Genomic DNA, 121,896 nt, shown 5'->3' with positions numbered 1-121,896 from the left:
TAATTTTCATATTTAATACATGTTATAATTTTTTTTGTGGCACACCCTAATATTATTTTCTTGCTCCGCCACTTAACGCTAAGTTAGGAATTTGGCATGATGAAAAGCAAAGCAAAGGCATCTAACTATGTAAGCAAAATTGCTTTCCCCTTTACTCAACTTAAGAAAATAATTTAAATTGTTTGCCTAAACTTTTTGTCAAAACAAAAAAAAAACTGTTTGACTAAACTTAAAAACTTAAATTAAACTAAACTTATGTTAACTAAAGTTTAAACAAGAAATCTATTCTTGTTTGTGCCAACTCTATTTTCCTTTCCAACGCACTCATTTTCATTTTCTGTTCACTCACAAAAAGCACAAACGACATCACAGAATCTGCGTTTTGGAAACGTGAAACGCAATACAGTGTATCGTTCTGCTATCAATGGAGTTGGAGTTCGATCCGATCCCAATCGGTTCGTGCTCCAAAGAGCATCAGAACATTTACCAGCAATGGTTCAATTTCGCTGATTCAGGTACTAATCTATCTATTTTCACTAATTTTTTGCTTAGTTTTTTTTGTTTAACAATGGAATTGAACACTGTGCTCGCTTTGATTTTCAGATAGTGATGGACGCATAACGGGGAATGATGCCACCAAGTTTTTCGCTATGTCTAATTTGCCTCGTCAAGATCTTAAACAGGTTTTCTTGTTTTTCTTACATTTATGACTTGTAAACAAGCGAACTGCCACCAAGTCCAGCGAACTGACACCGAAAATATATGGCTGTTGTATATAGTAATTGTAATGTATTTGCATATTTGTATTCGAGAATATAGAATATGCACCGCCAATTTAAGATAGTTTTACACTAACATCCAATGAGCATATTGTATTTCCGCCAAATCATAGGTTATTTTGAAATTAATTGTATGATATGGCAAATTACTGGTTTTTTATTGGATGACCGTATAAAACTATCTTACACTTTCAAGCATGCATCGGTTGAATTTCAACTTTCCCTGACCATCCTTCCTACTATACTAAACTCTACTCTTTTTCACTTTGCTAAATCAAATTATAGTGGTTGCTCTTGAATTGGGTTTGAACTTTGATTTGTGGAAACACTATCATAGATTATCCCACGATGTTGTTAAATAACAGCTATAGCGGCGCTAGCGCTATTGCATATTGGAATTTGAACAAATCGCTATTGTTCCACGATATACTATTTAGTACAAAATATTGTGAAATAGCAGCTATAGCAGCGTTATAGGCTTATAGCACTGTTGTGTAGTGGAATTTGAAAAAACCATTATTTTCTGCAATCTGCAATTAACGACACTGTTATTCAATGTAACTCCTTTTGTTTTGACTTTTTGTTTTTTAGATTTAAAGATGTCGCTATCAAGAGTTTTATGTTGTCAATTGACCATTTTGTTTTAAATTTTAACTTTAATTTATTATGTTTTGTACTAGACTAATAGTGGATTGGGCTTTTGCCCTCTTCTATTCCAAAAAAAAAAAAAAGACTGATAGTGGATTGAATTTGAACTCCTACACTTTTATTTATTTCACTTTGATACTAATTTGACGTTTGTGTCTATCAATTGGAATGGTATGGACATGTCGTATTTGAGTGTTTATATAAACTGTACTTGTTGATAAGTATTTCTTTTAATTTTTTTCTTTATACCTCGTGAACTAAATTGTTTGTTTCTTTGCTCCTTACCAAAATAAGGTGTGGGCTATTGCAGATTCAAAGCGACAAGGTTATCTAGGTTTCCAAGAGTTTATCATTGCTATGCAGGTGAAAATATGTTACACTTTGCGGAAGTTTAATGCTGATCAATTTCCAGAATCTTACTCATTTGAAATGTAGGTAGTTTCTTTAGCACAATCTGGACACCCAATAACACATGATCTGCTGAATAGTGATGGTAAGTAAGTTATGTGTGTTTAGGTTTTTCTTCTATTGTTTTGTTTGAATAAAGTTTTGTAATTGTATTGGTCAAATATTAAAATGCACATAGTATGTACTGTCTGCACATATTTATTGTGAATTTCGATCGCAGGTTTTTTTTAGCTAATTGAGCTTATCATTTATTGCAGTTGATTTGAAAAATCTGAAACCTCCCATAACGGAGGGTTTGGATGTATTGCTAGCTGTAAGTATTTATTTTTACGATTTCCTATTTTTTTATGGTATTAACTTTTTGATGTTTATTTAGTAAAAGTACTTACGGCTTGGCTTTGTATCTACAGAAAAAAAAGCATAAACAAAAAGACACTGATGTAAATGGTAATATATTTCCCATTTTATTGAATATGGGCACTCGTTGATTTTTGTTTTCTTGTTTGCTCCTTTCTCTTCAAAATCCCAGTTAAGTAACTAGCGATAATGCAGGTAATCCTCAGTTTCAGCCATCACCATCAAGCAGTTGGTTTTCTTCGAAGTCCACAAAAAAGGCAAGCATTCTGCTACTCTGTGTGACTGTGACTTTGAATTTTTCCTCCCTTTCTTTGTGCATTATCCTTATCTGCTGCTAGAGAGAACATCCTCAATATTCATCTCAATTTTTGGATTAGTAACAGTTACAAGTTTGATTGGCATTCTTTACCAGCTTTATTATGCTCTAGTTTCATTTTGTGTCATCATAATCTTGAAGAATGAAAAGTATCCCCAGGAATGGTTGGTTTGGTTTTTGTCTGACTAGGATGTTATTAGAGGCCTGAAACTAACATTATCCCTTGGATTTTATGCAAGTGTCTAAATGATGCATGCCAATACCAATAATCTACCTGAAGTATCAAGGCTAATCAAATTTTCATTTTGTCTTGTACCTATCTAAGTTGGTATCTGATAGGGCATAAAACAATTTGGCATTATCCTGTAGATGTGTTCTCTAGGCCCTTTATTCTGTGTGTTGCTACTTCTTTGCTATTGCCAAAGCTTAGAAATTTTACATATATGTTCTTATAGGGTTTTCACTTCTATTTTGGTGCATATTTCGACAGGTGCCACTTTCCTCTGTGACATCAATAATTGATGGCTTGAAGAGACTCTATATCCAGAAGTTGAAGCCTTTAGAAGTTACTTACCGCTTTAATGATTTTGTCTCCCCATTATTGGTCAGTAAGTTACCATCTTTAGAAATGACTGGCCATTATAGATTTAGTGCCACATTTCTTTACTTGGTTACATCATTGCTTTGTTTTAAATACACAATTGACATCTTTATTGATTGCAATGCTTTACTTACTGTAGACAAATAGTGATTTTGATGCCAAACCTATGGTTATGCTTTTGGGTCAATATTCAACTGGTAAAACAACATTTATCAAACATCTGCTTAAATGTGGTTATCCAGGCAAGTAATTCTGCTTTTTCTATATACATATCGGTGTCTAAGTGTGGAACTTCCCATATCTGTTTTGTAGACATAAGTTATTGAAGCTTGTGTTGTTTTTCCATAACTATCAATAGGTGCACATATTGGACCTGAGCCTACAACTGATAGGTTTGTTGTTGTCATGGTATGTGCCAGAAAACCAGAGTCCCTCCCACAACACTCTAATCCCTTAAAGTTTTCTTAGTTTTCAAATTATTTTTGCATAAGTGCCTAGTTTTGACAATTTGAATTGTCTTGAGTTCTAGCAACACACTCTAACACACTTTCCAACACGCTATCATATATTGGTTAAAATTCATATTGGTCCCACCAAATCAGGTGGGTCGCACATAATTTTGGTGGGACGATATAAACTTTAACCAATAAAAGAGTGTGTTAAAGATTGTGTTACTAGCATTATTCTTTGAATTATTGTAAGATATCTTCAAGTCATCTTGGAAAATGAATTATTGCATTAATTTTAACTAGAAAATGGTGTTGGTGTACAGTCTGGACCTGGTGAGAGAAGCATTCCTGGAAATACTGTTGCTGTCCAAGCAGACATGCCGTTTAGTGGACTTACAACTTTTGGCACAGCTTTTCTGTCAAAATTTGAGTGTTCACAAATGCCTCATCCGGTAAGTTGCTTTAGCTCCATTGAATAAGTTAATTGATTTTCCTTGTGTGCATTTGGATATAACCATTAACCAGTTTTTGATTGTCCAAAGCTACTGGAGCACATTACATTTGTGGACAGTCCTGGAGTTCTATCTGGAGAAAAGCAACGGACACAACGAGCATATGATTTTACTGGGGTAACATCTTGGTTTGCTGCAAAGTGTGATTTGATACTCCTCTTGTTTGATCCTCACAAACTTGATATTAGTGATGAGTTCAATCGCGTGATAACTTCTTTGCGGGGACATGATGACAAAATTCGAGTAGTTTTGAACAAGGCAGATCAAGTTGATACTCAGCAAGTAAGCACTTGTGTAGTTAAACTTCTGTTTGTTTTTATATATATACTAATGAAACTCATAGTACATGCTTTAGGGAATACTGACCTCAATTTGGCTCTATGTTACAGCTGATGAGGGTTTATGGAGCCTTAATGTGGTCACTCGGGAAGGTGCTGAACACACCTGAAGTCACTCGTGTGTATATTGGGTATGTCACTTAGTATATGTATGTCATTGTTAAAATGTACTCTTTGACATGGAGAGTTGGAAAGAAACCAATGTGTTTCTGCATTCACCAGTTATTTTAATTTTATCTTTATCTAGTATCAAGAAGTTGCACCAATGTTATTTTTGTGGTGGAATTGTGGCAGATGTATTTTTCAAATTTTTTTGATACTTATCATAATTATAGATTTCTGTTATTGTGCTATGAGGGTTAATTCCAAATCTACCGTAATCTCACCTTTCTTTTGCAGCTCCTTTAACGACAAGCCTGTAAATGATGCTGTCAGCGGTCCAATTGGAAAGGAACTGTTTGAAAAAGAACAGGAAGACCTTCTTTCAGATCTGAAAGATATACCAAAGGCAGCTTGTGATCGAAGAGTGAGTTTATTTATTTAATTTTATTTTATTGAAGAGTCGTTTTATTTTATTTTCTACTAGAAATAGTTAGCAAATAAACTATGAAGATTGATATGATTTAATTACTAGTAAGTTTGCCTTTTGATTTAATTTTGGGGATCTTCCAGGGTCATTTTCATGATGGAGAAATTTGATATGTATACTTTTGCTGAATATCACAATCCAGTTAATTATTGTTTATGTGTTATTTATTGAAGTTGCTGATTTGCATAATTATCTTATATATTCAATTCATTGACTATTGTAGATCAATGAATTTGTTAAACGAGCCCGAGCAGCCAAGATACATGCTTACATTATCGGTCATCTTAAAAAGGAGATGCCTGCGATGATGGGCAAACCTAAAGCTCAGCAAAAACTCATTGATAACTTGGCAGGTGAATTTGGAAAGGTATGCACCAGATTCTTCATTTGCTCTGCTCACCTTACATGTCTCTTTGATGTCACTTAAATATTATATTGTGTATATATGACCTGTAAAATTCAAAACAGGTACAAAGGGAGTTCCATTTACCTCCTGGTGACTTTCCAAATGTTGAGCATTTCAGAGAGAGCTTGCGTGGTTATAATATCGACAAGTTTGAGAAATTGAAGCCAAAAATGATACAAGTAGTTGATGACATGCTTGCCTACGACATTCCTAACCTCTTGAAGAATTTTAAGAATCCTTATGATTAAATTTCTTAGCACTTAATCCATTGATGAGTTGATTTAGTTGCAGTGACATTTGTAGTATACTAATATTGCGGGTTATATCCAATAAAAAGAATAATCTTACGGGTTATTGATGTAATACACCCTGGTCCCTAATCCCATTTTCTGTAGTAGAGTTTTAATGTTCATATATGAACTTTGTATTGTATTCTTTATCAGTGTCATCAGCAACAAAGTTTCAAAATAAAAAATAAAGTGAAACCACAATTAATAGTCGGATAAGACATATTTTAATCTCTATAATATCAGTTATTTTGGTTTTTAATTTTTTTTCTGCTTCTAGTCTTGAATCTCTTACTTGGTTTAAAAGTTTTAGTATTTTCTAGTCTTTGTTGTTAATGAATCTCTGACTGTTGAGTGATGATGGGTTGGTCCGACAGAAATACACATCCCCACTACAATAATCTTTTGTTCCTTTTTAGTTATCGTACATTCTCATTGTTCTGCAACATACATGTGAAAAGGATATTAATGTAGAGAAGGATGTGAAATTGAGAATGAGAATGAAAGAAGAGAGAGCGATAGCGAAGAAATAAATGGAAACGAAGCGCAGAACAAAAATACTATTGAATGAAGTGAATGTAGTTTGGAAAATGAGAATTGGTTATCGTACTTTGTGGTCTTCATCTAACAAAAATCCTTCACAATTGCTTTAGGTTACTACTTGCAATGACCATGGCAGAAATGAGGGGCCATCGAGAATGTTTAAGGCTGAATGAGAAAGAGTTAGAGGAAGATTTTCACATGCAAGTGGAAAGTATCAATCAACTCATCATTTAACGTAAGTCCACACAATAATGTATTCAATCAAGTATATTGTCTCCTACGTTAAACCCCTTAATTGACTAGTGCAGTATTTAATCAACTTGAATGTGAGGTAGAGCTTGTCAAATTGCATAAATAAAACAGTGAGAGATTCTTCAACATGGAATTAAATGCTTCTATTAACCAAGATTCGAAGCCAAAGACCAAAACATTTTCTCAACCCATTGAACCAGCAACACAATATATATATCAATACAAACAATAGAAATTTCCATTTTTTTCTAAAATACACCACAACTATTTTCAAATAAAAACAATCATTCTATTTTTATGATCAACTTTGTACAAGTATTAATTTAAAATAAATCATTGATAATTTTAAGTCACTTAGCACATATTAGAATAATATTAAGAGGATACGTTCATTTCTAAAGAATTTGAATAAATTTGTTGCCTTGAATTTATTTTTTTAAAAAAAACTAAATTAGTCCACCCAAATTGACACCAAAGAAAATCAAACCAGAAATCTTAAGGAGAAACAAACTCCAAAATCCTCCAATTCCACGTGACCAACTCAAATGGATTTTGCCTTGAAATATTATATTGAGAATAGTGTCGTTGCTAATCCACATGGCGTTTAATCGCTCCATTGGATCATGTGGTTGTACTATTCCATCTGACATGATTTCACCGTTATGCTTTCTGTATGAATAATTCACTTCTGAGTTATTTATGACACGTAATGTCCAAATATATCCCGTCTAGAGGGTTAAAAGGTTTTACACGGAAAAATTATTAACAATTATATTGTTATTAGTTTATTACCAATACTCAATTATATACCATTCTTATTCAACCATTTTTTAGTCAACTAAAATAGAAGTGGGATAAGTAGAGGCCACCGTCTGTCTTTATTAAATTAAATTTTAAAATTTGATCTCCATAAATTTCATTCATTCCCCCGTCTCTACTTGACTGCATATATAGAATTAAACTAATGAGTTAAATTCCGTCAAAAATGTATTAAATTCATTAAAAAAATGTAATCAATTTATATTAATGATTCTTATATCCCTGGGAATATATATATTCAACTATGATTCATCATCAAAATAAGAGAATTGTAAAAATGATGAATATGTTGTTCTTTGTTTTATATTTGGCAACTACCACTACTGTTTACTCAGTTGATAATTTGCAACGTATGTCGAAAGACGATTTAGAGTTGGAGAGACAACTAAGCTTCATTAATAAGTCTCCTATCAAGAGTATTCATGTATATAAACACATTTTTATTATTGGTAGTTTAATTTGATCTTCATATTTAATAAAATTTTATTTTGATTCATTTTGGTTGTTCCTATAGGCCGAGGCAGGGTATATAGTTGATTGTGTTGATATCTATAAACAGCCGGCTTTTGATCATCCCTTATTACAAAATCATAAATTGCAGGTAAATATTTTACTATGGTTAATTTTATTTTATTTTTTTGCATATACTTACGTTCAATATTCATTTTATTTGTGGTAGATGAAACCAAGTTTTGAAGAAAAAAATAGTCAAACAAGTATGAAGATTTCATCAACCAAATCCATTTATGGGCTTGAGAAAGTTAGTTGTCCAAAAGGAACTGTTCCTATTCGGAGAGTCACCAAAGATGATCTCATTCGAGGCAAATATTTATTCAATGATCGTACCCTAACTCAAAATGGCTTTCGCACTGGTGTAAGTTTGCTCATATATACAACTGAATTTATGATTATATAACATATAATGCTTCAATATTTCATTATTATGTGATTGTATTGAACATGTAGACTGCTCATGTATTTCTTCGACCTTCCGGTGGTCCTTACTATGGAGTAAATGGAACTACTAGTGTTTGGCATCCAAGTGTTGTTATGGGTCAAGAAAGTGCAGGGCATTTATATGTCCAAAATGGAAATGGAGATGGTACTAATAAAATTATCGTCGGATGGCATGTGAGTTTTAATTTATTCTATTATATCAATATTTTTTATTCTTAAAAGCATTCATATATTTATGGCTTTATAATTTAAGTAAATTTGATGTAATAGAAAAAACTAATAATATATTTCATACACGATGTTAGGTATTTCCACAATTATATCATAATGATAATGCAACACATTTATACACATATTGGAAGGTAAGTAAGGTTTTTTAATTTTTTTTTTTTATCTTTACTCGTATCTTCGTAAGATTTGTTCTTGCTAAAATAACTAATTTTTTCAATGTTTAATTTTTTTATTTGACAGAGAAAAACATTGTTTTATTACTTTAAAATCTAACATGATACTTAAATATCACAGTCAGGTAACGCAAATGGATGCTACAATATATTGTGCAGCGGTTTCGTTCAGACCGCCCAAGAATATTTCGTTGGTTCACGCATACCACGTACATCAGTCTATCGTGGCGCTATGACTGAGATGCCAATTTCTCTTGTTCAGGTCATTTTTTTACTTAAAATTTCAATTAAAAATATATAGATTATTATTAAATGTGAAAAGAAAATTAAATATATAGATTATATAGATGCCAATGTCTCTGGAATACAAACTATATCCAACTTTTATAAGATTAACATTCATTAGACTTGTAAGTTTTAATTTTTTTTTTATAAGATGTAAGTTTTAAAATTTAAAGTATAGATATAATGATAAGTGGTTGTTACCGACGATCTAAATAAAATATTTACAAAATTTTATGGATATATACCCAGGATCCAGCAAGCAAAAATTGGTGGTTATCTGTGGCATTTAAGAGTATTGGATATTTTCCAGCACACTTGTTCTCTAACTTGAAAGAAGCTGATGAAGTGGGATGGGGTGGGTTAACAGTAACTCCTTCGGGTACTAATAGTCCTCCAATGGGAACAGGAGATTTCGTAAATGGCGATTTTAGTGAAGTTTGTTATTTTAGGCACGTTGCATATCAAAGTGTATCTAGAAAGTTTATTGGACCTGCAACAAGTTTAGCATCCACATTCAACGATTGCCCTAAATGCTATAATGTTGTCTACTATGGAGATAAAGGAGGACAATTTGGATATTCTCTTCAGTTTGGAGGAGGAGAACTTCCATGTAATTGTGACAAATAATTGTAGTCAACAAATTTTGGTATAGTATATCGTAATAAATAAAACAATATATTGTAACCAAAAAAAAATAAAACAATATATTGCAACTCTTTTTGGAGTGTGGGTTCTCTGTTGTGTAAATTTTGGAATTGGATCATCGGCTACAGCAGGAAGGGCAACAGACAAAGCTGCTGTCGAGGATCCGGGTTAGTAAATTTTCTGGAGTTTAATCTTGACCACATATTAATTTGTTACTTTTGCAAGATGAATATTTAATAATAAATTGAATCAATGGTTAGATGAAAAATTTACTCTCTCCCGTGAAAATCATACGAGAGTATCTGCTCTCCTCTTTTTGCAATGATTTATTTCTTTTTTGGTTTACAATATGGTTTTTATTTTATTTTTGTAATTTTGATAATGTTATTTATTAAAATAATTTTAAGTCCCTTTCTATAAAAGTCAATTAATATAAAAAAGGTAATGTCTTTGTTAAACTTCTCTCATTCATTTTCGTTTGAATCACGTAAATGTATTGTTCATGTCTGATTCGTTCCGTTACTTAAGTAGTGGATTACCGTGTTCTGTAACTGAAAAAACTGAATGCATTTTTTAAAAAATAGTTTTAGTGATGGGTCAACCAAGCTATACTAAGGGAAATGTGAAGCATTCTAATTAAGGATGAGGATAAGAGTAACAGTCAGTCGACCAAAAAACCTATGAATGTGTGGAACTCACGGTTGATTTTCGCCCACAAGATATGTTCCATTCCATCCATATTAGCCTAAACAAAACTATATACGGCTTCTAATTTGGGTTGGCCTCATTAATTCATTAACGGTCAATTAAAGTGTGACAAACTTATAAGGACTCTTATGCATGTGATTTAGAATGAAGAAGCCAAATTACAAGGACTCTTCCTTTATATACTTTAGTACTCTTCTTGCATGCCCTTGCTTTAGGACAGTAAAAACCAACACCAACATCGAGTAAGCTAGAGAATCTATTAGAAATGCATGTATAATTGCCAGTTTTATAGTCATTTTGTTTTTTCCAATATTTGAAACAAAACAATATTATGTGCATTAATAGATTTTTCCGTTTTCTATTAAAGCAAAAAAATTCATCAAATTAAGGATGATCATCAAATTATGTTCTTGTTCCTGTTTGCTTAAATCAAGTTTTAAGGAATATGATTGCTAATTTTGATTGATTTATATTATTTAAGATAGTCGCGTTTTAACTTAATTAGCTTATTCGTTGATTCACGTGCTCTTAACCGTTTGCATTAAAACCGTTTGATTGTTACATTAAAAACATTTTTTAAAATTTTAAATTGAAAAACATTAAAAACCAAAATATATTAAACACGGCAAAACAACCAAGTTATAAGAAATAAAATATCGTGATTTTACGCAAAGTAAAATATATCGAGTTATAAAAATCGGGATGTTACATTAAGAGGATTTCATGCAATATGACAAATATTTAAAGAAAACTACATAAAATAATACAAGTGGACTTCATGAAAGATATTGTCAAGTGTTTACATGCAATTTGTTATGGTTGGATCATATAGAAACGGGCTTGGACCAATATGTATGGACAGTGGCGGATCCAGGACCCTGGACCAGGGGGTGCAGACTTTTTACTGTAACAAACAATAAAAAAAAAATTGCAGCGGGGTAATGCAAAACTCGGGTATTTTTTTATTGTAAAATGTTTTTATAGGGGTAACGCAAAACTCGCGTATTTTGCAGAGGTATAACCCTATTTATGCAAAATGCACCTATTGAACATCTCTAAACACGTATGAGTTTGATTCGTGACCGTTCCTAATTTTTATTGTAACAATAAAATAAGAGAGTTTTTTTTTTACTTAAAATAAAAAAAGAGAGTTAATTTGTTACATATTTTAACTTTGCAAAGATCATATAAGACTTTTACTTTGGCATAGTGGTAAGGTACACATAACATAACAAGCATGAACATGTGCTCGATCCACATTTTATGGCATTTTGGCATTTATGAGAAAAACAATATAATAATAGTAATGATTAATAACACTAAAATAGAAACAACAAGAAGAACAAGCAAGCTTCCGGTTGGGCTAGTTGGGCTGCTACATGAGGTGAGATTTCAATGGGTCCATGGACAAAATCATTGGATAAGGTGCAAATGAATATATTCAGGGGGTGCAAGTGCAAAATATATCGGGGTATTATGAGTAAATATAAAAATCCAGCGTGTGCAACTGCCCACCCTCATTTACAAGTGGATCCGCCCCTGTGTATGGACTATGCTCTTTGGTCTCCATCATCCTCTATCAGATACTGCTCAATGTCTCTCCTCAGACCCTCGGGTAAGTCCTTCATGAGTTCCATTTCATCTTCTCCTCCTGTGGCTGCCCATCTCTCACGTTCAAAATGCCGAACTCTTTGTCTTAATCGGGAGGGCAACTGCCTCCTCCTCATCCACCATTCCATGTCACGACTTCTAAGCTGCATGTTTCTCTTCTTTTCCATGACTCCATCTAAGAATACCTGTACGAATGTCTCATTGTTAAACAATGTTTAAGTATGAAAAAAAATTCAATAAGCGTAACAGTTTTTCAATAATAATTCATTTTGGTTACCTGAATGTTACCAATAAACAGAGTGAAAAGTAGTAGTCCGGCAACTATAATGCATATACTGAAAATCACTTCTAGCCAGTTACTTGTGGGTTCAAGATCATTTCCAAAAGTGCTGCAAGAATTAGTAGAAATAGAATGTTAATATTTGGATACTTCTCAACCAAATTCAGGGAAACATTTTTGCGTGAATCAAACTGCAAACAATTATGTAAATAACTTATGAACATGTTATAAAGAATCTACCTGAAGGTCGTCAAACCCCAATAAATGGGATAAAGAATCCTGAAAGCCAAGGAATTGCTGGATACAACATTAAGTGCCCATCGGTAGATGCCATGTCTGAAAGGTCCTTTAACATCTAAGCACACAAGCTTACTCATCATTGTTGAGTTTCCACCACACAATGACCGAGAACATATCTCCTCTGAGCATGATAGAGCGAGATTGCATCCAGCAGATCTTTCACATTGCTGTTGAAGGCATGATGCAATGCGTTGAATCGCAAGGACATACCAACACGCTCCAACAACCTACATGAGTCTCAAATAAGTTAATTCAAACATGCTTTGAATGATATATATATATAACTTGAAAGTAGTGATGAAGCTCAAATTTTCATTTGAGGTTTTCTTACATGAGAGGCAAAAAAATAAGCTATGAGATTGAGTCCAAATCCCCAAGAAAGGGTGCCAAAGATATAGCCCGTGACATTTTGCATTCTTCTCATCATGGATATGCTATGACAAACCTTAGGGAGAAATTGGAACAAAAACATCAATAGCATTGTTGTCATCATTATTTTAATCCTCTCTTCTCTTATCAATTTTGGTACTACTATCCAAAATACAACCTGCAAATAGAGGATATATCATGTGGTCAAAATAAATTTATTGAAGTATCTGTCTATTCCAAAAGTATAAATAAACTATAAAGTATAAACTAATAAAAGTAATCTAATAAATATATAGGTCAAACATTTCTTCTCTTATTAATCTAATCTATTATTTATTAATCTAATCTAATAGTAAATTAATTAAATAACAACCATAATAAATCCCTCAAATATAAAAATAACAATAAATAAATAAAACATAGGAAGAATTTTTCCTAGTCACCAGAAACAACATGTGAACCAAGAATTAAAATAACATTTCATCCAAAAATTTAATTAATTCAAAACTTTAATCATGGATATTAGTGGACAACATAAAACAACCTCAGACATTAAAACATCATTCATCCAAAACTTTAATTCACAAATATAAATAAAAAATAGAAAATACTTAAGGATGTAAAAAAAAAAAAAAATCTTACCTGAGGCACAGGAAGAATAACAAAAATATCAAACCAGAATCCTTTGAAAGCTCTCATATAGGCAGAAGCAGTGGCGCGTGCGTCCCACACAAGTTCCCCACATCCAACAACAAGGGATTTTCTAGACACATATGCTGATCTAAGCTGCAACCCAATGTGAAGCAAATGAACTGCATCAAGAAGCGAACGCGCCACTGTGAAAACCAACGCCAACCCTCCGTCCATATACAAACATGGCGAACCTCCTTTTCTCCCTATGGAAAGTGCATAGACAAACAGTGGATCCATCACCAAAGCAACACCGCGCGCTAATAACAGCGCGCGGTTCCATATTTGCACGCGCTTGCTTCTTGGATCTAATGCTTTTCCTGAGAGTCCCCAAATTTTCCATGTTGTAACCGCTCTTGTGAATTTCTGCAAACTTTCCATCCCCTCTTCAATCTTTCCTTCAACTTTCTGTTGTTCAAAACAATGTGTTAGTGTTTTGTGAAGACAGAGACAGTGTTAGCTATCCTAGCTAGCTAGTATCCTTCATATTTAAGCACTAGGGTGTATAAATAAAGAAAACGACATTAGATTGTTTTGTGGCATCAACATTAACGCAGGATTAATAAAACAGGATCACTCACTTATTTAAACATCAACATTAATTTAAAGCAAAAAGGTGGAAAATATATTATATTATATAAAGAGAATAATTAAGAAGAAAACAAGTACACAAATAGAAAGGGATACTTACTTTGATTAATAATCTTCAAAACAACACTTGTATTTCTAGATCTACCAATGTAACTATTTCACAACATGACGCACTTTCAGTTTCAGTTCCAACCACAATATCACCAATTCCACTTCACAAATAGATGAAACCACAAAAATTGTGAACTCAAATCATACCACGTACAAATGCTAGCTACTTCACAAACTGTTGAAGCAAAAACCAAAGCTATATATGAACTCAAAATCAAACTAGAAATGCTGCTACTGTTGTTGAAGGAGTAACAAGAATTTGAGTTGTAATTCTACTTGATTGAAATGAAAGGTGTTGATTTGAACAATTACACCCAATCCATCGATGAATTGTATTCGAAATGGAAGAGCTGATAAAGATTATCAGAAATCAGAAATATAAATAAAATCTAGCTAGCTATCTATCTGTCTTATTCAATGGTACGTTCTGCAGTACCGGAGAAAGAGAGTGGTGGTTTCTGCGGTGATGATGTCTGTCTCCGGTGGTTATGAGTTTCACTTCTTCCTCTTCCTCTGTTTCTGCTTCCTCTGTTCTTTTTGTTTTGATGGTTTAATAGTTTAAGATGATGGTGGTGTTGTTGTTTGTGAGATTTTGGAGAGAGTTTTAGTTATGTTATGGATGAAAGTGAAGAGGGTTTTGATGGGAAAATGGAAATGGAGGTATTGATTGATTTAATGGAGGGTGAGTGAGCTTATGAGTGAATGATATATCAGCTTAATTATGAGGTATTCATTCTTAATTTCTTTCTTTGCTTTCTGTTGTTCTTTCAACACCACATTGTTCTGAATTTTATACCCAAAAATTAGGGGTTAGTGTAGTCATTTCGAAGAGAGGAATGGAAGACACTGCAACATCTTTTGTTCTTGGCCAATTTGGGAAACTTTAGTTTCAAAAAACTCATCACCAGAAGAAGAAGCCGTTAGAAAAAGTAAAAAGTAAAAAAATAATAAAGGAATTCTAAATAACTATCCAATATTCTAGGAAACATTATTTTCATTTTAACTTCCAACTCTAGATTGGCAGCATTATTTTGAGTTAATATTTTTTTCCATAATTTATGCACTCTTATTCAATAATATTAATAATTATTTTCACTATCATTCTACCAACTTTTGGTCAACGTGTGGTCACTCGGGAAGGTGCTGAACACACCTGAAGTCACTCGTGTGTATATTGGGTATGTCACTTAGTATATGTATGTCATTGTTAAAATGTACTCTTTGACATGGAGAGTTGGAAAGAAACCAATGTGTTTCTGCATTCACCAGTTATTTTAATTTTATCTTTATCTAGTATCAAGAAGTTGCACCAATGTTATTTTTGTGGTGGAATTGTGGCAGATGTATTTTTCAAATTTTTTTGATACTTATCATAATTATAGATTTCTGTTATTGTGCTATGAGGGTTAATTCCAAATCTACCGTAATCTCACCTTTCTTTTGCAGCTCCTTTAACGACAAGCCTGTAAATGATGCTGTCAGCGGTCCAATTGGAAAGGAACTGTTTGAAAAAGAACAGGAAGACCTTCTTTCAGATCTGAAAGATATACCAAAGGCGGCTTGTGATCGAAGAGTGAGTTTATTTATTTAATTTTATTTTATTGAAGAGTCGTTTTATTTTATTTTCTACTAGAAATAGTTAGCAAATAAACTATGAAGATTGATATGATTTAATTACTAGTAAGTTTGCCTTTTGATTTAATTTTGGGGATCTTCCGGGGTCATTTTCATGATGGAGAAATTTGATATGTATACTTTTGCTGAATATCACAATCCAGTTAATTATTGTTTATGTGTTATTTATTGAAGTTGCTGATTTGCATAATTATCTTATGTATTCAATTCATTGACTATTGTAGATCAATGAATTTGTTAAACGAGCCCGAGCAGCCAAGATACATGCTTACATTATCGGTCATCTTAAAAAGGAGATGCCTGCAATGATGGGCAAATCTAAAGCTCAGCAAAAACTCATTGATAACTTGGCAGGTGAATTTGGAAAGGTATGCACCAGATTCTTCATTTGCTCTGCTCACCTTACATGTCTCTTTGATGTCACTTAAATATTATATTGTGTATATATGATCTGTAAAATTCAAAACAGGTACAAAGGGAGTTCCATTTACCTCCTGGTGACTTTCCAAATGTTGAGCATTTCAGAGAGAGCTTGCGTGGTTATAATATCGACAAGTTTGAGAAATTGAAGCCAAAAATGATACAAGTAGTTGATGACATGCTTGCCTACGACATTCCTAACCTCTTGAAGAATTTTAAGAATCCTTATGATTAAATTTCTTAGCACTTAATCCATTGATGAGTTGATTTAGTTGCAGTGACATTTGTAGTATACTAATATTGTGGGTTATATCCAGTAAAAAGAATAATCTTACGGGTTATTGATGTAATACACCCTGGTCCCTAATCCCATCCCATTTTCTGTAGTAGAGTTTTAATGTTCATATATGAACTTTGTATTGTATTCTTTATCAGTATCATCAGCAACAAAGTTTCAAAATAAAAAATAAAGTGAAACCACAATTATTTGTCGGGTTAGACATGTTGGTTTTCTCTATAATATCAGTGATTTTTGGTTTTTAATTTTTTTTCTGCTTCTAGTCTTGAATCTCTTACTTGGTTTAAAAGTTTTAGTATTTTCTAGTCTTTGTCGTTAATGAATCTCTGACTGTTGAGTGATGATGCGTTGGTCCGTCAGAAATACACATCCCCACCACAATAATCTTTTGTTCCTTTTTAGTTATCGTACTCTCATTGTTCTGCAACATACTATCGAATGAGAATGATAGAGAAGGATGTGAAATTGAGAATGAGAATGAAAGAAGAGAGAGCGATAGCGAAGAAATAATTGGAAACGAAGCGCAGAACAAAAATACTATCGAATGAAGTGAATGTAGTATGGAAAATGAGAATTGGTTATCGTACTTTGTGGTCTTCATCTAACAAAAATCCTTCACAATTGCTTTAGGTTACAACTTACGATGACCATGGCAGAACTGAGGGGACAATGTCCCCGGGACATTGGTTATAGTCTCTTTGTGGTGCAAATATTTATTAATAGTGGGCTTGGTTGTGGGTCATATCGACTTCAAGGCTTATTTTCCAATAAGCATGAGAATGGAAGCAATATTAAATTTTGGTGGGATGATGTATGGGTGGAAAACCTACCCCTTAGAGAGGTATTCCCGTGGTTGTTTCTAATTTCATGTCGAAAGGATAAGGTCTTCATTGAGACATATTTTTATATTATTGGACTCTTAGGCTTTGTTTGGTTGAGAAAAGAAAGTGAAAGGAAAGAAAGTAGTAAGAGAAAAGAATGTTGAAGGAATGAAAATGAGTAGAAAGTGAGTTGATTGTATGGTTGTTTGGTTTAAAGCGAAAGTGAATAAAAAATGAGAGGAAAGAAAAATAAAAAGTGAAATTAAAAAAGAATAAATTTTTTAAAAGACATCAATATCCCTATAATATAATATTTCCTTAGGTGTGAATTTGTGAATTTTAAAAGCAACATAAGGATAGATACTATTGTCATTTTCACGTAAGCTTTTGTCTTTGTTCCATTTTCTCTCCACTTTTAGACGGAAAGAATAAATGTGTGGGTCCCAGCTTCTGTACTCCAAATGTTTCCCTCCCCTTCATGTGCCAAACGATGGAAGGATGTTGGAAACTGAGTTTTCCTTCCTTCATGAATCTTTCTTTCCAAAATCATTGGAAACAAACAGACGCTTATAAAAAGGATCTTTAAATTATTTTAATAAATAACATTATCAAAATTACAAAAATAAAATAAAAACCATATTCATTCATAAATCATTGCAAAAAGAGTTGCAATATTGTTTTATACAATTACTTTCCACAGTAACATGGAGGCCCTCCAAACTGAAGAGAATATCCAACTTGTCCTCCTTTATCTCTATAGTAGCGAACATTATAACAATTAGGGCAATCGTTTAATGTGGCTGCTAAACTTGTTGCGGGTCCAATAAATTTTCTAGATACGGTTTGATGTTTGATATGCAACGTTCCTAAAATAACAAGCGTAACCAAAATCACCATTTTGGAGACCTCCTGTTCCCATCGCAGGACTATCAGTACCCGAAGGAGTTACTGTAACCCCACCCCATCCCACTTCATCAGCTTCTTTCAAGTTAGAGAACAAGTGTGCTGGAAAATATCCAATTGTCTTAAATGCCATAGATAACCACCAATTTTTGCTTGTTGGATCCTGGATATATACCATAAAATTCTGTAAATATATTATTTAAATCCTTGATATTGTAAAATAATCTGACAATTTATATTATTCTTTACTTCTTGTTTAAGTAATTTGTTCATTAATAAAATTTAGCCGATTAAAAAAAAATAATCTATATATTTTCAATTAAAATTTCAAGTAAAAATTAACCTGAACAAGAGAAATTGGCAACTCAGTCATAGTGCCACGATAGATTGATGTACGAGGTATGCGTGAACCAACGGACTATATTTGGGCGGTCTGAACGAAACCGCTGCACAATATATTGTAGCATCCATTTGCATTACCTGACTGTGATATTTAAATATCATGTTAGATTTTAAAGTAATAAAACAATGTTTTTCAATAACATCAAAATTTAAAGAATGAAAATTGTGTATTTCAAATAATGGCAAATTTTTAAATTTTTTTTAAACATTGAAAAAATTAGTTATTTTAGTAAGAACAAATCTTGCCAAGATACGAAGTATTTCTTATGTTGTAATACAAGTAAAGATAAAAAAAAATAAAAAAATTACTTACCTTCCAATATGTGTATAGATGTGTATTAATTATCATTATATAATTGTGGAAATACCTAACATCATGTATCAGATATATTAGTTAGTTTTTTCTATTACATCAAATTTATTTAAATTATAAAGCCATAAAATGAATGCTTTTAAGAATAAAAAATATTGATATAATAATAGGGATAAATTAAATCCTAAATTAAAACTCACATGCCATCCAACTACAATTTTATTAGTACCATCTCCATTTCCATTTTGGACATATAAATGCCCTGCACTTTCTTGACCCTCAACAACACTTGGATGCCAAACACTAGTAGTTCCATTTACTCCATAGTAAGGACCACCGGAAGGTCGAAGAAATACATGAGCAGTCTACATGTTCAATACAATCACATATATATTAATGAAATGTTGAACCATTATATTTTTTTTTTGAACAAATAAAAATGAAATATATTAACACCAAAATGAAGTCGTTCTTGACACAAATTCAGTTATATATATGAGCAAACTTACACTAGTGCGAAAACTATTTTGAGTTAGTTTACGATCATTGAATAAATATTTGTCTTGAATGAGATCATTTTTAGTGACTCTTCGAATAGGAACAGTTCCTTTTGGACAACTAACTTTCTGGAGCCCATAAAGGGATATGGTTGGCGAAATCTTCATACTTGTTTGACTATCTTTTCTTTCAAAACTTGGTTTTATCTACCACAAATAAAATGAATATTGAAAGTAAGAGTATATATAGGTAAAAAATAAAACAAAAAATATAAAATTAACCATGGTAAAATATTTTACCTGCAATTTATGATTTTGTAATAAGGGATGATCAAAAGCCGGCTGTTTATAGATATCAACACAATCAACTATGTACTCTGCCTCGACCTATAGGAACAACCAAAATCAATCAAAACAAAATCTTATTATATATGAAGATCAAATTAAACTACCAATAATAAAAATGTTTTTATATACATGAATACTCTTGATAGGAGACTTGTTAATGAGACTTAGTTGTCTCTCCAACTATAAATCATCTTTCGACATGCGTTGCAAAATATCAACTGCGTAAACAGTAGTGCTAGTCACCAAATAAAAAACAAAGAACAACATATTCATCATTTTTACAATTCTCTTGTTATGATGATGAATCATAGTTGAATATATTGCCTATATATATATACCCTAGGATATATGAATCATTAATATAAATTGATTATATTTTTGAATGAATTTAATACATTTTTGATGGAATTTAACCCATTAGTATGCAGTCAAGCAGAGACGGAGGCATGAATCAAACTTATGGAGATCAAATTTATAAATTTAATAGAATAATTTATATAAAAAATTATAAGATAATTCAAAATTAATATTGTGAATATGCATTTTATTTTGTTAAAATTTGAACGGTAGAAACTTAAGTGTTTAAGGCAATATATTATCTACCTAAAAAAACGGCCCAATATGTTGTTTTTTTTGGTTACCAGTATGTTGTTTAAAAAATGCCTATTTTTTTGAAGTTTAACAAAAAATATTATGTAGGAAAATATAGTCTTAACTTCACTTTTGTTTCAAAAAGTGGTATTTTCAGTTTAGAAGATATGCAGAAATATTACATAAAAAATTTGTTGATTATAACATAAGACATTAGATCGGAAAATTACATCAAAAACAATTTTATTAGATAAAAAATTACATCAAAATTAAATTAAAATGACCACCAAAAGGGAAGTTCCCACCTAAAGATAAAAGAGGCTCATGTTTTTCTTGTAAATTTTTGTCCCCCTTAATGGTGAAGAACATGGTCAAATTCTTCACCAACAGGTTGCACTTAGAAGCCTAGGTTTCGTTTTCGGTCTTTCAGGCAACCACTTAACTGCTTTCACATACTAGTTTAGCAACATGGAATAGTCCCATTTGTAGGTTGTACCCAACAATTTTTATTTTTTTTCTCAATTTTCCAATTTCATGGATTATAACAACTCTCTTATGTATAATGTATAATTAGCTAATTTCTAATCCGTCAAATTCCTTATTTCATGGTTTTTTTTTCCTGTAACTTTGTTTTTTTTTTTTTATTAATATTAAAGGAATGGAAGTATTGTTGTATTATTTGTATTTCCTTCAAGTGGCCAATGGCCCAGTTGTTTCTTTTTAGTCAAACGTTGTGTGTTTTTAAAAATTGGATGATGAGTATTATCAAAATTAAAAATAAAAATTGGATGATACGTAATAAACCTTGTGGACTAATATATGTTTGTCATATTGGTCCATTATTTTCGTTAAATTTTAACTCCAAATATAAAAAAAAATTCCAATGGTTAAAATTTTAAAAATTAATAAGGTTTTTGATGGACCACTTACACTTAATGACATCCACAATTCAGTCAACTAAAACTAACGTTTTTTGTGAAAAATTGACGGAAAGGACCAATGTGAGAAACAAATGTCTTTAAGGGACCAATCCATACATTTTTTTTCTTTTAAGGGACCATTGTAAAACCTAAAATATCTTTAAGGAACCAATTCAGACATTTTTTTTTCTTTTAAGGGACCATTGTAAAACCTAAAATATCTTTAAAGGACCAATAGACTAATTAGACCTAAATTTATTATTTATTTTATTAAAAAAATTCATATTAAATGAAGGAGAAAACTTATACATATTAAACCAATAGACTAAATGAAGGAAAAAATTCATATTAAACCAATAGACTAATTAGACCTAAATCTTTTATGATGTGAAAGATCATGTTATACTTATACATTACATAATGCAACCACAAATCATAATAAGAATATTTTATGAAATTGGGACTATTTTATGGAATAGGTGCAAAACCGTAATTTTGAAAACTTTAGTGGCAATCTTACAATTTAGGAAAATTTAGGGGGAAAAGTGCAATTTTATACAGTCCAGAGGTGATTTTACTGTTTTTAGGAAATACAATGGTGATTATGTAGTTTTCAAAAGATGAGGGGCAGTTTCGCAATTTGTAAAATTTTGGTGACATGACTGATGATGTGGCACTTTATGATACATGATACTAGTAACTGCATGCATGGATGACTAAAAGAAATAAAATTTAAATTGTTACTCGTGTGTCCTATTTTTACACATCCGCTACTTAAATAGTGGACGTGTAAAAATCAGAAATTTTGGGGGAAAAAGATGTCCGCTAGGGCAGCAAAAGTAACTCATTCAAGTATAGCATAGAAAAGTTTTAGAGAACTTCTTTTCACGCTTCCGACTTTTTTCGCGCGCCTCCGGGAATTCTAAAAATACTCCTATGCTATTTAAGTAGTGAGTGTTAAAGGGGGCGGAAATTTGAAGAAAAGAAAAATAGTTCGCTATTTATAGGGGCACAAAATCTTAAAAATACAGTTCGTTACTTAAATAACGGATCTTATAGAATCTAATATTTTTGAACCCCCTACCCTTCTTTCACCCCTATGAAAATATTTTTGTAAGGTTTCCTAGTTAAAGTGCGAACTTAGTTTGCTACGTAAGCATTAAACTGTGTTTTTTCAGATTTTGCATCCTTCAACACTCACTAGTTATCTTACGAGAGAAGTATTTTGAGAGATTCAAGGGATGTTTGAGAATCTCAGGAGGCGCGAAATGTAACATTTTTATTAAATTTTCTTTTTCTGCAATTGTTCATTCAACTCTTCTAAAATGTCATATTTTACCAAAATATTTTATCTAAAGGGTATATTTTTCATTATTTAGATCGATGCATTGTTGATGACTAACTATTTTTCTTAATGAGTGCGAAAGAAATTGCCTTTATTTGTTTACAAAATGGAAGGAATATTTAATTATTATTGACAATGCAGAATTGATAAAAAAAATCGACTCATGTGAGTCAATTTTTTATCAATTATGCATTGTGAGTAATAAATTTTTAGATAATTATAAAAAAAAAATGCTAACATATGTCCTAAAAAAGCAAAAATAGAAAAAAATTCTTAGAGTGTATTCAAAAGAACAATATGTAAACTTCAAAGAACTTAACATTCAAATTTCAATATAAATTATTTGTCTTGATTTCTTACTATGTGCATATATTAACAAAACCCTCACAAAATTTAAAGCAGAATTGACTAAACTCCACCCAAATTTGCCTTGAAAACATGATCAAGGAACTTATAATAAAAGTTTAAAGACATTTCATTATGAATGTGTCATGCTTTTGTTCTAATGATGTCAATCCTTTGGAATAGAGAGGCATTTATTTCTTGATACACCTAACATTCTCCACTTTCTATTTCAACACAAATGTCTCTCTACTTATCAAATTAATTGCCAGCCACTTAATTACCAGTTTGTCACGTTTGCTGCCTAGGAGAAAAGGATAAACTTGCAATGCATTTTGTATACAGATTAAACTTTAAAATACTCTATCCTATCCTAAATATAAGATATATATTATTGATAAACAAAAATATTAATTAATGTGTATTTGATCTAAATTTTAAATAAAATATATTAATTTTTTTGTCTAATAGCCTAATAACTAAAAATTTCACCTTAAAGGTGAATACATGAAGTGTTTGAGATTCGAACTCCGACTCCTATATAATATGTCTCTATTCACACCACATGTTCCTATTTTATAGCAACTAATTAGCATATTTATTTTGATAACCGTTTTGAAAATACTAATTAAAAAAGAATTGATTTGTTTTAATTACATGAAAAGAGTGCTTTATAACTTGGTCAATATATATGTATGCTTTATATAAAAACAGAGTAGAAAAGTACTAAGAGATGAATACATCCCTAAATTCATTGTGTTTCATATATCTAATCCTCAAAACAAAGTATTTTCTAATAAGTGCCTGAGTTACCAACCTTGTTAATATTCTCATGTCTTGATAGCCTCGGTATGTTTATCACCGAGAAGAACCGATTGTATTCTGGGGAGTTGCGCAATATATGCGGATAATTCTTTAGTTCAGTGATTACACGCCTCCGGTTAAATAGTTTCCAGCCATCCGCGACAACACTTGCAATGCATTTTGTATACAGTTTAAACTTTAAAATACTCTATCCTATATATCCTAAATATAAGATATATATTATTGATAAACAAAAATATTAATTAATGTGTATTTGATCTAAATTTTAAATAAAATATATTAATTTTTTTGTCTAATAGCCTAGTAACTAAAAATTTCACCTTAAAGGTGAATACATGAAGTGTTTGAGATTCGAACTTCGACTTCTATATAATATGTCTCTACCAACTGATTTGAATATAACCCATGATTTAACTTTATTTTATTATTTTGAAAGAATAAAAGAGTGTTGGAGGAGGGGGAAGAAATTCCTTCGCTCAAGTGTGTAGACATAGACTATGGACTATATATTATGTGATGAAATATACACGCAAGCTACACGATGCAGTGTGAGTAAGACAACTTTAATTATTTCAACATTTTTCCTTTGCTTCTTCATTTTGTTGTATGTATCATCATTATTTTTATACCAAGTCCCGGAGAGATGAGACTTTATTTACAGTCTTTTAGTAATAATCTAATATATTTAGTCTACATTATAAATAAGATACATTTTTTTTTACATCTGATACTAAGTTAACATCAGATACATTAAATTTTTAATTAATCTAAAATATATATTTTCAATTAATCTTAGATATCTACTACATGTATCACATGTGATACATGCATATGTAGTAGATATTTAAATCTCTTAACTATATAGTTCAAGATTTTATTGTTGAACCGTACATATAAAAAAATATTTGTTGGAAGATGTATATGAATGAACAAAATAGTGGATTTAAAAATGAAAACTCGAATAAAAATATATTTGAACCGGACTTTTTAAAAAAATCACTGCAACTTTCCCACTCCATTTTATTTTTAACTACCCAATTCCTTGTTTGGTCGTGACATCTGTTTTGGCTTATTTTTAATGGTGTTATTTAATGTGTATGATGTTATTTAAGGTACGATAAGAGAATCTGTGGGGCATATAATATGAGTTTTCCCCTCCATTTCCAGTCAAATTTTCTCCATACGCATGAGACAAAAAATCAAACCAATGGTCATATGCTTAAGAGGTCGAGACTTTTATCACTTATATCAATTCACTATTTTGTTTGTTATGGTTTAGCTAAAACATAATTTCAGTTGAATTTTGAAAAACCAATAGATAAAACGGATAAATTTAATAACCTACTACGACACGTACGTATATCATCTTAAAGCATAGTATAAAAAACTTACAACATTTGAAAATATCCTTTGTAATTTTATTTTTTTAAAATATCAATATTACAAATAAAATTACAAAATTATGAAAGTGGCCAAAAGCCAAATTAATCTTAAATTCGAACAAAATGATGAAGGTGGGAAGGGTGTTAAAAAAAAGTCAATATACTTTAGAGTTTAGATAACGAATTGTTAAATGTGAGTGATGATGCTAAGTGACGGATGCGTGATATATAAAGTCCAACTAGAACTAGTAGTATTTTTCTTCCTTTTAATTTAGAGTAGTAATATATGTACTACTTATCCACGATTTTTTACCAAAGGAAGCCAGAATTTTAGACCTTTTAAATAGATGGTTAATAAAAGTTTGATTTTTTATTTTTGCATATAAAATAGTTTGATTAGTAGAAGAGAATTTACTTTGTGTATTTTACAGTTGGGTGAGTCTCACATCTTAGGCGGGTCTCTCACATTTTCATATTCTAAGAAACAAAGAGAGGTGAAAAATAGAAGAGAGAAGAGGTACCGTAGATCAAGTAGATGAATGTCAAATAATTTTAAGTTTTTTTTTTTTATGAACAATAATATGAAAAATTAAATAGTACCACACAAGACGATAAGTAATACAACGCAACATTCAGATGATGAAATCACCCAAAAAAAATCTGTATAAAAAACCACTTATTTATATTAAAAGAAAGAAAAAAATCATATAGAGAAAAAAATGGTATAGAGTGAAGATTCTAGACAAAAAATAATCCCAAAATATAATAATATAATAAATGTGGTATATTAAAGTAACGAAATAATTCATCTATATATTGTTCAATCTATCTTATCTATGAATGGATGAATTTTTTTAAAAAAATCCACCAATTTTCAACTCATTTCATCTCTCTCCATAGTAATAAAGAAAACTTAACAGAGAATATTTTTTCAAAGAATAACTAGGGCCGGCATATTGTGAGCATTTTTCAAATGCTTATAGTATAGTATACTACTCTCTGGTTTCAAATTGACTAACTCAATTCACTCTCGTGCCCTATTTACACATTTTGGTTTGACCACGTTTTTTTTTTACTAATAATTAAAAATAAACATTAGCATATAAGATATTATTGAATTCATCTCGATGAGTATTTTAAAATATCAACTTTTTATAATTTTACTATCATACTCCCTCCGTACCAAAATACTCCCCCATCCGAAAATAAATGATCTAGTTGATCACTTTCATGTTTGTCAATGCACAACTTTAATCATTAATATAATAAATTATTTATTATTAAAAGTTATAAAAATTATATATATTGGTACCCTTGGATTAGTCGGTCCTAAGACCGGATACCAAGTTTTAAAAAAAAAAAAACAACATTTCATATGTCAATATTTGCATATACATATTAGTTGAAAAATAAAGTCAAAAGCGATCATATGAATAGTAGACAAAGTAAAAAATAGGTCATTTATTTTGGGACGGAGGGAGTATAAATAAAAGTTAGTTAACAAAAATGAATTTATTTGGTTCAAATCTTTAACTAAATACATCAAATTTTTTTGACTCATTTTTACTTATATTTTGGGACGAAGAAACTACAATTAAAGAGATTAATCGTCAAAGTTATACATTGTCATGCGTTAAACGGTCAACTAATGATTCATTGTGTTATAGAGGGAGTCCTTTTAAATAGAAATTCCACTATTATGACATAGAAAATCCACTATTAAGACATCATGATTCATCATGAGTGCGTTAAGATGACGTATGTTAACAAGAATGGAATAAATAAGCCGAATATTAAGCACAAGCAAACTCTTAGCTGAGCTATCACTTAGTACATTTTTTCTTTAGTTTGATATTTCTTAATCTCACACCATACATACATACATAGACCCCACCTTCCTATTATTATATATACACTTCAAAACATTTTCATCATACACTACATTGTTTTTTCCAATTCCCACTTGTTACACAAAATGCCACAAAATCTTATAGAGCCTCGTCTTGTAGCAAGAAAGTTCCTAGCCAAACCTCAACGAGAAGGTGTTGGTGCTGTTGTTAGAAGAAGCATAGGAAGGTACGTAACTCATTCATTCCTATACAAATTACAATGCAATAACATACTGACTCTGAGAGATTTATCGAATGATTGATGTATCTGATCCATAATATATTAGTTATTCGATGAACCTGAAAAATAATTTTTACTTATATATGAGATCAGATGGAGTATCGGTTATTATTATCATTATTATTAAAATATATCATTATATTTTCAAAACTTGACTTACAACATATGTATGTATATAGAGAAATTAAATTACATTCATGTAACATTTGATTGAGATGAAAAGAAAATAATTTTAAAAATATTCAATTATGATCATTGAGGTAAGGTGTTAAATTTATATATAAATTGCATTAGATATTTTGGAATTGAGATTTTTGAATTGATTGGTTATGTGGGTTTGATTAGATTTGAGCTCAAGTATTTTGATCCTTTCCTTGTCTTGGATGAATTTTCAGGTGAGAATCTCTGTTTTTTGCTCTGTTTTTTAAGTTCAAAATGAGAGTCACAATCTTTTTTTGTTTTCTAAGAATTTGAAATATTGCAGTTACTGCTCCTTCTGGATTTCCTGATCATCCACATAGAGGTTTGTCATGCATGTTGAATTTTCTATGTTATTTATACTTGTTTTTCATTAATCTCCTCTTAATTATGAGTTTCTAATTCATTTTCATAATTTCTCACATTTATTAAAACAGGATTTGAGACAGTCACATATATGTTACAGGTAAAATCTTCTTATTAACATTTGAGAAATATAAAACCTTTTGAATAATTCATTTTTGTTGTGTTGTTATAAAGTCAAAGGTATAGAATATAATATAGTGGCCATTATAAGGAGAATAAATCAATAAGAATCACAAAAAGTAAACTAAACATTTGGCTTTCTAATATGATATTTTTATTCTATGTTAGTTCAAATTATTATGTTAATTGAACTAAATAGTCAACTCAATATGGTATTAATTTATGTGCTAGTGTTATTAGTATTAATGATTGATTACTAAATGAACTATTTTAGTGAGTGTTAGTATATAGTTTTAAATTGTGAAAGTATTTTAAAGTTATCAACGGTTACAACCACAAATTCGACCGTATCAACTATATTTTTTTGTATTTTAAATTTGTGTCGTAATTGGGATTATGACCGCAATTTAAAACAGTGACTGAACTACAAAAGCAAAATCGTAAAAACTACCAATAGTAACATTTTACGAGCACAATGGCACAAAGACAAAAGGGAGCCCATATCACATATGTACTATAATGTAGTCTTGTTTAATTTTCTAAAAGGCCAACTACTAGTTTGAGTGTACTTTAAGTTTCTTGCATACAATATTGGTCACATATGCTTGTCCTAATTTCACCTTAGTGTAATTGTTTGTAAAATTAAGGGTGCTGTAACACATGAAGATTTTGAAGGACACAAAGGAACAATTGAAGCTGGTGACTTGCAATGGATGACTGCTGGTAGAGGGATAGTGCACTCAGAAATGCCTGCAGCTCAAGGAATCCAAAAGGGTCTACAACTATGGATCAACCTTGCTTCCCAACATAAAATGTAAGTGAACAATGCACAACTTATATAGTCTTTGACTCTTTGTATCACAAAGACTTATGCTCGAAGGTGTGTCTAGTGTACAACACCTACCCGACTTCGACATTGCATGTGACCTTTTGGTTTGTCAGCGAGAGATGAATTATCATGTTCCAATGCTTACATGCTATGATTTTAAGACGCTCCAAACAATAGTTTTTGGTCAAATGCGTTATTCCACCTAAAAAAACACATACTTATGTGACTACATTCGATTAATATTTTTTTTAATTTATTAATTATTACCGGTGTTTGTGATTCACAGCGTATATAGTTCATACTATTTTCTTATGTTAATAACATTTGAATTGAATATTATTTCTTAGTATAGAAGTATTCAAAATTTAGGTTGCTAGAGGGAAATATTTTTTGGTGAAAAAGACTCAAAATCAGAACATTACTAGTACTAAATATTGACCACATAATTCGATGATGACATACTGTTTGCGTCACTAAAAGATCATCATTATTTGTTTGGACTTTTGGATAAATGCTCACCATCTAATACAGTATCAATGAGAGCCAAAAAAGGAATTCCACTCTTTACAAAAAAAAAAAAAAGTCAAATAATACATTTTAGAACATTATGAATTGATATTGCACCCTCACTTTCGCACGTGACTTTATTTCATGATTCCAAATCATGGACCATATATCCTACAAGTGCTTTTTGAATAGAGCACCAACATATTCAAAGAGGGTCTAAAATGGCCATTATAAAGAATGTGCCTAAAACTAGAGCTGTCAAAAAGGGCCGGGCTATCGGGCCGGCCCATTAGCCCTATCCTTTTACACGGGCCGGACTTCATAAAAAGGAGGCCGAGCCTTATCGGGCCGGACCATATCGGGTCAGGCTTTTTTATGGGCAGTCATGGGCCGGCCCACAGGCTTTTGGGCCGGCCCCTTAAAGAATTAAAAAATTATTTATAAAAATTGTATAATCTTTTTATTGTTATATTTTGGTCCTATTTTTATGCATAAATTCATATATAATTTTTTTAATTATTTTTATTGTTTTATTGGTTTTTGTACAATTACAACGAAGGATATAAAACTTGGAATATGGTTATTTTAAGCCTATCATCTTTTTATTGTATTTATTTTATATTCTTTTATATTTTTGTTTTTTATTTATTTAAATTACAATGGATGAATGAAAGATATAAAACTTGGAATTTGTTTTTTGTAGTAATAATAATAATAATATGACAAAAAACTTATTAGATTAGAATGAGATTATTTGTTAGAGATTTGTTTGTTTGTTTGATGAGGATAAAGAGGAAGATATTGTTATTTGGGAGATTATGTGAGAAAATATAGGGATAAGAATTACCTTCTTGAAGATTTAGTTGAAAAATATAACATAAATTTAGTAGAATATATTTTTTTTTCAAAAAAAAAATATTATGAAAATTAGTGGGCCGGCCCATCGGGCCATGTAGGCTTTTGCTTATCGGGCCGGGCTAAGCGGGCTGGGCCATGAAGTTAACGGGCCGGGCTGGGCCGGCCTCTTTATTTGACCGGGCCCCTCCAGGCCGGGCCAGGCCGGACCGGGCCGGCCCATTTGACAGCTCTACCTAAAACCCTTATATGTTGTGATGATGATGATGGAAGTATTTGATTTTAAATTTTGCCACTTCCTTTAATTTTTAATGTAGTCTTAATTTATTTTTATTAGAAGTATTTATTATTGACATTTTCATAGATTCTAATTGGTACTACTTTTTTTTTGGTTATATCCTTCACGAGATTAATAAGATTTATATAACTTGAAGTTTAAGTCAAATTGGTACACTATTTTCTTAACTACGAAGCTAAACTTTGGTTTAATTTGTCCTTATGCTGTTGTGTCATCTTAGGATTGAACCAAGGTACCAAGAAATTTTAAGCAAGGACATAGTAGAAACTATGAAAGATGGTATCATGGTTAGAGTTATAGCAGGGGAAGCACTTGGAGTAAAGTCACCAATTTACACAAGAACACCAACAATGTATTTGGATTTTACTCTTGAACCAGGATCACACCTACAACAACTTGTACCAAAATCTTGGAATGCTTTTGTGTACATCTTAGAAGGAGAGGGTATTTTTGGAAATAAAAAATCTCATCCTACAACTTCTCACCATATTGTCCTTCTAGGTTTAGGGGATGGTCTAGAGGCATGGAATAAATCATCTAAGGTTCTTAGGTTTATTTTAGTTGGAGGTGAACCATTAGGTGAACCAATAGTACAATTTGGACCCTTTGTGATGAATACTCAACAAGAGATTGACCAAACTATTGATGATTTTGAAAACTATACCAATGGATTTGAGAAAGCAAGACATTGGAAGTCACAAAGTGCAGTTGGTGTAGAGTTTTGAAATTAATGATGTTAGCAATGAATATCTTGAACATGCAAAGTCAAAAATAATATTATTAGCTTTATTATACTGATTAGTTTTACCTAGATTAGTTAACTTGGTAAATATTAGTTTAGTAAATATTAGTTTGGTAAATAGTAAATTACCCTTTATAGAGAAATATATATAAGGCACAAGCCTCACTGCTATGTAACAGATAACTTTCATTTTTTTCCCAATTCAATGAGAATGAGTTTTCTTTTCCATTTTGATCCTCTTGTCAACAAATATCTTGAACATGCATGATGTTAAAGAAATCAAAGTTGCACATCGATCTTATTTTTAATTTAATATGTATGCATGGTGAGCTATGCAAGTTTTTATGTAAAATGCAATCAGAGTTAAACACATACTGAAATTGAAGTTGGTCTAGAGTTTTGATTTCATTTAATGTCACATTTGTATGGTGGATTATGTAAGTTTTTATGCATGTTGCAATTGCAATCTAAAATTCAAACAGAGTTAAAAATAATATAATAACTATGGATTGTGGACAGCTAGCCGAAGTCATCTAATAAAATGGTTATCCCTTGTAAGAGCTTTTGAGGTATTGTCCGCCTTAAATATAAATTTTGACTGTTATATCTTTTATATAAAGTGTTTCTCTTCATTGAGTTGAGTAGTGCGTGTGATGAATAGAAATAAATAAGCGAATTTCACCCATAACTAATTTGCATATGTTGAGTTTAATATAAACACTTATGTGTCAGCTCATGCAACATAACAAAAGAACTTAATAAGATTATTAAATTGATTGACGTCTTACAATATTAAAGGTCAATTTAGTGATTTACTAAAAAATTATTAAAAAAAATCGGCACATGGTCAAAATAAAGTTCAATAGTACAATAATCTAAAGGGTAAATAAAAATAACCATTGTCGCAAAACTCCACCTATACATATACACTACTATACATTAATCATTTTCACAATATTTTGAAGAGTCAAAATCATCTTTGATTTGGCTTCGGTAAGGTTGACAAGACCGTATAAAGATGAAGTCTAACCTCTTCCATAGATCTGGACCTTGATAAAGGTCTACAAAGCCTAATAAAAGATAAAGAAGTTAAAGTCGATCTATGTCTATACCTTCTCCAAGCCAACTGAATTGCCACAGCAGCCCAGATTCTCCAAACAGGTGAGTAATATCTAACACTTCTCCAAACATTTTCGTTTGTAAATGTGTCCCTGAAATATGGTTTGCCAAAAGAAACCATAAGCCATTTATCACAAATTATATAAAAAATAATTGATATTTGACAATTTTGTGATTTATTTTGTGATTTTTTTTTTTGAAAACGAAAAGAAGCTATTTTGTGTTTAAAAATTATTTTTTCTAAACGAAATAGTTAAAAAAAAGGAGGATACTCAAAACAGCTTCTTATTTAAAAGAGTTTTTTCTAGTTTTATTTTTCATTCGTGTTTTCATTTTTAAAAAAATCATTTACAAATGAATAAAATTTCCCTTTTAAAATCGATCATTTGTTGAAAAAAACTTATTCTTTCACACAAAAACAATAACAAACGGGCACTTAATCATAACTAGATATTTCGGAAATGGATTTTCTGCAGTCAAAATATTGACTGCAGGTAATCTCAACCATCCATTTTATTTATTTTGTGAACTTTGGATCTGGACCATTAAAATAGTTGACTGCATGACTGTACAAACAATCTGAATACACCCAATCCATATCCAGATATTTCACACCAATAACATGATTAAAGAAATACTTATATACCTGAAATGGTGTGTCACATATTTGACATCCTCAACTTCAAGTCCAAATACCTCTGTTGCTTCAAGTGTGACCAAGGTTGATGATGATGTCGGAAGGCGCGGTATAAATGGCCTTCTTAAACACCATGATAGAAGTTCATCACCACTAAAGTTTCCTGGCCCTAACATGCAACAACTTTTTACTCCATCTCTTAGGACTTGGCTACTTTGAAGATGACCCCTTACTACAAATAGCATTCTTTGAACCAGATCTCCCTCTCTTGTTAGCTGTATGTATAACATAATTAACCATACATAATTCATGTTTCTAGTTAACTATTTATAAAAAGTTTAATTTTGATGCATTGTAGGTGTAAAAAAATTACAATGTTAACAAATTATAACCAATTAGTATGTGTAATTTTAGAAATTATTATAATACAAGTTAAACATTTTTAATAATATGATGATTATGATTAATTAGTTGACGGTGAGAAATTGCTTAGGGTGTCGGTAACCATCCGATCATGATCAAATGATGATTACTCAACCGTAGTTGTTGCTTTCATATGTAGTCACGCATTTAGGGTGTCGGTAACCATCCGATCATGATCAAAATGATCCAGAAAAAATTGATTTTAAATTTTATTTAAGAATTTTAAAATGGTGAGCTTAAATCTTGACCTTTCGATCTAGATTGGATGGTTACTGTGGCAAATGCAATTTAAAACTTACTGTTTCTCCTTTTGTGAATACAAGGGACTTGACACGGTCACAAATGTTCTCTAGCACCAATTCATCCATATGCTGAAATAATGGCACCTAAACAAAATATTGAAGCATTAACATTCAAGTCCTCTTTCCCTCATGTGAAAGTGATCATCATTGCCACCTTTAATCCAAAATCATAAGCAAAAAGATGTAATCAAAATTTGGCAACATTACCTGTCTCACCTGTTGGGTTTTTGTATGTTGGCTACATTTTGCAAAAACATCTTTTAGTCAAGGGTTGAGACATATGTGCTTACGCCAAGTGTTGCGACAGATGTAACAACACTTGTATGTCTGATTGTTCGCGCCAGCTAGCGTTTTTATTTTCTACTCAATCTTTCGAAGATTTGATTGAAGAATTGTTTCGTGGTTTCTTACTCAACAAGGCGCACGTGATCAATGTGTTTCAGAAGGCAGCTGAACCCTAGTTCTATTTTCTAAAGGAATTATATTTTTAGAAAATATAATATTTGTTTCAAAAATATATCTTGTGAAGATTGCTGCAGAAAATATAAAAGATTTATTTCAAATAAATCTTTGTGCTTCAAGAAGATTAGAAGATTTAATTTTAAAATATATTTACAACAAATATATTTATGGGAGGAATATTTGATGCAAAGAAAGATTTGGTAAAAATATATATTTTGCATCTAGAAGATTTCTTGGAGCTGAATCATTGTGAAAAGCCCACGAGGCTGTGCTATATAAAGGGTGCTGCTAACCCTATTTTATTGACCGAAACTTGAAGCAAAAATAGAATATCAAAAATGTAGTCTTTTAAGGGTTTCGTGTCTTTAAGCCACTCTCTAGGAGAGTTGGTGTAAAGTGAACCACTCGGGTTGTGAGATGGTCACTATGTCCTCACTCAGAAACCTATAGGTAATGAGTTGAGTATTGTAATTGGAGGAAGCTTTTAAGCAACTCCAAATTGTGAACTTAGTCGTTGGCTAGGTGGTGATGTTATTGAAGTGTGTCTTCATCTTTGTCAAGGAGAGTGTCTCCATTATGCTGTTATTGAAATCCTTACTGGTTGTAAGGTTGAGGGGAGTGAGACGGGGTCTCATATCTAGGAGTTCCTAGGTAGAAGTTGCATTGGGTAGGGATTAAGTGAGGAGTTGTAAACGGGGGAGTTTAGCTCTGAATTAATACTGCTGATAGTGAATTTCCTCCTGGATTGGTATCCCCCAGATTAGGCTGTTAGGCTGAACTGGGTTAACAATTATGTGTGTCGTTTATGCTTTTCAGTATATGTTTTTAATGCTCTGTTTTATTGTTCTTACTGCTAAGACAAGTGTTACGACAAGTGTCTGCACATCGTGGACAACACTTGTCTACTGTGTACCAGAATTTCATCACCAAACCCAAACGAAGATGGTACCTGATGTCCCTTCGCAAACCCTCGGGGTGGTTTTTGATTAACTGACATTCATCAACTCCGCGCGTTGCAGTCCAACATTGTCTCTTGTAGTTACGCACACGTTGTCGGAGCTCTTGTGGCAAGCGTCTTTTGTTCATCCACCATTCAATGTTCTTCATCTTCAATTCCATCTCTCGCTTCTTCGATGTTGTAGCATTTAAAAATACCTACCATTCACCACATAAAAATTAAATAATAAACTACTAATAATAAACTACTAATTTTTGTTTGAATCTATCGAAATTCGAAACTCGAAAGTACTTGAATTTGATCTTCAACTTAAAAAATTATTTAAAAAAAAAAAACTTTAACTTCCGGCTGAATTTCGAATTATCAAATTCTTTTTTTCATAAGAATTGAAGGGCTAAAAAAGCAATTTATGTCACCAAAATAGAACTAATCTTCCAAAACAAAATGGTGTGTATATGTACACAAGTAAAACAAAGTGTTGAAATATTTTTGTTATATGTAACCCCAAATTGAGTGTATTATTTATGTACATACCTTCATGTTTCCAATTAGCATAGTGACTAGAAGGAGGCCACTGATCAACATAATAATATTGAAAACGGTTTCCATCCTTTCTGTTGAGCTCCGGAGGTTCCCAAAAGTGCTGATCATGCCAACAACAAAATTGTGATAATGACATATAGAGTGCATATGAAGCATCAATAACTTCAACAAAGCATCAATAACTTAAGGGTTCAAATTCTAGTCATTGGACTATTTGGAAAAAAAAATGGCTTTAATATTTATCAAATTTTATCGTAGTATAAAAATTTGTAACAGTCCCATTAAAGTAACTCAGTTGGTAGCTACTAGAAACATTATTGAAGGCGTTCGAATCTTGAATTCCACAATTTTCCACACTTAGTGAGTCTAGTCACTATGCTACCCAACAGAAAAAAAATGTTGCAACATTACCACAATTATTACAATAACTGCAATTTAAAAACATGAAGGGTATGTTATGTAAAATTACCTGAGAGTCATTAAGCCCCAAAAGATAGGGAGGAGTATCTTTTCGATTGGACTATTATTTGCTAAAAGTTGCACACTCAATTCATAAACTCCATATTGATAGTTGTCAGCACTATCTAAACATGTAAACCTTGCATCCTTGTTATGTGCCCATATCAACCTTGTTTTCTCCAATTTCTTCATCATGCTATAGCTTCCATAGTATATTGGTTCTTTGCAGCACAGTGTTCTCAAACCACAACCTGTTGTTGTCTCACATTTCTCTCCTAGACACTTCATTCCCCTTTGAAGTCCCAATAAATACCAACATGCCCTGCTGCCTGTTTCACCATATATACACACACAAAATTGCACAATAAGTTATGTTATCTTGTATAAGCTTTGAAGGTAAGACAAGCTAATATGATTATTGTTCATATTCTGGTTCAGACCGCCAATTCTTGGACTAATTGAATCAACAAATAGTTACATTAATTACACTAACAACTTTTTTTTTAATATATGTAAAATTTGCAATGAGGATTTATATTAAAGGACGAACGGAGTATTATAGAGACTTACATGGGAAGCGACAAAATAAGCGATCATGTTGAGAGCGAATCCCCACCAAATGGTTCCAAAAATATAACCAGCTGCGAGTTTGCGACGCAGGAAGTTGACTGAGTGAAAAACTTTAGGGAGGTATTGAAATAGGAAAATCGTCAACAATATAATCGTCACCCACGTAATTGATCCGTCTTTTAACATAGACGGAATTGTCACCCATAACACAATCTACAAAACAGTGACATTTTAATAATTTCACATATGTTAAGAAAATTATGTTGTATATTAAAAATTTCTATTTTGTATAAAAAAAAATTGTTAATCAAGGGCATTTTTATAAAAATAATACTAGTAATTATGTGTATCGAGTAATTTAAAAACTGACTATATTTATGGGCAAATTTATTTTTTTATCATATGAAATACACACACTAATGCCTGTAATGTATATAGTGATTAGTGATCAATAATAGAGACTATTACCAAAAGAGTGCACTTTTTAGAGGATATTAGGAAAGAGGTGCACTTTTTAAATTATTTACCCACAACTTCTATTTTTTTTTTTTAGCTTTTAAGCAAAGTCGTGGATGGCAGCCACGACTTTGATGGCAGCCATGACTTTGATTTTTTTAATTTTTTTATGAAAGTCGTCACTGCCATTGATGACTTTCATTTTTTTTTTCTTTTTGTTTTTAAAATATGTATTCGAAATATTGTAGCATATTACACTGGATTATATCTATAAAGTTTACATGAGTTTCATCATTCTAGAAGCGAAGATTATTTGACTTTATATTCGTGTCCAACATTGAAACTTAATCGTAACATGAGACGACATAATAAGGGTAAACTGAATATGATAAGAATAAGGATACATCATGAGATAGATATAGTTATACCCAAAAAAAGAAAGTGATTTATGGCGCATTGAGGGACATAAAAGAAATAATGTCCCCATAAAGAGTGAATATTTAAATATAATTTTTAAGTTTAGTAAAATATAGTTTATAAGTCGTAAAAATTATGAATGTGTGCAACATTTATTTCCTTTTATTGAATTATAGTAAAATATAGTTTTTTTTCCACGAGTCTGTAAATTCTTAATATCATAATTAAGCTATAAACAAGGATGTTAATTAACATGCACATGATCATCATTGATGAAGTTGTGGGTGAGAGTGTGATGCAAGTAAGTAAGGTTAATTAGTACAACAATCTGCATGTAGAAAAACAAGTTGTTTTCATGCTTGTCGTCACCTTTATTTGCCAGCTCAGAATTATGCAACATGACAAAGTAATTGTGTACATTCTGAAAAAGAAAAGAAAAAAACAAATATGCTGGCTATTTAAAAAGTTAAAAGAAATTAAGGGATAGAGTACTTATGTTGAAGGATTAATAATTTTACAATCACAAAGCTCATTAAGTCCACAAATTAATTAGTAACTCTCTCCATTGTAGTCTTATGTTAAATGTTAAATACTATTCTATTTAAATTTAGACTACATACATTTAATCGAAGAAAGTAAATGACATCACAACTTGTGACCACATTAGCTGCAATTGCCAGGAATACCAAAGTGCAACTACAATTTTGATATTACTTTTTTTTACAAAATGCAATTTAGAGATATATATTAGAGTTTCTCTATAGTCTTAACTATAAACAAAAAAAATAAACAAAAATAAATAACTACCTGAGGTAGAGGGAGGATGACAAAGATATCAAAGAAAACCCCCTTATTAAATTTGAAGTAAGGAAAAACATGTGAAGAAGTACGAGGACGAGTAGTACGATGAACAAATCCAAAAGAGGAGCGTTTCTCAATATAAAACTGTAACCAAATATTCCATAGATGTAACGCGTCCGTGATGCAACGGATAACGGTGACGGTAACTAGCAACCAACCGTCAATAAACAGACACATACACGTGTCACTTATAGACAACGTGTAGAAAAACAATGGATCCACAAATAAACCCGTTGCACATACCAAAAGAAAAATCCGGTTCCATACTTCTACCCATTTTCCTCTCGGGTCAAGTATTACCCTACTCAATGAAAATGATGAACGACGTGAAGATGAAGAACCATTGAAAACAATGTTGTTGGTTTTGGCCTCGGTTTCTTCTTCTATGTCATCGGTGGTGTTGTAGTAGTTAACAACGTCGTTTTCGTCATCGGTGGTGTTGTAGTAGTCACCGTTTTGCATGTGTGAGGGTGCCATGGACACACGTACGATGGAGGATGAAAAAGCTAGAGAGATCTTTGGATTTTGCTTTTGAAGTGTGTTATATATAGCTAGGTATAGCTATTGAAGATTGATGTATATATATATATATATATATATATATATATATATATATATATATATATATATATAGAGAGAGAGAGAGAGAGAGAGAGAGAGAGAGAGAGGAAATAAGGAAAATAATTGAAGTTGAGGTGGGACTGGGAAGAGAGAAGTTTGAGAGGAAATTGTTGGAAATGGAGTTGCTATGCTCCGGGTGAGTGAGTGTATGTTAAGGGGATAGTTTTTAGTCTTATATATATATATATATATATATAGAGAGAGAGAGAGAGAGAGAGAGAGAGAGAGGAAATAAGGAAAATAATTGAAGTTGAGGTGGGACTGGGAAGAGAGAAGTTTGAGAGGAAATTGTTGGAAATGGAGTTGCTATGCTCCGGGTGAGTGAGTGTATGTTAAGGGGATAGTTTTTAGTCTCTGCATGTTTTGGTGTTGTTTGCTCCCTGATGCTTATTGTTTTACTGGTCTAGGACCTATTTGTAGGGAGGGGAATTTTATGTTGTATGTGGTTCAATCACTTGTCATGGTTGTGTACGTAGTATTAGGGCATCTCCAATGGGGGGAACTTAGATGGGTGGCTTAAGTTACTTTTTGTGGACCCAAATTGCCATGTAGGATTTAAGAATTTGATAAGCAACTTTCACCAATTTTACTCCAATGGCATTAAAATAAGCAACTCATATGTGACCCCACCAATTTATATATATTTTTTATTTTCATTTAATTTTGATTTAAATTTTTTATATCAATTATTTTATTAATATATATGGTTAAATCTAATAAATGTTTAAAAAACATTAAAAATATATAATAAATACATAAAAATATAATAAATTTATTTTAAACGATGAGAAATACATACCGACAATAACTAGCAAGTGACGAAAAATACGCAACAATAAGAAATACATAATAAAATAAAATACATAACAATAAATTATATAAATTAATTTTCGTTGTTCTCATGCCTGATATTTATAATAAGAAAATATGTTTGTTGGATAAATTAATTTCCAATTCCTACCGTTGGAAAGCTTTAAATTGTTTTTAAAAAGTAAAACAATGTTTTTGGTTTGACACATAAATTCCAATCCTCCAATTTTTCAATAAAAATAATAACTATGGGACCCACTAATACCTATTAAAATAATGATTTTTATTGTTAAGCCACCCAAGTTAAGAGTTGCAATATGAAGTTTCATCCCCTATTTCTAAGCAACTTCCAATGTCATGTCATCCAACTCCAATGATAAAAAAAAATAAGACATGACTGCTTAGCCTTAAGAACTCAATAAGATACTTGCATTGGAGATGCCCTAATGCTCCTTATGGCCTGTAAGCACAGCTTGTGCTTGGAAGTGCCTTCAATAAATTTAATTTGCAGCTCACAAAAAAAATAAAAAACGTCAAGTGGATCTTTTTGAAGAAGTACAAGTCACAGGACTCTCACATGATACAAGTGGATCAATTCACTAATGAATTTTCAGTCATTCAAATGGCGTCACAATCCAGTAAATATTTTGAATTAATTTAACACTAAATATTCACAAAGCAGGACCACAAATGCTACTTTGGAGTTTGGACAAATGTGCATTAGAAATAGTAAACATAGAGCTATTTGTATGATCACAGACAAAAGACATTATATTTGTATGCAAGCACACAATTCACTAAAGGACATGAAAACCAGTGGCCCCAAAAATAGTGCAACTGCAGAATAGCACAGTTATCATCTATACAGCTATTGGCTATACTATACTCATACCAAAACCAAATCACAAGTGATACTGAGTACTATATAATTTAGTGAATATTGTACCATATTGCAATTATAAAGAATATGTCGATATTCATAATGTATATTCATTTACCTAAATAGGCACAAGGTATTTCAAATTTCAATTTTGAACCTTATTGCAATTATAAAGAATAATTATTAATGAAGATATGTACTACCAAATGCTAAGCTGGTCACTTGAAAGAAAAAAAAATGAAGGATACACATGAGTTTACTTAAAATCAAGGACCCAAACTTGATAAAAAAAATTAGAGAGACTAAAAATAAAATTTGAGATATTTATAGGGACCAAAAACTTATTTATCTCTTAATTTTAAATAAAATTGCTACATAATATAAAAGTATAATTGTTTTGTGGAAACTTTGGAAAGGAGACTATTAAATCACAAAGGGGAAAATATGAGGTTAAAGTTGTTTAAAAAAGTGGTGTGCAAAAATCGCGATACTTGAAGAGTTCAAAGTGAAATTAAGTCTACATAAAAATATTTTATACTTGGTAAAAATATGAATTTTCAAAAATATTGAAAAGATACATTCCAAAACTGCACACATGGATACTAAAATAGCTCAATAAAATAAAAAGTCATCAAGGGCATATGTTATGTAGAAGTAGATAAACTCTCATAACAACATGCATCAATGGGATCACAAAAGTCATAGAAACACATAATGAAACATGTTCACAATGCAATATATAACATACAATTCTTTACATGCATGATGCATCACAACTAGCTTGAAAATGTTAGACTAGAAGGAAAAAGCCATTGTATTTCATGACCATGCCTAAATTATAAAAAATCTAATATTGACAGTGAAAGTCGTGATAATGTTTTATTCAACTCCACAATAACATGAGTAACATCATTGCCCCTCTAGTCTAAGGTTTGTCAAAATATCAATCAAGTGTAACTCTCACCCTTATTATCCCAAGTCATTCGTTATCTAACTACTATGTATCATTATTGCATCACTTGGCCTATATCTATATTAATGTTCCAGATCTATATGTTTTCACTTGAGTTTTTGTTGAAAGAACAATAATCACATAATAAATCACTCACACCAAAAAGTGCATCATACCTTCTCAACATAAAAGAATCAGAGTAGCATTAGAAAATTGCAACAATGGTAAATGGTATCATATTCTTCGTGAAGATATTATAAAACTATTATTTGAATCATAAAAGAATTAATTTAGAAGGTGAGAAACTTAATTATCATGCAAAGTCTTCCTCATCATTACAAGGTTCTCAATAAGTTATAACACCCCATATTGATTTACCTAGAATATCAATAAGAGCAGGTCTAACTGGACCGGAATATATTAAAATTGAGGAATTAAACTGATCTTTTACACAAGTAGTCTGAAGGAAATACCAAATATACATGATTTAATTAAACTGAATAACTGTCATTATGTAACTGTTAACATCTTTACATCAGAGTCATGGTAACTGCTAAATACATGTACATGTAGCATAATCCTATACAAGTGTTTATTAAGCTTGAAACAAACAAAAATTGTACAATAAAAACCTTGGCAAGTACAATAAAAAAAATTGTAAGATACAAACAAAAACCAGTACGCAAAATGAGTCACGGTGAGAATCAATATGGCAAAAATGGAGGAAAATATTAAGAATTCTCTTCATTGGTATAAGAAGCTTGCAGTTACTTTCAAGTTAAAATATGATTATTATACTAAGTTACTAACAAGGTTTACAGCAAAATAAGAAAGTACTATATATCCTCGTTTAAATATCATAATAATGATAAATAAAACAGAGATTTAAACACAATACATGGAATTTCATAACTACTTATAATTCTTACAAATTTTGATTGAAAATACATGGAGATTGGCCTTATTTATACTAAGTCCTAGAGGCCAAATTAAATTAGAGATGAAATAAATAAATAGCTACAATATATTATTAGGAGATTTTACTGTGTCACTTCCTCCAGCTCCATCAAGGTCGTCGCGCCATCAACCTCTTCATCTGAATCTCAGTCATGGGCACAGGCGGCAACACCACTGGTGGTGGCTGAGGAGTTAAACTCCTCCTCCTGTAGCAGCACAGAACTGCCACAGCCACCATCAAAACCAGAAAACCCAAAACCCCGATAATGAGCCCAACTACCCATGATGGTGGTCGGTAGGGGTTGGAGTCAGGGTGGTCAAATGTGAAAGTCGGTAATATAGTATCGGGTGGCTCAGGGAAGGAGGCCGGTGATATACTCGTCGGCGGCCCACTGAAGGTGAAAGTGAGCAATGACATTATAACAACAAGAAGAAGAAGAAGAAAAAAGAGGGATTATATTTATTGAAAAACAGAGTTTGAAGAAGAAAGGGTACTGTGTATATGCTTAAGACTTAAGAAGAAGAAGTTTAGGAAAAATCCTACAACATGAAAAAATAGGAAAAAATGAAAATTGATTAGCAAGTTTAGAAATGAACCTTGTTGGTAGATTGAGGAATGATTAGGGAATGAAATTGATTGGAGAAGTTATGGAATTGTTGTTGGGGAATTCGCTGAGTAGAGAGAAGTGAGGTTCAGGAAATGGTTGTTGAGAAACGGGAGAAAAGGTTGTAGAAGAACATTGTTGAGGATTTTGAAGAAGAAATTGATGAATGAAGAAAGAATAAAGGGTTGAGATATTTTTTGAAGAGTGAATGATGAAGAAGAAGGAAGAAGGGATCTTTGTGAAAAACAGAGTAGAATAGCGAAGAAGAAACTAGAATACGTTATGTCGTTAACTAATTCCTTTATTGACTATTTAAAGTGAGAGTCTTTTTTTTCTCTGTATGGACTTAGTTCACCGAAATCGGTACTAGGGGAATCGAACCTAAAAACTTGAGAGGAACATACTCCAAGGATCCAATCCAACACCACTAGACTAACCTAGTGGGTTAGTTACTATATTATATTGTGGTGAATATTAAATTTTTTTATTTTATTTTAGTCTTTTGAGTTGCTCTTGAGATTCTCCTAAATTTGATGATTTTTTTTGCTTTAGTTGAAAATGGAAAAATCAATTAATGCACATAATATTGTTTGTTTCAAATATTGGAGAAAGAAAAGAGGACTAGAAACTGGCAATTATAGAAAATCTTAGTTGTGATGCATTTCATTCAACCATGTGTCACGTGAATACATATCATATCAGCCATTTTCCATATCTCTATCAGACTATCACCATTTAAAATGGATCTCACACAAAGGGACAAGAAAAAAATTAAGAGAGTTCTATATTTAAAAATAGAGATAGTCCTACTAATTATGCAAATTTAAGTAGGGTCACTCACCTAATAATAATTTTTTTTGAAGAAGTCAAATAGTAATATATTAACAAAACAAAATTTTGTGCATTTAGATTGTGTGCTAATTCTTAAGAAAATGACTAATTTTATTGATTTTACAATAAAATTAATATTATTTATTAAAACATCCTTATATTATAAAATTCAATAAATAATGATATAGTGAAGAAAAAGAAAAGTAGTAATGAAACACTTATTATAAAATATATAGATAAAATATCTATCTAGCTCCCCATATAAGTGAGACATTGTTTAGTAGAATATTTTGTAAGAACGTTAATAAATGGCTACACTGTTAGCAAACAAGATATATATATATAATGCAGGGGGCCATATATATTATGTAAATGTCTGTTTTTTTCTTTTTCTAGTAAAATATATTAGACAATCTAAATTTACTTATGTATTATTTTCCTATAAAAACAATTGTAAAACAAAAAAGTCGAAAGTGGCAATTAGGCACATGCATATGCATCCAACTCCAAGTTTGCAACAAAATGAATATAGACTATTTTTATTATTAGTATATGGAGTGTTTGTTTGTTAGTTTTTGACTCAAGAAAGAATATAGTTTGTCGATGAACAATAATAGTAGTAATGTTTTGTAAAAAAAAAATAATAATACTAGTAATCTGAATATGAATAATGATGATCACATTATTTGGTCCCACTGTGAATGTACTTTAGAATTATGAACCGCGAACGTGTTGTGAAGAACAAATTAAGAACAAACAAAAAGACAAGACACCACACTGAAGATGAAATGGACCAAGGACATGCTGAGAAATTTTGCTTCAACAGTAGATCAATCCTCCTTTTTCACAATTTGTCAAGTAGCATTTGAGAGTCAATTAAAAATAAGAATGAGCAACAAATTTGAGAGTTTTCCCACCTTCCCACCCAAGTACATCGCCTCCCCCTTGCCACCGGATAGCATATTACCGACTTTTACATTTGACGACCCTGACTACAACCCCCACCAAACTCCATCATGTGTTATTTGGCTCGTTGTCGGGTTCATGGTTGCTCTGGTTTTAGTTTCGATTGTTTCAATTGTGTCACAGTGCTGCTGCAGTAGGAGGACTCCTCAGCCACCACAAGTGGTGTTGCCTCCTATGCCGATGACTGAGATCGAGATGCAGACCTTACTGGCACGACCTTGATGGAGCTGGAGGAGAGGGAGGAAGTGTGTGTGTTAGCAAGTTGGGTCGACCCAAGTCCAATACAGAAGCATAAAGAATTGTGCTATAAAGAATTGTGCATTGGACTAAGCATGACATGGCAAGTGGTCAACTAAAACTTAGTTTACGGCCACAGTATAACCAACGTGAACTAAGCCAACTTCAAACATATAATAATAATAATAATAATAATAATAATAATAATAATAATAATAATAATAATAATAATAATAATAATAATAATAATAATAATAATTTATATCATTATGAAAATGAACATGAATTAGCTATATTAATATGTGGGGTCAACTTTTTGTTCTTTATAAACAACCCACGTTAAAGTAAAAATTACTTAAATCAATTATAAATTTTTTATAGTCCCTGATTCGTACTTCTATTAGTTAAAATAGTCCAAAACGTTAAATTGGTGTTAACTCTAATGATATGTCCATTTTTTTCTGCTACATCATATGCTTATTGGAATGTCCACATGGCAAGGGACTAAAATGATAACAAAACCTCTTTCATATTGAAAAGAAGAACAAAGTTAATTTTTCATCTTTTTCCTCCATTCCAAGATTACCATCAATCACCTTACTTACAAAACACAATCTAAGATTAGTTATCCAAGTTTTAATAAAACTAAATCACTTCTTAAAGTCAAGTTTTATTCTACTAATCACCTCTCAACAAATCATCTTAACATTCTCAAATCTCTTAAACATATCATGCTTCACAAATTGCAAGTGGGAAAATCCATTTTTCCTGGTAATTGATGATGATTGTGATGGTTTCCAAAGTGCATGTAATAGTTCGTCAATTTTTTCATGGTATTTGTCATTGTAGAGTTTGTGTTGTTGGTATTTTCGAGTTTACTTTTATGTTGTAAATTCGATAAAAAGAAAATTATTTTGAAGAGTTTTACACTAATTTGTAGTGTTGTAACTCCCTGAATGTTAAATTTGTTAGTCAGTTAGGTTCAAAACGTTAAATATCTGTTAAATATGATGATGTGGGATTATGAGTACAATATTTAATAATTTGTTGATTTTTTAATGTCCATTTGCCTTTTATTTTAATTAACCTTAATTTAAAAAAGAAAAACATAATAAAACACAACAAACTAAAATAAATTAAACTCTTAAAAAAAAAACCCAAATAAATTCTAATGTGTGGGTATGAATTTGTTTGGGTTTGAATTTATTTTAGTTTTTTTAATCAATATTTTTAATCACTGAACCATGTCAATAATCAATATTTTTAATCCTTCTCTAGAAGTAACTCTTGAAATCGCAACAAACAACTGACCATGTGAAAACCCTGCGACGAAATATATATTTCCCAACATGCTTAAGAGATTGTCCTTGACTCTTATTAGTAGTCATCGCAAAAGAAATGAAAAAAATTGACTCCGTTGAAAATTAAAAGGAATTCTTACGAAAACTTGATCGCTAATATTACTTCCTGAAATAATTTTTCCTTCAAGAACACGTTTTCCCATTCTTGTAATAGTAAGTCTTGTTCCATTGCAAAATCCTAATTTTTTATTTAAATTCCTTAATAGCATAACTGGAACTCCAACTTTAAGTCTCAACTTGTTATTTGGAAGCCCCAACGTAGAAATCATGTTTAAAAATTTGGGAGTGTGAACATCATCCACTACTTGATCATCTACGTTGTGTGCGAGTAGAGTATCATAACTCAAATATGTTTTTTCTTCATCAGGAATTAAATCCAACATATAATCATTTATTATTTCGACTACGGAATTTTTAGGAGCTAGTATAGCTCTATTTTGGAAATATGTTGTATCTTTCATGTTTTGTAAAATATGTGGATATGTGCTTTCAACGATATAGAAGCAAGAGATCACCTGAATTTGGAATCAGTAAATCTAATGGAATATCAAGTTGTAAATAACCGTCGTTGCTATCTCCAATTTCTCCCTCGCAGACACCCAAAACTCATTCAGAAAACAATCTCTTTTGTTCAACGCCTGTACTTGAAGCACCACTGAAAAGCCTCGTGTTTTTACTCAATGTTAAAGCTTCACAAAAATCCCAAAGAACTGGAGAATCGATAGTAGTATGAACAACTTCTGGCCTTGTACCTTTGGATATTACTGGTAGAATTCGTCTGAAATTTCCACCCAAAACGACAACTTTTCCACGGAGGGAATGTGTTTATTTTTCATATCAACAGACTTGAGAATTGCTAGATTTCTAATTATCGATTTTTAATTGGTTAAACCATGCAATGAAAATTGATGATGCTTAGCTGTCGTATGAAATCTTTCCAATGAGAATTGATGGTGCTTAACACTTTGTGTACATAATTTTAATCACACTTGGTGTACTTGCCATAGTGGCCATAATTTTAATCACGATAAATGTAAAAAATTGTTAAGATCATATCATAAACATTGACATGCATGCCTGTGAAATGATCAAGTTTTTAAGTTCTTCATCTTAATAGTCCATACATAGTAAAATGGAAACATAAATTTCTTTCCCCCAAACTTAATTTAGTTGTTTTATCCATCTTCCTTCCATTTTGGAATCAAATCCTAAGATCCTTTTGATTTTGAGTTACCAACATAGTTTTAGTAACATAATTTTTCAACTGTGCTGAATCTGAGTCTTTTAACACAATAGGTAATCCCAAAAAAATTGATTTCACATATTTTGGTTTTGAAAATTTGAAAGTGCTTGAATCACCTATAGGAAAAGTTCTATCACAATTTTCTCCTGTTCCTCTCTTATTTACATAACCTGGATAATCACTTATATTAAATGGAACTTTTTCAACAAAAGACCAAACTAAATTTCTCTGCACATTTTACTATTTTCAATTTAGAAAAAGGCTTGTTATTCTTGTGTGTAATGTGAATTTCACCATCAATTGTTAGCATATTCTTTGCACTCCTTATAAACCCCAACACCACTTCTTGATGAAGCCTGAAAATAACAACACAAACACCAACAATCTTAATATATAATTATTTACATATTGTGTTAAATATTTCAAGTTTTAGTTAATCTGATTAACAAATCCTTAATATAATCTCTGACGTTATAAGTGAATGTCATATTTATAGTCCCAAGCAAAAGTCATATTCAAACTATGTGTTAAAGAAGTGGGCAATTATGGCTTTAAACTTGTGCCCAATGATGTGAGTTGTATTTGGGCCCCGATGTTATTTATTTATTTTATTATATTATAGAGATGTGAAGTTTTCATCATTATTCATCGTTCTTCCCCCCCCATAAAACAGCTGGCCCATCCTCTCGAGTCTTGGCTATTGATGATATAAACTAGAGTGTGTCTGTGTGCGCGTGCGTATATAGATGGCGAGAAAAGACTAGTTAATATCAGGGACGGAGGCACTTACAAGTTACAAGGATATGGGGGCACCTGCCTACACTAATTTTTTAGAATTTCTTTTATATAGTATAAGTTGACACCCACATCACATAGCACATCTGCCTACAGTACACTAATTTTTGAGAATTTTAGTATAAGTTGACACCCACAACACAACACATAGCACACAACTGATTACACAATAAAATACAATGAAAAGAAAAAGTAAATAGTTTTTGTTATCATGTGCATTCTTCTTTCTTTCTACTAATTCTCTATTTCATCATTTTCCCTTTGTTTTTTGTGTATAATGTAAAACAAATAAAAGAAAAAAAAATAGCTTTTATCAATGAAGTAGTAAATGTGTATGTGAGTATATTTTTTTCCCCTAAATCTAATCACTCACCATCTATAGTGTATAGTTTAAATTGTGGTTTTTTTTTATATTTTATTTCTAGTAATAAGTAGTGCGGATAATTTTTTTAAAAAAAGTCAAGTTCAAAGCATTCATTACTATCTAATTTTCAAGCACGTGATGAACGTAGAAGCATAAAATTGGATCCATTAATAAAAACATTTTTTTTTTAGTTATATGATTGTTTAGTTACTTATACAGAGATTTTTTTTTGGTGGAATATACAGAGATTTTTTTATTGATATTGAAAATGATAAAATAATTGAACGTTTGCATATTAAGAGTAAATGTAGATAACAATTAAACCAAGTAATTGACTTCAAGTAGTTAATGAGATCATCCTATGACGAATCATTTGGAAGAATCCAAGTTTAATTTCTAGTAAAATGATTATTGATCAGATTTTACTTACTTCGCACTCGTGCCTTCACTATTCAAAATTTCTGGCTCCGTTATTGGTCAGTATGATTATTCTTCTTTAAGAGAAGCAACTCAAATTTATAAACATTACTTCAAGTGAGTAGTTATAATATATAGTAAATTGTTATGATAGTAAAATTCATTGTTCAACTCGTGATTGTAAATTGTTATTGCTAAACTGGTCATTGATCAGAAAGTTAAGTTAACCTGGTTCCATAAATCCTCATTAGCTTTCCCTAATCATGTACTAAGAGTTTCCCTAACCTATGTTCCATTGATGTCAAAATTAATAAATAAGCCAAATTCAAATTTATAATATAAATAAGTAAAAGTAGAACCAATTCAACTTTGAGAACACACAAAAAAAATTGCAAGATTCCACAACTATATTATAATGAATCACACTTGTTCAAATAAAAACTATCCATCATTAATTCAACTTGAAATGATATTACACAGCAGAATAGAAAACTATAAAACATAGACTCACACACGAACACTTGACACAACACGGATACTGACACACTTAAACACGAAAATGACATTATTTATTTAAAATAAACCCACATATATATAATTAAAACCCCTTTTACAATCAACCACCATGTCTCATGCCACTATTTAAGCTGCCATATGAGAAACAAAAGCGACAAAGGAGCAAATATGAGAAGGGGAACAACAGCAGCCAAAGTGACCGAAGAGCTGCCGCAAGAGAGTGTTCCAAGCTTCATCTGAGCGAGGTCAACAATGACGGACAGAAGGAATGCCACCCCGAGAATAAATCCAATATCTGAGAGGATGAGCATAGTACGGCAGCCAAAGCTGAGAGTAGGGCCGGAGGCATTTCTAAATGCAAAGGCTGTGATGGCAGAGCAGATGAAGGAGGTTAAGGCATGAAACTGACAGATAACCAAGCTCGCCGGAATGTCGTCGGTGGGAGCACATGCTGGATCAGGAGATAGCGTATTGGATGGGACTTGGTGGTTGATTGTAAAAGGGGTTTTGGGTCGGAGGTAGTAAGTTGTAATTGTGTTGAATTTATTAAATAATATTTAATATGAAATAAAATGTTAGAAAGGTCACATAATTTTATAGATTTGAAATCTTAATGTGAGTTTGTCACACGATAACACAATAAACACTATATATTTGAGAAAGAAAGAAAAAAAAACTAGGCTAATGTGGTCCATGGACAAGTGATCTACCGATTAGGAAATTTACGAAATTCAATGTTGGATTGAAAGTTTATATCGTATAGATCATTCATAAATTTTTTTTAAAATTTTTAAAATTATTTAATATGTTATTGAGACCCACCAAGATTTACGTTATTTAATAAACTGTTAATCTTGATTTGTCTCAATAACATATCAAATGATTTTCAAATTTTATAAATTTTTCTATTGATGATCTATATGATATAAACTTTCAATTCAACAGTAAATTTTGTATTCGTTATAATATTATTCATGACTGGTCCACCATAGACCACTTGATGAAGTGGTCCATATTAGAATTTACCAAAAAAAAAAAAACACTATATAGTACTATGTATAAATTACTAAAATAATATGATTTATATTAATGAGTAAAATAATATGTTCCGTATAAATTACAACAAATTCATATGTCACTAGGAATATTTGAGAGATTATTTTTTGAAAAAGAGTATTTGAGAGATTATCGGTGAAACTTGTGCTAAAAGATAAAGTGTGAAGGTCCTATAAATTTGTTTTGTGATATTGCTCAGAATCTTCTCACCCAAAAATAAAGTCTTAATTTCACCAAAGTATTGTTCATAATCCTATTCAGCATGACATGACAAAATATATCGAAATAGACCGATATTTCATCAAAGAAATGCAGGACTAATTACAAGTTGCTTCTTTCACAAACTCAAACATTCTTCAACATTGCAAAGATAAATGTTTTTTGGTGTACATTTTTTTTTGAAAGCTTGGTCTAAATTTTAGAGTATGCATTCTTCGCTTCTTCATAAAATTGTGCACATTGAGATTAAATTTGAATTTGAATTTGTTGTGGTGTTGATCGGAGAATAAATAGTGGTTTCAATCAAATTTGTTGAAGTTGAAACGCGAACCATCTGATCTTTACTCGACAACTTCAATTCACATTCACTTGTATCTTTTAACTGCAGTGAATTTGGGTCTACTGATATTTCTGATATTGCCACAAAAGATTGAACATTTTTTGCTTTCGAGAACTTGAAGGTGCTACAATAATAACCAACATCAAACTTTCCATCCCAATTGAGTCCAGATCCTCTTCTATTAGTGTAACATGGATATTCTTGCATTTTAAATGGCACCTTCTTAACCAATACCAAACCAGCTTTCTTTGCCAATTTCACTACTTCCCATTTATTAAAAGGATAGGTACAGTTTAGTGTCACATGAACTTCCCCGTCGCGACTTAGCATCCTCCTTGCATTCTGTAGAAAACCCAACACCAACTTCTGGTGATTCCTGGACATTTAAAAATAGATATGTTTGTCATCCTTCTTACATGGAGTTTATAGATATATAAAATGTTATGGACTAATATTTGGTAATATCGGAGCACCAGATTAAAATTAAAGACCTTAATTAAGTTGAATTAGAAACGAAGAAAATAACTTACTGAATTTTGTGAAAAGCAAATCCTATATCCTGGGGAAAATTAAAGACTATGCGATCGAATATTTTCCCTAGCAACAACGGGTGTTGGTCCATGGTAAGGGCATCCACTTCATGCAAAATGGTGCAACCGAACCTCTTTAGTTCTATCTGATTTATTGTAGCTCTTGAGTACTTCACCTGCAATGACACTAATAAAAACATTCACCACGATCAAAATGTATAAAAAGTTCGAACTCCAACCTTATATACTACAATGTCCCTATCAGTTGAACTATACTCGTATAGACCATGAGAATCCTATATTATAAAGACCAAAGTCATAAATTATCCTAAAAACAAAAGGTTTGAAGATGTACCTTTCGAATCAAAAGAAGTTGCAACTATGTTGGAAGCCGAGCAAAATGCCCTTGCCAAAGAGAGTGCAAAAGAGAAATCTCCCTCTCCAACCAGCAATATCTTGTGGCAGCTACTATAATGTTTTATCCATCTTTCTTCCATTTTGGAATCAATCCTACAACAGTTTTGATTTTGAGATACCAACATAATTTTACTAACATAATTTTTCAACTGTACTGAATCCGGGTCTTCTAACACAACTAGAAGCCCCAAAGAAATTGCTTTCACATATTTTGGTTTTGAAAATTTGAAAGTACTTGTCTAGTGGCCTATGAAGATGTCTTGTTGAAAGATTGAGAATTGCAGAGGAACTAATAGTACCAAGTGTCTAGTGGCCTATGAAGATGTCTTGTTGAAAGATTGAGAATTGCAGAGGAACTAATAGTACCAAGTGTCTAGTGGCCTATGAAGATGTCTTGTTGAAAGATTGAGAATTGCAGAGGAACTAATAGTACCAAGTGTCTAGTGGCCTATGAAGATGTCTTGTTGAAAGATTGAGAATTGCAGAGGAACTAATAGTACCAAGTGTCTAGTGGCCTATGAAGATGTCTTGTTGAAAGATTTTGAGATACCAACATAATTTTACTAACATATTTTGGTTTTGAAAATTTGAAAGTACTTGAATCACCAATAGGAAAAGTTCCATCACAATTTTCTCCTGAGCCTCTCTTATTTACATAACCTGGATAATCACTTATTTTAAATGGGACTTTTTCAACAAAGACCAAACCAATTTTCTCTGCACATTTTACTATTTCCCATTTAGAAAAAGGCTTGTTATTCTTGTGTGTAATGTGAATTTCACCATTAATTGTTAGCATCTTCTTTGCACTCTTTAGAAATCCCAACACCACTTCTTGATGAAGCCTGAAAATAACAACACAATTATGTACATATTGTGTTAAATATTTCAAGTTTTAATTAATCTCAGCAAATCCTAAATATAGCCTCTGACATTACAAGTGAATGTCATTTTAGTCCCAACCAAAAGTCATATTCAAACCAAGAGTTAAGAAGTGGGCAATTGTAGCTTCAAACTTGCGCCCCCAACATGTCAAAATATCTATAACATGCCAAATATTTATAGTATTTTATGATGTGAGTTGTACTTGAAGTTTTCATCGTCATTTAACCGTGACTAATTTCTGTCGAAGAATTTGTGAGACACATAAGCTAAGTTCTCTCCTCTCAACTAAATTTCTTTCATACACAAAAGTCAGAAATCAAACATTTGACTACTTGTTTAAGAGATCCAACACTCTTCCACTTAAAACAATCCATTGTTAATTTTTTTTAAACTATTTTATTTTGACGATTTATTTTTTAAAACTTAAAATGCTTCATTATGAATTTCTATGTAACTAAAATGACCAACAATTTACTATTTCAGAGATTTCATTTCTTAATTCCTTACTAGTAAAATAATTGTACATACCCTAGTCCACAAATCCTAGCTCAACTGGTTGAAATGTTGAAATTACTAGATCGGAAGTAATGATCGGGATTCGAATCTCTGTCACTTCATTTTGTATGTGTGAGTTATTCAATCCATCTTAGAAAAAGTTCATTAATCCAAATCCAATGTATTGATTGTCATAAAAAATAAAAAATTGATGAAAGAATCTTATCTCTCAAATACCATTTATACATAAAAAATGAAAATATACATAATATATCGCTAGAAATTAACAAGTACAATATAAAAAATGAAAATGTTAAACAGTATCTTCAAACACTAGTTAAATAGTATCTTGAAATTTATACATTTAATATTTTAAAATTGTAAAAAGTTACATTTTCAACATTAATTTTGTCTCTTGTCAAAAAAAAAAAAACATTAATTTTGTCTATGATTTCGTTTTTTAATACGTTTAACAAGTGTACCGGATGCACCGTTTAACATGATGCTATAAAAAAATTGAACATGGTAGTTATTTTTAATTTCTTTTAATCTTTGATTTTCAAAAGAAAATGACCTCGGTGATTCAGAGTTCATCCGCGGGGTATGGAATTGTTCCCACCAAGAATCATACTCGAATTCCCTCAAACGTTTCTCACTAATGAAAACAAAAATAATTTCATTAGTGATAAATCGTGTCATGTATGATAGTTTCATTAAAAAAAGTTATCGGTTAAAATTTAGTTAACACAAATCGGTTGAATTTTTTATCAATGACATATTGTCTTCTATATAATAATTATTTTAAAAAATTTATCAATTATAATTTTTTTTAAGGAAACTTATCAATTATAATTATAAATTGTACTTCCTCCGATCCTAAATATAAGAGAAAAATTACTTTTTAAACAATATAATGTATTGGAAAATGCTAAACAGTGCCCCCGGGGCACTGGTTAAGCATGTTAAAATAGAAATTTTGTCTCGAAATGCATACATTCAATACCTCAAAAGTACAAAAAGTTGTCTTTTCAATATAAATTTTATTTTTTATTTCCTTTTTAGGTATACTTAACAAGTGCCCCGGGGGCACTGTTTAGCATGACCCTAATGTATTTGATCTATATTATAAGCTAAATACATTGAATTATCAATAAATCTAAAAAGTCTTTGTTCAGAAGTATTAAAAAATTTAGTAAAAAGATCTTTATCTCTTCTCAACTTCTTCTCTCAACTAAACACAGTGTAAATAATGGTTTCATTGTTACATTGGAAACAGAAACACGATAAGCTATGATGACAAGCTACAAAAATGTCACTTCTATACTGCAAAGAGAAAGCTATCATCACAAGCTATTATGAAAATATGTTGTCAGCCTTGTTTTTACTCGATGCACTATCTTTTCTCCTCATTAAAAATAATAAATAATAGTTGTATTTTTTAAAATGAGTTTTAATTTCCTCATTTTTAAAAAATTTAAAATGCTTCATTATATGTAACTAAAATTATCGACAATTTACTATTTTAGAGACTTAGATATTTTTTTACTACTAGTATCCAGCTAATTAAACCGCATAATTTAGATCGATGTCAATTCTGGCACCATATGAACGTTCCAGCCAAGAGACTTCGTTATTTAATTCACCATACTTCAAAGACTTACCTAACAGTTGGATTTCAGGTGGAAAATTTTTTCTAACAGAATTTCCTTATCTCTTAGTCAAATTCAACACCCTCTTCCTCTAACACTAATTTGAATAGTAAAACTTACCCAATTTGGTTCAAATTATTCTCAGCCAAATCAAATCCAGCATGAGGGAAATTGTAGACTATACGATCAAAAGCTTTATTTTGTAACATTGGGTGCTTGTGGACACTATGTGCATCAACTTCATGTACAATGCTGCAACCAAGTGTCTCTAGTTCTTCCAAAATTGCAAAAGCTCTTGAGTATTTCATTATCAATAACCCTAATAAAAACATTCAACACATTTAAAAGAAAAAAAAAAAGGAATAAAAATAAGAGAAAAATAAGAATGACATTTCTCAAAATAAAAAAATTTATAGGATAGTGTACCTTTGGAATCACGAGAAGTTGCTACCATGTTGGAAGCAGAACCAAATGCATTTGCCAAAGATAGTGCAAAAGAAAAATCACCTTCTCCCACAAGTAGTATCTTATGATGGTTACTATAGTGTTTTATCCATTTTTCTTCCATTTTTTTGGTATCCATTCCCCAAGTTGATCGATTTTGTGTTAATCTTTGAAGTTCAAAAGTAGTAGTATTGCAAAGTCACTTTACGGATGGACATTAGCTACAAGAAGATCAATGGTTTATTTTTTGGGAAGGGTGTTAGCCTTTAAATTGATCCAATTATGAGATGTCTTTACTACTCCAATCGAAGAGTCTCAATTACGGATGTTGATGGATATCTATGGGCGCATATAGTGCCTGTTTGTTTCTGCGTTTAGATGCCCAAACGTGCGTTTTTTTTCTCCAAACGCAACTTTTCAATTTCCAGTGATGTTTGGGTGATACCATAAAGCGATTATGAAAAGGAGAAAACGCGAGTTTGGGCGAAGCTACGAATCGGAGCTTCTGCGTCAAAAGCAAACGTAATTCAAACTTTAAATTTTCTATGATATGTAGTTTCCATTCAAATAAAAAAAAACACTGTTGAAACTATAACTATGTAGTTTTGACTTCAATCCAGTAATGAAATAACGAAAAAGCACATTTTTTTGTAGTTACTTAATGACTACTGATTTTTTAGTTATTTCATTTTATGACTCTTAAAGAAATACATTTCGATTTTTGGAATGAAGGCAAAATAGTTAATTAATATATATATCTAAAATTTAACACTACATTCAAAAAAATGAAAAAATGAGATTAGATATATAATCTAGTTAGAATATATTCTATATAGAATATATTCTAAATCAAATATAATCTAATTCGATGTTCTATATTCTATACTAGTATTAGTCTAAAATGAGTAGTAAAGAATACTCTTTGAATTGTGTATACTTACCAAATTACCCCTATCTTCTTCCCCAATTTCCAACCCATAAGCATCTTTCGCCTGTCTAATTTCTCAGATTTGCAGTTGAAACAGAGAGAATAGGGCAAAAAACATAATAAATTAAGCTTAATAGAGATGAGTGCAGCATCAACACTTTGCAAATCAACCTTTCATATTTGCTGTGAATCCAGAAGCGGCGCTTGTTTGCAGTGAGTGCAGCAACGTTTCTGAGTTGTTGAAAAATAAATATAATGGGCTAAAGTATAAAAGGCTAATTTCAACAACAACAAAAATAAGCACCATTAATCACTAAAATAAATATAATAGATTACCCTTCACAGCTATCATCAATCACTCCCACAAGAACTCATTTAATCAACATTCACAGCAACACATACAGTCCCTACTGTGCAAATCAAATGTCTATGAAACATGGAGAACAAAATTTGAGCGCTGCTGGAAGAAGAACATTTTGAGAAGGAAGAAAGGTTTGAATCGGATTTTCTAGAAATGAAATGGAAGATGAAATATTTACATAAATGCTTATAAAACTATGGAATTTTCTAGAGAAATGGAGAGTTGGGTGATGCCATTGAAATAGAGTGGGACACGTGTGCATTAATTTTTTTTTATTTTTTTTTAATTGCCAACTCATTAATTAATGTAGGTTTTTAATTAAAAAAATGAAAAAAAAAACTTAAAAGTTGTTATATTTTTATGAACTTACTTAAAAGAAAGTTTTTTTTTTTTACTAAAAGTTGTTATTATTTTTTTTATATATAATAACAACTTTTAGTCAAAAAAAAAAAATATTTTAGTCAAAAAAAAAGAAATTTTTTTTTTATATATAATAACAATTTTTAGTCAAAAAAGAAAAAGAATTTTTTTAGTCAAAAAAATAAAAGAAATTTTTTTTATATATATAATAACAACTTTTAGTCAAACAAAAAAAAAATTTTATATATATAATAACAACTTTTAGTCAAAAAAAAAAATCTTTTAGTAAAAAAAAAATAAAAATCTTTTTTTTATATATATAATAACAACTTTTAGTAAAAAATAAAAAGAAATCTTTTAGTCAAAAAAAAGAAATCTTTTTTTTTATATATATAATAACAACTTTTAGTCAAAAAAAAAAACAAATCTTTTAGTCAAAAAAAAAAATCTTTTTTTTTATATATAATAACAACTTGTAGTAAAAAAAAATCTTTTAGTCAAAAAAAAAACTTTCTTTTAAGTAAGTTCATAAAAATATAACAACTTTTAAGTTTTTTTTTCATTTTTTTAATTAAAAACTCACATTAATTAATGAGTTGGCAATTAAAAATAAATAAAAAATAAATTAATTTTCACGTGTCATGCCACGTCAAGATTCGTCCATGTCATATGCCCACTTGTTGAGCCAGGGGGGTAACGCAAGGAATCTTGACATTGCAGGGGGTAATCTCAAAAAAATATTTTGCAGGGGGTATAGCACTATTTACCCTTTATTTTATATGGAATGGAATATTGGGATTTTTATATAATATTACATTAGTATGATTTTATATATGTTAAAAGACTATTTTGGTAATTTACACATTCAAAAGTAATTTTGATTCAAATCATCCAAACAATATCAAATATTGAGAATCACTTTTATATTAACATATCCAAACATAAATCAATTCTACTCAACTAACTTTTAACCAAAATCAATTCTCTCAAACTCAATTCTACCAAACTCAATTCTAGCTACCACTAATCCAAACACACACATAGTATGATATCTGTGTCCACTCCATTAGATAAATATGATATTTGTATCCACTAAACGGGTAATTCGCGGGTTTTAAAGTATTCGCGGATATTAATAGAAATTCATGGATGATATGATATATTTTAAAAAATATATGTACATGTTAACAACACTCTTTTTCTAATTATACCTAAAATTTCTTAAAAGAAAAAAAAAATTAGCATATAATAATATTCATGCATTTCACTTTCAATTTACATCAATATCACCACATTCATTTTCTTTTTTTTACCAAAACTATAATATAATATCCATATATTTCTCTTTAAAAATATAATATACATACATTTCTAAATAAAATTGTGCGGAATATAAAAGCCTCTTTTATATTTAATAACTAAAGATATTTAAGGAATTTTCTTATTTATTAGCGGGTAAGTATGGATATCTGCGGATGTGGATACCATTAAATCCGTATTCATATTCATTAAGTATCGAATAATTAAAATATCTATTTATTTCATCCGTGGATATCCATTAAGTTATCCGTCCTGTATCTATGACGGATTTTATCCGCGAAAATTTGCGAGTATGAATATTTTTGTCATCCCTAATCTCAATTCCCATCGTGTGTACATGCACAAATTGAGTTTTCCAATGACCTTACAATTAATTTACTCTCTTTATTTTCTTCATAACCCATAGAAATTGTTTATCCCTTGAGTATGACTCGATTGGTACTTGGTAGGGACATTGCTTATAATTATAAAAAACAGGGATTGAGGTTTGAACCTTTACTATGACATTTTAATTTAAAAATTGAAATTTTAACTATTAAGTTACTTGACAAAAAAAATTGTTTTTATAATTTTCTATACAACTTATTTTTTAAAAAATATACAAAAAAATAATTTAAATTATCATGTTTTTGTTTTTTTTAATAAATAGAATTTTTTGTTGCTTTATAATTTTGGATGGAAAGAGTATTTGGGCACACACTTAAAAGTAAAAATAAATAAATTTCAGATAAAATAGATGGGAATATCACATTTATATGAAATTAGAACAAGTGTAAATAAGTGAAGTGACACCGAAGGAGTTTTTTCTTAAGTGAAAGTTGTTGGATTCAATTTCAAAAACTAGCATTAGCCAATTATTATATAGTAATATTTCTCGTGTTCAGTGAGCTTACCTCAATTGATATGAATATTACATTTTATATATATATAGGAGCTGAGATTCGAATGTAGGATACCCAACTTATTCACTTAAAAATGAAATTTTTAGTCATTAAGTTATATGATAAAAAAAAAAGTAGGCTTAAATGAATTTTGTATTCCAGTATTTAAAAAATAAAAAAAATGAGGTTTTAATCCTCCTATTTTAAAAATCAATTTTTGATTCCCAAATTTATTTATTTTGAGTTTCCACCCCCATCCCATTTTAATGTGAATTTTGATGATTGGTTTTGTCTCTAATGATGATGTGGCGGTGCCCACATGGATATACTCCATATTTAAAAGTGCATTTAAGCAAAAAAAGTAATATTTTCCATTGTATAAAAATATATTCCCTTTGTTCTATTTTATAAGATTTCGTTTGACTAAATGTATTATTCATATATCTTATTTTGACCGTATTTTTCTAAAGATATATAAATGTAAATATTATCATATAAAATCTTGTTTGATCTGTTTCGACAAGTATTTTCAAAATATCAAATTTCTATAATTTTTACTAATTAACAATTTAAAATATTTGTAATCAAAGTTATGCATTGGTGTACGTGCAGTGGTCAACTAGTTCTTATATTTTAAGACGGACGGAATATAGAATATAGAATTACAACAATTGTGAAGTGCCGTTGGTTTTGTTAGATGAAGACCACATTGAACATTAACCAATTTCCATTATTGTTTTGTTCTTATTCTATGATTATTTCTTTCTCATTCACATCCTTCTCTGCATTGTTGTCAATTTCTCACACATTTCTATTATTTTACGCAATTCGTAGTGTGCAATTATAGTTTGAACTTGAAGTAACAAGAGCGATTAGAATATTTATCTACAAATTCATTTTTATCTACACATTTCTATTATTTTATTAATATTGTTCTATTCACTTGCCTACCGAGCTATGTTTGCTTATGACCTAAATTGGAAGGCATTAACAATATATAAATATTATTATTGGACCTCAAAATTTTGAGTTGAGGGCCGATGTCATCGCTCATACTACACCTCCATATATAGGAGTCGAGCCTAATTGAGAGCATTAAGGTGTTGAAAAATATAATGTGTGCCAAAAAAAATGTTCATTTGGCCTAGTGGTGAGGATACATTTCAAATTTTTTATGAAATTTTCATTTAATTATTAAACCCATCTCAAGCTGGTCCGATTTAGTGTTGGTTTCACTGGTTCACCGGTTTGACTGTTAAACCAGTCGGATCACACTGATTTTTAATGGTTTGATTGTAGAACTGGTTTTCGATTTCCAAACTTTTTAAACTATGAATATTATTTTTAACTCGAAAATTATATTCCGAACTTTTTGCATGGACAAAGATGTAATTTCAGGGGATAAAAGAAACGTTGGCTAAGAGAATTTTTCCTTCCTTATAGCATTGACATATTTACATGACAGGCTATATACTAGTTTTGGCCCTTGAACATTTTGACGATTTCTTTCTTGTGTTATTCAAAATCCCTTCAAATCCTACTAGAAATGTAAATGAACATTTTAGATGTAGAAATCTCATTGGCTGTATACATAATTAATCTCAATGGCACGATACTTTTGAAAAACCCATTTATATCGTGTTTCGCACAGATGAGTGACCAATTTACATCACTGTGTCTCTGTCTCCATGAATTGGAAATAACCCTTTAAAATAAACTTTCAATATATACAATTTTATTTCAGTAGCATGCAGTCGAAACAAATTTGGTATGGGGGGACCGCATGTGAGAATTATTACCAAGTCTATACAAAAGAGAGTCTTAAGAGGCATAACTTAGCCATAATTGATTATCCATGAATACTTTATGGATCCAATTCAGTTTCATGGCCAAGAATTAAACACTATAAGCTGAAAAATGTGCTTAATGTGTAGGAAGAATATCTAAGCACACCAAAATACCTTGTGCTTCAATGATTAAAGAATCAGAATCATGGAGGTATGAATTTTGGTGAGAATGATAATAAATAAGGAGAAATAATTTGTGAGGTTCAATTTGCAATTCAATTAATATATTCAAAAAAAATATAATATAAATAATAATAATAATAATAATAATATATTTGTAGTTGTATTTAGCTATATGATACTATATGCTAGGAAAACATGTCAAATTTTCCTAGTGGAACTAAATTAATTCGATGTTCTTGCCAGCAGTATTCGAGCAGTATAGTTTCAAATGTATACATCTTAATTAAAGGAAATATCAACATATTTAGTTTAGGACATGAAAATTAATAAATTATTATGCATACATGTACTACGTACTACTACTACACTTTGAGAAAAATGACAAAACATCACTTTGTCTCGTCCCCATGAGCTGCAAATAACCCATAAAGTTCAATCCACATCCCTTTCTTTCTTTGCATAACAAAGAGTACGTCCCAAACAAAGAAAAGCTTATTAGCTTAAACATGAAATATTCGAAATTTATTTAATGATTGTCTTCTTCACATTCTTATATTGGACGTACTCTTCCTTACTATACATTTTACAACTCACAAAAAGGGTACAAAAAGTGTAGAAAAAGAAAAGAAAAAAAAAAGTGTACTCTTCACATCTATCATCAGTTTTTTTTTTTTTTTTTCATATAGGGATTTCAGCTGGCTAGCACTAAAATAAGGGTTATGTTATTGATTTGGACACCTTAAGTTTGGATTTTTTTTTTTAAATTAAATAACCTATTTATGAAAAGAAAAAAAAAACGCAAACCACCCAACTTTAAAAATTAATTCCCCAAATACATCTTACTATTTGGTTTTAGAAAAGCACATCCATTTGCAAGGCAAAGTCTTGAAGGACCTTTCTTCTTTTTTTAGTCATAATAAGGGCATTTCAATTGGCAAGTTCGTATTTTTGCACATCATTTGCAACAAATTAATCCTTCAATATGTACTTACACGCAAATTTGTCGATTGAAATGGTGAGATCCTATTAAAACGCAAAAGTGATATCTTCAATACTTCACATTTTCAAAGTAGGTGGTTTGAGATCTTTTTTTCCTCGAATTTAGGTTATTGAAATAAATAAAAACCCTCATAAATTTTCTCAATAACCATTTAACATATGGAATTGTTCTATAAGATCATACTATTATGTCCTTAATTTCTTAAGAGACTAGAACATACATTCGTATATGAAACTGTTCTTAAGAGACTGGAATTGTTCGATTAGAAGAATTGACAGAGAGAAGTGCAATGCAATCAATTAGAAGAAACAATAGAGGAAGAATCAAACCAATTCAAATCAAACATAGAAACCAACAAAGAGACAAGAACAACCAAAGTAGAAACAATCAAAAGAGAGGAGTGATGACCACAAATTCAAATTTTTCTTCAATCAGAACTTTTCACAAACACAAGGAATCCTATCAAACAATACCAAAATCAACGGCCAGAGCAAGAACAAAAGAATGACCAATAGCAACATCAGCCATATCAAGCAAACTGAGAGAAGAAATTCACACCTAGAACATGCAACAAACCCCAAATAAACTCATCACTATCACACCACATTCATACTTTAACAACATTGACCAATTAATCAATTGAAAGGAAAGAAAATACAAACCAATGTAGAGGCAACCCAACAAATTGGACAGAGGAAAGCGAAATTGAAAATACCAACCAACTTATGAATCCTGAACATGATGCAATACGACCGTGAGAGAACAAAGAAATGGCTAGAACAACACCCATAAAATCAACATAGAATCAACCGTCAAAAAGCAAAACAAAAAATATTATTAAACCACTAACATATATTATCTAACAAATACAACTGTGTCATTGATTTCTAAAGAAACAGGAACATACATCAACATATAGTACTGAATAACTCGAGCCTTTATCTACCGGAACGGAACAGATCCGGATTCCAAATAAAAAGTGTCACTAATTTCAAAAAAAGAAAAAAGAAGCAGGACAAAATACCGATGAGTGCATAAAACAGGTGCACATAATCAACACCAACATCATCATCACTAACCAACACTTCATCCCAGGAGCGAATGAACATCATCATTTTCCTAGAAGTTTCGATCAATATCAGCAACATAAAAGCTCTCAAGATCATATTAGTCCACATCTGCAACCAAAAAAATAAAGTAAAATGAGAAAATAAAATAAAGTGTTGGGAACAAACAGGAAAAGAATTAACTAGAAAATGTTTGTCTTACTAATGTTAGTGTTTTTATTCTCTTGTATATGTGTGTCTTCTCCTCTTCGTCTACATTTCTTGTTTGTTTTTCCAGATCCATGTTTGTAAGTCTCAAAAAGTAAGAGAATGAACGAGTGAGAGAACAGAAGTGAAGCAGAGGAAGGGTCTTTGGAGGATATATAAGGAAATTGGAAGATTGAGAATTGCAGAGGAACTAATAGTACCAAGTGTCTAGTGGCTTATGAAGATGTCTTGTTGAAAGATTGAGAATTGCAGAGGAACTAATAGTACCAAGTGTCTAGTGGCCTATGAAGATGTCTTGTTGAAAGATTGAGAATTGCAGAGGAACTAATAGTACCAAGTGTCTAGTGGCCTATGAAGATGTCTTGTTGAAAGATTGAGAATTGCAGAGGAACTAATAGTACGAAGTGTCTAGTGGCCTATGAAGATGTCTTGTTGAAAGATTGAGAATTGCAGAGGAACTAATAGTACCAAGTGTCTAGTGGCCTATAAAGATGTCTTGTTGAAAGATTGAGAATTGCAGAGGAACTAATAGTACGAAGTGTCTAGTGGCCTATGAAGATGTCTTGTTGAAAGATTGAGAATTGCAGAGGAACTAATAGTACGAAGTGTCTAGTGGCCTATGAAGATGTCTTGTTGAAAGATTGAGAATTGCAGAGGAACTAATAGTACCAAGTGTCTAGTGGCCTATGAAGATGTCTTGTTGAAAGATTGAGAATTGCAGAGGAACTAATAGTACCAAGTGTCTAGTGGCCTATGAAGATGTCTTGTTGAAAGATTGAGAATTGCAGAGGAACTAATAGTACCAAGTGTCTAGTGGCCTATGAAGATGTCTTGTTGAAAGATTGAGAATTGCAGAGGAACTAATAGTACCAAGTGTCTAGTGGCCTATGAAGATGTCTTGTTGAAAGATTGAGAATTGCAGAGGAACTAATAGTACCAAGTGTCTAGTGGCCTATGAAGATGTCTTGTTGAAAGATTGAGAATTGCAGAGGAACTAATAGTACCAAGTGTCTAGTGGCCTATGAAGATGTCTTGTTAAAAGATTGAGAATTGCAGAGGAACTAATAGTACCAAGTGTCTAGTGGCCTATGAAGATGTCTTGTTGAGATTAATATTGGTTAAAATTATGCAAATGATAATCAGTTTGTTGTTGCTAAATTTTCTTCAACATTTACAAGATGAAGGAACAATCCACTTTTTAAATTTAGTTCCTAAGATGTGTTTAAAAATATTTACTGTGTGGATTTATTTGGATGCATGTTGCAAAAAGATTTTACACCGTAAAAGTAATTTCAATTTTATATGGCTGGAACAAGTAATAAAATCAATTGGGACTACTTTTCATTCCACATTTATATAATCTACTTTTCTATTTCTCTTACTAAACCATTGGATTGGATATAAGGCAACTGTGTTCACTTTCACTTTCACACTCACTCATAAATTAATACTACTATGCTATGTATACGTCATTTTCAATGTGGGGACTTCTACTAGTCTTTTAATTCACAAACTAGCTATAAATCTTATACTGTAACTTGTATTTACTACTACTATTTATTACCAAATTCCAATCAATTTTCACATAACAAGGAGATTCCAAAATACCAATGTGGGGCTGGGGAGTATGTAATTAACCATGGATAGGATACATAATAAAAATGGAATATTGTGGGTTTGATTGGGGTTAAGGCAACCGCGTCAGTTTCTTATTAAGAGGATAAATTTCAAAAATGCATAATGATCCAGTCACAAATCACAATAATTTGCCTTCAAGGTCAGTTACATAAAAGAGCTGGCTAGCTAGGGATATGGATTGTTCTCCTCTATAAAAAGACAACCCCAAGAGCCACATAGTGATAGTACTGATCAGGTTTGAGTTTGATGGTGTTTGAGTGAGGTTGATTCTCCTTAATTGTACTATAGTAGGTCACTTTTGTGCCATGATCCGGTTAAGATTAGACGGTTTAAAACTTTACACTCAAATTTATATTTTACATTAACTAAAATCTGAACTTAGGGCTTCGACCCTCTTATATTCCAAAAAAAATTATCCGAACTTAAACTTTTGACCGTCAGATATTGATTGTACTATATTGATCAGACGGTCAAAATCCAAACTTAAACTTTTGACCATCGGATATTGATTGTATTTACTCGATGCACTATCTTTTCTTCTTCGCCGTAAACCACCAACAACGGCCAACTAACCGCCACATCCACCCTTGTTAATTCTCCCATATCCTCATTAAAAAAATAGTTATTTTTTAAAATGAGTTTTCAATTTCCTCCTTTTTTTTTTTAAATTTAAAATGCTTCATTGTGAATTACAGTATGTAACTAAAATTATCGACAATTTACTATTTTAGAGACTTTGTTATTTTTATTTTTTTCATCATTATTCAACCGATTGGACCATCTAATCTAATTCAGTCTGGATCAGTTCTGAGTTCTGACATCACGTAGACGTTACAGTCCCTCTCAATTACAGTTATGGGGTGAACCATGAGACTTCATTATTTAATTGATCATCATACATGAAAGACTAACCTAACAGTTCGATTTCAGGTGATAGCCAAATTCAACACCCTTTTCCTCTAACAACTAGTGCGTTAATTAAAAAAAAACACTAACCTAACGGTGTCATATAATTTCAAAACCAAATACACTAATTTGAAAAGTAAAACTTACCCAATTTGGTTCAAATTATTCTCAGCCAAATCAAATCCAGCATGAGGGAAATTGTAGACTATACGATCAAAAACTTTGTTTTGTAAAATTGGGTGCTTGTGGACACTATGTGCATCAACTTCATTCGAGAAATACTTGGGTGGTCTCTTAAAATTTGGTCTCAATTTGGTCACACACACATTGTTGAGAAAAAAGTACAAAGAAAAAAATAATTAAATAATATATATTTTATTATAATTAGATGATATGTGTTATTATGTGTGTGTGACCAAATTGAGACCAAATTTTAAGAGACCACACAAGTATTTCCACTTCATGTATAATGCTACAACCAAGTGTCTCTAGTTCTTCCAAAATTGTAAAAGCTCTTGAGTATTTCATTATCAATAACTCTAATAAAAACATTCAAGTTCAACACATTCAAAAGGAAAAGAATTGTTACAAAAAAAAATATAGAATAAAAATAAGAGAAAAATAAGAATGACATTGTTCAATATAAAAAAATTATAAGATAGTGTACCTTTGGAATCACGAGAAGTTGCTACAATGTTGGATGCAGAACCAAATGCATTTGCCAAAGATAGTGCAAAAGAAAAATCACCTTCTCCCACAAGTAGTATCGTATGATGGTTACTATAGTGCTTTATCCATTTTTCTTCCTTTTTTTTGGTATCCATTCTCTAATTTGATCGATTTTGTGTTAATCTTTGAAGTTGAAAATTACTAGTAGTATTGCAAAAAAAGACACTTTACTCATGGACATTAGCTACAAAGAAGAAGATCCATGGTTTATTTTTTGGGAAGGGTGTTAGCCTTTAAATTGAGCCAGTTATGAGATGTTTTTATTACTCCCATCGAAGAGTCTCAATTCCCACCGTGTGCATGCACAAATTGAGCTTTCCAATGGCTAATTAAGTTATATTGAATTTTGTAGAAATACGTTGGGCACAAATCTAAAATGAATAGTATAGCTTATGATTCATAGTTTTTTTTTTTTTTTAACCAAAAATATATTATATTATTAATAATCGAATCTCTGCACAAGATGTACAGAGACCCATAAAGGGGCTACAAAATAAAGACACCGTATATAAACGGAATAACAATGAAAATACCAAAATTATGAATAACTGTTTATATAGTTGATAAGTTGATTGAAATATTTGGTAAAACTAAAAGTTCAAGTAGCTAATAAATGTAAAATTACATAAAAAAATATTTTCAATTAATAATAAAATTTATATTTAAGATAATAATTTAAATTTATTAACAAAATATATATCTTATATATTATTACTAAAAATATTTATCAATATTCTTATTAAATTAATTTGTGTATGCGGAAATCTTATTGTGCAATTCATGTTGACAAATCTTAGAGCATGTAATAAGATAAAGGAAGATCTGATATAACATACTGATACTCCCTCCGGTCTTATCTCACTACAAGAAATTTGACTTATAGCAACGACAAATGTTCGTAGGTAAAAGTCACAAAACCGTGGGTATAGGCCGAAAAACCTACACCAACGGACATTTTGTTCCGTAGACTTTAACTCGCTGTACCCACGGCAATATCCCGTCACTATAGCCTATAGCTACGGTAATTTCAGGACAAAATCTAAAAGCTATACCCACGGCCACGGCCACGGCCACGGCCAATGATCAATCTATTCAATTGTTTTACCCACCACTTTTGCCATTGGCATGGGTATGACAACATTTTTTTTTGCTTCTTTTTTCTTTTACCGATTAATTTCTTTTTAATAATAACATTTTGTCAATATTTCTTGCACACAGTATCTGTAATTATGAAACAAAATAAATGAAAACTTAAATTATATTATTATATTGAAAAAACTAACAAGTCTTACAAATATGTCAAAACAATGAAAAATACATCAAAATACCAAAACAATACCTATTCAATTCTTCCAAAATTTAAACTTATTTATTTTGCATAAACTATTTTGCATAAGCTCAAAAATAAGTCAATCCAAACTGGCCCTATTGCCCTAAATCAAACAATCACACTTTTTCAAATAAAACTATCCATCATTAATTCAACTTAAAAATGATATTACACAGCAGCATACCAGCAATAGAAAATTATGAAACACATACTTACATGAACATTAGACACCAGGGTCAATGGATAGTAACGCATAGTGACACATAGCAAATGACATAATTTAAAATAAACTCATATATAATGGATAGTTGGATACCACACTTTAATCCAAAACTTTAAGTCGTTGAGTTTATGGGTCCTCTCACTTATAAAGTGTTTAACCTCCACTTTTCTAAACAATACGAGACTTAACTCACTCCCACTTGCCACAACAATTGAACCATGTAAATAAATACAAATAAAAGTAGAAAAAACATAACTAAATAATTGAAAAAATGCAGTCAATTTTTTATTCATATATAATAATATCAAACTAATACAATTGTTGCATAAGCCCAACCCAATGTTGTTATCAAGCCTTTGGAGGTTATCACTCTCACATCCAAGCCAACATGTAATTGAGTTGGAGAAAATACGTCAGTATTTTCTCTTCCCACTTTCCGTGAATCTTTTATATCCCTAATATTTTAATTTTGCCTTTGCAAAAAAATTTGGTTCGCAGAAACCGAATTTTTACTAGTGCAAATTCAGAGTAAATTTCGGTTTTTAAAAACCAAAATTTGTTTTCAAGGCAAAAAAAAACTTCGGTTTCTAAGAACTGAAGTTTTTCAAGGGCAAAATTGGAAATTCAGGGGATAAAAGATTCACGGGGGGTGGGAAGAGAAAACATCAATTCTAAATTGTAGAATGAATTTTTACACATTTAAATTTTTGAATTCATGTGTTAAAATTTAAACCCATGTATAGAAGGATTTCGTAAATGTAAAATTTAAATATGTAAAATAATATTTTTTTTAAAATGTTCAAATTCTACAATTCAAGAGTAAAAACTAACTCGGGTTACAAATTTACTCATATTGCTGTTAAGGTCCGTTTGGATTAACTTATTTTTGAGCTTATGTAATATAAATTATTTTTTATGCTATTTTATAAGTTCACTCACACTAGTAAAAATTGTATTTTTATTAACTATTTTATCATAAACTATATTGACAAACTTATAATAATATATAAAAATTCCATAAACTATTTACATAAGCTCATTAAGCTAATCCAAATGGGCCTTAATAATCTAGTGGGAAAAACATTTTCTCATATTAAAGTGGTGACAATGACACCAAGTTCCATTAACGCTAAGTTAGGAATTTGGCTTGATAAAAAGCAAAGCAAACGCATATGTAAGCAAGCAAACTGCAAAAATAATTAAAAAACAAAATTGTTTTCCCCTTTACTCAACTTAAAAAAATAATTTAAATTGTTTGACTAAACTAACAAAATTAATTAAATTAAGGCTTAAATATGCAAAATTTTTCTACATTTACAAGTCATTTGAGTTTTAGTCTGTGCATTTTAAAAAACTTTCATTTTACTTTAAAAATGATCTATCGACCAATTACTTTTGTTGAAATGACACATTTTTGTTGATGTGTCATTGTTAACTAGACTTTAAAATTGATAATTTATTTAATTTTACAACGAATGAACCAAAATACTCTTAAATAAATAATCATATTTAGTAAAATGAAAGTGAGACACTTTTTGCATATTTAAGCCTTAAATTAAACTAAACTTATTTTAAAGTTTAAACAAGAAATATATTCTTGTTTGTAGTACCAACTCTATTTCAAAGCTAATCGAACTCGTCGTATACCGCACTCATTTTCATTTTCTGTTCACTCACAAAAACCACAAACGACATCACATCACAGAATCTGCGTTTTGAAAGCGTAACAAAGTGTATCGTTCTGCTATCAATGGAGTTGGAGTTCGATCCGATCCCAATCGGTTCGTGCTCCAAAGAGCATCAGAACATTTACCAGCAATGGTTCAATTTCGCTGATTCAGGTACTAATCTATCTATTTTCACTAATTTTCTTGCTTAGTTTTTTTTTGTTTAACAATGGAACTGAACACTGTGCTCGCTTTGATTTTCAGATAGTGATGGACGCATAACGGGGAATGATGCCACCAAGTTTTTCGCCATGTCTAATTTGTCTCGACAAGATCTTAAACAGGTTTTCTTGTTTTGTTGCATTTATGACTTGTAAATAATCATAAGATATGATTGCTTGGTTTGATAGTTCAGAAAAAAATGATTAAATTGATTACTTTTAGCTTTTAGGAATTGAGAAATTGGAGGTAACATGCACTGGGATCAAAACTTAGATGATAGTAATGTGATTTTTGCAAGTTTTCCCCTGTTGCAGTAGTTTTGTAATTGAGAATCCACTGCTTTGCCATGTCACCCCACTTTGTATGGTTATTTTTTAAACTGATAGTGTGATGTGATATTGCTCAGAATCTTCTCACCCAAAAATAAAGTCTTAATTTCACCAAAGTATTGTTAATAATCCTATTCAGCATGACATGACAAAATATATCGAAATAGACCGATATTTCATCAAAGAAAAGCTTATTTGTGGATTAATAACAAGAGAAATGCAGGACTAATTACAAGTTGCTTCTTTCACAAACTCAAACATTCTTCAACATTGCAAAGATAAATGTTTTTTGGTGTACATTTTTTTTTTGAAAGCTTGGTCTAAATTTTAGAGTATGCATTCTTTGCTTCTTCATAAAATTGTGCACATTGAGATTAAATTTGAATTTGTTGTGGTGTTGATCGGAGAATAAATAGTGGTTTCAATCAAATTTGTTGAAGTTGAAACGCGAACCGTCTGATTTTTACTCGACAACTTCAATTCACATTCACTTGTATCTTTTAACTGCAGTGAATTTGGGTCTACTGATATTTCTGATATTGCCACAAAAGATTGAACATTTTTTGCTTTCGAGAACTTGAAGGTGCTACAATAATAACCAACATCAAACTTTCCATCCCAATTGAGTCCAGATCCTCTTCTATTAGTGTAACATGGATATTCTTGCATTTTAAATGGCACCTTCTTAACCAATACCAAACCAGCTTTCTTTGCCAATTTCACTACTTCCCATTTATTAAAAGGATGGGTACAGTTTAGTGTCACATGAACTTCCCCGTCGCGACTTAGCATCTTCCTTGCATTCTGTAGAAAACCCAACACCAACTTCTGGTGATTCCTGGACATTTAAAAATATATATGTTTGTCATCCATCTTACATGGAGTTTATAGAGCCTAATAAGCTATATATAAAATGTTATGGACTAATATTTGGTAATATCGGAGCACCAGATTAAAATTAAAGACCTTAATTAAGTTGAATTAGAAACGAAGAAAATAACTTACTGAATTTTGTGAAAAGCAAATCCTATATCCTGAGGAAAATTAAAGACTATGCGATCGAATATTTTCCCTAGCAACAACGGGTGTTGGTCCATGGTAAGGGCATCCACTTCATGCAAAATGGTGCAACCGAACCTCTTTAGTTCTATCTGATTTATTGTAGCTCTTGAGTACTTCACCTGCAATGACACTAATAAAAACATTCACCACGATCAAAATGTATAAAAAGTTCGAACTCCAACCTTATATACTACAATGTCCCTATCAGTTGAACTATACTCGTATAGACCATGAGAATCATATATTATAAAGACCAAAGTCATGAATTATCCTAAAAACAAAAGGTTTGAAGATGTACCTTTCGAATCAAAAGAAGTTGCAACTATGTTGGAAGCCGAGCAAAATGCCCTTGCCAAAGAGAGTGCAAAAGAGAAATCTCCCTCTCCAACCAGCAATATCTTGTGGCAGCTACTATAATGTTTTATCCATCTTTCTTCCATTTTGGAATCAATCCTACAACAGTTTTGATTTTGAGATACCAACATAATTTTACTAACATAATTTTTCAACTGTACTGAATCCGGGTCTTCTAACACAACTAGAAGCCCCAAAGAAATTGCTTTCACATATTTTGGTTTTGAAAATTTGAAAGTACTTGAATCACCAATAGGAAAAGTTCCATCACAATTTTCTCCTGAGCCTCTCTTATTTACATAACCTGGATAATCACTTATTTTAAATGGAACTTTTTCAACAAAGACCAAACCAATTTTCTCTGCACATTTTACTATTTCCCATTTAGAAAAAGGCTTGTTATTCTTGTGTGTAATGTGAATTTCACCATTAATTGTTAGCATCTTCTTTGCACTCTTTAGAAATCCAAACACCACTTCTTGATGAAGCCTGAAAATAACAACACAATTATGTACATATTGTGTTAAATATTTCAAGTTTTAATTTAATCTCAGCAAATCCTAAATATAGCCTCTAACATTCCAAGTGAATGTCATTTTAGTCCCAACCAAAAGTCATATTCAAACCAAGAGTTAAGAAGTGGGCAATTGTAGCTTCAAACTTGCGCCCCCAACATGTCAAAATATCTATAACATGCCAAATATTTATAGTATTTTATGATGTGAGTTGTACTTGAAGTTTTCATCGTCATTTAACCGTGACTAATTTCTGTCGAAGAATTTGTGAGACACATAAGGTAAGTTCTCTCCTCTCAACTAAATTTCTTTCATACACAAAAGTCAGAAATCAAACATTTGACTACTTGTTTAAGAGATCCAACACTCTTCCACTTAAAACAATCCATTGTTAATTTTTTTTAAACTATTTTATTTTGACTATTTATTTTTTAAAACTTAAAATGCTTCATTATGAATTTCTATGTAACTAAAATGACCAACAATTTACTATTTCAGAGATTTCATTTCTTAATTCCTTACTAGCTAGTAAAATAATTGTACATACCCTAGTCCACAAATCCTAGCTCAACTAGTTGAAAATACTAGATCGGAAGTAATGATCGGGATTCGAATCTCTGTCACTCCATTTTGTATTTGTGAGTTCTTCAATAATTTGTCATTTTCTCTATGAACCAAAAAAAAAAAGTACGTACATATCCCAAAGAAAAATTATGTAGTCTTTGGGAAAATAGTTTAGTTGATAGATATGTTACGTTTTGTTTTGTTTTATTTTATATATATATATATATATACTGGTGTAATGATGTGCGTCTTTTATGCCGGGCACTGAGTAGTTCGGCCACCTGGTTAAGAAAGTCTGACAAAGAATTAGTTCTATTAGAAATCGAACTCGAGTTCTCTCGAACAATTCATCTTAAAAAAAGTTCATTAATCCAAATCCAATGTATTGATTGTCATAAAAAAAAATTGATGAAAGAATCTCATCTCTCAAATACCATTTATACATAAAAAATGAAAATGAAAATATACATAATATATCGCTAGAAATTAACAAGTACAATATAAAAAATGAAAATGTTAAACAGTATCTTCAAACACTAGTTAAATAGTATTTGAAATTTATACATTTAATATTTTAAAATTGTAAAAAGTTACATTTTCAACATTAATTTTGTATTTCATTTTTTAATATGTTTAACAAATGTACCGGATGCACCGTTTAACATGATGCTATAAAAAAATTGAACATGGTAGTTATTTTTAATTTCTTTTAATCCTTTGATTTTCAAAGGAAAATGACCTCGGTGATTCAGAGTTCATCCGCGGGGTATGGAATTGTTCCCACCAAGAATCATACTCGAATTCCCTCAAACGTTTCTCACTAATGAAAACAAAAATAATTTCATTAGTGAGAAATCGTGTCATGTATGATAGTTTCATTAAAAAAAATTATCGGTTAAAATTTAGTTAACACAAATCGGTTGAATTTTTTATCAATGACAGATTGTCTTCTATATAATAATTATTTTAAAAATTTATCAAATATAATTTTTTTTAAGGAAATTTATCAATTATAATTATAAATTGTATTTTTTCCGGTCCTAAATATAAGAGAAAATTTATTTTTTAAATTCATTGACAATATAATATATTTGATCTATATTAAAGGTTAAATACATTGAATTATCAATGAATAAAAAAAAAGTAGATTATCTCTTATATTTAGCACAGAAGGGAGTATAATAGTTATTTTTATAATTTGTTGAGAAGTATTAAGAATCTTTATCTCTTCTCAACTTCTTCTCTCAACTAAACAGTGTAAATAATGGTTTCATTGTTACATTGGAAACAGAAACACGATAAGCTATGATGACAAGCTACAAAAATGTCACTTCTATACTGCAAAGAGAAAGCTATCATCACAAGCTATCAGGAAAATATGTTGTCAGCCTTGTTTTTACTCGATGCACTATCTTTTCTTCTCAGCCGTAAACCACCAACACCGGCCAACTAACCGCCACACCCAGCCTTGTTCATTCTCCTCATTAAAAATAATAGTTGTATTTTTTAAAATGAGTTTTAATTTCCTCTTTTTTTAAAAATTTAAAATGCTTCATTATATGTAACTAAAATTATCGAAAATTTACTATTTTAGAGACTTCATTATTTTTTTACTATTAGTATCCGGCTGATTAGACCGTTTAATTTAGTTCGAGATCAATTCTGGCATCATATGGACGTTCCAGCCAAGAGACTTGGTTATTTAATTCACCATACTTCAAAGACTAACCTAACAGTTAGATTTCAGGTGGAAAATTTTATCTAACAGAATTTACTTATCTCTTAGTCAAATTCAACACCCTCTTCCTCTAACAGTAATTTGAATAGTAAAACTTACCCAATTTGGTTCAAATTATTCTCAGCCAAATCAAATCCAGCATGAGGGAAATTGTAGACTATACGATCAAAAGCTTTATTTTGTAACATTGGGTGCTTGTGGACACTATATGCATCAACTTCATGTACAATGCTGCAACCAAGTGTCTCTAGTTCTTCCAAAATTGCAAAAGCTCTTGAGTATTTCATTATCAATAACCCTAATAAAAACATTCAACACATTTAAAAGAAAAAAAAAAAGGAATAAAAATAAGAGAAAAATAAGAATGACATTTCTCAAAATAAAAAAAAAAATTATAGGATAGTGTACCTTTGGAATCACGAGAAGTTGCTACCATGTTGGAAGCAGAACCAAATGCATTTGCCAAAGATAGTGCAAATGAAAACTAGCATTAGCCAATTATTATATAGTAATATTTCTCGTGTTTCGTGAACTTAATTCCCATTGTGTACATGCACAAATTAAGTTTTCCAATGGCCTTACAATTAATTTACTCTCTTTATTTTCTTCATAACCCATAGAAATTGTTTATCCCTTGAGTATGACTCAGTGTTGAAACTTGGTAGGGACATTGCTTATAATTATAAAAAACAGGGATTGAGGTTTGAACCTTTACTATCACATTTTAATTTAAAAATTGAAATTTTAACTATTAAGTTACTTGACAAAAAAAAATTGTTTTAACATTTTTCTATACAACTTATTTTTAAAAAAATATACAAAAAAAATAATTTAAATTGTCATGTTTTTGTTTTTTTTAATAAATATAATTTTTTGTTGCTTTATAATTTTGGATGGAAAGAGTATTTGGACACACACTTAAAAGTAAAAATAAATAAATTTTAGATAAAATAGATATGGGAATATCACATTTATATGAAATTAGAACAAGTGTAAATAAGTGAAGTGACACCGAAGGAGTTTTTTCTTAAGTGAAAGTTGTTGGATTCAATTTCAAAAACTAGCATTAGCCAATTATATATAGTAATATTTCTCGTGTTCCGTAAGCTTAATTCAATTGATATGAATATTACGTTTTATATATATATATGAGCTGAGATTCGAATGTGGGACACTCAACTTATTCACTTAAAAATGAAATTTTTAGTCATTAAGTTATTTGATAAAAAAAAAATAGGCTTAAATGAATTTTGTATTTCTGTATTTAAAAAAAATAAAAAAATGAGATTTTAATCCTCCTATTTTAAAAATCAATTTTTGATTCCCAATTTTATTTATTTTGAGTTTCCATCCCCATCCCATTTTAAGGTGAATTTTGATGATTGGTTTTGTCTCTAATGATGATGTGGCAGTTCCCACATGGATATACTCCATATTTAAAAGTGCATTTAAGCAAAAAAGTAATATTTTCCATTGTATAAAAATATATTCCCTCTGTTTTATTTTATAAGATCTCGTTTGACTAAATGCATTATTCATATATCTTGTTTTGATCATATTTTTCTAAAGATATATAAATGTAAATATTATCATATAAGATCTTGTTTGATCTGTTTCGACGAGTGTTTTTAAAATATCAAATTTCTATAATTTTTACTAATTGACAATTAAAAATATTTGTAATCAAAGTTATACATCGGTGTACGTGCAATAGTCAACTAATTCTTATATTTTGAGACGGACATAGTATAGAATATAGAATTACAACAATTGTGAAGTGCAGTTGGTTTTGTTAGATGAAGACCACAAAGAACATTAACCAATTTCCATTGGTGTTTTGTTCTTATTCTATGCTTATTTCTTTCTCATTCACATCCTTCTCTGCATTGTTGTCAATTTCTCACACATTTCTATTATTTTACGCAATTCGTAGTGTGCAATTATAGTTTGAACTTGAAGTAACAAGAGCGATTAGAATATTTATCTATAAATTCATTTTTATCTACACATTTCTATTATTTTATTAATATTGTTCTATCCACTTGCCTACCGAGCTTGGTTTGCATATGATCTAAATTCGAAAACATTAACAATATATAAATATTATTATTGAACTTTAAAATTTTGAGTTGAGGACCGATGTCGTCGCTCACACTACACCTCCATATATAGGGGTCGAGCCTGATTGGGAGCATTAAGGTGTTGAAAAATATAATGTGTGCCAAAAAAACGTTCATTTGGCCTAGTGGTGAGGATACATTTCAAATTTTTTATGAAATTTTCATTTAATTATTAAACACATCTCAAGCTGGTCTGATTCAGTGTTGGTTTCACTGGTTCACCGGTTTGACTGTTAAACCAGTCGGGTCACGCTGATTTTTAATGGTTTGATTGTAGAACTGGTTTTCGATTCCCAAACTTTTTATACTATGAATATTATTTTTAACTCGAAAATTATATTCCGAACTTTTTGCATGGACAAAAATGTAATTTCGGGGGATAAAAGAAACGTTGGCTAAGAGAATTTTTCCTTCCTTATAGCATTGACATATTTACATGACAGGCTATACTGGTTTTTGCCCTTGAACATTTTGACGATTTCTTTCTCGTGTTATTCAAAATCCCTTCAAATCCTACTAGAAATGTAAATAAACATTTTAGATGTAGAAATCTCATTGGTTGTATACATAATTAATCTCAATGGCATGATACTTTTGAAAAACCCATTTATATCATTGTGTCTCCGTCTCCATGAATTGGAAATAACCCTTTAAAATAAAGTTTCAATATATACAATTTTATTTCAGTAGCATGCAGTGGAAACAAATTTGGTAGGGGGGGACCGCATGTGAGAATTATTATCAAGTCTATACAAAAGAGAGTCTTAAGAGGCATAACTTAGCTGAAAAAATTCAAGGAAATATGAGTGTACTTGATGTGCACCCATTAATTGATTATCCATGAATACTTTATGGATCCATTTCAGTTTCACGGCCAAAAATTAAACACTAGAAGCTGTAAAATGTGCTTAATGTGTAGGAAGAATATCTAAGCACACCAAAATACCTTGTGCTTAATGATTAAAGAATCAGAATCATGTTCATGTCATTGTTGGAGGTATGAATTTTGGTGAGAATGATAATAAATAATGAGAAATAATTTGTGAGGTTCAATTTGCAATTCAATTAATATATTCAACAAAAAAATAATAATAATAATAATAATAATAATAATATATTTGTAGTTGTATTTAGCTATAGGATACTATATGCTAGGAAAACATGTCGAATTTTCCTAGTGAACTAAATTAATTTGATGTTCTTGCCAGCAGTATTCGAGCAGTATAGTTTCAAATGTAAACATCTTAATTAAAGGAAATACAACATATTTAGTTGATAGGACATGAAAATTAATAAATTATTATGCATACATGTACTACGTACTACTACTACACTTTGAGAAAAATGACAAAACATCACTTTGTCTCGTCCCCATGAGCTGCAAATAACCCAAAAAGTTCAATCCACATCCCTCCCTTTCTTTGCATAACAAAGAGTACGTCCCAAACAAAGAAAAGCTTAAACATGAAATATTCAAAATTTAATTAATGATATGTCTTCTTCACTTTTCTTATATTGGACGTACTCTTCCTTAATTACTATACATTTTACAACTCACAAAAAGTGTAGAAAAAGAAAAGAAATTGCAACTGTCTCTAAATTAGTTATGTCATTCAAAAGCTCATTGCTTGCTCCAATTGAAAGCTACCCCATTTTAATTTTTGTCACATAATTAAAGATATGTCCATATTAATAAGATGCGGTCCATCTAAAATTTATCTAGTTTTTGTATGTAAAGACATGGCAACATGATGTCTTATTGTTTGCTAAGGCAAAGCACTCTTAAGCTAGGGTGATCATAAGGTCCTTCATTAGTTAACAATCCACAATAGCGATTTGGCATGTGTCTTGGTCACGTGAAACAAATTAAAAGAGATTTGAAATCCTAATTTCATAGGTCTGAGAGTGAAGAACAACAACACAGTAGCGCCGACGTGAAACAAAAGAAGCGTGCTTATGAAGATAAATATTAAGTTTTATGAATGGTTCTTATGTTTTCACTTGAACTTTTCTTGAAATAATGATAATATCATAATAAATCACTCAAATCAACAAGTGCATCATACTATCTCAATGGTATCATATTCTTCGTGAAGATATTTAGAAGACTATTATTTGAATCATAAATAAAAGAAGTAATCTAGAAGGCCAGAAAAGGAGGTTCATAATTGAAGAGTCATGATATAAGAACTTGCATCACAATGATATAGACACACACATCAATAAAAAAATTAAACGAAACAACAAATAGCTACATCAATTAATTTAATTTTGCTCATTTTTTCTTTAATTTGTGGTTGTGTCTAAGTAACTATTTTGTATCTCAGCATGTAGTAAAGTGATCTTCAAGAAAGAAAAAAAAAACATGTAGTAAAGTCTATTTACTTTAGTTTTTTTAAGAATAAAAGTCTATTTAGTTTTGTATGTTAAATTACTCTGTTTAAATTGAATTTTTCTTGTTTCAAAAGTTACATATGTGTGCTTATACTTTTCTTACTCATATACACTTAATATTTGCATAAGTGAGTTATAAGTAAAACAAGTGACTAGACAAGTATTCAATATTATGAAGGATACTAGAGAATATCTATCATTGAATGTGATTTTTTTGAATGTTAAACAATGTTATGTAGTGGGAGCTAGCCTTGTTTTTGCTGTCATCAATGTGTTTGTTTTAGGCTTGAGGTAGTTATAACTTACGGTACTTGATGTTGTAATATATTGTAATTTTCTGATTTCAGGTGCGAGTACTTGTATTGTATCTTTTGACACATAGCTTATTTATGCCTCCTTCATTTCATTACTTGACTCCACTTGAACCAAAATATATTGTAATACTCTTCTTCTCTATAACCCCTTCTTCATCTTCTTCTTTACTTCAACTTTTTCTCAGTCTCAGGTAACATTTTTGCATTTCACTCTTGTTTTTATGTGTATACCCTTTATGTATAAGTTTGTTTTCTAATTATATTTCTTCTGAAAGTTGCAGTCTTTTTTCATAATTTTGGTTCATTGGTATCATGCTTTTTCAATCTAAACATTCTGTTTTGGGATGTTCTTGTTCTTATTGTGTGTTGTTTTGAAGTAGATTTCAAAGGATAAAAAACAAGATGCAACAGATGAGAGTAGCAGCAGATAAGAGTTTTCCCACCATCGCACCCACGTCCGTTGCCTTCCCGCCCGACCTGCCCGACACCATTTTACCAACCTTTAAATTTGATGATCCTGACACCGACCCCTACCAACCCCATCGTGGGTTGTTTTACTTATTATCGGGTATATGCTATGTTTGATTATTGTAGTTTTCATAAAGTGCAGGACTCCACATTTTCAACCGGAGGAGGAGGAGTAGTAGTAGTAGTATATCTTAGTGATAGTGAGTAAGAGGGATTTTTGTTTATGTAGTATTAAAGATTAATTGGTTGTAATAAGTATATTATAGTGTGAAATGATTTCTGTTTTATTTTTTGTCTATGTAGTTTTTTTGTCTATGTATGTCAAATCAACAGCATCCTATTATGCCAAAGAGGCATGATATTTAAACACAAAATCTCCCGACAAATTTTTTACAACGTATGGGCATTAGAGTGTGCACGGAAACCAATAAAGTGAATTATATTATTTAAAAATTGAAAAAAGTGTTTGGACAGTATATTTGTCATGTTTGTGTTCATAAACTATGTCAGCATAACATTTTTTTATGCGAAATCAAGTAGTATATATGATTAATTAATTGTTGAATGATGGAACATTTGATATCACTTCTGTTGAGATGTCGAAGGGAAAATACTAACTTGTATAAAACTAAGCCATAACTAACTTTATAGCCATCTAAAAAAACTAATTTATAGTTGAAAAATTATCTTTATTTCATTTTATTATATTTGTTTGATGGTAAAATATTTATTTTAAATTTTAGAAGGGAAAAAAAAAAGATTTTTATTTTTGACACAAACAAACTTAATTCATTTTATTAATCATGTTCATGTTAGAGCTTTAAAATGTTGTTGGAGGTATGAATTTTGGTGAGAATGATAATAAATAATGAGAAATAATTTGTGAGGTTCAATTTGCAATTCAATTAATATATTCAAAAAATAATAATAATAATAATAATAATAATAATAATAATAATAATAATATATTTGTAGTTGCATTTTGCTATAGGATACTATATGCTAGGAAAACATGTCAAATTTTCCTAGTGGAACTAAATTAATTTGATGTTCTTGCCAGTATTCGAGCAGTATAGTTTCAAATGTAAACATCTTAATTAAAGGAAATACAACATATTTAGTTGATAGGACATGAAAATTAATAAATTATTATGCATACATGTATTACTACTACTACTACACTTTGAGAAAAATGACAAAACATCACTTTGTCTCGTCCTCATGAGCTGCAAATAACCCATAAAGTTCAATCCACATCCCTCCCTTTCTTTGCATAACAAAGAGTACGTCCCAAACAAAGAAAAGCTTATTAGCTTAAAGGTAAAATTGGAAGTATGAATTTTATTTTACAATACAAATTATTGTCCATTCTGTGTTGAAAAAAATTAGAAATTTTTTTTGAGAAAAAAAGGAGGTTATGTAATAGGAGAGATTATGAAACATTAGCGATGTGATGTAGGGTGAACAATGTAAGAAGTTAAATAATAATATAAAGGTAAAATTGGAATATTTTAAGCTAAGGGTAAAATGGAAATATTTTAAATTATGTTGGGGTAAGGAGATAAATGTAGGGGTAGAAAAAAAAATTCTCTTAGTTGTGATGCATTTTATTCAACCATGTGCAGAGGTAAACCACACATTACTCCATTGCAACATTTTTCGCACCCCCTGAAATGTCTTGGTCATCCCTCGTAATGATCAAACTATCCCTCTCGCCTTCTAGACTTCGAGCCACTAGTTTGCGTCGCAGAAAGCAAGTGTGTATATGTAAGTGAACCTTCTAGAGATAAGATCTTTAACAGTTTTACGCTTTTTTCTTATCAGTCGTCTCTTATTATATAGTATCGATTATCAATTTTTGTAGTACTATTCAATCAGATCAACACATCTATCATTAGTTTTTTTCATATAGGGATTTCAGCTGGCTAGCACTAAAATAAGGGTTATGTTTTTTTTTTTTTGAACAAACTAAAATAAGGGTTATATATGTTATTGATTTGGACACCTTAATTTTGGATTTTTTTTAAAAATTAAACAACCTATTTATGAAAAGAAGAAAAAAAAAACCAAACCACCCGACTTTAAAAATTAATTCCTCAAATACTCCTTACTTTATGGTTTTAGAAAAGCACATCCATTTACAAGGCAAGGTCTTGAAGGACATTTTCTTCTTTTTTTAGTCATAATAACGCCTCGGCATTTCAATTGGCAAGTTCATGTTGTTGCACATCCACTTAAAATTATTCGAAATCACAATAGGATTGACACCAATTGCAACAAATTAATCCTTCAATATGTACTTACACGCATTTGCAACACGACTTTGTCGATTGAAATAGTGAGATCCTATTAAAACACAAAAGTGAAGTCTTCAATACCTCACAATTTCAAATGAATATGTCCTAATAACACAATAATAAAGCATTTGAAAAATTAATTTTCAAAGTAGGTGGTTTGAGATCTTTTTTTTCCCTCAAATTTAGGTTATTGAAATAAATAAATAAAAACCCTTGTAAATTTTCTCAATAACCATTTAATTAACAAATTATGTTAACATCCGTATATGGAATTGTTCTATAAAATCATATTACTATGTCCTTGGTTTCTTAAGAGACAGGAACATACATTCGTATATGGAACTGTTCTATAAGATCGTGTACTACAGTCATTATTAAAAAAAATTAAATTTAGGGGGTACATTTTCTTCACTAAATTCAAGAACTTCCGTCACAAACAACTTTAGTGACGGGTTTAGTGACAACTATAAATCAGTAACAAAAAAGGCGTCGCAAAGTATAGTGAGGGAATTTTCAAATCCGTCACCAATTGTGATGGAAAATGTTCGTCACAATATATTATATTCCATTGCTAATAATAATGAATGAAATTTCGTTGCTAATTAGTGACAAATTTTTGTTTCCCTCACTAATTTTAGTCAATGTGAAGTTAATGACGGTTTTTGTTTCCTCACTAATTTTAGTAACAAATTCGATTTTCCCTCTCTAATTTTTAGTGACAGATTTTCAATTCCCTCTCTAATATGGTGCATTGAGCAAGATATAAATTTCACAATGCACATTTAATTAGATAATCTTTTTTATGTGCATAATTAGATAAATTTTAAATTGCATCAAAAGGTAATATATGTGTGTGTTCATCAACAAAATACAATAGTAAAAACTAAGTTAACAATAAAATCTCAAAATAAGAGTTAAATACCAATTTAAATATTTTTTAATACAATTTCCACGTTCTAATTAGAATAGTGAATGACGAGACTACATCCAGTTTTCAATTTCTAAGGAAAACAAAATTTGATTAACAAAATCAACCAAGTAAAAGAAAGGACATTTTGGAGAAGCAGACCAAAACCAACATTTATAACCTTCCGAAAATCAATACAACCGTGTTCTTGATTTCTAGAGAGACAGGAACATTCATCCATATATGGTACCGGATAACTGGAGCCTTTATCTACCGGAACATATTCGGATTCCAAATAAAAAGTGTCACCAATTTCAAAAAAATAAAAAAGAAGCAGGACAAAATACAGATGAGTGCATAAATCAGGTGCACATAATCAACAACAACATCAGTAACCAACACTTCATTCCAGTAGCGAATGAACAACATCACTTTCCTAGAAGTTTTTATCAACACCAGCAACATAACAACTCTCAAGATTATATTAATCAACATCTGCAACAACAAAAAAAAGAGAAGATAAAATAAATTGTTGAGAACAAACAGGAAAAGAATTAACTAGAAGGTGTTTGTCTTACTAATCTTAGTGTTTTTATTCTCTTGTATATGTGTGTCTTCTCCTCTTCCTCTCCATTTTTTTTGTGTTTTTCCATATTCATGCTTCTAAGTGTCAAAGAGAGAGAATGAAAGAGTTAGGGAAGTGAAGCAGAGGAGTAAGGGTTGTAGCATGCAGAGGGTTCCGGAGGGTGTTCGAGAGGAGCGGCTGCACAGGGCACCAATTCCCCCCCCCCCACTTAATTAGTGTGTGTTTATGTGCATGTTGACAATTGTGCGTGCGTGCGTGCGTGCGTGCGTGCGTGCGTTCGTGCGTTCAGATGTTAAAAAATTTTGGGTGCATAATTAGATAAATTTTAAATTGCATAAAAATGTAATATATGTGTGTGTTCATCAACAAAATACAATAGTAAAAATGAAGTTAACAATAAAATCTCAAAATAAGAGTTAAACCCCAATTTAAATAATTTATAATACAATTTCCACGTTCCTAATTAGAATAGTGAATGATGAGACTACATCCAGTTTTCAATTTCTAAGGAAAACAAAAATTGATTAACAAAATCAACCAAGTAAAAGAAAGGACATTTTGAAGAAGTAGACCAAAACCAATATTTATATCCTTCCGAAATTCAATACAAATGTGTCCTTGATTTTCAAAGAGACAGGAACATACATCTATATATGGTACCGGATAACTGGAGCCTTTATCTACTGGAACAGATCCGGATTCCAAATAAAAAGTGTCACCAATTTCAAAAAAATAAAAAAGAAGCAGGACAAAATACAGATGAGTGCATAAACCAGGTGCACATAATCAACAACAACCTCAATAACCAACACTTCATTCCAGTAGCGAATGAACAACATCACTTTCCTAGAAGTTTTGATCAACATCGGCAACATAACAGCTCTCAAGATCATATTAGTCCACATGCAACCAAAAAAATAAAGTAAAATGAGAAAATAAAATAAAGTGTTGGGAACAAACAGGAAAAGAATTAACTAGAAAGTGTTTGTCTTACTAATGTTAGTGTTTTTATTCTCTTGTATATGTGTGTCTTCTCCTCTTCGTCTCCATTTTTTGTTTGTTTTTCCAGATCCATGTTTGTAAGTCTCAAAAAGTAAGAGAATGAACGAGTGAGAGGTGAAGCAGAGGAAGGGTCTTTGGAGGATATATAAGGCAACTGTGTTCACTTTCACTTCTAAAATGATTTATTTAGAACATAACACAAAAATGCCAAATTGGATCCTCTGCTGCCCTCCCTGCTGCGCTGCACTCACCCTTGTATATGTGTGTCTTCTCCTCTTCCTCTCCATTTTTTTTTGTGTTTTTCCATATCCATGCTACTAAGTCTCAAAGAGAGAGAATGAAAGTGTTAGAGAAGTGAAGCAGAGAAGTAAGGGTTGTAGCATGCAGAGGGTTCCGGTGGGTGTTCGAGAGGAGCGGCTGCACAGGGCACCAATTCCCCCCCCCCCCCCACCACTTAATTAGTGTGTGTTTATGTGCGTGTGGACAATCGTGTGTTCGTGCGTGCGTGCGTGCGTGCGTACAATCGTGTGTGCGTGCGTGCGTCCAGGTGTTAAAATAAATAAATTAAGCTTTTATTTTTTAGCTTTTAAGCAAAGTCGTGGATGGCAGCCACGACTTTGATGGCAGCCATGACTTTGATTTTTTTAATTTTTTTATGAAAGTCGTCACTGCCATTGATGACTTTTTTTTTTTTTCTTTTTGTTTTTAAAATATGTATTCGAAATATTGTAGCATATTACACTGGATTATATCTATAAAGTTTACATGAGTTTCATCATTCTAGAAGCGACTTTATGTATTTAGACTACATACATTTGATCGAAGAAAGTAAATGACATCACAACTTGTGACCACATTAGCTGCAATTGCCAGGAATACCAAAGTGCAACTACAATTTTGATATTACTTTTTTTTACAAAATGCAATTTAGAGATATATATTAGAGTTTCTCTATAGTCTTGACTATAAACAAAAAAAAATAAACAAAAATAAATAACTACCTGAGGTAGAGGGAGGATGACAAAGATATCAAAGAAAACCCCCTTATTAAATTTGAAGTAAGGAAAAACATGTGAAGAAGTACGAGGACGAGTAGTACGATGAACAAATCCAAAAGAGGAGCGTTTCTCAATATAAAACTGTAACCAAATATTCCATAGATGTAACGCGTCCGTGATGCAACGGATAACGGTGACGGTAACTAGCAACCAACCGTCAATAAACAGACACATACACGTGTCACTTATAGACAACGTGTAGAAAAACAATGGATCCACAAATAAACCCGTTGCACATACCAAAAGAAAAATCCGGTTCCATACTTCTACCCATTTTCCTCTCGGGTCAAGTATTACCCTACTCAATGAAAATGATGAACGACGTGAAGATGAAGAACCATTGAAAACAATGTTGTTGGTTCTGGCCTCGGTTTCTTCTTCTATGTCATCGGTGGTGTTGTAGTAGTTAACAACGTCGTTTTCGTCATCAGTGGTGTTGTAGTAGTCACCGTTTTGCATGTGTGAGGGTGCCATGGACACACGTACGATGGAGGATGAAAAAGCTAGAGAGATCTTTGGATTTTGCTTTTGAAGTGTGTTATATATAGCTAGGTATAGCTATTGAAGATTGATGTATATATATATATATAGAGGAAATAAGGAAAATAATTGAAGTTGAGGTGGGACTGGGAAGAGAGAAGTTTGAGAGGAAATTGTTGGAAATGGAGTTGCTATGCTCCGGGTGAGTGAGTGTATGTTAAGGGGATAGTTTTTAGTCTCTGCATGTTTTGGTGTTGTTTGCTCCCTGATGCTTATTGTTTTACTGGTCTAGGACCTATTTGTAGGGAGGGGAATTTTATGTTGTATGTGGTTCAATCACTTGTCATGGTTGTGTACGTAGTATTATGCTCCTTATGGCCTGTAAGCACCGCTTGTGCTTGGAAGTGCCTTCACTTAATTAGTGTGTGTTTATGTGCGTGTGGACAATCGTGTGTTCGCGCGTGCGTGCGTGCGTACAATCGTGTGTGCGTGCGTGCGTCCAGGTGTTAAAATAAATAAATTAAATGATTATTAAACTAAAGTTTAAAATAATATTTATGAATCAGTATTAGCCACTGTATTTGCTTTTGAATCATCCGATAAGATGGTTCAAGCTACATTACTCCATCTTTCAAAAATAGCGAAAAATCTCTGATAATATAATATGAGATTCATGGTCTTTTAAAATATTGCTGCATGATTCTCCCAATTACTGTTCAGTTTGTCTAACACCTTCTTCGGTGTTCTTAAAAAGTTTTACACTGTGATCATATATCTGATGTGTTGCGTGGCAAAACCGTGGGAAGGCATGTGGTCGTCAGAAGTTAGTGTGTTCACTTCTACTTATAAAATTGAGTACCCCTTAGAACATAACACAAAAATATGTAAAAAAAAAAAGAACATGACACAAAAATGCACATTTTAATATATAAATTAAATTAATACTACTAATGTATACGTCATTTTCAATGTGGGGACTTCTACTAGTCTTTTAATTCACAAACTAGCTATAAATCTTATAACTTGTATTTATTTATTACCAAATTCCAATCAATTTTCGAGTTGGGATCCTCTTAATTTCCAATTATTTCCATTTTCAATTTTCGAATCTCTTACTTTTATTTTCACTCACATTCCAGTGTTTCGGATTCTATTTTTCATCATGTAAATTCCAAAATTGCTTTTGAAAATGTTTTCCAAAGTAATTTTGTAAAACGTTTTCTGAAATCCTGTAATTTGTTATCAGAACCGCAAATTTGCTGGTCTAACCTGATTTTTCATCACACTAATCAATCTCCAAACATAATCCAAAATATAATCGTGCTGATAAATGTGAGTTATTGGTTATGTACACTTGTAGACAAACATGATGTTTTACGACAAACCTGTTATACACATTTTATTGTATGCTACTTTTTATGTATTTCAACCTTTTTAATTATTTTTTTTATTATTGAGCGTGTTTGATTTTTTAAAAAATGATTGAGATTGATGAAAAATCAGGTTAGAATAGCAAATTTGCGGTTCTGATCACATATAACAGGATTTCAGAAAAACATTTTCCAAAATAATTTTGGAAAATATTTTCCGAAGCAATTTCGGATTCTGCTTTCCGAAATATTTGAATTTTTGGAAAACATTTTCCGAAATAGTTAACATTTTGGAAAATAGAATCTGAAACACTCGAATGTGAATGAAAAAAGATAGATATGAAAACTACATTTTAGTCTATTTTGGAAAATATATTCCAAAAAAATATAAATGTTGGAAAATGTTTTCCAAAAAATATGACGGAAAAATGGGAATTTCAAGGGGGCTAGAAGAAACATGGGGGGTTTAAAGAGAAAAAATTCAAAATATTTTTAGATGCATTATAGCTAGTTGTTATGTTATAGTTTTATCAAATGGAGAGGCGTGTGATAGAGATTATCTTGTTTACCAAACTCTTTTATGGGCTTATTTGTTTAAGGTTTAAAAACATGATTTTTTTTTTGAAAAAAATCAAGAGATTTGTTTTAGAGATTTTGAAGAAAATCTAAAACTATTTTTCATACCAAGAGATTTTTTTTAAGAGATTTTGAAAAAAATCTAAAGCTATTTTTCCGTTTGTTTACAATCACAAAAATCTATTTTTTTAGAAAATAGTTTTTTTTTTTAAAAAAAAAAGATTTCGAAGAAAGCTATTGAAAATAGCTTTTCATTTTGAAGAAAAAAAATGACATTTTTACTAAAATAATTTTTGAAAAAATCTGAAACAAACACAAGTAAAATAAAAAAAGTGATTTTTTTATAAAAAAAAAAATAAATTTTTTGCTGAAAAATCTGATACAAATAAATCTTATATTAGTGAGAAAAAATATTTTTTTTTTAATTTAAATCGATGATAATTGTTTTGAATTTTTTTTGCACATTTTCTTTTTATTAGAGCCTATTTTTATTTTTAATAATCTCACAGGACTCCAAAAAGTCGAAGACACCCCTAGCCCTAAATCAAACAATCACACTTTTTCAAATAAAAGTGTCCATCATTAATTCAACTTGAAAATGATATTACACAGCAGCATACCAGCAATAGAAAACTATGAAACACAGACTTACATGAACATTATTAGACACAAGGGATAGTAACGCATAGTGACACACATTAATAGAAAATGACATAATTTAAAATAATTTAAAATAAACTCATAAATAAATACAAATAAAAGTAGAGAAAACATAACTAAATAATTGAAAAAATGCAGTCAAATTTTTTTTGGTTACAATGCAGTCAATTTTTTATTCATATATGTGCATAATAATATCAAGCTAAGTTGCATAAGCCCAACCCAATGTTGTTATCAAGCCTTTGGAGGTACAGGATGAGGAATATGACCTGAGAGAGTCACATTTATAATTGACAATATTAGAATTCTACATATAGAAATTAATCCATTCTTCCAAAAACAAAAAGAAAAACGAAACCAGTTTTTTTTTGGATTATAAAAAATAAATAAATTAACTTACTTCCACACTTGTCTGTAGGAATATTTTGGCATTGGCAAGTTTTAGCTACATACAAAGCTTTTTCTATGCTGATCATATTCTCCATACAAGGAGAAGGTTTTTTCTAATCTACCCCTCTCATAAGTTGAGGGTATATGTATGTCCATCAACCAATGAGACATTAGCACCTTTCAATGCTTCACAACAAGGTTTTGAATTTGAGATTAACTTTTTGCCAAACTTGTGCTACTTACGTGTTTTCCATTTTATCATTCCGCTACTTAAGTAGTGGGCGTTGTAAGAATGAGAAATTTTGAGAAAAAACACCCTACATGAAAATTCATTTTTATAGCATCCGCAATTTAAGTAGCGGACGTTATAAAAATGTGAAATTTGAGAAAAAAAATACGCCCTAACATGAAATTTTCTCATTTTTATAACATTCGCTACTTAAATAGCGGACAGAATCCGCTACAATTAAGTAGAGAACTGGTAGAAATGAGATTTTTGAGAAAAAAAACCCTCTACTACCTTGAAAATTTCAAGATTTTAGACGTGGGGTTCGAAACTAAGATGTGTAAAAATAATGAAATTTCATTTTTGTCACAAGTGGAGTTCGAAACATATTTTAAGGGGCGTTCAAATTGTAGAATTTGAACGAGTAAAAAGTTCTCATTACACGGCCGAATACTTGAATCCAAATATGTAAAAATCATGATTTTTTTTTATTTTCCTACAAGATGGGTTCAAAGCATGTGCTCTGAACGGAATGAAACTCGATGATGACGTGCACCACTAGAAGGTTCCCAAACAATGGACAAAGATCCAAAATATTGTGAATGGTGTTCGATTGCAGCGGAGGAACGTGCAAAAAAGGTTATCACTTCGACGTCCAAGTCAACATGTAATTGAGTTGGAGAAAATACTCCAATAAGGAGAATGCATGGAGCCGTTGAGATAAGATCCAACAATCCATGAGTGACACAGGGGAGAATTCGCTGTGACACGTGTGCAAAGAGATCACGCGCACCATTATTATAGTCAAAATTCATTGAGAAAACTCTGCAACTATTGGACCCTAGAGAGTCAGGCCATTTCCATTAAAATGACCCGAGACTCTGTCCAAAACACCGTATAGGGCGTTCAGATTCTAAATTGTAGAATGAATTTTTACACATTCAAATTTTAGAATTCATGTGTTAAAATCTTTTAAAATTTAAACCCATGAAGGATTTCGAAAATGTAAAATTTAAATATGTAAAATATTTTTTTTGCACATTCAAATTCTCCGATTCAAGAGGAAAAACTAACTTGGGTTACAAAGGGGTCGCGTGTTCGGCCCTCTCCCACTCAATTTTTTTGCATTTTTATTTTAAAAGAATAGTATCAATTTTAGCAATCACCAAAGGGGTTTGAACATGTGGCATAAGGAACAAAATAGAAAATTTAATCAAAATTTGAAAGTATCAGTACTTGATTTTTAAATTAATAAAAATCATTTTTATTAACTAAAAAGTTATTTGCCAACTATTTTATTTAAGAGAAAATAATTTCCTATGAAAACATAACTTCATTGTTTATAAATATTATACTGATTTTAACATTATTTTCACAAAAAATTTCAATATTCACTATTATAAGCAATAAAAAATTTATAAAAAAAAATCAGATTTTATTTTCTTGATAGTTTTAAAATGTAATATTTAGTTATTATAACTTTTTAAATGATATAAAAAGAAATATCTTTCAAAAAATACTCATTTACTTACCTGCTAATTTAAAGACCTAATGTAAAGATGAATTCAAAAGCTTCATTTTTGTGTGAATAAAACACACCTTTTTAACTAATAATTTTTTTTCACTGTTTTCATGTTTTTTGTTTTTTTTTTTAAAAAAACACAATTATTTTCAATTAAGAACTGTTTTAATATATATACATATAAGTAAAACATATATTTTATTTTTATCTTCAATTTTGTGCAAGTATTAGTTCAAAGTTAATTCTTAATGATTTCAAGTCGCTTGGTACACGTAAAATATTATTTTAAGGTATTTAATTAAATTTTTAGATGATTAACTTTATACTAATTACCCTATCAAAAAAAAAACTTTATACTAATTACAACTTAAATTTTTGTATGGAATATAATTTTCATATTTAATACATGTTATAATTTTTTTTGTGGCACACCCTAATATTATTTTCTTGCTCCGCCACTTAACGCTAAGTTAGGAATTTGGCATGATGAAAAGCAAAGCAAAGGCATCTAACTATGTAAGCAAAATTGCTTTCCCCTTTACTCAACTTAATTAAATTGTTTGCCTAAACTTTTTGTCAAAAAAAAAAAAAAAACTGTTTGACTAAACTTAAAAACTTAAATTAAACTAAACTTATGTTAACTAAAGTTTAAACAAGAAATCTATTCTTGTTTGTGCCAACTCTATTTTCCTTTCCAACGCACTCATTTTCATTTTCTGTTCACTCACAAAAAGCACAACCGACATCACAGAATCTGCGTTTTGGAAACGTGAAACGCAATACAGTGTATCGTTCTGCTATCAATGGAGTTGGAGTTCGATCCGATCCCAATCGGTTCGTGCTCCAAAGAGCATCAGAACATTTACCAGCAATGGTTCAATTTCGCTGATTCAGGTACTAATCTATCTATTTTCACTAATTTCTTGCTTAGTTTTTTTTTGTTTAACAATGGAACTGAACACTGTGGTCGCTTTGATTTTCAGATAGTGATGGACGCATAACGGGGAATGATGCCACCAAGTTTTTCGCTATGTCTAATTTGTCCCGTCAAGATCTTAAACAGGTTTTCTTGTTTTTCTTACATTTATGACTTGTAAACAATCTTAAGATATGATTGCTTGGTTTGATAGTTCAGAAAAAAGTGATTAAATTGGTTGCTTGGAGGTAACATATGCAATGGGATCAAAACTTAGATAATGTGATTTTGGCAGGTTTGCCCCTGTTGTAATTTTCTAACTGAGAATCCACTGTTTTGCCATGTCACCCACTTTAAATGAGCATCTTGTATTTCCGCCAAATCATAGGTTATTTTGAAATTAATTGTATGATATGGCAAATTACTGGTTTTTTATTGGATGACCTTATAAAACTATCTTACACTTTCAAGCATGCATCGGTCGAATTTCAACTTTCCCTGTCCATCCTACTATACTAAACTCTACTCTTTTTCACTTTGCTAAATCAAATTATAGTGGTTGCTCTTGAATTGGGTTTGAACTTTGATTTGTGGAAACACTATCACAGATTATCCCACGATGTTGTTAAATAACAGCTATAGCGGCGCTAGCGCTATTGCATATTGGAATTTGAACAAATCACTATTGTTCCACGATATACTATTTAGTACCAAATATTGTGAAATAGCGGCTATAGCAGCATTATAGGCTTATAGCACTGTTGTGTAGTGGAATTTGAAAAAACCGTTATTTTCTGCAATCTGCAATTAACGACACTGTTATTCAATGTAACTCCTTTTGTTTTGACTTTTTGTTTTTTAGATTTAAAGATGTCGCTATTAAGAGTTTATGTTGTCAATTGACCATTTTGTTTTAAATTTTAACTTTAATTTATTATGTTTTGTACTAGACTAATAGTGGATTGGGCTTTTGCCCTCTTCTATTCCAAAAAAAAAAAGAATGATGGTGGATTGAATTTGAACTCCTACACTTTTATTTATTTATTTCACTTTGATACTAATTTGACGTTTGTGTCTATCCATTGGAATGGTATGGACATGTGGTATTTGAGTTTTTATATAAACTGTACTTGTTGATAAGTATCTCTTTTAGTTTTTTTCTTTATACCTCGTGAACTAAATTGTTTGTTTCTTTGCTCCTTACCAAAATAAGGTGTGGGCTATTGCAGATTCAAAGCGACAAGGTTATCTAGGTTTCCAAGAGTTTATCATTGCTATGCAGGTGAAAATATGTTACACTTTGCGGAAGTTTAATACTGATCGATTTCCAGAATCTTACTCATTTGAAATGTAGGTAGTTTCTTTGGCACAATCTGGACACCCAATAACACATGATCTGCTGAATAGTGATGGTAAGCTATGTGTGTTTAGGTTTTTCTTCTATTGTTTTGTTTGAATAAAGTTTTGTAATTGTATTGGTCAAATATTAAAATGCACATAGTATGTACTGTCTGCACATATTTATTGTGAATTTCGATCGCAAGTTTTTTTTTAGCTAATAGAGCTTATCATTTATTGCAGTTGATTTGAAAAATCTGAAACCTCCCATAATGGAGGGTTTGGATGTATTACTAGCTGTAAGTATTTATTTTTACGATTTCCTATTTTTTTATGGTATTAACTTTTCATGTTTATTTAGTAAAAGTACTTACTGCTTGGCTTTGTATCTACAGAAAAAAAAGCATAAACAAAAAGACACTGATGTTGTTACGACCCAGCAGAGTAACAATGGAAATAAGCAAAAACAGGGCAAAATAGAAGAGCTTTATTGAATGAAAAAGATGAAGTGTTACAAGTTATGCAGGATAATGAGAATCAAGCAATAACTAATCTGAGAGCTAAGCTCACTAAAGGCCAAGTTAAACTTGAGCCTCCATTCTAACAACTTAGCAGCAAATCCAAAAAGATCCTCTCTCCATACAAACTTCCTCCTTATATTTCGGAATGCAGGTACACAGCTCTTCACCAACTTCTCTCTCATACGTCATCGTAACTACCCTTCCTTGCCAGCTCTCCTCCTTCTAGAATAAACTATCCAATTCCTGGCCCCCACATTATAATCATTAGCTAATGATGACTCAGCATTAGGATTTGGGCTTTGAGTCCTAACAATACTCCCTCCAGAAAGACTTGTCTTGTCCTCAAGACAAAAATTTGGAAATTGGCTCCTCATGAGAATCACATCTTCCCATGTAGCTTCTTCCAACTTCTGGCCCTTCCACTGGACAAGAACCTGATCCACTTTCTCATTCTGTACCCATACAAACCGATGAGCCAGCACTGTTTCAGGCTCTATGAGTACTCCTTGCTCTCCCTGCAAATCTGGCAATGCTTCGCCTTCACTGTAATTGCCTACTGCTTTCTTTAACAAGGAAACATGAAATACAGGGTGTACCTTTGAACCATCGGGTAATCTTAACTTGTAAGCAACTGCCCCTACCCTTTCAACCACCGGATATGGCCCATAGTATCGGGCAGCTAGCTTGGCATTGATCCTGCAGACCACTGACTGTTGCCTATGAGCTCTAAGCTTAACAAAGACCCATTCTCCAACAGTAAAACTCCTATCACTTCTCTTCTTGTCAGCAATTTGTTTCATTCTGTCTTGGGCTCGCTGCAAATGGTGTTTTAATTGCCTCAAAGCTTCATCTCTGTCTAAAAGTTCCTTTTGTACTGCATCTACTCTAGTCTCACCTTGTACCCATCGGGTAATAGCAGGAGGAGTTCTCCCATAAACCACTTCATAAGGAGTTTGTCCTGTAGCTGAATGGTTACTAGTATTGAACCAATATTCTGACCATGAAATCCAGTTTGCCCATGTGCGTGGCTGATCAGTGATAAAGCATCGCAGATAAGTTTCCAAACAGCGGTTAACAACTTCAGTTTGACCATCGGTCTCAGGATGGTATGCAGTACTCATCTTGAGCTTTGTGCCTTGAAGTTTGAATAACTCTCTCCAAAAATTACTCATAAAAATCGGATCCCTGTCACTAACAATCGATAAAGGAATTCCATGTAATCTCACCACCTCCCGCACAAAGATCTCAGCCACCATCTTAGCTGTGTAAGGATGCTTCAGAGGTATAAAGTGAACATATTTTGATAATCTGTCAACAACCACCAAAATTGCTTCATACCCTTTAGATTTGGGTAAACCTGTTATAAAATCCATGGAAAGATCTTCCCAAATACGATTTGGAATTGGTAAGGGCTGCAATAACCCACCAGGGGAAGTGGTTAAATACTTTTGTCGTTGGCAAATGTCACAAGCCTTGACAAAATCTTGTACAGTGTTCTTCATACCAATCCAATACACATTTGCAGCAATTCTTCTATAAGTTTTGTAAAATCCTGAATGACCTCCTTGAGGTGTAGTATGAAACTCAGTCAACAACATAGGAATCATAGAAGAATTGGCAGGTATTACCAATCTTCCTTCATACAGCAACACCCCATTCTTATACACATACCCTGGTCTAGCTTCTGCATCCTTCTGAATCTCATCTAAAATTTGTTTCAACTGAGAATCTTGATGAACCTCATATCTTAAAGTCAATTCATCCACCCACTGCAAGCTGCTAGTAATCTGACACAAACCACCTTCATTTACTCGAGATAGAGCATCAGCTCCACTATTGAGTCTACCGGGTTTGTACACAATATCAAAATTGTATCCCAACAACTTAGCTGCCCAGTTTTGCTGGTCTGCAGAGATCATTCTTTGCTGCAACAACTGTTTCAAACTCTTTTGGTCAGTTGACACCACAAATTTTCTTCCAATTAAATAAGGTCTCCAATGCTGTATAGAAAGTACTACAGCCATCAACTCCTTTTCATAGGCAGACTTTGTAAGATTTCTTACCCCTAGAGCTTTGCTAAAGTAAGCTATAGGTCTGCTATCTTGTAGAAGAATGGCTCCGATTCCCCCTCCTGATGCATCACACTCTATCATGAATTCTTTGTCAAAATTTGGTAAAGTTAAGACAGGAGCAGTAGTAAGACACTTTTTCAACGTTTCAAAAGCATACAATGCTTTCTCATTCCACATAAAAGCATCTTTCTTTGTTAAGTCTGTTAAAGGCTTGGCTATTTTTCCATAATCCTTGATAAATTTTCTGTAATAGCCTGTGAGTCCTAAGAAGCCCCTCACTCCCTTAACATTCTTGGGTATTGGCCACTGGATAACACTTTCTATCTTACTAGGGTCCACAGCTACACCCTGACTAGTAATAAGATGACCCAAGTACTCCACAGATTGTCTACCAAACTGACACTTTTTCCTATTAGCCACTAGCTCATGTGTTTGCATAATGTGTAAAACAGTTTTCAGATTTTGCATATGTTCAGACCAAGTCCTACTATAGACCAATATGTCATCGAAAAACACAAGGACAGATTTTCTCAATAATGATCTAAATACCTCATTCATAAGACTTTGAAAAGTTGAAGGAGCGTTCATTAATCCAAAGGGCATAACTAAGAACTCATAATGCCCCTCATGAGTGCGAAAAGCAGTTTTGTGGATGTCTGCTTCTCTAACTCTGACTTGATGGTATCCGGATTTAAGGTCCAATTTGGAGAAGTAGCTGGCACCATGTAGCTCATCTAACAGTTCCTCAATCACTGGTATGGGAAATTTATCAGGAATAGTAGCCTTATTCAAAGCTCTATAATCCACACACAGCCTCCATGAATTGTCCTTCTTCTTGACTAATAACACAGGGCTAGAAAAAGCACTAGTACTAGGTCGTACTATTCCTGCCTGTAGCATTTCACCCACTTGCTTTTCAATTTCATCTTTATGATGATGTGGATACCTGTAGGGCCTAACATTTATTGCCCCTGCTCCTTCTCTTAAGGTAATAACATGTTCCTTATTTCTTTTTGGTGGCAATCCTTTAGGGTCTTGGAACACATCTGCATATAAACTCAACAAGTGTTCCAATTCCCTTGACTGCTCCACCTCTAAAGAATGTAGGACTCCACAACTTACCTTAACCTTAGCTTCTTCGCCTCCTGTACTTCTCTTCAATTTTGGTTTACACAGGACACTGTGCAAAGTATCCATCATATTCAGAGAGCTTTCCATTCCTTTCAATGTAACCCATTCCTTGTTAAGCCAAAAGCTCATGGTGTGTTTCTTCCAATTTACTATCATATCTCCCAACGTGCGAAGCCATTCAATTCCCAATATAACATCCACACAACCTAACTCAAACAACTGCACATCCACAGTCACTTTCAGCCCTTTAATGTCAATTTCAAGATTACTGCAAGTGCCTTTGGTTTTCGAGCAAAATCCATCGCCCAATTTGATGTTTAAAGCAGCATCATCGTTAACAGTCAAATTCATCTTGTGTACCAAATTTTGTGAGATAAAATTATGAGATGCTCCACTATCCACCAAAATTACAACGGGTACCTCATGAATCGTACCCTGTAATTTAATCACCTGTGGTATCGATCTCCCTGTATTACTCAACTGACAGAAATTCATCAAGCTCATCTCACCCTGTACCTCTTCCTCCTCATCTTCTACTTCCACGGCTAATAACTTCCCCTCTGAATCTTCTTCTTCATCGTCGACTATCAATACCTTAAGATGCCGTTCAGGGCATTGATTCTTAAGGTGGTTGGTTCCACCACACCGAAAACAAAGTCCCTTCTTCCTTCTCTCCATTATCTCGTTGTATGATAACGGAGAATACCCTCTATCGCGTGAATGATTTTTTTGATTTTCAGCAACATTGGGCCGAGTTTGCTTAGGCCCATTACCACTTTCCTTGGACCCATCACCCGATCCATTCTTCACAAAAACCCAATCGGACCGGTCTCTCTGTGAACCGCTAACTCCGGTTCGATTAGACCCATGACCCGGTTTATTTCTATTAAAACCGAATCCATCTTTCTTCGTTTCCCTTTCCACCGCGCGTGCTACCTGCAACACCTTCGACCTAGATAAGTCTCCCATTACAGATAAGCTACGAACCTTACCACGAATCTCTTCCTTCAATCCGTGTAAAAAATATCCCAGAAATTGCTTATCTGGAAGCCTCGGAATCTGAGCAGTAAGGTATTCGAAATCATTGATATATTCATCAACGTTTCCTTTCTGTCGAAGCTCTGTCAATTGCTCATACACATCACCATCGCCGTGACCACCGTATCTCTCCAATAACTCCTGCTTCAGTTGCTCCCAATCCAAATTTTCGTTTTCATTAATCAAGGAGTTGAAAAAATGGATCGTTGGGCCTTCCATACACAACTGTGCGAGATTCACCTTAATCTCTGATCGAGTATTTTGAACACGAAAATATACCTCTGCTCGCGAAATCCACCCAGCTGGATCCTCGCCGTTGAAAACGGGTAACTCTACCTTCTTCACTGATCGACGGAACTCAGCCATCGAGTCGTCATCAAGGTGGTTACTGTTCGATCGAGAAATATGCTGTACCGATCCCTCACCGATCTTTTCTGCTTCATCAGCGACAGATTTCCCGAGACTCTTTTCGAACAAAGCGATGAGTCGAGCTTGGTTCTGTTCCATGTTGGCCAAAGTAGTCTTCACTCCACTGATCTCTGCTTCTAACGAAGCAATCTTAGCATCCATTCCTCTGATCAACTGAATCTGAGTGGTGTTTTTAGGCATTCACTGATCCCCGATATCGAATCCGGTAGGTCGGACCAAATTGTTACGACCCAGCAGAGTAACAATGGAAATAAGCAAAAACAGGGCAAAATAGAAGAGCTTTATTGAATGAAAAAGATGAAGTGTTACAAGTTATGCAGGATAATGAGAATCAAGCAATAACTAATCTGAGAGCTAAGCTCACTAAAGGCCAAGTTAAACTTGAGCCTCCATTCTAACAACTTAGCAGCAAATCCAAAAAGATCCTCTCTCCATACAAACTTCCTCCTTATATTTCGGAATGCAGGTACACAGCTCTTCACCAACTTCTCTCTCATACGTCATCGTAACTACCCTTCCTTGCCAGCTCTCCTCCTTCTAGAATAAACTATCCAATTCCTGGCCCCCACATTATAATCATTAGCTAATGATGACTCAGCATTAGGATTTGGGCTTTGAGTCCTAACAGATGTAAATGGTAATATATTTCCCATTTTATTGAATATGGGCACTCGTTGATTTTTGTTTTCTTGTTTGCTCCTTTCTCTTCAAAATCCCAGTTAAGTAACTAGCGATAATGCAGGTAGTCCTCAGTTACAGCCATCACCATCAAGCAGTTGGTTTTCTTCGAAGTCCACAAAAAAGGCAAGCATTCTGCTACTCTGTGTGACTGTGACTTTGAATTTTTCCTACCTTTCTTTGTGCATTATCCTTATCTGCTGCTAGAGAGAACATCCTCAATATTCATCTTAAGTTTTGGATTAGTAACAGTTACAAGTTTGATTGGCATTCTTTACCAGCTTTATTATGCTCTAGTTTCATTTTGTGTCATCATAATCTTGAAGAATGAAAAGTATCCCCAGGAATGGTTGGTTTGGTTTTTGTCTGACTAGGATGTTATTAGAGGCCTGAAACTAACATTATCTCTTGGATTTTATGCAAGCGTCTAAATGATGCATGCCAATACCAATAATCTGCCTGAAGTATCAAGGCTAATCAAATTTTCATTTTGTCTTGTATCCATCTAAGTTGGTATCTGATAGGGCATAAAACAATTTGGCATTATCCTGTAGATGTGTTCTCTAGGCCCTTTATTCTGTGTGTTGCTACTTCTTTGCTATTGCCAAAGCTTAGAAATTATACATATATGTTCTTATAGGGTTTTCACTTCTATTTTGGTGCATATTTCAACAGGTGCCACTTTCCTCTGTGACATCAATAATTGATGGCTTGAAGAGACTCTATATCCAGAAGTTGAAGCCTTTAGAAGTTACTTACCGCTTTAATGATTTTGTCTCCCCATTATTGGTCAGTAAGTTACCATCTTTAGAAATGACTGGCCATTATAGATTTAGTGTCACATTTCTATACTTGGTTACATCATTGCTTTGTTTTAAATACACAATTGACATCTTTATTGATTGCAATGCTTTACTTACTGTAGACAAATAGTGATTTTGATGCCAAACCTATGGTTATGCTTTTGGGTCAATATTCAACTGGTAAAACAACATTTATCAAACATCTGCTTAAATGTGATTATCCAGGCAAGTAATTCTGCTTTTTCTATATCCATATCGGTGTCTAAGTGAGGAACTTCCCATATCTGTTTTGTAGACATAAGTCATTGAAGCTTGTGTTGTTTTTCCGTAACTATCAATAGGTGCACATATTGGACCTGAGCCTACAACTGATAGGTTTGTTGTTGTCATGGTATGGTGCCAGAAAACCAGAGTCCCTCCCACAACACTCTAATACCTTAAAGTTTTCTTAGTTTTCAAATTATTTTTGCATAAGTGCCTAGTTTTGACAATTTGAATTGTCTTGAGTTCTAGCAACACACTCTAACACACTTTCCAACACGCTATCATTTATTGGTTAAAATTCATATTGGTCCCACCAAATCAGGTGGGTCGCATATAATTTTGGTGGGACGATATAAACTTTAACCAATAAAAGAGTGTGTTAAAAAGTGTGTTAAAGATTGTGTTACTAGCATTATTCTTTGAATTATTGTAAGATATCTTCAAGTCATTGGAAAATGAATTATTGCATTAATTTTAACTAGCAAATGGTGTTGGTGTACAGTCTGGACCTGATGAGAGAAGCATTCCTGGAAATACTGTTGCTGTCCAAGCAGACATGCCGTTTAGTGGACTTACAACTTTTGGCACAGCTTTTCTGTCAAAATTTGAGTGTTCACAAATGCCTCATCCGGTAAGTTGCTTTAGCTCCATTGAATAAGTTAATTGATTTTCCTTGTGTGCATTTGGATATAACCATTAACCAGTTTTTGATTGTCCAAAGCTACTGGAGCACATTACATTTGTGGACAGTCCTGGAGTTCTATCTGGAGAAAAGCAACGGACACAACGAGCATATGATTTTACGGGTGTAACATCTTGGTTTGCTGCAAAGTGTGATTTGATACTCCTCTTGTTTGATCCTCACAAACTTGATATTAGTGATGAGTTCAATCGCGTGATAACTTCTTTGCGGGGACATGATGACAAAATTCGAGTAGTTTTGAACAAGGCAGATCAAGTTGATACTCAGCAAGTAAGCACTTGTGTAGTTAAACTTCTGTTTGTTTTTATATATATACTAATGAAACTCATAGTACATGCTTTAGGGAATACTGACCTCAATTTGGCTCTATGTTACAGCTGATGAGGGTTTATGGAGCCTTAATGTGGTCACTCGGGAAGGTGCTTAACACACCTGAAGTCACTCGTGTGTATATTGGGTATGTCACTTAGTATATGTATGTCATTGTTAAAATGTACTCTTTGACATGGAGAGTTGGAAAGAAACCAATGTGTTTCTGCATTCACCAGTTATTTTAATTTTATCTTTATCTAGTATCATGAAGTTGCCCCAATGTTATTTTTGTGGTGGAATTGTGGATGATGTATTTTTCAATTTTTTTTTATACTTATCATAATTATAGATTTCTGTTATTGTGCTATGAGGGTTAATTCCAAATCTACCTTAATCTCACCTTTCTTTTGCAGCTCCTTTAACGACAAGCCTGTAAATGATGCTGTCAGCGGTCCAATCGGAAAGGAACTGTTTGAAAAAGAACAGGAAGACCTTCTTTCAGATCTGAAAGATATACCAAAGGCGGCTTGTGATCGAAGAGTGAGTTTATTTATTTAATTTTATTTTATTGAAGAGTCATTTTATTTTATTTTCTACTAGAAATAGTTAGCAAATAAACTATGAAGATTGATATGATTTAATTACTAGTAAGTTTGCCTTTTGATTTAATTTTGTGGATCTTCCAGGGTCATTTTCATGATGGAGAAATTTGATATGTATACTTTTGCTGAATATCACAATCCAGTTAATTATTGTTTATGTGTTATTTATTGAAGTTGCTGATTTGCATAATTTTATCTTATGTATTCAATTCATTGACTATTGTAGATCAATGAATTTGTTAAACGAGCCCGAGCAGCCAAGATACATGCTTACATTATCGGTCATCTTAAAAAGGAGATGCCTGCGATGATGGGCAAATCTAAAGCTCAGCAAAAACTCATTGATAACTTGGCAGGTGAATTTGGAAAGGTATGCACCAGATTCTTCATTTGCTCTGCTCACCTTACATGTCTCTTTGATGTCACTTAAATATTATATTGTGTATATATGACCTGTAAAATTCAAAACAGGTACAAAGGGAGTTCCATTTACCTCCTGGTGACTTTCCAAATGTTGAGCATTTCAGAGAGAGCTTGCGTGGTTATAATATCGACAAGTTTGAGAAATTGAAGCCAAAAATGATACAAGTAGTTGATGACATGCTTGCCTACGACATTCCTAACCTCTTGAAGAATTTTAAGAATCCTTATGATTAAATTTCTTAGCACTTAATCCATTGATGAGTTGATTTAGTTGCCGTGACATTTGTAGTATACTAATATTGCGGGTTATATCCAGTAAAAAGAATAATCTTACGGGTTATTGATGTAATACACCCTGGTCCCTAATCCCATTTTCATTGAGTAACTCGGCACCACAAGGTGTTCTAACATTGGACATTGTAAAAGATAGCATGTTCAATGAAGAAGCTAGAAGGAAGGAACAAGGAATGCCAACAGAGTCTGAGGCGCTTGTCACTGAGTATCGTGGAAGAAGTATCCACAAGAAGTTCAATACTAGAGACAAGTCAAGGGGAAATTCTGGAGATAAGTTCAGGGGTAGGTCGTGGACAAGAAAAGACGTGGAGTGTTTTTATTGTCACGAGAAAGGTCACATGAAGAAAGAATGTAGGAAGCTCAAAAGAGAGCAACAAGAAAATGGTGATGCGAGAAACATAGCCGCTACCATTTTTCAAGGCAATGAGGTAATTTTCGTTGGTGATGATGGTCATGTTAATTTGACATCACAAGATACATGTTGGGTCGTGGATTCTGGTGCGTCATTCCATGTAACCTCACGAAGAGATTTCTTTGCTTCCTATACAAGCAGTGATTTTGGTTTTGTGAAGATGGGGAATGATGATAAATCCAAGATTGTGGGCAAAGGTGATGTTTGCCTAGAAACAAACACCGGTTGTTGTCTAACGTTAAAAGATGTGAGACATGTACCTGACATGCGTCTCAATCTAATATCAACAGGACTTCTAGACGAAGAAGGCTATACTAGTGTGTTTGGAGATAGGAAATGGAAGCTGTCAAAAAGTTCCTTGGTAATAGCCCGAGGCAAGAAAGTAAACACTCTTTATGTGATAGAAGCAAAAGTCAATAATGGATGTGTTAACGCTCTCGGAGAAGACTCCTCGGTCGAGCTATGGCATAATCGGCTCGGACATATGAGTGAGAAGGGACTTCAAATTCTAGCCAAAAGAGGTATTTTGGCCGGTGTGAAAGGATTGGAAATGTCGCTTAAGCCATGTACACATTGTTTGGCTGGAAAGCAACATAGAGCTTCATTTCAATATAAGGCCCCACATAGAAAGCCAAATGTTTTAGATTTGGTGCATTATGATGTTTGTGGTCCAATGACCACTAGTACTCTGGGAGGTGCAAGGTATTTTGTTACCTTTATTGATGATCACTCCAGAAAGGTTTGGGCTTATGCGCTCAAAACAAAAGATCAGGTGTTTGCTGTATTCAAACAGTTTCATGTTAGTGTTGAGAGAGAAACTGGCAAGAAGTTAAAATGTGTTCGTACTGACAATGGAGGAGAGTTTATGGGAGATTTCAAACGTTACTGTATTAGTAATGGAATCTGGCATGAAAGATCTGTTCCGAAGACGCCTCAGCATAATGGAGTGGCTGAGAGAATGAACAGAACTATTGTTGAAAGAGTGAGAACAATGTTATCTCATGCTAAGTTACCCAAGAGTTTTTGGGGTGAGACTCTGATGACTGCAGTTGATTTAATCAACTTATCCCCGTCAGCTCCATTAAATGGTGATGTTCCAAATAGGTTTTGGACAGGTAAAGATGTATCCTACAATCACTTGAAGGTGTTCGGTTGTAGAGCGTTTGTTCATGTTCCAAAGGATGAGAGATCAAAACTCGACTCAAAGTCGAAGGAGTGCATCTTCTTGGGATATGGGAATGAAGAATTCGGGTACCGGTTATGGGATCCTGCAGATAAAAAGATTGTTAGAAGCAGAGATGTTGTCTTCTTTGAAGACCAGAATATTGAAGATATTCAGAAGGGAGTTAAGCCTGTTATTTCTAGAGAACATCCGATCAACTTGGATCCAGTTCCTCCTCTAGAGAATTACAGGGGAGATGAAATAGAAGATAATGGAGAAGCGGAAAATGAACCTCCAATTGATGATCCAAATGAAGAAGTAACAGATGATAATGGAAGTGGCAGTAATAATGAAGATGTGATTGAAGACTCTGAGGATGAAGAACAAGTTCCCCAGTTAAGAAGGTCATCTAGGATACCTAAACCACAAACCAAATATCCTGCAACGGAATTTGTGTTACTAACTGATGGGGGAGAACCAGAGTGTTATGAAGAAGCCTTGATAGACAACCACAAAGAAGAGTGGTTGAAAGCCATGCAAGAAGAAATGCAATCCTTGCATGAGAACCTGACATATAAGTTGGTAGCTTTACCGAAAGGTAAAAGAGCACTCAAAAATAAATGGGTGTACAAGTTGAAGACTGAGGAAAATAACTCACGACCTAGATACAAGGCGAGGTTAGTCGTGAAAGGCTTCAATCAAAAGAAAGGCATTGACTTTGAAGAGATTTTTTCACCCGTGGTCAAGATGTCATCAATTCGGGTAGTGCTTGGTTTGGCTGCAAGTTTGGATCTAGAAGTGGAACAACTAGATGTTAAGACTGCATTTCTTCATGGTGATTTAGAAGAAGAAATTTACATGGAGCAGCCAGAAGGATTCAAAGTCAAAGGCAAGGAAAACTTGGTATGTCAGCTGAAGAAGAGTTTATACGGACTTAAGCAGGCACCACGTCAATGGTATAAGAAGTTTGATTCCTTCATGATTGATCATGGATACCGAAGGACGAATTCTGACCATTGTGTGTTTGTGAAGAGATTTGATGATGGTGAGTTCATCATACTTCTCTTGTATGTTGACGATATGTTGATCGTTGGACAAAATATTGAAAAGATCAGCAAGTTGAAGAATGAAATGAAGAAGTATTTTGCTATGAAAGATTTGGGACCGGCAAAACATATTCTTGGTATGTCCATCTGTCGTGATCGAAGGGAACGTAAGCTGTGGTTATCACAAGAAAAATATATCGAGAAGGTGTTGGAGCGGTTCCACATGGAAAAGGCAAAACCGGTTGCTACTCCACTTGCTAGTCACTTTTGTCTTAGTTCGAAGCAGAGTCCGATAAATGAAATTGAACAGCGGGATATGAGCAAGGTGCCATATGCCTCAGCTGTTGGAAGCTTGATGTATGCAATGGTGTGTACACGGGCTGATATAACACACGCGGTTGGTGTTGTTAGCAGATTCTTGGCCAATCCAGGAAAGGAGCACTGGAATGCTGTGAAGTGGATCTTGCGATATCTCAGAGGAACTTCCAAAATGTGTTTGTGCTTTGGAAGTAGAAATCCTGAACTAATTGGCTACACAGATGCAGATATGGCGGGAGATATTGATTCTAGAAAATCAACATCGGGATTCTTGATTACATTTTCAGGGGGAGCTGTATCGTGGCAGTCTAAGCTACAAAAGTGTGTTGCTTTGTCTACCACAGAGGCAGAATTTATTGCAGCTACAGAAGCTTGCAAGGAAATGTTATGGATGAAGCGGTTCTTGCATGAATTAGGGCAAGACCAGCAGAAGTACGTCGTGCATTGTGATAGTCAGAGCGCCATCCACTTGAGCAAGAATTCGAGTTTTCACTCGAGGTCAAAGCATATTGATGTGAGATATCACTGGATACGTGATATGTTAGATTCCAAACAACTACAGCTTGAGAAAATCCATACTGATGATAATTGCTCAGATATGATGACCAAGTCCTTACCCAAGGACAAGTACGAGTTCTGCAGGAGAGCTGCTGGACTGTTGGAGCCCTCCACCTAAATCGGAAGGGGGAGATTGAAAGGTATTCCTCATTATGTGGAGAGAGGAAGAAGGCATATCACTATTAATTTTAGTGATTGAAATTAATAGTATGAGAGTGTTTTTAGCTAGTGAGTGAAAATACTGAAACTTCTCAGAGTCATTCACTTTACATGCATTGCACTATAAATTTTTTCCTTATGTTTTCATTTCAAATTATCAGAGTGTGAAGAAATCCTTTTGAGAGCAAATCCAAAAGAGAGGTTATCCACCATATTTGTTGGTGAGAGTTGTAATAATCAATTTGTATTATTATTCAATTAAACAGAAGAAATTCTTGTTATTCCATTGTTATTGTTATTATTATTATTATAGTGGGAAAAGTTTGATCCAGGGATAATCAATCATCCGCCGATCTTGTATTAGGTGTGTTTTGTGTTATTTTTCCCAACAATTTTTACAATTCTCTTGTTATGATGATGAATCATAGTTGAATATATTGCCTATTTATATATACCCTAGGATATATGAATCATTAATATAAATTGATTATATTTTTGAATGAATTTAATACATTTTTGATGGAATTTAACCCATTAGTATGCAGTCAAGCAGAGACGGAGGCATGAATCAAACTTATGGAGATCAAATTTATAAATTTAATAGAATAATTTATATAAAAAATTATAAGATAATTCAAAATTAATATTGTGAATATGCATTTTATTTTGTTAAAATTTGAACGGTAGAAACTTAAGTGTTTAAGGCAATATATTATCTACCTAAAAAAACGGCCCAATATGTTGTTTTTTTTGGTTACCAGTATGTTGTTTAAAAAATGCCTATTTTTTTGAAGTTTAACAAAAAATATTATGTAGGAAAATATAGTCTTAACTTCACTTTTGTTTCAAAAAGTGGTATTTTCAGTTTAGAAGATATGCAGAAATATTACATAAAAAATTTGTTGATTATAACATAAGACATTAGATCGGAAAATTACATCAAAAACAATTTTATTAGATAAAAAATTACATCAAAATTAAATTAAAATGACCACCAAAAGGGAAGTTCCCACCTAAAGATAAAAGAGGCTCATGTTTTTCTTGTAAATTTTTGTCCCCCTTAATGGTGAAGAACATGGTCAAATTCTTCACCAACAGGTTGCACTTAGAAGCCTAGGTTTCGTTTTCGGTCTTTCAGGCAACCACTTAACTGCTTTCACATACTAGTTTAGCAACATGGAATAGTCCCATTTGTAGGTTGTACCCAACAATTTTTATTTTTTTTCTCAATTTTCCAATTTCATGGATTATAACAACTCTCTTATGTATAATGTATAATTAGCTAATTTCTAATCCGTCAAATTCCTTATTTCATGGTTTTTTTTTCCTGTAACTTTGTTTTTTTTTTATTAATATTAAAGGAATGGAAGTATTGTTGTATTATTTGTATTTCCTTCAAGTGGCCAATGGCCCAGTTGTTTCTTTTTAGTCAAACTTTGTGTGTTTTTAAAAATTGGATGATGAGTATTATCAAAATTAAAAATAAAAATTGGATGATACGTAATAAACCTTGTGGACTAATATATGTTTGTCATATTGGTCCATTATTTCTGTTAAATTTTAACTCCAAATATAAAAAAAAATTCCAATGGTTAAAATTTTAAAAATTAATAAGGTTTTTGATGGATCACTTACACTTAATGACATCCACAATTCAGTCAACTAAAACTAACGTTTTTTGTGAAAAATTGACGGAAATGACTAATGTGAGAAACAAATGTCTTTAAGGGACCAATCCATACATTTTTTTTCTTTTAAGGGACCATTGTAAAACCTAAAATATCTTTAAGGAACCAATTCAGACATTTTTTTTTCTTTTAAGGGACCATTGTAAAACCTAAAATATCTTTAAAGGACCAATAGACTAATTAGACCTAAATTTTTTATTTATTTTATTAAAAAAATTCATATTAAATGAAGGAGAAAACTTAGAAACAGTACCCTTGGATACTCTTCATCCTGTTATCCACTAAAAATATGACAAGTATATTATATAATCAATGTCATATGCAGCTCAATTAAAAATAAACGGATGTTAGTTTCTTACAGCCCGTTAACGTCAATCCAAGAAAATTGCGTAACTCTTATTTTCATCGCAGTCCATTATCAATCTCTTGTTTTTCTTCTCTTTTTTTTCTTTTCTCTCGCAGAAATAATGTTATTTTTGTTAAGTAAATGGTTGGGGTTAATGAAGGCATGGAGTTTCTACTCCACTATCAATCTAAAGAGGCTTTACACCAGGTAAATTCATAAAAAAGAGAGGTGTGTCACCGTTGGACGCTCTAAAGTATCATGTCTTTCCTAGACACAATTTTTCTAGACATGCACAATTACAATACTACAGTTATTTTATACTCCCCCATTCCATTTTTATAAGAACTCATTTGACTAAGAGAAATTGTACTATTCATATATCTTGTTTTAATCGTATTTTTAAAAAAATATATAAATGTAAATATTATCATATAAGATATTGTTTGATTTGTTTCGACGAGTATTTTCAAAATATAAAATTTCTATAATTTTTACTAATACACAATTAAAGATATTCGTAATTAAAATTATATATTGATGTGCGTGCAGTGATCAATTAGTCCTTATATTTTGGGACGGATGGAGTAGTAAATAGAACAATTCTTTTATGATGTGAAAGATCATGTTATACTTATACATTACATAATGCAACCACAAATCATAATAAGAATATTTTATGAAATTGGGACTATTTTATGGAATAGGTGCAAAACCGTAATTTTGAAAACTTTAGTGGCAATCTTACAATTTAGGAAAATTTAGGGGGAAAAGTGCAATTTTATACAGTCCAGGGGTGAATTTACTGTTTTTAGGAAATACAATGGTGATTATGTAGTTTTCAAAAGATGAGGGGCAGTTTCGCAATTTGTAAAATTTTGGTGACATGACTGATGATGTGGCACTTTATGATACATGATACTAGTAACTGCATGCATGGATGACTAAAAGAAATAAAATTTAAATTGTTACTCGCGCGTCCTATTTTTATACATCCGCTACTTAAATAGTGGACGTGTAAAAATCAGAAATTTTGGGGAAAAAAGCTGTCCGCTACTTAAGTAGCGGACAGTGTTTGAGTAACCAGTAGGGCAGCAAAAGTAACTCCTTCAAGTATAGCATAGAAAAGTTTTAGAGAACTTCTTTTCACGCTTCCGACTTTTTTCGTGCGCCTCCGGGAATTCTAAAAATACTCCTATGCTATTTAAGTAGTGAGTGTTAAAGGGGGCGGAAATTTGAAGAAAAGAAAAATAGTTCGCTATTTATAGGGGCACAAAATCTTAAAAATACAGTTCGTTACTTAAATAACGGATCTTATAAAATCTAATATTTTTGAACCCCCTACCCCGCGTCCTATTTTTACACATCCGCTACTTAAATAGTGGACGTGTAAAAATCAGAAATTTTGGGGAAAAAAGCTGTCCGCTACTTAAGTAGCGGACAGTGTTTGAGTAACCAGTAGGGCAGCAAAAGTAACTCCTTCAAGTATAGCATAGAAAAGTTTTAGAGAACTTCTTTTCACGCTTCCGACTTTTTTCGTGCGCCTCCGGGAATTCTAAAAATACTCCTATGCTATTTAAGTAGTGAGTGTTAAAGGGGGCGGAAATTTGAAGAAAAGAAAAATAGTTCGCTATTTATAGGGGCACAAAATCTTAAAAATACAGTTCGTTACTTAAATAACGGATCTTATAAAATCTAATATTTTTGAACCCCCTACCCTTCTTTCACCCCTATGAAAATATTTTTGTAAGGTTTCCTAGTTAAAGTGCGAACTTAGTTTGCTACTTAAGCATTAAACTGTGTTTTTTTAGATTTTGCATCCTTCAACACTCACTAGTTATCTTACGAGAGAAGTATTTTGAGAGATTCAAGGGATGTTTGAGAATCTCAGGAGGCGCGAAATGTAACATTTTTATTAAATTTTCTTTTTCTGCGATTGTTCATTCAACTCTTCTAAAATGTCATATTTTACCAAAATATTTTATCTAAAGGGTATATTTTTCATTATTTAGATCGATGCGTTGTTGATGACTAACTATTTTTCTTAATGAGTGCGAAAGAAATTGCCTTTATTTGTTTACAAAATGGAAGGAATATTTAATTATTATTGACAATGCAGAATTGATAAAAAAAATCGACTCATGTGAGTCAATTTTTTATCAATTATGCATTGTGAGTAATAAATTTTTAGATGATTATAAAAAAAAATGCTAACATATGTCCTAAAAAAGCAAAAATAGAAAAAAATTCTTAGAGTATATTCAAAAGAACAATATTTAAACTTCAAAGAACTTAACATTCAAATTTCAATATAAATTATTTGTCTTGATTTCTTACTATGTGCATATATTAACAAAACCCTCACAAAATTTAAAGCAGAATTGACTAAACTCCACCCAAATTTGCCTTGAAAACATGATCAAGGAACTTATAATAAAAGTTTAAAGACATTTCATTATGAATGTGTCATGCTTTTGTTCTAATGATGTCAATCCTTTGGAATAGAGAGGCATTTATTTCTTGATACACCTAACATTCTCCACTTTCTATTTCAACACAAATGTCTCTCTACTTATCAAATTAATTGCCAGCCACTTAATTACCAGTTTGTCACGTTTGCTGCCTAGGAGAAAAGGATAAACTTGCAATGCATTTTGTATACAGATTAAACTTTAAAATACTCTATCCTATCCTAAATATAAGATATATATTATTGATAAACAAAAATATTAATTAATGTGTATTTGATCTAAATTTTAAATAAAATATATTAATTTTTTTGTCTAATAGTCTAATAACTAAAAATTTCACCTTAAAGGTGAATACATGAAGTGTTTGAGATTCGAACTCCGACTCCTATATAATATGTCTCTACCAACTTATTTGAATATAACCCATGATTTAACTTTATTTTATTATTTTGAAAGGATAAAAGAGTGTTGGAGGAGGGGGAAGAAATTCCTTCGCTCAAGTGTGTAGACACGATGAAATATACACGCAAGCTACACGATGAAATTCCTTCGCTCAAGTGTGAGTAAGACAACTTTAATTATTTCAACATTTTTCCTTTGCTTCTTCATTTTGTTGTATGTATCATCATTATTTTTATACCAAGTCCCGGAGAGATGAGACTTTATTTACAGTAATAATCTAATATATTTAGTCTACATTATAAATTAGATACATTTTTTTTTTACATCTGATACTAAGTTGACATCAAATACATTAAATTTTCAATTAATCTAAAATATATATTTTCAATTAATCTTAGATATCTACTACATGTATCACATGTGATACATGCATATGTAGTAGATATTTAAATCTCTTAACTATATAGTTTAAGATTTTATTGTTGAACCGTACATATAAAAAAATATTTGTTGGAAGATGTATATGAATGAACAAAATAGTGGATTTAAAAATGAAAACTCGAATAAAAATATATTTGAACCGGACTTTTTCAAAAAATCACTGCAACTTTCCCACTCCATTTTATTTTTAACTACCCAATTCCTTGTTTGGTCGTGACATCTGTTTTGGCTTATTTTTAATGGTGTTATTTAATGTGTATGATGTTATTTAAGGTACGATAAGAGAATCTGTGGGGCATATACTATGAGTTTTCCCCTCCATTTTCAGTCACATTTTCTCGATACGCATGAGACAAAAAATCAAACCAATGGTCATATGCTTAAGAGGTCGAGACTTTTATCACTTAGATCAATTCACTATTTTGTTTGTTATGGTTTAGCTAAAACATAATTTCAGTTGAATTTTGAAAAACCAATAGATAAAACGGATAAATTTAATAACCTACTACGACACGTACGTATATCATCTTAAAGCATAGTATAAAAAACTTACAACATTTGAAAATATCCTTTGTAATTTTATTTTTTTTAAATATCAATATTACAAATAAAATTACAAAATTATGAAAGTGGCCAAAAGCCAAATTAATCTTAAATTCGAACAAAATGATGAAGGTGGGAAGGGTGTTAAAAAAAAGTCAATATATACTTTAGAGTTTAGATAACGAATTGTTAAATGTGAGTGATGATGCTAAGTGACGGATGTGTGATAAAGTCCAACTAGTAGTATTTTTATTCCTTTTAATTTAGAGTAGTAATATATGTACTACTATCCAGTATCCACGATTTTTTACCAAAGGGAGCCAGAATTTTAGACCTTTTAAATTGATGGTTAATAAAAGTTTGATTTTTTATTTTTGCATATAAAATAGTTTGATTAGTAGAAGAGAATTTACTTTGTGTATTTTACAGTTGGGTGAGTCTCACATCTTAGGCGGGTCTCTCACATTTTCATATTCTAAGAAACAAAGAGAGGTGAAAAATAGAAGAGAGAAGAGGTACCGTAGATCAAGTAGATGAATGTCAAATAATTTTAAGTTTTTTTTTTTATGAACAATAATATGAAAAATTAAATAGTACCACACAAGACGATAAGTAATACAACGCAACATTCAGATGATGAAATCACCCAAAAAAAATCTGTATAAAAAACCACTTATTTATATTAAAAGAAAGAAAAAAATCATATAGAGAAAAAAATGGTATAGAGTGAAGATTCTAGACAAAAAATAATCCCAAAATATAATAATATAATAAATGTGGTATATTAAAGTAACGAAATAATTCATCTATATATTGTTCAATCTATCTTATCTATGAATGGATGAATTTTTTTAAAAAAATCCACCAATTTTCAACTCATTTCATCTCTCTCCATAGTAATAAAGAAAACTTAACAGAGAATATTTTTTCAAAGAATAACTAGGGCCGGCATATTGTAAGCATTTTTCAAATGCTTATAGTATAGTATACTACTCTCTGGTTTCACTTTGACTAACTCAATTCACTCTCGTGCCCTATTTACACATTTTGGTTTGACCACGTTTTTTTTTACTAATAATTAAAAATAAACATTAGCATATAAGATATTATTGAATTCATCTCGATGAGTATTTTAAAATATCAACTTTTTATAATTTTACTATCATACTCCCTCCGTACCAAAATACTCCCCCATCCGAAAATAAATGATCTAGTTGATCACTTTCATGTTTATCAATGCACAACTTTAATCATTAATATAATAAATTATTTATTATTAAAAGTTATAAAAATTATATATATTGGTACCCTTGGATTAGTCGGTCCTAAGACCGGATACCAAGTTTTAAAAAAAAAAACAACATTTCATATGTCAATATTTGCATATACATATTAGTAGAAAAATAAAGTCAAAAGAGATCATATGAATAGTAGACAAAGTAAAAAATAGGTCATTTATTTTGGGACGGAGGGAGTATAAATAAAAGTTAGTTAACAAAAATAAATTTATTTGGTTCAAATCTTTAACTAAATACATCAAATTTTTTTGACTCATTTTTACTTATATTTTGGGACGAAGAAACTACAATTAAAGAGATTAATCGTCAAAGTTATACATTATCATGCGTTAAACGATCAACTAATGATTCATTGTGTTATAGAGGGAGTCCTTTTAAATAGAAATTCCACTATTATGACATAGAAAATCCACTATTAAGACATCATGATTCATCATGAGTGCGTTAAGATGACGTATGTGATATTTCTTAATCTCACACCATACATACATAGACCCCACCTTCCTATTATTATATATACACTTCAAAACATTTTCATCATACACAACATTGTTTTTTCCAATTCCCACTTGTTACACAAAATGCCACAAAATCTTATAGAGCCTCGTCTTGTAGCAAGAAAGTTCCTAGCCAAACCTCAACGAGAAGGTGTTGGTGCTGTTGTTAGAAGAAGCATAGGAAGGTACGTAACTCATTCATTCCTATACAAATTACAATGCAATAACATACTGACTCTGAGAGATTTATCGAATGATTGATGTATCTGATCCATAATATATTAGTTATTCGATGAACCTGAAAAATAATTTTTACTTATATATGAGATCAGATGGAGTATCGGTTATTATTATCATTATTATTAAAATATATCATTATATTTTCAAAACTTGACTTACAACATATGTATGTATATAGAGAAATTAAATTACATTCATGTAACATTTGATTGAGATGAAAAGAAAATAATTTTAAAAATATTCAATTATGATCATTGAGGTAAGGTGTTAAATTTATATATAAATTGCATTAGATATTTTGGAATTGAGATTTTTGAATTGATTGGTTATGTGGGTTTGTTTAGATTTGAGCTCAAGTATTTTGATCCTTTCCTTGTCTTGGATGAATTTTCAGGTGAGAATCTCTGTTTTTTGCTCTGTTTTTTAAGTTCAAAATGAGAGTCACAATCTTTTTTTGTTTTCTAAGAATTTGAAATATTGCAGTTACTGCTCCTTCTGGATTTCCTGATCATCCACATAGAGGTTTGTCATGCATGTTGAATTTTCTATGTTATTTATACTTGTTTTTCATTAATCTCCTCTTAATTATGAGTTTCTAATTCATTTTCATAATTTCTCACATTTATTAAAACAGGATTTGAGACAGTCACATATATGTTACAGGTAAAATCTTCTTATTAACATTTGAGAAATATAAAACCTTTTGAATAATTCATTTTTGTTGTGTTGTTATAAAGTCAAAGGTATAGAATATAATATAGTGGCCATTATAAGGAGAATAAATCAATAAGAATCACAAAAAGTAAACTAAACATTTGGCTTTCTAATATGATATTTTTATTCTATGTTAGTTCAAATTATTATGTTAATTGAACTAAATAGTCAACTCAATATGGTATTAATTTATGTGCTAGTGTTATTAGTATTAATGATTGATTACTAAATGAACTATTTTAGTGAGTGTTAGTATATAGTTTTAAATTGTGAAAGTATTTTAAAGTTATCAACGGTTACAACCACAAATTCGACCGTATCAACTATATTTTTTTGTATTTTAAATTTGTGTCGTAATTGGGATTATGACCGCAATTTAAAACAGTGACTGAACTACAAAAGCAAAATCGTAAAAACTACCAATAGTAACATTTTACGAGCACAATGGCACAAAGACAAAAGGGAGCCCATATCACATATGTACTATAATGTAGTCTTGTTTAATTTTCTAAAAGGCCAACTACTAGTTTGAGTGTACTTTAAGTTTCTTGCATACAATATTGGTCACATATGCTTTCCTAATTTCACCTTAGTGTAATTGTTTGTAAAATTAAGGGTGCTGTAACACATGAAGATTTTGAAGGACACAAAGGAACAATTGAAGCTGGTGACTTGCAATGGATGACTGCTGGTAGAGGGATAGTGCACTCAGAAATGCCTGCAGCTCAAGGAATCCAAAAGGGTCTACAACTATGGATCAACCTTGCTTCCCAACATAAAATGTAAGTGAACAATGCACAACTTATATAGTCTTTGACTCTTTGTATCACAAAGACTTATGCTCGAAGGTGTGTCTAGTGTACAACACCTACCCGACTTCGACATTGCATGTGACCTTTTGGTTTGTCAGCGAGAGATGAATTATCATGTTCCAATGCTTACATGCTATGATTTTAAGACGCTCCAAACAATAGTTTTTGGTCAAATGCGTTATTCCACCTAAAAAAACACATACTTATGTGACTACATTCGATTAATATTTTTTTTAATTTATTAATTATTACCGGTGTTTGTGATTCACAGCGTATATAGTTCATACTATTTTCTTATGTTAATAACATTTGAATTGAATATTATTTCTTAGTATAGAAGTATTCAAAATTTAGGTTGCTAGAGGGAAATATTTTTTGGTGAAAAAGACTCAAAATCAGAACATTACTAGTACTAAATATTGACCACATAATTCGATGATGACATACTGTTTGCGTCACTAAAAGATCATCATTATTTGTTTGGACTTTTGGATAAATGCTCACCATCTAATACAGTATCAATGAGAGCCAAAAAAGGAATTCCACTCTTTACAAAAAAAAAAAAAAGTCAAATAATACATTTTAGAACATTATGAATTGATATTGCACCCTCACTTTCGCACGTGACTTTATTTCATGATTCCAAATCATGGACCATATATCCTACAAGTGCTTTTTGAATAGAGCACCAACATATTCAAAGAGGGTCTAAAATGGCCATTATAAAGAATGTGCCTAAAACCCTTATATGTTGTGATGATGATGATGATGGAAGTATTTGATTTTTAATTTTGCCACTTCCTTTAATTTTTAATGTAGTCTTAATTTATTTTTATTAGAAGTATTTGTTATTGACATTTTCATAGATTCTAATTGGTACTACTTTTTTTTTTTTGGTTATATCCTTCACGAGATTAATAAGATTTATATAACTTGAAGTTTAAGTCAAATTGGTACACTATTTTCTTAACTACGAAGCTAAACTTTGGTTTAATTTGTCCTTATGCTGTTGTGTCATCTTAGGATTGAACCAAGGTACCAAGAAATTTTAAGCAAGGACATAGTAGAAACTATGAAAGATGGTATCATGGTTAGAGTTATAGCAGGGGAAGCACTTGGAGTAAAGTCACCAATTTACACAAGAACACCAACAATGTATTTGGATTTTACTCTTGAACCAGGATCACACCTACAACAACTTGTACCAAAATCTTGGAATGCTTTTGTGTACATCTTAGAAGGAGAGGGTATTTTTGGAAATAAAAAATCTCATCCTACAACTTCTCACCATATTGTCCTTCTAGGTTTAGGGGATGGTCTAGAGGCATGGAATAAATCATCTAAGGTTCTTAGGTTTATTTTAGTTGGAGGTGAACCATTAGGTGAACCAATAGTACAATTTGGACCCTTTGTGATGAATACTCAACAAGAGATTGACCAAACTATTGATGATTTTGAAAACTATACCAATGGATTTGAGAAAGCAAGACATTGGAAGTCACAAAGTGCAGTTGGTGTAGAGTTTTGAAATTAATGATGTTAGCAATGAATATCTTGAACATGCAAAGTCAAAAATAATATTATTAGCTTTATTATACTGATTAGTTTTACCTAGATTAGTTAACTTGGTAAATATTAGTTTAGTAAATATTAGTTTGGTAAATAGTAAATTACCCTTTATAGAGAAATATATATAAGGCACAAGCCTCACTGCTATGTAACAGATAACTTTCATTTTTTTCCCAATTCAATGAGAATGAGTTTTCTTTTCCATTTTGATCCTCTTGTCAACAAATATCTTGAACATGCATGATGTTAAAGAAATCAAAGTTGCACATCGATCTTATTTTTAATTTAATATGTATGCATGGTGAGCTATGCAAGTTTTTATGTAAAATGCAATCAGAGTTAAACACATACTGAAATTGAAGTTGGTCTAGAGTTTTGATTTCATTTAATGTCACATTTGTATGGTGGATTATGTAAGTTTTTATGCATGTTGCAATTGCAATCTAAAATTCAAACAGAGTTAAAAATAATATAATAACTATGGATTGTGGACAGCTAGCCGAAGTCATCTAATAAAATGGTTATCCCTTGTAAGAGCTTTTGAGGTATTGTCCGCCTTAAATATAAATTTTGACTGTTATATCTTTTATATAAAGTGTTTCTCTTCATTGAGTTGAGTAGTGCGTGTGATGAATAGAAATAAATAAGCGAATTTCACCCATAACTAATTTGCATATGTTGAGTTTAATATAAACACTTATGTGTCAGCTCATGCAACATAACAAAAGAACTTAATAAGATTATTAAATTGATTGACGTCTTACAATATTAAAGGTCAATTTAGTGATTTACTAAAAAATTATTAAAAAAAATCGGCACATGGTCAAAATAAAGTTCAATAGTACAATAATCTAAAGGGTAAATAAGAGGAGTGCTAGCAACACACTCTTTAACAAACACACTCTAACACACTTTCTTTTATTGGTTAAAATTTATATGGGTCCACATTTTTTTATGGGACCCATGTGAATTTCAACCAATAAAAAAGAGTGTGTTGGAGTGTGTTTGTTAAAGAGTGTGTTGCTAGCATTATTCGGGTAAATAAAAATAACCATTGTCGCAAAACTCCACCTATACATATACACTACTATACATTAATCATTTTCACAATATTTTGAAGAGTCAAAATCATCTTTGATTTGGCTTCGGTAAGGTTGACAAGACCGTATAAAGATGAAGTCTAACCTCTTCCATAGATCTGGACCTTGATAAAGGTCTACAAAGCCTAATAAAAGATAAAGAAGTTAAAGTCGATCTATGTCTATACCTTCTCCAAGCCAACTGAATTGCCACAGCAGCCCAGGTTCTCCAAATAGGTGAGTAATATCTAACACTTCTCCAAACATTTTCGTTTGTAAATGTGTCCCTGAAATATGGTTTGCCAATTATATAAAAAATAATTGATATTTGACGATTTTGTGATTTATTTTGTGATTTTTTTTTGAAAACGAAAAGAAGCTATTTTGTGTTTAAAAATTATTTTTTCTAAACGAAATAGTTAAAAAAAAAGGAGGATACTCAAAACAGCTTCTTATTTAAAAGAGTTTTTTCTAGTTTTATTTTTCATTCGTGTTTTCATTTTTAAAAAAATCATTTACAAATGAATAAAATTTCCCTTTTAAAATCGATCATTTGTTGAAAAAAACTTATTCTTTCACACAAAAACAATAACAAACGGACACTTAATCATAACTAGATATTTCGGAAATGGATCCTTTGCAGTCAAAATATTGACTGCAGGTAATCTCAACCATCCATTTTATTTATTTTGTGAACTTTGGATCTGGACCATTAAAATAGTTGACTGCATGACTGTACAAACAATCTGAATACACTCAATCCATATCCAGATATTTCACACCAATAACATGATTAAAGAAATACTTATATACCTGTGTCACATATTTGACATCCTCAACTTCAAGTCCAAATACCTCTGTTGCTTCAAGTGTGACCAAGGTTGATGATGATGTCGGAAGGCGCGGTATAAATGGCCTTCTTAAACACCATGATAGAAGTTCATCACCACTAAAGTTTCCTGGCCCTAACATGCAACAACTTTTTACTCCATCTCTTAGGACTTGGCTACTTTGAAGATGACCCCTTACTACAAATAGCATTCTTTGAACCGGATCTCCCTCTCTTGTTAGCTGTATGTATAACATAATTAACCATACATAATTCATGTTTCTAGTTAACTATTTATAAAAAGTTTAATTTTGATGCATTGTAGGTGTAAAAAAATTACAATGTTAACAAATTATAACCAATTAGTATGTGTAATTTTAGAAATTATTATAATACAAGTTAAACATTTTTAATAATATGATGATTATGATTAATTAGTTGACGGTGAGAAATTGCTTAGGGTGTCGGTGATGGATAATTTTCGCAAGTGAACGAATTACCACGTAGTAATAAAAATATCGATCCACAGGGATTGTGTGATCAAACTAGTCCAATAGTGCTCATAAACATTATGCAAGAAATACACATAAATTGGGGGTATGTTGAGTGATGAATTGTTAGAAAACGTGCTTTGATATAATGGAAAAGCGAGGTAGAATCATCGGAATCGCCTAGTCTATAGCTAAACCACATGCAATCTACTATATCATAGGAATCTACTCAAGTGTTCACAACTAGATCGACAAATTAGTGAATCGCAATCTCTTGTCAAAATCCACTCTATTCGTTGTCGATACTCCCCCGATCTCTCGGGCGGAAGCTACCTACAACGAATGATATTAACGCGCGTCAATCGTTCGCTACACTCTATGTCTCAATCTCTCGACCGAAAACACTCGAGCGCTCAATGCAATTCAGTTCAGAAATTAAATCAATACTCTCGCACGTGACTTAACTCGAAATCATTACAACACTAATGAAGGATTATAAAGCATTAAGCATCGAATTGCATTAAATCAACACTATTAACAGAGTAGATTCTTACACATATAGCAGATTACAACTGATCCATCTACATTCTAGACTATCCTAGATCCTACCTCCAAAGAAGCTTAGCTCCTCATCTCCCTTCGTTCGCGTCCTAGCTTCAATGTCATGGCTTGTGAATCCATGCTATCGATGTGCTTGGAGCTATCCTTTGGAGTCTTGAATCCCAATCTTGAAGTTCCTAACCCAGTATGTAGATCAAATTTGCAGAATTTTCCAACCCTTTTACAGAATTATGCAGAAACCATATATACTGAACGCAACCACGCCGCGCGCCAGATCTATCACGCCGCGCGTGGTTGCAGATCCATCAACTACGCCGCGCGTGATAACGGTATCACGCGGCGCGTGATGAAGTCAGAGAGCAATCTTCTTCTTGAACAAGGCTTCACGCCGCGCGTAGTCAGGTATCCCGCCGCGCGTGATCAGAGTGAAAATCTTGGCTCCCTGTGAGCTCCATCACGCGGCGCGTGATGGGCTACGCCCCCAGCGTAGTTAAAAACATCCATTTCCTGCAATTTTTCCTGTTTTCTTGCAACACAAGTAATCAAGCTTATGGTTAGATTTCTCTTATATTTATTGCTAAAAACCTACTAAAATGCATCCAATGTTGCTAAAATAGGCCTGGATTAGAGAGTGTGACGATTCGTCATCACAACCCCAAACTTAAACCTTTCCTTGTCCTCAAGGAAACAACATTTACCTCAAGCTTTTGTGTCAAGACCTTGGCATTTTCCTTAGATTACTCGAATCATACATGCGTGAGACTTACCTGATGATCAATGGTCCACTCGCAAGCAACACTCAATTGCACAATAGTTCCCGCAAGGCATTTTCAAGTAACTCACACTTTTCAACCAATGC

The 121,896-nt window shown here is 31.7% G+C and overlaps 12 protein-coding genes and 1 pseudogene across 14 annotated transcripts; 6 read left to right on the top strand and 7 right to left on the bottom strand.

Moving 5' to 3' along the window:
* The first annotated feature begins 237 nt into the window (after window positions 1-237).
* LOC123920423 (EH domain-containing protein 1-like) lies at window positions 238-5,967 on the top strand. Its single transcript, XM_045972678.1, has 16 exons — window positions 238-515; window positions 604-683; window positions 1,722-1,790; window positions 1,863-1,920; window positions 2,093-2,148; window positions 2,246-2,282; window positions 2,388-2,449; window positions 2,999-3,112; window positions 3,249-3,351; window positions 3,468-3,517; window positions 3,882-4,010; window positions 4,101-4,352; window positions 4,460-4,539; window positions 4,808-4,934; window positions 5,221-5,364; window positions 5,466-5,967. Exons 1-16 carry the CDS (start codon window positions 425-427, stop codon window positions 5,649-5,651), a joined length of 1,638 nt encoding a protein of 545 aa, XP_045828634.1. The 5' UTR covers window positions 238-424; the 3' UTR covers window positions 5,652-5,967.
* Window positions 5,968-7,548: 1,581 nt separating this feature from the next.
* LOC123920619 lies at window positions 7,549-9,577 on the top strand. Its single transcript, XM_045972910.1, has 7 exons — window positions 7,549-7,705; window positions 7,820-7,905; window positions 7,984-8,178; window positions 8,271-8,435; window positions 8,567-8,623; window positions 8,787-8,927; window positions 9,200-9,577. The coding sequence occupies exons 1-7, from the start codon at window positions 7,549-7,551 to the stop codon at window positions 9,575-9,577; spliced, it is 1,179 nt and encodes a 392-aa protein (XP_045828866.1).
* A 1,912-nt stretch (window positions 9,578-11,489) lies between these two features.
* LOC123920424 (cyclic nucleotide-gated ion channel 2-like) lies at window positions 11,490-15,040 on the bottom strand. Its single transcript, XM_045972679.1, has 6 exons — window positions 14,245-15,040; window positions 13,506-13,961; window positions 12,826-13,041; window positions 12,435-12,721; window positions 12,192-12,303; window positions 11,490-12,099 (listed from the first exon to the last, which is right to left on the bottom strand). Exons 2-6 carry the CDS (start codon window positions 13,932-13,934, stop codon window positions 11,854-11,856), a joined length of 1,290 nt encoding a protein of 429 aa, XP_045828635.1. The 5' UTR covers window positions 13,935-13,961; window positions 14,245-15,040; the 3' UTR covers window positions 11,490-11,853.
* Window positions 15,041-15,384: 344 nt separating this feature from the next.
* LOC123920428 (EH domain-containing protein 1-like) lies at window positions 15,385-16,853 on the top strand. The gene is made up of 4 exons (XM_045972685.1): window positions 15,385-15,433; window positions 15,702-15,828; window positions 16,115-16,258; window positions 16,360-16,853. Exons 3-4 carry the CDS (start codon window positions 16,187-16,189, stop codon window positions 16,543-16,545), a joined length of 258 nt encoding a protein of 85 aa, XP_045828641.1. The 5' UTR covers window positions 15,385-15,433; window positions 15,702-15,828; window positions 16,115-16,186; the 3' UTR covers window positions 16,546-16,853.
* A 1,408-nt stretch (window positions 16,854-18,261) lies between these two features.
* LOC123920618 lies at window positions 18,262-20,966 on the bottom strand. The gene is made up of 5 exons (XM_045972909.1): window positions 20,940-20,966; window positions 19,845-19,931; window positions 19,557-19,751; window positions 19,248-19,412; window positions 18,262-18,495 (listed from the first exon to the last, which is right to left on the bottom strand). The coding sequence occupies exons 1-5, from the start codon at window positions 20,964-20,966 to the stop codon at window positions 18,262-18,264; spliced, it is 708 nt and encodes a 235-aa protein (XP_045828865.1).
* Window positions 20,967-27,217: 6,251 nt separating this feature from the next.
* LOC123920426 (pirin-like protein At1g50590) lies at window positions 27,218-31,502 on the top strand. The gene is made up of 6 exons (XM_045972681.1): window positions 27,218-27,373; window positions 27,773-27,822; window positions 27,912-27,950; window positions 28,063-28,091; window positions 28,759-28,925; window positions 30,821-31,502. Exons 1-6 carry the CDS (start codon window positions 27,273-27,275, stop codon window positions 31,323-31,325), a joined length of 891 nt encoding a protein of 296 aa, XP_045828637.1. The 5' UTR covers window positions 27,218-27,272; the 3' UTR covers window positions 31,326-31,502.
* An 813-nt stretch (window positions 31,503-32,315) lies between these two features.
* LOC123920616 (cyclic nucleotide-gated ion channel 4-like) lies at window positions 32,316-39,026 on the bottom strand. Its single transcript, XM_045972906.1, has 9 exons — window positions 38,496-39,026; window positions 36,812-37,028; window positions 36,256-36,574; window positions 35,778-35,886; window positions 35,213-35,440; window positions 34,031-34,039; window positions 33,821-33,907; window positions 33,108-33,373; window positions 32,316-32,553 (listed from the first exon to the last, which is right to left on the bottom strand). The coding sequence occupies exons 1-9, from the start codon at window positions 39,024-39,026 to the stop codon at window positions 32,316-32,318; spliced, it is 2,004 nt and encodes a 667-aa protein (XP_045828862.1).
* A 12,311-nt stretch (window positions 39,027-51,337) lies between these two features.
* Window positions 51,338-57,676, bottom strand: LOC123920427 (uncharacterized protein At4g26485-like). 3 transcript variants are annotated; one of them, XR_006813669.1, is made up of 7 exons: window positions 57,404-57,676; window positions 57,081-57,298; window positions 56,122-56,644; window positions 55,816-56,014; window positions 52,605-53,511; window positions 52,250-52,436; window positions 51,338-52,095 (listed from the first exon to the last, which is right to left on the bottom strand). XR_006813669.1 is itself a non-coding variant. In XM_045972683.1 (6 exons), exons 2-4 carry the CDS (start codon window positions 56,276-56,278, stop codon window positions 53,157-53,159), a joined length of 711 nt encoding a protein of 236 aa, XP_045828639.1. In that variant the 5' UTR covers window positions 56,279-56,644; window positions 57,081-57,670; the 3' UTR covers window positions 51,367-52,095; window positions 52,250-52,436; window positions 52,605-53,156. The 3 variants fall into 3 exon arrangements, 2 of the variants coding, with proteins under 2 accessions (XP_045828639.1, XP_045828638.1); XM_045972683.1 differs by having other exon boundaries at window positions 51,367-52,095; window positions 57,081-57,670; XM_045972682.1 differs by lacking the exons at window positions 57,081-57,298; window positions 57,404-57,676 and having other exon boundaries at window positions 51,394-52,095; window positions 52,250-52,425; window positions 56,122-56,490.
* A 5,745-nt stretch (window positions 57,677-63,421) lies between these two features.
* Window positions 63,422-64,391, bottom strand: LOC123920615. Its single transcript, XM_045972905.1, has 4 exons — window positions 64,229-64,391; window positions 63,984-64,137; window positions 63,622-63,691; window positions 63,422-63,497 (listed from the first exon to the last, which is right to left on the bottom strand). Exons 1-4 carry the CDS (start codon window positions 64,307-64,309, stop codon window positions 63,422-63,424), a joined length of 381 nt encoding a protein of 126 aa, XP_045828861.1. The 5' UTR covers window positions 64,310-64,391.
* Window positions 64,392-71,613: 7,222 nt separating this feature from the next.
* Window positions 71,614-75,982, bottom strand: LOC123920425 (uncharacterized protein At4g26485-like). The gene is made up of 5 exons (XM_045972680.1): window positions 75,919-75,982; window positions 75,610-75,808; window positions 72,638-72,792; window positions 72,283-72,469; window positions 71,614-72,115 (listed from the first exon to the last, which is right to left on the bottom strand). Exons 1-5 carry the CDS (start codon window positions 75,944-75,946, stop codon window positions 71,629-71,631), a joined length of 1,056 nt encoding a protein of 351 aa, XP_045828636.1. The 5' UTR covers window positions 75,947-75,982; the 3' UTR covers window positions 71,614-71,628.
* A 16,526-nt stretch (window positions 75,983-92,508) lies between these two features.
* LOC123920429 (EH domain-containing protein 1) lies at window positions 92,509-103,480 on the top strand. The gene is made up of 17 exons (XM_045972686.1): window positions 92,509-92,774; window positions 92,864-92,943; window positions 94,010-94,078; window positions 94,151-94,208; window positions 94,378-94,433; window positions 94,530-94,559; window positions 95,620-95,626; window positions 100,068-100,129; window positions 100,679-100,792; window positions 100,929-101,031; window positions 101,148-101,197; window positions 101,573-101,701; window positions 101,792-102,043; window positions 102,151-102,230; window positions 102,499-102,625; window positions 102,914-103,057; window positions 103,159-103,480. Exons 1-17 carry the CDS (start codon window positions 92,684-92,686, stop codon window positions 103,342-103,344), a joined length of 1,638 nt encoding a protein of 545 aa, XP_045828642.1. The 5' UTR covers window positions 92,509-92,683; the 3' UTR covers window positions 103,345-103,480.
* An 11,314-nt stretch (window positions 103,481-114,794) lies between these two features.
* On the top strand, window positions 114,795-118,281 carry LOC123920422 (pirin-like protein At1g50590). The gene is made up of 6 exons (XM_045972677.1): window positions 114,795-114,927; window positions 115,327-115,376; window positions 115,466-115,504; window positions 115,617-115,645; window positions 116,312-116,478; window positions 117,532-118,281. Exons 1-6 carry the CDS (start codon window positions 114,827-114,829, stop codon window positions 118,034-118,036), a joined length of 891 nt encoding a protein of 296 aa, XP_045828633.1. The 5' UTR covers window positions 114,795-114,826; the 3' UTR covers window positions 118,037-118,281.
* Window positions 118,282-119,205: 924 nt separating this feature from the next.
* The window catches only part of LOC123920612, a 12,165-nt pseudogene continuing 9,474 nt past the window's right edge, over window positions 119,206-121,896 (bottom strand).

Source organism: Trifolium pratense, linkage group LG4 (genome assembly GCF_020283565.1).
Source record: "Trifolium pratense cultivar HEN17-A07 linkage group LG4, ARS_RC_1.1, whole genome shotgun sequence".
Lineage (NCBI taxonomy): Eukaryota > Viridiplantae > Streptophyta > Magnoliopsida > Fabales > Fabaceae > Trifolium > Trifolium pratense.
Note: the sequence above shows the minus strand (reverse complement) of the source record. Positions and strands in the feature narration are given on the sequence as shown.

Excerpts from the sequence above, each read along its gene's own strand:
- LOC123920423 (XM_045972678.1), top strand. The coding sequence starts at position 425 with ATGGAGTTGGAGTTCGATCCGATCCCAATCGGTTCGTGCTCCAAAGAG. Across the intron at positions 4,011-4,100 it reads GTTCACAAATGCCTCATCCG|CTACTGGAGCACATTACATT; the intron begins GTAAGTTGCTTT and ends GATTGTCCAAAG. Across the intron at positions 4,353-4,459 it reads ATCAAGTTGATACTCAGCAA|CTGATGAGGGTTTATGGAGC; the intron begins GTAAGCACTTGT and ends TCTATGTTACAG.
- LOC123920615 (XM_045972905.1), bottom strand. The coding sequence starts at position 64,309 with ATGGATCTGGAAAAACAAACAAGAAATGTAGACGAAGAGGAGAAGACA. Across the intron at positions 64,138-64,228 it reads GAATAAAAACACTAACATTA|ATGTGGACTAATATGATCTT; the intron begins GTAAGACAAACA and ends TTTTGGTTGCAG. Across the intron at positions 63,498-63,621 it reads GTTGGGTTGCCTCTACATTG|TTTGCTTGATATGGCTGATG; the intron begins GTTTGTATTTTC and ends TTCTTCTCTCAG.
- LOC123920424 (XM_045972679.1), bottom strand. The coding sequence starts at position 13,934 with ATGGAAAGTTTGCAGAAATTCACAAGAGCGGTTACAACATGGAAAATT. Across the intron at positions 12,722-12,825 it reads CTTATTTTTTTGCCTCTCAT|GTTGTTGGAGCGTGTTGGTA; the intron begins GTAAGAAAACCT and ends AGACTCATGTAG. Across the intron at positions 12,100-12,191 it reads TGTTTATTGGTAACATTCAG|GTATTCTTAGATGGAGTCAT; the intron begins GTAACCAAAATG and ends ACATTCGTACAG.
- LOC123920426 (XM_045972681.1), top strand. The coding sequence starts at position 27,273 with ATGCCACAAAATCTTATAGAGCCTCGTCTTGTAGCAAGAAAGTTCCTA. Across the intron at positions 27,374-27,772 it reads GTTAGAAGAAGCATAGGAAG|ATTTGAGCTCAAGTATTTTG; the intron begins GTACGTAACTCA and ends GGGTTTGATTAG. Across the intron at positions 28,092-28,758 it reads CAGTCACATATATGTTACAG|GGTGCTGTAACACATGAAGA; the intron begins GTAAAATCTTCT and ends TGTAAAATTAAG.
- LOC123920427 (XM_045972683.1), bottom strand. The coding sequence starts at position 56,278 with ATGGATACCAAAAAAATGGAAGAAAAATGGATAAAACACTATAGTAAC. Across the intron at positions 56,015-56,121 it reads AACTTCTCGTGATTCCAAAG|GGTTATTGATAATGAAATAC; the intron begins GTACACTATCCT and ends TGTTTTTATTAG. Across the intron at positions 53,512-55,815 it reads AATAATTTGAACCAAATTGG|GCTTCATCAAGAAGTGGTGT; the intron begins GTAAGTTTTACT and ends TGTTATTTTCAG.
- LOC123920618 (XM_045972909.1), bottom strand. The coding sequence starts at position 20,966 with ATGGGACTATTCCATGTTGCTAAACTA. Across the intron at positions 19,932-20,939 it reads TATTCCATGTTGCTAAACTA|GTCGAGGCAGAGTACATAGT; the intron begins GTATGTGAAAGC and ends TTGTTCCTATAG. Across the intron at positions 19,413-19,556 it reads AAAATAGTTTTCGCACTAGT|ACTGCTCATGTATTTCTTCG; the intron begins GTAAGTTTGCTC and ends TTGAACATGTAG.
- LOC123920619 (XM_045972910.1), top strand. The coding sequence starts at position 7,549 with ATGATTCATCATCAAAATAAGAGAATTGTAAAAATGATGAATATGTTG. Across the intron at positions 7,906-7,983 it reads TACAAAATCATAAATTGCAG|ATGAAACCAAGTTTTGAAGA; the intron begins GTAAATATTTTA and ends TATTTGTGGTAG. Across the intron at positions 8,436-8,566 it reads AAATTATCGTCGGATGGCAT|GTATTTCCACAATTATATCA; the intron begins GTGAGTTTTAAT and ends ACACGATGTTAG.
- LOC123920616 (XM_045972906.1), bottom strand. The coding sequence starts at position 39,026 with ATGGCACCCTCACACATGCAAAACGGTGACTACTACAACACCACCGAT. Across the intron at positions 37,029-38,495 it reads TCATCCTCCCTCTACCTCAG|ATTGTGTTATGGGTGACAAT; the intron begins GTAGTTATTTAT and ends ACTGTTTTGTAG. Across the intron at positions 35,441-35,777 it reads TGCTAATTGGAAACATGAAG|GTATTTTTAAATGCTACAAC; the intron begins GTATGTACATAA and ends GGTGAATGGTAG.
- LOC123920428 (XM_045972685.1), top strand. The coding sequence starts at position 16,187 with ATGCCTGCAATGATGGGCAAATCTAAAGCTCAGCAAAAACTCATTGAT. Across the intron at positions 16,259-16,359 it reads TGGCAGGTGAATTTGGAAAG|GTACAAAGGGAGTTCCATTT; the intron begins GTATGCACCAGA and ends AATTCAAAACAG.
- LOC123920429 (XM_045972686.1), top strand. The coding sequence starts at position 92,684 with ATGGAGTTGGAGTTCGATCCGATCCCAATCGGTTCGTGCTCCAAAGAG. Across the intron at positions 100,793-100,928 it reads ATTTTGTCTCCCCATTATTG|ACAAATAGTGATTTTGATGC; the intron begins GTCAGTAAGTTA and ends TACTTACTGTAG. Across the intron at positions 102,626-102,913 it reads AGGCGGCTTGTGATCGAAGA|ATCAATGAATTTGTTAAACG; the intron begins GTGAGTTTATTT and ends TGACTATTGTAG.
- LOC123920425 (XM_045972680.1), bottom strand. The coding sequence starts at position 75,946 with ATGGTAGCAACTTCTCGTGATTCCAAAG. Across the intron at positions 75,809-75,918 it reads AACTTCTCGTGATTCCAAAG|GGTTATTGATAATGAAATAC; the intron begins GTACACTATCCT and ends TGTTTTTATTAG. Across the intron at positions 72,116-72,282 it reads TTTGCTTTTCACAAAATTCA|GAATCACCAGAAGTTGGTGT; the intron begins GTAAGTTATTTT and ends TTAAATGTCCAG.
- LOC123920422 (XM_045972677.1), top strand. The coding sequence starts at position 114,827 with ATGCCACAAAATCTTATAGAGCCTCGTCTTGTAGCAAGAAAGTTCCTA. Across the intron at positions 115,646-116,311 it reads CAGTCACATATATGTTACAG|GGTGCTGTAACACATGAAGA; the intron begins GTAAAATCTTCT and ends TGTAAAATTAAG. Across the intron at positions 116,479-117,531 it reads CTTGCTTCCCAACATAAAAT|GATTGAACCAAGGTACCAAG; the intron begins GTAAGTGAACAA and ends GTGTCATCTTAG.